Consider the following 143,471-nt stretch of genomic DNA (forward strand, 5'->3'; position numbering starts at 1 on the left):
TGTCCTGCTCTGCTCTGTCCTGGGGTCGAGGGGATACTGACTACCTTGGCAACTCAGACAGTTTAGAACCGTGTTTCTGGACTCCCGGCCATTTTACTGACCAGCAAGTTAATAGTGAGAAAAGAACTTGGCCAGGTTATCAAGTGCAGATACGTCTGCTCGGGTGGCCTCTCCCCTAAGAGATGGTGCCTTCTGTAGGTGTTTCCTGAACCCGGTCCGTGCCAAGCATGGCCAGGTGGTGGCCACAGAGACACGAGTCAGGTCAGGTTTCCATGCTCAAGGGACCTAGGTCTAGGGGCTGAGAGGGCCCCCTCAGTGCAGTGGGGAAGAGAAGTTGCCAAAAGGAGGGTCAGAAAGGCCTTCTGGCAGAGGCGACCCTGGAACCCAGTAAGAATAGCGTCTAGTGATCCCTCAGATGTTGGACTAAACTGAGCAGGTGAATGAAGAGGGAGGAGGATTCCAGGCAGAGAACACTGGATCTGGCGGCTGCTCAGAGGAGAGTCGACGCGCAGGATTCCATTCACGCAGCAAGGGTGTTTTGGGCGGACCGATGGCGAGGAGCACGAAGACCACTCAAGGATGTGCCGGGGAAGAGACTTCTCGGGGAGGTGCCTGAGCCAGACCTGAAGGACCCCTGGGGCTTAGCCACGCCTCCTAGTTGTGGGACGTGGTCCTGCCCTGTGCTGGCCGCTGGGGATTCAGAGGTGCATGCAGGCACCCCGCCTCTGCTGAGGAGCAGAACATCCTGAATGCCCAGTGCAGCCGAGAGAGGAGCCGGACCTCTGCAGACTGAAGCTTATTCTAGGCCTCTGGGGAAGCCCCACAGCCTTGGCCGTGCCTGCCTCTGCCCTCCGACCCTACCCTGACCCCATCCTGCTTGGCCGCCCTGGTCTGTGTCACTGGGGGCCTCAGCGTACCAGAGGTGGACATCCAGGTGCCCTCCACCCGAGCCCCGAGTGAGGGGGAGGACACGGTTTTAAAAACAGGGGCAGGGAGTTTAGGCTGCCTTCTGAGACGTTTGGAGCCCAGGACTTGTCAGGACTGAGGAGACAAGGTGAATCCCATTTTAAGGTGTTTGCTTACGCTGTGGTGTGCAAGTTGGATTAGAGCAGAGGTTTAAGGGAGAGGGAGGGATTTTAGTGTTTCAGGTAAGTCAAAGGTGGCTTGAGCCAGGGTGGAAAGGATATTAAAAATTAATTGGATCTGATTGGTGAGGGCATGGTCAAGGGTGACTGCCAGGTTTCAGGCTTATGTTATAAATAACACAGAAGAGGAATGCATGAACTTCATTAATTTATTTTCTATTTACTGTGATTTCTTTCATACTTGCAAAAATTTTTGTATATATTCAATTTGAAGAATAATAAAAATAAATACTCATTTACCTCTTAGGTCACTTGAGAAAAAGAATTTGCTAATATGCTTAAAATGAGGTCCCCATTTTACTCTCCAGAGATAACCACTATCCTGAATTTTGGTTAATCTTGCCTTTGCTATTTATTGTTTTTACCAGGTATGTTATCTATTCCTACATAATAGAGTGAATGGTTTTGTGTGGTTTTGGACTTTTATATTTACTCTGTTTGGGCTTCATTGAAATTTTTCAATCCAAAGGTTTCTAGTTTGAATAAAATTTGGAAAGGTTTTTAAAAAAAGAGAATGTGGGTGGTTTGCATGAGCCTTGTGGTCCCTCAGCATCCTGCAGAGAGGGGTGGCTGGGCCAAGGTGCAGCTGGGGGAGTCACGTGGCTGTGCAAAAGCTGAAGAGCCTGCGTCCTGCTGGGGTCTTTTGTGTTGTTTGGTGGATTTGGGGGAGGTGTTTGTTTGTTTTCCTCCTTGGGCCAGAGACCAAACTCTTTGGACTCCAGGCAGCCTAAGCTTAGGTGGCAGATGTGTAAGGGATGCTGGGAGACACCAGCTGCAGAGCACGGGGAAACGTGGGCCGAATGTCCTGCAGCAGGGAGCCCCGTTAAAGCAGGAAGGCTATTGAGGGGCTGCAATCCCTTGGGAAGGCGACCTTGGCCATGGCCCCCAGGCTGGGTGGGGGAACCAACATCCCACAGAGCTTGTTGCCAAGCAACTGAGAGAAAGAACCTGGGGTCACTCGTTGGACAATCCTGCCTGTGTCCAGAAGCATTTCTGTTCTTATTCTTGCACCCCACCATTTGTATCCATAAATCCAAAGTAAGCGAGTTTGTAATAATCTGATCTTGTAAACACGTATCATAAAAATCAGAGTCCAACTGGCTTGTATACAGAAGAATAAAATGCAAATTTTAATATTTCATAGCTCAACAGGTAGCACAAAGTTTAGATGTGATAGATGTGGAGTTGGGGGGCAAATCCCAATCTTTGAAGCCCCCTCTCCCCTTTTCTTTCCTTTTTATTCTTACTGTCCATGGCTGTTGTATCGCCTTCAGTTTCTGTGATGCAGGAGCAATAATGCATCAATATGGATTGTTGAATGTATGTATCATAAAGCAGGATGTTATTCGCAGTGGTTGAACACATACGGCTACAGCACACATTGACCTCCACAAACAAGCTACGGTGATGTCAGCAGAGTGTTAACTCTAACCGGAACACCCTGTAGCAGAAGAGATTGGTGCTGGGCCCGCATTCTCTGGGCGCTGCCCCCATTGTGCATTTTGACTGACTGCAGCCGCCAGCACGTGCTTCTCTGCAGACAGGATTTTTCTAATGGCCACGCCCCTTCTGCTTCTGTGAGCGGCAGCAGAAGTACCAAAAATTTAATGCCTCCTGAGACCAGCCCCCAGCAAATGAGTGATGGGGACCCCCTTGCCTCTGAAGGGACAGTTTTGAGGCACAATTCTGCACTGGTTCTCAGAGATTCCTAGTGAGATTATGCTCCAGTTACTCCTGGTGGTGACTTTCTTGGTGACAACACCCTCCGTTGTCTGCCTGTTCTTCTGTCTCCTTCTCCATCTGCTGTGGGTGTTTCATGAGATTCTCTCCAGAGTAAACTACTTGTCTTCGTATTATTTTCTCGTGGTCTGCCCCTGGGGGAAGACCCGGGGGTTAGTTGCAATGATTATGTGTGTATTTTGTGTATAATGCAGCCTCCAAGGCAAGTGAGGCAGTCGTCATCTTTGTTCCATGAAGAGCCATCATTATCGGTCCATGTGTATCCTTCTTTATTTATGTTTCAACAATATAATGGGCACTTGCTAACCTAAACCCAGCTCAAGAACTAGAAAAGTATCAATAATCAATTCACATCTGTCTATGGACTTCTTCCTTCTCCTGTCTTCCTGTTTCCCCCAAGAGGGAACTATGGTCCTGAATTTTATAGACAGTCTTTTAGGGCTTGCTTTTTTCACCCAATATTATGTTACTAAGATTTAGCCAAGTGATTTTGTTGCTTTCCCTGGTGTATAATATTCCACCGTAGGGCAGCACTACAGTTGTTTGTCCATTTTCTTGTCAATGAATTTTGGGCTGTTTCCGGGTTTTTACAGCACCACAGTGCAATACTACTATAGACACCCTAATACACGTCTTCTGGGGCACTTAAAAAGTGCCTGTTGGGTCCATGCTGGGCAGCAGAGCTGCGGGGTCACAGGAAATGTGATGTTCAACTTCATGAGGTTGCAATTGGTTGTCCAGTGCTGGTACCAATTAACACTTGGATCAGCAACATATGAGACTCCTTTTACTCACATTTTTTTTTTTTGACATTGCCAATTGAACTTGGAAGGGTATGAAATACTCTCTCAGTGTGGTCTTGATTTACTTTTCCCTGATTACTAATAAAGTTGCGTATGTCCTCAGATGTTTGTTAGTCAGATGTTTTCCTGTTCTGCAAAGTACCTGTTCTTTTCTCTGTTTTGCTTTATCTTAATTTGCAGGGGATGTGTATATATTTCTAATACTTACAGGTGTGTGTGTTTTCCACACACACACAGTGTCTTAGCCTGCTGTAACAAGATGCCATAAGCCAGGCAGCTTGTAAAGAACAGAAATTTATTTCTCACAGTTCTGGAGGAGGGAAGTCCAAGATCAGGGTTTCAGCGTGCCAGGGCTCTGGTGAGGGCCCTCGGCCCAGTTACAGATTGCGACTTCTTATCGTGCCCTCAGAGAGCAGAGCCAGCAAGCTCCCCGCCGTCAGAAGACACTAGTCCCACTCACGAGGGCTCCACCTCATCCCTGCATCTCATCCTAGTTGTCTCCCAAAGGGCCACCTCTCAATACCGTCACACTGGGGGGCAGCGTGTCAGCGCATGAACTTCAGGGGGACACACACGTTCCCGCACATACACAGAAACACTCCTAATACATATATATTCCATGAGAATATAGAATCTATATTTATTCCTGACGTTACTCCTTTAATGCTATACGTTTTGCAAGTACCTTCTCACAGGTTGTACGGCTTTGGTTCCACTTTCATTAGAGTATTTTCGGGTGCACAGTAGTGTTGATTTTAATGTAATAAAACCATCAGCTGTGCCTTTCATGCTTAACCCTCTTTCTGTCTTCTTTAAGAAACCATCCCCTACATTCAAGGTCAGAAAGATACCCCCCCAATTCTTTTAAAGTCATTTTTTTCTCTTTTGACATTTATATTCTTAATACACGTGCAACTGATGATTTTGTGTATAATATGAGCCGGTAGTCCAAATTTATTTTGGAACATGATTAAGTGCTTGCTTAAATGTCTGTTCTGTCACGAAGGTTCATGTGCATAATTCCATCTCCGGGGGCTCATTCTGGCCCACTGAGGGATTGGCTTTTCTGCCTGGCAGTCAGTGCTGGGGACAGGTGGAAGCTGGGCCTCTGGTGGGTGGGAGTGGCTCTTGTCTGTAGTTCCCAGTGTTCGTGCAGTTCTTACCTGGTGACCATGTCTCTCTCAAGAACACCCCAGGGAAATCTTAAGATATATCAATGCCTAGGTCTTCTCCCAGAGTTTCCGCTTCAGTTCGTCTGGCGTGCACCCCGTGCAGCAGTACTTGTCAAAAGCCCCGAGCTGATTTCTACGTAGCTGCAGGGTCCAGAGCAGCTGCCCTCAAGGTTGTGTCCAGAGAAGACTTTGATGTGGAAGCCAGCATCCTGTGCTACTTGCCATCTTAGCAGAAATCCATAGGATGGTTTTAAAACTAACTTTTTCCCTCTGAGTATAAATATAGCACATCCTCAATGCAAAGGAAATGGAAAAAATTAAGAGTAAATCATAATTCACACTTGCATAATTCATTAGGTATGCTTCTTTCAAGATTTTTCTTGGCACATTTATGTGTATTGTGTCATTGAGATCATCTCGAAAACAACTGTGTGAACATTTCTCTACAACAGTCATTCTTTCGAATCACTTTCTATGCTGTTTAATAGTCTTTCTTAGTATAATTATTATTATGTACTGTCCATACATAAACGTCTCTTGTAAAAATCTTACTTCCTTCTGGTTAGAAATTTATTATTTTACATGTGATGATTGTCATTGTTATGCTTGGGCAAATAAGAAATCATGTTCTGGGCATTCTAATTTAGTGTTTAACAGTACAGGATCCAAAGCTGGTAAAATGTGAGTTCAAATCCCAGCTCTGGCACTTTTCAATGTGTGTGATATTAGGAAAATTATCATGCTACTCTGTCGTTCCTTTTTCTCCTCTTTATAATGAGGGTAATATTAGTCCTTCCCACATAGAGCTGATGTCAGGTTTAAATGAGGTGATGCCTGCGAATGGTTTAGCACAGTCCTGAGTACACGAGTGCCCACTGCATTTCTCTCTGTGCTGTCTCTATGCACCAAACATCTGGGTAGCAGCAAAGGCTGCTCTGCCCCCTTGGCTCAAGGTCCAGTGGTTTGCCTGTCCCGGTTTCTCTTAGTTGTAAACGTTCACTGGGATGATGGCAGTTCCTAGGATGGACTCTGTCATAGTCCAGCTCAGTTGCCAAATGCAGAATTTGCAGGTGAGCTCTGTGTGTTAGAAGGAGAAGGTAAAAAGAAAATATGCCAATTGCTCTGATGATGGATGCCACTAGCTGGCTGGCTGACTCAAAGTTAGAATCATTGCTCCCTAGGAAAACACCACTTCCCTTTCTCCTAGTGAATAGTTTTTTGCAGTTGAGAGCCAAAGCAATTTCTCAACTATGGGACCAGGTGTGTGGACAGCTGGCAACCTGCCTGCTTGATCTCCATGTCCTTTTGGAGCCCATAAGGTGGTAAAGCATAAAGTAACAGCAACAATGTAAAGCACTGGCACGGCCACGATTTCTTAGTAGAAACCAGTGAGGGGACAATGGAGGGACAGAAGAAATGCAGGAAGCAAAGTACTGCTCTGAGTCGAGTGTTCCGCACAGATTCCGATTGTGCATCTTGCAGAGGTTCCCTCTGGATAGAAGCGGAGCATCTGAGAAGTGCTGGACACGTCCTGTAGACGGCGGCTCCTCACGGGCAGTGGGTTTGGCTTCGCACCCAACTGCTGTGTCTCCAAGACTTTAGAATGGTGCCTGGTCTACTGCAAGTGCTCAGAACACCTGCGGTATAGATTTCTTTCTGCTGCCTGTTATCCTACCCAAGGGCCAGTTAAAAGAATTGCTTTTCTGAATCTAACTGGACCAGCAAGGAGGACCTAGTGAGGAGGAATCCTGGAGAAAGGACCAATGTCACTGGAATTCCTGAGCCACAGGGTAGCAGCCTGGACATAGCCAAGTGGGCAGATGAGGTTTAGGGGAGTAGATTTCAAAAAGACAAACGTAACCATGGTAATGAACTTGGGAGCAGAAGCAGGAAGATGGCAGACCCAAGGTGGAGGAGATACACTTAGGAGTAGAATTCTGAATCTCTAGTCATGATCCCAGGGAACAAAAGCAGAGAAGTGATTTAAAGAGACAAAAGTGAGTACATAGCAAACTTTTCAGGAATCCAGGTTTCAACTACTTCCTACAAAAACTGGGAGGCGGGAAATGCAGATAACTATGAAACAGTGGCAAGGACCACAAGGGTAGTGTCAGGAAGCCTGATGTCAAAAGGAGTGGAGGTTTTCAAAATGTGTGGTAGCCAATACAAGTGTTTTTGCATGTTCATTTTAATCTTTTGTTATATGCAAAGGTAGACGTGAGAAGAGCAGTTTGGTTGCTTGGCTTTGACCAAAGTGTGGTCTATGTGCCAGCAGCAGCGACTACCTGGGAAACTGTTAGGAATGCAAATTTTCAGCCCCATCCCAGGCCTGTTGAGTAAAAGCTCGGGGTGGGGCCAGAATTGTATGTTTTATAAACCCTCTAGGAAATTCTGGCGCTCACTAAAGTTAGAGATCCCCTAGATTGGAATATTAATCCTCAACCCTCCATGCATTAAAGTCATCTAGGAAGCTTGCAGTGAAAAAGATGTCCAGTCCTTACCCCAGACCAATCAAAACATTCTCTGGAGTGAGGGCTGCCGTGGGTGCATTTTAAGCATCTTGGTGGATCTCACATGCAAACAGGGCCAAGCACCAAATTCGGGTACAGGGTGCAGAAGTGTGATCATCCCCAGGGAGCTGAATAGAAATACAGACTCTTGGGCTCTCCTTGCCTACATCAGAGTTTGCATTTTACCAAGACCTGCATGTACACTACCGTTTCAGAAGCATTTGTATAAGATAAAAGTTATAGGAAAGAAATCAGAATTTGTACTTTCCCTCCACCTTCTCTTTCCTGATTAATTTACTGACTTTGTTTAAAGAAGAAAAGTGTGGTACAGGAAAGAAAGGTAGGATAAACTCCACCACGTTTGAATCATGAAGCAGTTAAGGTTCAAGGTCAAAGAAAGGCAGGCTCCAGGCCCGAAACGGGAGTGAGAGAACTGGATGCCGGGATTGCCTGTATCTCTTTGACCATTACGCATGCACATTACTGAATGGCTCAGCAAAATGGCCGAACAAAATAAATCCACCAGGTCAAGTTCAGGGCCAGCAACAGGTTTGTGATCTCAGGCCTTGGTGACGAGTTGGTGAGCATGAAGATAGGTCTGCCCTGTAAGTAGAGAGACATGCCCTGTCCTCTCTCCGTGAGAAGTCTTGGAGAATGGGAGCAGTGGTCAGAGTCTGGAGGTGCGTGTGAAATCTCCAAAACTTCAAAAGGGAAAGACCTTGGGAATAACATGTGACCTTGATTTGATTCCCGGATTCCACTGAAGACTGTCAGGCTGATATCTTATCAACACTTGGACAGAAAAACAGCCCTGGAAGCCATTCAAGGTTAATGAAGTGATGAGATGATTCATCTGATTTCTTCCCTTTTGTGAGGGAGGGTGGAGAAATGTGGTAGATACAAGTGTCTTGATTTTTGTAAGGCATGACAGATGTCCTTGTTTTGGTGTGCTCATTATGTGCCAGAGGAAATAGCAGAGACTGATTCTTCCCGTGGTGTTTTGGGGATTCTAAGCGGCTAAGTGACCACACGCATACCCATTAACCCCGATGAATGCACCAAAGTCACCGGTCTCTAGTAGAAGCCTCCAGGGCCCTAAAGTAGGCTCCATAATCTTCTAGAACACTGTCAGTACCTTGAGGATTGGCAAAGCAGGCTTATCACCAGCACACAGGTTGGAGGAGTAGAGAAAAGATCTGAGTGTCAGGATCTAAACGGACACTGAAGACGGCACGATAAAGCAAGTTTTCCGGGAGGATGAATTATAGAGAAGAAGTGTCGAATAGGAAGTAATACAGCAGCAGCGCCAGGGCGAGGGATGGTGGGATTTCAGCGTGTGGAGCTAATTGTTTCATTTACGCGGCTGCCAAGTGCACCGAGGGACCCTTAGGCCGCACTGACTGCGCTGACAGCAATGGAGCGATTCTTCTTCCCCACGCGGGACCCCGGCCCCCACTGCCCATGCTGTTTTAAATTATTTTGTTCACTCGGTCCTGATTGGCACATTTTGAGAGTGAAGTTAATATTCAGTTACAAGTTCATGTAGAGTCAGCTGGTTAAGGAAAAGACAGGAATTCGTGTCCTACTCCTGCTGTAAAGATGAAGATTCAGAGATGCCAGAGGGTGTGGACTGCCTGAGAGTCACCCATTGGAAGTGTACAATTTAGTGAATGTTAGCATCTTACAGGGCTTTTTTTTTTTTTTTTTTTTGGAGACAGAGTCTCGCTCTGTCACCCTGGGTAGAGTGCAGTGGCATCATCATAGCTCCCTGCAACCTCCAATTGCTGGGCTCAAGTGCTCCTCCTGCCTCAGTCTCCCAAGTAGCTGGGGCTACAGGCCCGCACCACCATGTCAGCTAATTTTTTCTATTTTTACTAGAGACAGGGTATCGCTCTTGCTCAGGCTGGTCTTGAACTCCTGAGCTCAAGCGATCCTCCTGGCTCGGCCTCCCAGAGTGCTAGGATTACAGGCGTGAGCCACTGTGACCAGCCAGTATTGTACAGAGTTGTACAGCCAGCACCACAAACTAATCTCGGCACCTTCCCACCCCCCAAAAGAAATCATGAGTCCACTAACAGCCTCTGCCCGGTGCGCTCCCAGCCCTGGACAACGGCTCGTCTTCACCTCTCTTGAGAGCACAGTTACGCAGTTCTGGTACGTCGTAAGGAACCTTGATCTACACGATTATGCCCTAACGGGGCCTGTCCAGTTCTCAGTGAGTGACATTTGGCACCTCTATTCCCGCCAGGGTCCTTAGCACATCTAGTTTATGCACACTTGGAATGCTGCTTCCCAAACATGCTCCGTGACAAATGTGCCCCGTACAGCAGAGATCACTGGCTTCCTTCTGACGTTTGTCCCCTCCGTGGTCAGTGTTAGGACATCTGATTTGTAGCTGGGCACGTGGCAACTGGGCACAAGCCACCCAGCAAAAACTACATGTCCTAGGGGCCTTTGCAGCCAGGTGTGTCACGTGACTGTTCTGGCCAATGGGAATTAACTTTTACAACTTCTGGGCAGTGCGCATAAAAAGCAAGGGCTGTGGGTGTGAACAGCTGGGGAGGCAAGGAAAGTGGCTGAGTCCCACTCCTGGCCCTTGCCTGCTGGCAGGAGCACATGTGCTGTGGCCGTGAGGAGTCATCTTCACCCACGAGAACAAGGCCAAAGCCCAAGACACGGAGGAGCCCAGGCCCTGGGCAATCGGGCGTCTCTACCAGCCCTGGACCACCGACTTTTGGATGCTTCTGAGAGAAAGAATGGAATTTCTATCTGGCTCAGGCCACTGTTAATCTGGGTTTTGCTAAGAAGCCAGACCTGAATCCTAACTAACGCAGTCCACAAACACAAAGAAAAACACGATGCCCTGCTCAGATAAATAAATGCTGCCTGTGGTACCCCCGAGAAGTCAAGCCCTGATCCACACTAGTTTATTAAAGGCTCTGAGAACTCCTGCAGCAAAGAAAACAGTTGAACTCCATGGGAGCCAGCAGTCCCCAAATGTCTGTGGCTTTTTTTTTCCTTTACTTTTTTTTACTTTTATTTATTTACTTATTGGCTTCTCACCTCTTAACAACCCACAGAAAACACTTTGGTAACTTCTAATCAGAAATGGTAGAGACACTGTGCACAGATGGGAAGGCTATTTGGCCTGATTCCCCGTTTTGCACAACAGAGTCTGAGCTGCTCTGAGCCGGCTGGGGACCCGCACATCCAGAGTCCCAGGAGGAATCGCAGGTGTGGTCCCATGTCCCACCCCAGAGCTGTGGGGGTTGCAAGAAATATGGTGTTAATCCGCAGCTCTTACAGAGACAGTCTTCCTAAGTGAATGCCAAGAAGGGACGACACATCTCTGCCTGCTTCCCATGGTCCGGGAGTAAATTTGGCTCCATGTGAAGACTTGGAAAGGAGTCACCGCACTGAGCTTCACAGTGTGTGGTTTATCCAGTCGTCTGCCTGCATTAAGTTGTCCAGGGTCACACAGCTACTACTAAGTGTCCGAGCCAAGATTTGATCCTGGGTGTGCTAAAAATATTTTTTTTTTCTCTCCTACAAAAGGGCCATGTCCTTAGAGACCAGCCACCTTGGTGAGAGGAAGCTACGACTTTAAGATATAGATCAGGCTTTCAGAGCAGGAGTGACCCTGGCCTCACCTCTAAATGTGGCCAACGTGGCTGTCCCTAAGTGGCGAGGTGGCTGGAAGTTCATCTCCGCGTCTGGAATCAGACTTCCCGAGCTGGAACCCAGCTCCTCGACTAAGACAGTGAACTTGGGCAAATCACTTTGCCCGTCGGAGCCTCAGATTCCTCACATGTAAAAGCCCAGTAATGACAGGAGTCACGCATCCCAGGGCTGTCGGGGACATTGACAGCAACGGCTCCCTCCAGTGAGGCAGGAGGCCTAGGATAGGGTGTGTGGGGAAGGCAGTTTAGGAAGCAGAACAGGCAGGACCCAGCTTGGGGTGTGTTTGGGCTAGACAGGGGGGCCCTCACTGGGATGGGGACCCGGGGCAGACGAGATCAGTTTTAGGGGAGACGGTTAGGGTACTTGGGGGCACGGGAGTGGGAGATCCTGTGGGCCACAGACGGGGATGCCCAGGGCCGCTGGTACCTGGATCTTCCTAGCAGCCCCCTGCGGGAGGTGGTGACAGAAGCCCGGCGTGTGTGGGGTGGCCCGTGGGAGGAGTAACGTGGGAAGGCAGGAGAGCCGGAGCCACAGCCTGGGCACACGGGCGCGGGGGCAGGAGGGCGGTGGGAAGGGACGAGCAGTCAGGGAGGCGGGAGGAGAAGCGGGAGCACCCAGCCTGCTGGCGCCTTTGTGAGCGTGTGTAAAACGTCCCCTGTGGGGTGCAGAGAAGCCCAGGCCGTGCTCTGAGTCAGCCTCTGCCATTTCCTAGCTCTGGAACCCTGGGCAAGGGACAGGCACCTCCGAGCCCCACAATGACATTGTACCTGGCCGTGCGGGCCCTTGAGGCCTCACTGTACACTGGGAGTGACATGCACCAGGACCTCGCGGGCCTCAGGGGAGGCAGGGGCCCTCAGCAAGCCCTTCGTGAGACTGTGGTGACGGAGCCCAGGAGAGGCAGCCCTGGGCCTGGGGGCCAAGCCGGGACGGGGCTGGCCCCTGCTGGAATGTGCCGCCTGCTCCGAGGGAGGTGAGCTCAGGGGGATGGAATCCCACCAGAGTGAAAAGCACCTGCCAGTCCCTGCCCAGCCTCTTGGGCACGGAGGGGTGTCAGTTTTGTCCCTTCCTGCCTTGCCCCGTCTGGTCCGGGTGCTCCCGGCAGCTGGATTCCCACCGCTACCCTGGCTGCAGGCAGGCCTGTGAGTCAGGGGACAGCAGGGACCAGCCCCTGGCAGCTGGGGCGGGGCCCAGGTAAGGCTTGCTCAGCTGTGCTCCTCTCTGCTGTCCCGAGGGCCACTGGCATGCTTGACCAGATAGAGTGAGTGGTCGTCAGTGGCACATCGAGGGCCCGAGGGACCAGGCCCCGGCTGGCTGAGAGCTCGCTGCCCAGGCCGGGTGGGGGAGGGGCATCCCCAGGCTGCTGTGCCCTCTGCTCCCACCCGCATCCGGGCACGGGTCTGGGTTCTCGCCTCTGCAAACGGAAAGGCCTGCAGCCGGCACTTGGGGGACGTGGACCTGGGGTGGCCTTGGGCGACTATCCCTTCAGGGCCTCGATTTCTTCCATGGTGGGGGCAGGGGGTGGGTTTCTTCCTTGTGGTCTCAGAAGGGTCTTCCAGGCCCCTGGCAGCCCCCGTTCTCTGTCTCTGTGAAGGTAGCTGCTCTGGGTCCCCATAGGAGGGGACTCTCCCAGTATCTGTCCTTTTGTGTCTGGTTATTTCAGTAGCACCCGCTCTGCAGGGCTCTGAGACCCCCTTTGACCTGATGTTTGTGTAAGGCCCGAGCTGAAGTCACGGTGCATTTGTGACCTGTTTTTGTGCTGAATCTGGCCACCGTCCCCAGCCCCCACTGCCCTGGCGAGGAGCGCGGCCCCTGGGCGTGCCGAGGAGACCCGCAGGGCTGTGGCAGCGCTGCAGGCTCCCTGCCTCGGCCCATTCGCCCGCGGGAGACTGAGGCCCAGACTCAGGGCCTCGCCAAGGCCGCACTCGCCAAGAGGGCGGAGAAGCGGGATTTGCACCAGGGCCCGGCTCCCCGCTCAGACCTCCCTCCTGCTCCCTGTGGCTGCTGAGGCCGGTGGAGCTGGGCTGGATGGGGCTGAGAGGGGGCCCAGGAGGTCTTCGGGGGGCTTGTGGGGAAGCCCAGTGGGAAGACCAGGCCCGGTGTGTGGGCCCAGAGAAAGGAGCGGAAGCCACTGAGGACGGTCAGAGGGGACCAGGCCAGGCTGGGGTGGAGGACGCCCACAAGGCCTGAGGTTTTCCCAGTTTTCTCTGGTGACACAGCAAGGGCAGGGCCTGGCCAGGTCCTGTCAGCGATGCCGCAGTGATAGCAGTGGACGGTGCCCGGAAAGGGAGGGGACAAGGTAAGAGAGGCCTTGGGATGGGAGCAGAAGCAGGGCAGGGCAGCCCCTCCCACGCAGACAGGAAATGACTGTGGCCTCAGCTCCGTGGGGCTGATATGTAGAGCCCCACTTTGCTCTGGGCTGCTGAGACCCCCCACCGCAGCCCAGCACTGACATGGGCAGCCTGGGGCAGACGCAGAGGAGGCGGCAGGGCACACTGGCCTGGGAGGAGCTCAGGTGGCTCAGCCTGGAGGGCGGCAGCCTCAGGGAGCTCTCACTGTCCCTGGGTCCTAGGGACTTGGGGTGGGGCTGTGGCTGGGGGGGGGAGCAGGCTGGACGGGAACCCAGTGGAAGGAAGAACACGGGGAAAAGGTAGGTTTCGGCTCGGGTGAGAAAGAACCTGCTCCCGGGAGGTGGGACAGGTCCCCGTCAGAGGAGGAGGTGCAGACAGAGGGCAGGTGCTCACGTGCTGGGGGAGACAGGGTGGGGACGCGATTCTGATATTAACACTTGACATGCATGTGCTAATCAAATCCCCACGGCATCCTACCAGGTGAGCGTTCTGCGCTCTCCCCATTTTACACAGGGGAAAATGGAGGTGCAGAGAGGTTAAGAAAGTTCCCCAAGACCACACAGCTGGCAGGTGCTGCCCTGGGATCTGCAGCCGCACAGCCCGGCTCTAGACTCAGTGCTTGACCGCTGAGCCATCCTACCAGCCCCAGGAGTCTTGGACTCAGATGCTTCTATCTCCACAGTCTCCTCGACCTCCTGAGATTCCAAGATGTTATCCTAAGACTCCTGGGCCCTCTGATTCGGGGAACTCAGAGACTACAGTCCTCAACGCCCAAAGTCCCCAGTCTCTGGTCACTCAGGCATTGCATGTTGTCCAGGCACCGTGTGTCCTCTTCCACTCCGGTCACTGTGGCCCGGGACAGGCTGTGGGCCACCATCTGCTGCCTGGGACGGGACACTCCAGGGCCAGGAGGGACAGTGGTGCATAGCGAGGGGGATCTGTGCGCTGCCCCCCAGCAGCTGAGGGCCCCGGGCTGCCACGGCAGGTCAGGGTGAGGCTGGGCGAGGAGACACCCGGATAGGGGCAGGCCCAGGAGAGCTCGTGCCCGGTGTGGAGTTCTGGGGCGCTTCTTGGTTTGGGGTTTCTTTTTTTGAGACAGGGTCTTGCTCTGTCACCCGGGCTCTGCAGCGGTGTCATCATAGCTCACTGCAGCCTCAAATTCCTGGGCACAAGCGATCCTCCCAGCTCAGCCTCCCAAAGTGCTGGGACGACAGGTGTGAGCCATTGCGCCCGCTCCCCAGGTTTTGATGGAGTCTCTGGGCTTGCTCAGCCTGGTGGGGGAGGCTGGGGCGCCGCATGCTCTCCCCCTGCAGAATCCTCCTCATCCTTCCAGGCAGTCGGGAGATTCACCTTGGCATCTCCCAGAGCCCAGCCCAGAGCCTGGCCTAGCCTCGGTGACACCGAGTGGCGCAAATGCAAGGGTAGTGCCTGAAAACAGCCATCCAGGACAGCAGACAGCGGGCTTGGAAGTGCCTGTCCTCCACCTTCTCAGTCCCAGCCGTGCACACGGGCGGGGCGGGACGGCGATGCCAGCTCTGGCGTGTGAGCTGGGCTCTGGAGCCCACCGCTGGCGCTGCTGCTTCCTAGGCTGTGTGATCGTGGGAATACTACTTTGCCTCTCTGTGCCTCGGTTTCTCCATCTTTAAAACAGAGACAACAACAGCTCCACAGAGTATTGTGGGGAGCACGTGATTAAATGAATTTCAAGTGCTTATAGCTGCGCCGTCCAGTATGGTCACCACAGGCCCCACGTGGCTATTTAAATTTGAATGAATTTCAAATAAATAAGACTGACAATGCAGTCCTGCAGTCCACGTTTCTAGTGCTCAGTAGCCACGTGTGGCTCCTCGCTCCCACAGCGAACAGCCCCACGGTGGCAGGAAGGCCTGTTGGACAGAGCCGGGGCTCAGAGGGTGGGCACAGAGTGAGGACGCAGGCGTTGGTGTCATCCCTAAGGGACCCGCAAAGGTCTCGGCAGCAGTGGGAGGCAATCCTGCCCCTCCCTGGGCTCTGGCGCCCAAGCCGGTCGCAGATCCTGGCCGTGTGATTGCCCCTGGAAGGAACGCCCAGTGTGGCTGCTGGCCTGGCTGCCGGGCTCATGGAAACCCACCTCAAGGGGGAGGGGGGCACCGCGGCGAGGCCCTGAGAGCCCCCCAAGTGAGGCAAAGTCAGGGCTCGGCTACAGCAGGGTGAGACCAAGTGAAAAGGCGCCCACCAGAGACAATTGCCGCCTTTGTCCCTGGGAGGGGACCGGGACTCCTGGGTGGTATCAGCTCTGCCTGGCTGAGCAGGGAGGGGAGCCCCGTGATGGGGGAGGGGCAGACGGAGGGGACAGAGTCCTAGAGGAGGGATGGGTGGCCGGGTGATCTGGGGGAACTGGCAACAGGAGCCAGCAGCCGTCACCTTCCCTAATCCTGAACACTCACGTGTCCTTTGTGGAGAAATCCAGGTGCAACCGTGTCCCCAAAGAGGACTTCTTGCTGGACAAAGGGGCTTCTTTAAGTCAGCCCCTTCAGCGCGCACCGGGGCCGCAGCTGGCCAGGGCTGCTCGCGGTGCGGGGCGCGCTCTGTCCCAGGGGCGCCAGGTGCTCTCCCGCGCTTAATCCATTGCATTGGTCCAGCATCCTCGGGGGCCTTGTCAGCTGCATTTCCCAGATGGGCAGTGAGGTCCGGGCGGGCACTCGAGCGGCATCCCGCGCTCCTCAGCAGGAGAGCTGGGCAGTCCCAGGGCTCTTGTGACCTCAGGGCCTCCCCAGGACATGGCAGGGAGGGGGCGGACCCCGACCAGCTGGGCATGGCAGGTGTGAGGCTGGCACTCGGCGGTGTGCCCGGCTCTTGACACTCCGCGGTGCGCCCCGTTCCAAGTGCTCTGTAAATGATCTCACAGGAAATGGCCCGTTGATATTCCCATTTAACAGAGGAGGAAAACTGAGGTGCGGAGTGGCTAAGTGGGGTGCTTGAGGTTGCCCAGGTAAAGGCATCCGAGCCAGGCTTCCCTCCCAGCCATCTCAGCTCCGCAACCCAAGCTCTGCCTGTCCTCTGTGCAGCCTGTTCTGAGCCCTCACCTGTGTACGTGTGTGTACGTGTGTGTACATGTGTGTACTTTTTGACCTGAGAGGACTGGTAGTATTTTGAAATAATACTGATTGTAACATGACATTTGTAAAACACTTTATAACTTGCAAGACCTTTTATGAACAGTTTTGCTTGGCCAAGGCCCAACCTGTCCTCCAGGTGAGTGGTGACACTGTGCCCATCTTGCAGGTGAGGCAGCTGAGGCTCTGGCTGGGTCTCACTCAAGCCGCCGGGAGGGGGGCTTTGCAGGGAGTCGCTCTCCCCTGGGCTGGACGGCAGGCAGGTCGGGGGCTCCCGGACAGACCATGCTGGGAAGTGGAAATGTCGTGGGCACAGAGAGCACTTGGTCACAGACCCTGACTGCGCAGCTATCTGCTGTGTGCCCGCGGGCAGTCACCCCTCTCTGAGCCTCAGTTGCCTGCTTGGAAAAAAGGCGATGAGAACTTGACTTCTCAGAGCTGCTGTGCAGCTTAGATGAGACAAGGACCAAGAGCGCTTCCTCCTGTGTTCTCACGCTTGACGAGTGCTGGGAAAACAGCAGTGCTGGTGTGAACACTATTAGCAGTAGCCACCAAGTTTGAATCCCTACATTCTAGTCCTGAGGGTCATTCTAGCCCTAAAACTCCATTCCTTCCATGTACTGGCCACGTAGCAAGCTAGAAGGACTTGGGGAGACGGAGCTGTCCAGGCGGTCATTGAGATTTGTCACCTCACTGAACAGGGTGGGTCACAGGGGACCACACTTGTCCTCCTCTGAGACAGGTAATGTTCATCTGGGCCTCTCAGTCACGTCTGAGCAGCCACCTCCAGAGAGGACCCTGCCCTTCTCCCTTCCAGCCCCACACCACACGTCCCCAAGTGCACACCACAGCCCACGACCTGTAAAGCTGTCCATAAAGTCCAGGCTCCTGCCCGGACCTGCTGCCCCCGCCTCCCTGCTCCCGGGTCTGCTGCTCCGTGAAACTCACCCAGCCCAACCTCCCCCCCCCCGATCTGCCCCCCACAAACTCGCTCCTGCCTTCCTCTCCCTCCCCTGCTTCAGTAAATAGCGGCTCCATCCTTCCACTTGTGCAGGTCAAAACCTTGGCCTTGGCCTTGACCTTTCTGCCTTTTTCACACCCCACATCCAATATGTCAGTTCTAGCTACGTCTATCTGCATCGGCCCCCTTCTGCCAGCTGCACCCCAAATCCCACGGTTTGAGCCACCACCCTCTCTTCCCTGCAGTGGTACAACCACGCCCTGACCCGCGTCCCATCCACCAGCATCCTTTCCCTGCAGCAGCACAGCAGCCTCTGTGCTTGGCCCCCTGTGGTCTCTTCAAATCTAAGTTCCCTCTTAATCCCCCTCTCCTCATAACCTCCCAATGGCTCCCATCTCACTCAGAGTAAAGCCCAAGTGGCCAACAGGACCCTGCCTGAGCTGGGGCCCTGTGCCCCTTCTCCTTCCCCTTCGCTCACTGTCCCACCCACAGGGGCCTCCTCACTGCTCCTCACACACACTGCTATGTCCCTGCCTCAGGGCCTTTGCACTTGCCGTCCCCGCTGCCTGGATGCTCTCCTCACATTCACCCCTCACCTCCTCACGTCTGTGCCCAAATGTCACCTCTCAAGGAGGCCTTTCCCGACGGCCCTATTAGAAGCTGCCCTCCCACCGGTCTCACCACTTCCTGTTGCCGCCCATGTTTTATTGTTCTGCATAGCCCTCGTGACCACCTGACATGCTATTGGTAGTTTGCCAAGTCAGCCCGGCGTGGCTGGGAGAAGTGAGAGCGCTGGCTGAGGAAGGCCTCCTGCGGGACAGCACAGGCTCAGACGGAAGCTCCTTCCCACCTTCCTAACTCTGCTCCAGTGGGTAGCAGTGAACGCATATTTTATTTGAAAGCCTCTATGTAGCTTTTGTCTCACTCTAGGCACTATTCTAAGTACTTCATATATATTGATTGATAAGATTCTCAGAAGAATACAATGAGGTAAGCACTTTATGTCCCTTTTACAAATGAGGAAACTAAGGCACAGAGAGGTTCAGTGACTTGCCCAAGGTCACACAGCTAATCAGTAGAGAGCCAGGCTATGAATCCAGGCGGTCTGGCTCCAAGAGCCTACATGCCTGCTAGCCTTCCTCTCTTCTATGCATTCATTAAATATTCATAGTGTCTTCTTCGTGTTGGGTGCAAGATTTTAGAGACCAAGAAATGGCACCATGGCCATCTAGGAGGAAATGCTGAAGTAAACAAGGGAAAGGAGAAACACACTCATTCAGCAGACAGGTGCTGACACCTGCTGTATGTCAGCTGTTGTAGGTGTGGAAATCAGAGATAGATAAGACACGGTTTCTGCTTGTGAGGGGCTCACATTCTGGTGACGGAGGGAGAAGAGTGAATCACTGCACGCAAACATGGCAACATGAACTGGATTTGGTAGAAGACAGTGTAGGGACTGTGGGCCCCACAACAGAAGGTCTAAGAATTGGGGGGTTGGTTTGGATGCGTGGATGGCGAGTGGTAGGACGGATGGGTGCTGGGTAGATATTGGAAGTATAGAGAGGTAGATAGTATTAGGAAGGATGGTTGAATGAATGGTTATAGGGATGGATAGATGGATGGGTGGATGGACTAATGGTTAGGTGAATAGATATTAGCAGCTGTTTGGATGGACGCTTGGCTAGTTGGATGGATAGATGAATGGATGAATAGTTGGAAAAATGGGTGAATGGATGAGTGAAAAGCTGAAATCATTGCTAGAAATTTGGACACTTTCCCAGTGAGATCACCACACCTGCTCAAAGAAAGGGTTGGAAATCCACGCATTCATTCATTCAACAAATATTAAGCACCTAATATGTGTGGTACTGTTTTCGGCTCTGGGATTAGACATGGTACTTGCCTTTATGGATCTGACATTCCAGGGGAAGGCACATGACAAAAAAATAATAGAATGTATGTAGAATCCCTTGTCCTAGAGTAATAAATGCTAGGAAAGAACAAATAAAGCAAGATGAGAGGGCAGAGATGGCAGAAGGAGGCATTTTAGTTTGGGTGGTCAGGAGAGGCCTCTCTGAGAAGGTGAGTTGTGAACAGGCAGTGAGGAAGTGACCATCTGGGGAACTGCATTTGAGTCGGAGGGAATAGCTAGTTCAAGAGCCCGGAGGCAAAGAGGCCAGTGCGGCTCTCAGGGAGGAGACGAGGTCAAAGACAGGTGTGCTGGGGAGAGGGGAGTTGGGGTTTGGGTGTGTCCTGCACGGCGATGGAGGACATTGAACCTGGGCTGATCTGCCTTTGGAAAGGCACCAGCTCCCTCACCCCCTGGATGGGGATGCGTTCCTGGCCCTGGTCCCTCCTGGCTGCTTCACAGCTGGGAGGCCGTCAGCATTTTGATCACAGCTCCCAGCTCCCCACGGTTTACGACTCAACCATAACACAGGCGCTGGGCAACCTGTGGCACCTCTGAGTGGTTTACTTGCCACCCTTTCTATATTTACTGCCACTAATGCTCGCTGGCCAAGTTTTCAGAGAGAAAAGGAAGAAGGAATTGGGGGGCAGGGAATTGGTTAAATTTTGTGTTTTGTTTTTGGTTTTAAACACACAGACCTATTTTTCAGTTGTTTTCTGAGATTGTTTCCCAGCCCTTAAAAGGCTGCGGGGCAGCTGTCGGTGTATTCTGTGAGAGTGCTCTCACTTCTAAGCAAGACAGCCGATCCCTTGCAAAGCTGCCCTCTTCTCTTTACAGTGTGTGGCTGCTTCCTGGTGACAGAACTGGGTTTAAAGTACACCCCAGGCTGAGTGTGTGACTAAGGGACAAAGGCATAAATTACTTAATATTTCCCAAGGTATGGGCGGGGCTTCAGACCAGGTGTTTCCACCCCCGCTGCCTGAAGATGGGACCCCCTCAGAGACCTCCAGTCCAGGCCTCTGCAGGCTGCTCAAACTTCAGTGTGCACATGAGTCATGTGGGGAGCGTGTGGAAATGCAGCTTCCAAGTCCGTGCGTGGGGCCCAGGCGGCCCCTGAGACTCTGCATTTCCGGTCAGTTCCCAGGTGATGCAGACGCCGCCGCTCCAGGAACCACACTCAGAGCACCCGGGGTTTCCACCAGCGCCGTCCCGCTGAAATGTTCTATGACACAAGCCACACATGTCACATAACATTTCCCAGTTGTCCCTTCAAAATGAGAAAAAGAGATGACATTAAATTTAATAAGATATTTTATTTAACCTAATTTATGCCAAATAGTATCATTTCAATATGTAATCTATATAAAATACTGAGATATTTTACATTTCTTTTGTGTAGTAAGTCTTTGAAATCTGGTGCTTGTTTTACACTTACAGCACATCACAGTTCAGATTAGCGACATTTCAAGCAGTCATCTGGCCGGTAGCTCCCGGTTTGGAGGGTGCAGGTCTAAATCTGCCTTGAATACCTCTGGTGCTAAGGAGCTCACTACCTTATGGGAAATCCACTCCGTAGTTGCATGGTCTGAGTTGGGAGTTGACCGTAGGACTAGCTGGGGAGACCCAGCTTCACTCTCTGGGTCCCCAAGCCAATTGGCTTTCTGGTGAGCCCAGTTCCTCACATCCTCTGCCTCAGGTAGCCACACAGCAGCTCTGAGATGGTTTCTGTGGTTGTTCTCAGTCTCTTCTTTTCTTGTTGAAGAACCTGGCTCAGGGACACTGACTGATGTCCTCAGGGACACCCAGCCAGGAGATGGCAGAGCTAGAACTTGAAGTCTGGACTTGAAACCTCTTCTCCCTCTGCTGTAAGAGGCTCTGGGCCCTTCAGTGTGACCTGGTTTCAGAGGACCTTCCAGGTCCACTCATGCTCCTGCAGACACACTTATTTCTATTTATGCGGTGAATTACATTGATAGATTTGCAAATGTTGAACCATCCCTGCAACTCTGGGATGAAACCCACTTGGTCGTAATTATTAATTTTTTTTATTTCAGCATATTATGGGGGTACATATGTTTAGGTTATATATATTGCCCTTGCCCCCCACCCTGAGCCAGAGCTTCAAGCAAGCATTTGAATTCAGTTTGCTGGGATTTCATCGAGCATTTTTGCATCTATATTCATAACAGATATTGGTCTGTGGTTTTCTTTTTTCGTTGAGTCCTTTCCTGGTTTTGATAACAGAGTGATGCTGGCTTTGTAAAACATTTGGGGAGGATTGCTTCCTTCTCAATGCTGTGGAATAATTTCTGCATGACAGGAGCTGTTCTTCTTTGTAGGCCCGGTCATATTCAGGTGGGAAACCATCTGGTCCGGCACTTTTTTTAAGGAAGATTTATGATTGCTGTTTCAGTTTTGATGCTTGATATTGGTCTGTTCAGAAGCTCTCTTTCTTCCTGATTGAGCCTAAATAGGCTGTTTCATAAAATTTGTCAATATCTTCCACCTTTTCAAGTTTATGTGTGTAGAGATGTCTATAGTATTCATAGATGATATTTTGTATTTCCATGGTATCAGTTGTAATTGCTCCTTTTTCATTCCTGATTGAGCTCATTAGAGTCCTTTCTTTTCTGCTTCTGGTTAATCCAGTGAGAGGCATGTCAATTTTGTTTATTCTTTCAAAGAACAAACTTTTTGTTTTATTAATCTTCTGTGTAGTTTTTAATTATTGATTTCATGTAGTTCTGCTCTGATCTTGGGTATTTCTGTTCTTCTGCTGGTTTTGGGATTGTTTTGCTCATCCTCTTCCAGTTCTTTGAGATGATTCATCAGATTGTTGATCTATGATCTTTCTGTCTTTTGGATGTAGGCAGCTATGGGTATAAGTTTTCCCCTCAGGACTGCTTCAGCTGTGTCCCACTGATTTTGATAACTTGTGTCCCTTTTTTCATTTAGTTCAAAGAATGTTTTGATTTCCACCTTAATTTCCTCCTTGATGCAATAATCCTTCAGCAGCAGGTTGTTTCGTTTCCATGACTTTCTGTAGAGCTGAGTGTTTCTGTTGGGGTTAAGGCTTATATTTTTATTACCACAAAGGTACATGACAGCTTCTATCATCTAAAGGCATTAATCAAGCCTGTGGCTTCACAATCAGCAGCCCTCCCTGTCAGGTGCTGATGACATCACTCCATAGTGACATTCTGGTTTGGGGTATCTGTGAAGTGCAAATTCTGACCGGCCCGTAGAAGAAACTGATAGCCATGACAAGGAGGAGTCAGGTTCTATCTCTAGTATTTTCTGTTCAATAAAAATCCACAGAATCAAAATTTGAAATACTCTGATTGTGCCTCGACTTACTAAAGCACGGCAGAGCCCCAGCTTCAGATGATGCTCAAGTCACCATGAGCCCTGGGCATAATCAGACTTGTGAAGAGACCCAGCTGGGCTCCTAAGGGTCTATTCACATGGGAATCCAAGGAGCTTCAGTGGGAGGTGAGACGGAGTGAGGTATAGGAAGACAATGCTGGAATTTGGTACTTTCTTAATTACTCTCACAGGTAGTTGGAGCACAGGGAGGCTTGAAGTGCCCAGAAGCTAGGGCAGGATTCACTGGGCAGAGCAGGCAAATGGTAGCAGGTACGAGGTAAAGGGGAAATGCACGCTAAATACCACCAGGGTTAACCTCAGACGGCAAGAAGACTCTCAGGAAATAAATCCAAAGTGAAGGGACTTAAGTTAAATACAGCAAGAAATGAAAATGTGCTCAACATGGTTAGGGAGACACACAACGAGATATCACCACACATACAACAGAACGGCAAACATTAAAAGTTAGCAGTTCCAAGCGCTAGTGAGGCTGTGGAGTAACTGGAACTCTTACACACTACTGATGTGAATTGGTACAAGCACTCTGGAAAATTCCTTGGCAGTATTACCATTATGTGCATATACCTCCTGATCCCACAGTCTCATCCCCAGGTAACAAAGTAAGTGCACATTCCAGTGTCCAGTCCAAGGAGCTTGGCAGTCATCACTCTGTCCTAACCATAAGGCAAAGCTGAACTAACAAAAACCAACAACTCTTCCTACGTCTGGCAGAGAAGTGAGGTGACAGGGCAAAGTGTTGCCTCCAAACTAGAGACAGACAGACAGGCAAATACGGAGATCACAAGTTACCAGAACAGAGCAAAGAGCAGAAACCTCCCCAGGAACCAGTACCAGCTCAGGAAAACCTAACCTGCAGCTGACACACTGCTGGGGGCTCCGTGTGGACAAGTCTGAGAGTTAAACGCTCCAAGGAGCCCCAGAGGGGCCCCACACTTTTATGAGTTTTACCTCCAGGAATCCTACCAGGCTCTTATAGGGACTACTGGAGAAAAATCCCCCTGGTGCCTCCCACAGGGGGCTGGGAAATAGGCCAGAGCACTCTGTTCTTCTTAACAAGGCCCCTCGTGAGAAACTATTTAACCAGGGCCTGACCCACTGGGCTTTATCAGAGCCTGAGTGTCGTAGGGGAAGAGGAATTCCCCACTCCGGCCACTCTTTCCATCCTGTTCCACCTAACGGGTGGGGGAGGAGACTGAGAGCACACGGGAAGGTCACAGCTCAGGGCACAGGCTCCCCAAGAGACCTAGACCTACTGTGGGACTGAAGAATGCCTCCCCTCCCCCAACACTTATGGTAACACCATTAAAGGCCCATTTAATGGGGTTCCCTTTACCCAGGACATCATGTCTAGCTTTCAACAAAATTTATGAGGCATACTAAGAGGCAAAAGTAAAATAAAATCAAATCACAGTTTCAAAAGGTAGATGAAGCATCAGGTCCAGATTCAGATACGGCAGGAATGCTGGAATGATCAGAATGGAAATTTAAATATACTAGGATAGATATGCTAAGGGGTCTAATGAAAAAAGCCAACAGCGTGCAGGAACAGATGTGTAATGCAAGAAAGACACAACTAATAAAAAGAATAAGAAAGAAATGCTAGAGATCGGAAACAGGGCAACAGAAAGGAAGGATGCCTTTGACAGGCTCATTCCAAGAGTGGACACAGATGAGGAAGACTCTCTAGGCTTGAGGATTCTCCAGCAGAAACTTCCAACCCTGAGGAGGAGGAGAGAGGACTGAAGAAATAGGACAGAATATCCAAGAACTGCGGGTCATGTACAATAGGTGTAACATACATAAAATGAGAATACAAGAAAGAGAAGAAAGAAAGGAACAGAAAAAATGCTGGAAGCAATAATGTATGAGAATTTCCAAAATTAACGTGAGACACCAAACCAGAGATCTAGGAATCTCAGAGAACACCAAGCAGGATAATTGTTAAGAAAAAGCAAACAAAAAGCAAAAAAACCCACACAGATACATACCCACAGGCATAGCATACTGAAAATGCAGAAAATCAAAGATAAAGAACAAAATCTTGAAAGAAGCCATGGTAGGGCGGGATCCCTTATCAATAGAAGAATAAGGATAAGAATTATGTCAGATTCACCTCACAAACCACACAAGGAAGAAGAGGGTAGAGTGAAATATCAGATGTGTTGAGAGAAAACAGCCACCAATCTAGAACTTTATTCTCTGCACAATCACTCCTAAAAAGGTGAAGAAGAAACAAAGACTTTCTCAGACAAACAAAAATCAAGGGAATTTGTTGCCAGTAGACCTGCCTAGCAAGAAATATTAATAGAAATTCCTCAGAGAGAAGGAACATTACATAGGGCAGAGACTGGGATCTATATAAAGAAAAGCAGAGCATTGGAGAAGGAATAAGTAAAGGAAAAATATGAACTTTTATTTTTCTTATTCTTAATTGATCTAATGAATAAGTTTATTGAAAATGATAGTACCAACACACTTACTGTAAGTAGATGTGTATGTGTGTGTGTGTGTGTGTGTTTCTATGCTTATGTCTATATGAAATGAATGACAGCAATGATACAAGGGACAGGAAGAAAGAAATAAGATTTTTTTTTATTATAAGGTACTTGTACCACCCATGAAGGGGTACAGTGTTATTTGAAAGCTGATCTGGATTACTTGCAAACTCTAGAGCCACCACTAAAAAAAGTTTTAAAAAGAAGTATTTAAGAAACAGAAAAAATAGAATCATAGAAAAATGATTATTAGTACTTCAAAAGGCCGAAAAGGAAGGGAATTCAGAAATAAGAACAAAGAACCAGGGCAAGGAATCGAAAACAGTAAGAAATGTAGGAGACAGTAATCTGACTCTATCAATAATTACTTTAAATGTCAATGGTTAAAATATAGCAGAGGTTGTCAGAGTGCCTCAAATAACAAGCCCTGACTGCAGGTTGCCTACCAGGACCCCACTTTAAATACAAAAACGCATCAGATGAAAAGTAAATGGATGGAGAAGAACACATCATGCTAACAATAATCAAAGAAAGCAGGGATCACAGCAGAGTTCAGAATAAGAAAAGTCATCAGGGATTTTTGACAGAGCCCTCCCTAATGCTAAAGGAGTCAGTGTGGCTGACAATGACGTGGCAGTGTAGGGTCACTGAGTGGAACAAATGTGTGTTTGTGGGGGGAGCGGACACGGGAACTCTGCACCTTCACACAGCTCGATTTTGCTGTGAACCTGTATAACTGCTCTAAAGAAATAAAGTCTGTTTGTTTAAAAAAGTGCACATGCCCACAAAATGACACTTTGTAACCACCAGAGCAAACCAATGGAAACATCAGTGGTAACATTTAGAAGGAATGAACACTGCACAGCCAGGAAATAGAACAAACTACAGCTGCATGTGACAACACGGGTGAGTCTCACACAGAAAAGACACAAGAAGGTACATGTTGTGTTGTGCCAGTGACACAGAGTTCAGGAGCCGGCACAGCAAATCCACCAGGGCGGAAATCAGCACCATCATTACTTTTGGGTGTGGGGAGGCTGAGGCTAGGAGGAATCACAGTAGGATATTCTGGGGCGCTGAAAATGCTCAACATTTTGATCTGGATCGTGGTTACACATGGTGCTTTCATATGTAAAATTCATCAAGCACGGTCGTGCACTTTGCGGTACAGCACAGAATCTGTCCCTCAGATTGTCCTGCAGCCTGGTGCCCATCTGTAACTTACACTGAAATCATAGGGGTGGCTGTCAGTGCTGAGCCTTGGCATTGGTGACTTACCCGAGTGCTTTCACTGCACATTCAGTGGGAAGAGATTCCTTTAAAGGTGAGTTCAATTTTGACGATTCCCTAGTGATCCCTCATGCAGATGTGCAGACACGTAGGACATCTGTGTTTGTTTTTGGTCTTTTTATCCTATTCTTTGCTATATTTTTTAAAAAACAAAGTGCCTTAAACCACTCACTTGCTCTACAAAAAGAGAACGGCTACAGTACAAATGACAGCATAAAAGTTATCACCTAGCCTGTATCACCGCAGGGAAAAATATAAAATCTTAGAATAACCTCATTGGAAAACGCAGAATGCTGAATCCTTCCATCGCACGGGCATAGCTAAGTCAGTACGTGTGAGAACAGGGAGAGGGTCAGGAAACAAACACGGGAAAAATCTTAATAGAAAAAGCTGATGCAGCCTCTAAAAACAATTGTTTTGTGGTTATAGTGGTGCTTAGGAAACAATGTTTTAGCCTTGATTAAAAGAGTGACTGGAAGGAAACCATTAGGTAACTAATGGCATGAGTAGTGTGTGGATGTGGAATAAAACCCACAGGGGCAGCACGGCGATGACCACAGTTGCTGAATGAAGTGGAGAATCTAAAGGCCCTGCTAATTCTAGCTGGTGTGATTAGGTGCCAGCTTATCAAATAGTCAACCCACTAACCACACAGTGGCCCGGGAGAGGAACTAAAGCCAACTCACCGCGGCGACTCCCCTGGCCTCCTGGGAGGCCACTTGACGACGTCTGCAGTGCTCGTGTTGAGGAAGAAACATCCGGAGCCTTCTCTGACGTGCAGCTCTGCCTGCAGGGGGCAGAAACAGGGGGGGTCGGGCTGCATGTCGGAGGGCGAGGGGCCCCCCAGTGGGTCTCACTGGAAGAACTATGGCAGGGCAAGGGCCATACCTGGATGCCAGGGTGGTTCTAGGTGGTCACCTCTTCTGGACTCACCCTCACGTCCTCCACCAGGATGAGCTCTATGGAGGCCGACACGGGCACCAGAGGGTCCTGCTGAAGGGACAAGGCCAAAGCCGTCAGATCCACGAGGCCATGGCCAACTGAGGGCCAATGCAATGGCCACCTGCAGCCCGCCCCTGGGGAAGAGCGGGCCTAGAAGCCCCAGGTCCTGGCTACTCATTCCCTCTGGGACACAAACCCGGATAAAACCGTGGTGCTCCTGAGCCCTGCTAAATGGCCACGTCGCCTTTGAGGCCTCCCTCACCCAAGGCGGAGTGAGCTGCCGCCTCCTCCACTCCACACAGAGGCTGGGCGACCAACAGTCCTGCCCAGAGGACGGCCCAGCCCCCCTGCCAGGCCCTACTGGGTGGGTGACTGACACACAACCCCGACCCTCGGGACCGCAGAGCAGATGGCCGGGTTCGGAGCACGTGGCAGATCCTCCGCTGGGGGAGTGGACGGGGGCTGGGCAACCGGGAAAGCCACTGGCCAGGCCGAGCCGTAGGGGAGGGTCCCGAGGAAGAGGCCTCACAGCTGGCTCCCCAGAGGACAAGGACAGCCCTCACTGCCTTGGCCGGCACACTGCATGGCTCTGCTTCCTGCCAGGTGTCATTCGAGGGAGACTGTCTGTCCCGGCCCGGGTCTGACTCACCCAGTGGGATTAACCGAGCACCCACTGTGCACCAGGCACGTGCAAGGCACTGGGGGTGCAGCAGCTGCCCTCAGGGGAGAGTGAGGGAAGGACAGGAAGGTGCCGGGTCACTGTGGCTGCCACAGGCAAGGAGGGGTCTGACAGGGAGCGCGGCTCTCAGGGAGCACAGACCTCAAGCTGAGGAACACCTGAGCCACACCAGCGACAGGCAGCCCCCAGGGCACAGAGCGTGAGTGCAAAGGCCTGGAGGGATCCTGTCGGGGTGTCTAGGCCCAGCCAGGAGGCCAGGAGGCCCTTGCTCTGGCCAAGGGATTCCTGGTGCGGGCATGCAGGAGGAAGAGCCCCAGCCACCAGGGACAGGCACAGGTGAGCCCTGTCACAGGCCACTCCCTCCAGGCCAGCCTCCTCAGTGCTGCCCCCACTGGGGCCCTGGCCTTTTCCAAAGCTGTCTAGCCAGGTGACAACTGAAGCTCCCCATTCTAGCAACTTAGGGTCCCAAGGATCAGATGGCACGTTCCCTTTCCAGCCATTCTCTGCTGCCTCTACCTTGTCCAAAACACAAGGTCACTGATGCCCCCCACCATGGGGTGGCTGTCGTCCAGGAAGGACCGTTCACAGGGAACCCTTCCCACTCCTACCTCAGATGCACGATTTGGGCCCCACTAGCAACGCTCCTGCCTGGAGCCCCCATGAGATGCTGGGGCTGAGAGGGGTGGTCCAGTGGGCGGTGATCTGTGTGCACAGATGGTGGCAACAGTGTGTGGAGCGTGTTTGGAGGGGTGTCTCTGTGCTGTGACAGCAGGAGGCACAAGGGCTCTGGGATCTGGGGCAGAAAGCCAGTCTGCGTCCAGGGCTTAGGGACACTCCCCGGAGGGGCTGACATCTTAGCTGGGACTGGAACGACAGAGGGTTACTCGGGGGGGGGGGGGGGGGGGGGGGGAGAGGGGGGGAGAGTTAGAGGAGGGAGGGGGCATTCCCGGCAGCAGGGACCGTGCGTTGATAGTGTGACCCCCACGGGCACACTGGGTGGTCTGTAAGACAGGGGCGTGGGGACACCTTCCTCCTGAAGGTTGAGGGCTACTAGGAGCATGCTGGGGCCCAGAGGTGATAGGGTCCGTCTGAGTTTTCGGTGGATCCTCCAGGAGCCCACATGGAAGGGGAGTGGGGAAGGGGAGATCCCAGGCAGTGAGCACACTCCCAGTTCAGGGAGCACGTTGGGGACTGAGGGCTGTGGCCAGTGAGGGCTCTCAGGACACTTGGACACCAGGTGGAATTTGGGCAGAATTCAGACAGCATCAGGAGATCTCCTGGCCTTGCCCATGGCCTCTGCCACCACTGGGCCCTGCTTCACTCTGGCCGTGCTGAGGTGGGACAGCTGGTAGCCAGTCGTGGTGGCAGTGACGGCTGTGGTTCCGATGCCTCATGGACTGAAATGGCCACAAACCTGAGTCGAGGAAGAGGGAAACTGATGCAGGTTGTCTCCCCATCACCACCGCTGAAGCAACCCCTTCCTCCTTCTGATTTGCAGTTTCAACCTGAAAACCAATAACCGAGTCAGTCAAAATTGCGCGTAGTATAAGAGTCAACAGGCCCTGAGCAAGGCTTCATGGAGCAGCTGCGATGAGTTGGGGAAAGAGATTTAACTTCTGGCTGTCGGGAATTCGGATGCACCTGGGCATAAAGTAGCACAGGTGGTGGAGCTGGAAAGATCTGCTGCACACCCTGGCACTGGAGACTCCCCTGCCGTGGGGCCTGAGCCTCTCCCTGCTACGTCACAGAGTGTCCGTGCAGGACTGAAGAAGAGCAGTGGGCTCACAGAGCACCCTGCATTTTAGTGCTAGACGAAGGGGAGTCCCAGATAACTGAGCTCCCGACGGGCACCAGCCTGTCCTGGCACACTTCCTGTCTGGCCACGGTTCCCTGGTCTCTGTCCTCCTGCCCCGGGCCATCGTGCTCGCCAGCCTGCTCACCGTGCAGCTTCTTTTGGCCGCTCCCATCGTCCTGGGACACCAACCGCATGGGTGAGTCAAGCTCAATGCTGGCCAGCAGCGGCCTGGTGGACTCCCAGTGGATGCTCAGAGAGCTGAAGTTGTCGAATCGGCGTCCCTGCCGGTCATAGGCGGCCAGGTCCCCCAGGGGGTCTCGGTGGCTGGAGACTGGAACCTGCAAGAAGCAAAGGTGAGAAGCCTTTGTCACACCCAGCACTGTCACAGCCACCGCTGACCACGCAGTGTGGGCTGAAGCCGGCGGCTGCCCTGTGGGCTCAGGGCTGTGCTGAGGAAGTGAAGTGAAGTGAGTAACAGTCTCCACCACCGCCGACCAGCACGTGCCCCGTCCGCCCTGCCCACGCCGGCTCTGCGTGCAGACCGTGGCTCCTAATGGGGGATGAGAAACCCCTTCCCCACCAGGGGGTCCTTCAGCAACACTGGGAGACATTTCTCACTGTCACTACTGAGAGGGGTGTTGCCACTGTCCCCTAGTGGGTAGAGGGCAGTGACACTGCTGACCACCCTACGATCCATAGGATGGCCCCAAATTCCAACAGTGCCAGGTTGGTAACCCACGCCCAAGTCCCCGCACCCAGGCAGACTGCTGTCCTTCCCTCTGCCCTCACCTGTCCCCGTGCGCACCACCCTCCACCCCAGGCACCTCAGCACCCCCAGGAAGGCCACCCCACTGCTTTGGTGGGAACGCAGGTTACAACACCTGAGCTGCCTAGAGCCGCTGTGTTTGCAAAGCTCCTTTCTGGGTGGAGTGCCCACCTGCTCCTTCCATACCCCAGCCAGGTGGGAGGGTCGCCCGTGCCAGGATGGGCAAGCAGAGGCCCGGGAAGGCAAGGGGCTACTCAAAGCAGATTCCGGATGGGAGATGCATGGGGTGGTCCAAACCCTGAAAGCCACCACTGTGCCATTCTCTCTCACACCCAGAGCAGACTCTGCCCTGGGAATGCAGGCCGAATTGGACCTCATTGTTCCTGGGGTCTGTCCCTTCCCTCTCTGACCACAGGGGATGGGGGCAGGGTGGCGAGGGCAGCAAAGCAGAGCCCGAGCGCCTCTGCTCCCACAGCCTGGGCTGAACCCCAGCCCCACCTCTTACTGCCCAGGCAGGTTAGGAACATCCCCAAGCCTTACTTTTCCCAGCTGTGATGTGGGAACCACAATAGAAACCACCTGCTAGGACACTGTTTTAAATACCGGTCACATGAGGTCACTTTAGAGACTGGCTCATGCTAATTAACACTCAGGTAGGGAGAGGGGGTGGTCAGCCCCCTCAAAGAGCTGCCAGATGTCCCTCCCTAAGACACAGACCCGATCACGTCCCCTCTGCATTGAACTACTCTGCTGCTCAGGCCGCTGTAGAACACAGGCTCAGAGTCTGTCCTGGGATTCGCGCCTTCCCAGCCTGGCCCCAGTCCCACCTTCAGACTAGTGGCATCCCTCCTGCAGCACACAAAGCCCTGTCATCCCCAGGCCCTCACAGAGGCTGCCCTGTTGCCCCTATTCACACTTAGGGCTCAGCGCTCCTGCCTCCAGGTGGCCTCTGTGTCCTCTCTCACCCAGCGCCACCCTGTGGTGCAGAGGGCTCATCTTGATGAGCAAAGCAGGGCCACTTAACCAGCTTTGCCCAGCTGGTGGGCCTGGGTCTGCTCTGGCCCCAGATCCCCTGCTCCTACCCACGTCTCTTGTTCACAACCAGCGAGACTCTGCTGCGGGCAAAGCAGGCCACCGCGCGTCTTGCCAAGGACTTTTCCGTGGCCAGCCCGGAGGGAAGGAGTTGTGGGCAGGGGCTGCGTGTCCGGGAATTAACACCTGGAGGACTGTGGTTCCCGCCTTCCTGTCTAATTCCCTTCCCTCCCAGGCACAGACGCGACCGGGAACCCTGTGCCAAGGAGACGGGTCAGTGATCAGTGATCAGCAATGCTACTGGAGGACACTGGGGAATGGTGACGGCCCCACAGCGGGTGTCAAAGCCCAAATGTCCCCACAGCAGAGCTGAAGAGGGGAGGGCCCCACGTGCCTCAGACAAGCCTTCTCTCTGGACGTGGCATCCCGGGTCGCGGAACAGCAGACTGGGCCTGACCCCCGAGACCCCCGGTGTCGGCAGCTGGTGTTTGAAAGACACAGAACCTACACGCCTCTTCACAGCAACACTCACACTCAGTCTAGATGACCCGGCGCAGCCAGAGGGGCTGGACAGTCGGGGTGAGGGCCCCGCTCACACCTGCTTGGCCCAGAGCCCCCAGGTCAGAGTGTACAGTCTACACGGACACCCATGGAGTGAAGGAGCCATTGGGGCCCGCGGACGCATGCGCTTACGGGCTCACACAGTGACCCACAGGTGGGACAAGGCGTGCCAAACCTCTGCAGCAGACAAACTGGCGTTGGTGACAGCGGCGGGAAGCAGGTATCTGGCAAGCACGAGGGCCCCATGGCCAAGCAGACGGAGGGGTCAGGTGTAGCCTGGCTCGGGGAGGGCACAGCAGCTCCTGCAGAGGGATCTGAAGACGGTCCCTCTCCCGAGTGCTTGTGTTCAAGTGACTTTCAAGACGTGCCTGTTCTCCTCCCATGCCAGCTGCAGGGGTCTGGTGTGTTGAGCTGACACTAGCGCTGCCCCGACTGCACCGGCTGCTCGCTGCTGCTGGAGGGCACCCAAGTCCTACGACATCGCTCAAAACTCTCCTGCCCTCACCGGGGAACCTGCACAGGCTCAGCTGTCCCCCTGGAGCAGGCACAACACCGGGCCTCGAGTGCCCCACCAGCCAGGCGCCCCGCCCCGGCTTCTCCTGCTACTACTTTGTTCATCCTCCACCTGCCCCCTGGGATTCGTGACCTCCACCACGCTCCCTGCAGCTGTCCCAGAGCCTGCCTTCCCCACAGGCTGGCAGCCTCCCAGGGCAGAGGGTGGGACTTCTCCCTACATCCTGTCTCCCCAGCCTGGGCCTGGCACCAACAGTGTCCACGACTGTCTGCAGAGTGAACTGATGCATGCACTAGCAAACACAGGTTGCAACAGTGACTGTTAGCTGCCCTCCAAGTTCCCACACTCCCCTGTTCCCTAGGCAAAGAAACCCTGTTTTTTACAGGGTGGTAAACTGCACAGAGAAAATATTTCCCAGTTTCTCTTGCAGCTAGTGTGGCTAATGGGAAAACTTCTGATCAATGAGACGTAGGTGGAAATTATTCTTCTAAACTTCTGATAAGGCTAATAAAGCTAGGTGAGCCGAGAGGTGAGCACTTTCCCCTTCAGGCTATGTGGAATCCAGATGTGACAGCTGGAGCTGCAGCAACTATTTTGGACCATGGGGGAAGGGAGTGACCTAAAGGATGCAAGCCACATAATAAAATGATGAAGTGGAAAGACAGAAGCCTGGATCCCTTATGAATAGAGACCAGCCAGACTAACCCTGCATGAAACCTCATGTGTGACAGACAAACAAACTACTCTACTGGTTAAGCTCCTGTCATTTTGGGTTTTGTTCCCTGTCAATTACCTTGATCTCAACTGCTATCTGTGCAGAAATAAAAACTAAAAGATATGAGACCCACACTCATCTTTCTCTGTCATTTGTCCAATCAGGTAGCCACACTGCTAAGGGACATGTCTACCATTTCCTCAACCTTACATCCCAGCTCATGACACTGAGCTCAAGCCTTGGCCTCTGCTGCTCCAGCCCAGCAGCCAGGAAGGGCCCTAAGGAATCTCCCCACCCCTGCCCGCCACAGGCTCCAGGTGAAATGCTCCTTCTCTTAGAAGGTGTGGCAGGGGGTCCCCAAGAATAACTGCTGTCCTCTTGGGGATTTCTGTCACCTGCACTCTGCTCTCAGAACACTCGCACCTGCTCAGGGAGGGGATATGACCTTTTCATTTTAAACTGCCTCCCCCATCACCCCTGCATGCTTTCCTTTCTCCATGGCCAGCAGAGACAAAATACATTAGTTCTTTAGGTGGTTTAGGGACCCTCTCTCCCTCTCCCCCTCTCTCCCTCTCTCCCTCTCCCTCTCTCTCCCTGTCTCCCTCTCCTTCTCTGTTTGAATGTCAGGTTTCTGCGCATTTTCTGATCTTCTGCATCTCAGCCCTAGAGCAGGCACCGGCACAGGAAGGTGTCATAGATAGGTGCTGCGTGACTGGATGGCTGCAGCAGGAGGGACAGTGTTTGCTCTGGTGTTCAGGAGGCCTCGGTTTGAGGCCTGGCTGGGTGGCCCTGGATACATTCCCTCACTCATTCATTCTAAACAAAACCACGCTTGGTTGGTGTCTGCTCTGTATCGGGCACGATGCCCAGGGGTAGAGGGGCAGAAATGGAAGATCCTAAGGTCACTGAGCGTGCTTCTGATGGGAGACAGGAAGAAAGAATATTACAAACCACAGGGACCAGCGCTGGCTGTCTGTGAGGTTGACCCCGGGTGGCAGGGAAATGCGAGGGCTGCCTGGCCCAGCCTGGGAGGGTGGGGGCTCCTCCAGGAGCAGAAACTCCCCACCAACTAACCCGCTCTGGCCTCTTGTGGACGAGGCGGGGTTCAAACAGAGTGACAAGTGCATTCAGCAGCCCACTGCGTGTAGTCCTTCTGTGAAGCCTTCACAACCACCCTCGGAGGAAGGCCAGGTTGCTTTTAGTCCTGTTTTACTAACTAACCCTTGCTGAGTGCTGACTCCCTCCCAGGCTGCTTTCTAAGCCCATTCCATTTATTAGCTCAGCTCACCCTCAGCACAACCCTATGGGGCAGGTGCTGTCCAGCCCCATTTCACAGGCAGGAAGGTGAGGCCAGAGAAGTTAAATGAGCAGAGTACAGAGCGGCTGTGCAGCAGCCCTGGACTCAGGCTCCGGAACCGGTGTGGAGGCTGAGGCCGTGTGCTCCGCATGCACACGCCTCGACCACCTCCCTCTTCAGGTGGGAAGAGGGATTCACAGACATCAGGCAAGTGGCAGAATCCACCCCGCACGCAGGTCCCAGGAGGGCCTGGAATCGAACACACCAAAGGCCACTGTCCCAATGCTGCGGACCTGTAAGGACTCTGCAGGGCAACTCTGGAGTGGGCCAGAAGTGCCCCGTCCTCTGACCCCTGCCGCAAACATTTCGAAGCCTTTGGAGCCCACAGTCCTGCCTTCGTCAGGAGAGCCTGGCAGGTCAGCACCCCGCCAAGCCTGCCAAGCGCTGCCTCACGTGATCACATGGATGTCAGCAACCACTGTCCCCGTGGGGGAGGCTCTGCTCCTTCTGCATCAGTTCCTGCTTTCAGCTGGAAAATCACAGGGAGACAGATTTATGGCAAAAGCTACTCTGAACAATTGGGTTTTCATACAGATTTGTCAGAGCAAGTGAGTGATTCCCATCAGGGAAGGACTGGGCAGGGTGGGCGGTGAAGGGCAGGGACCCTGGCTCACCTTGGGGCAGGTAGGCCCCGATGGTGATCCTGGCACGCAGGTGGACGTGGCCCTGTTTGTAGCTCACCAGGAGAGTGCTGGAGCCCTGGGCCTCGGCTGTCACCCTGAGGATGCTGCACTGCTTAGACCCAGGTGGCAGCCCCTCCACACCAAGAGGATCACACGGTCACCGTGAACTTGCTTTTGCTGGGGAAGGCAGGACAGGCTGAGGGTTCCTCTTTCATCCTGGGCTTGATATGCAATCTGATGTTTTTAAATTAAAGATTTTTAATTTCAGTATAATTCACACAGATATAAAATTGACAATAATTTTTCCCACATATTGAACACATCCTGTGTCCTGTACCCAGATCAAGAAACAGATTATCGGCACCCCAAAATCTCCTGGAGCCCCATCTGATGTCTAGCCCCTGTCCCGGGGAAACCACTAAGCTGACTTCTACCAGCATGGCTCAGTGTTACTTGATGCTGCACTTTCTATAAAGGGAATCACTGAGTACAGACTCTTCTGTATCTGGCTTCCTCTGCTCAGTGTTGTTCATGAGATTCCTCATTTGCTGCACATTGTGCATCCTTCACCCACATTTCTATACATTGGGCTGATATGTGAATACAGAGCAATGGGTTTGCCCCTGCTACTGTGCACACTTCGGCCCCTTCCACTGTGGGGCTCTGATCTACAGGGCTAAGAACATCTGTGCCCCTTCCCTTTTGGGGACACACGTGGGCATTTCTCTTTGGTGCATCCCTAATAATGAGACTCCTAGGCCATGGGACACACATCGTTACTGCCAAATATCTTTCCCAAAGTGGTTCCATCAATTGAAACTGCTACTAACAGTTGCCCTACATCCCTGCCTTTATTTTCCATTCATGTTTTAATTAAATTTTTGAAACCTTATTTGATTCTCATAAAGTACACATAACAAAAAACCTCCCACTTTTGCACTTTTACATGTAGAGTTCCGGGGCGTGAAGGACACGCACACTGCTGTGCAAGCATCACCACCGTGTATCCACACAACTCATCTCATAACCTGCAACTCTGTCCCCAAGAAGCAATAACTCCCTCATTCCCATCCCCCCGGCAACCACCCTTCTACTTCCCGTCCCCATGAATTTGACTACTCCGGGTACCTCGTATCAGTGGAATTAGACAGTATTTACCTTTTGTGACTGGTGTAATCACTCAGCACAATGTCCCCAGGTTCATCCACGTGGTAGCATGCGTCAGAATCTCCTTCGTTTTGAAGGCTGACTAATAGTCCACCGTGTGTATGGACCACATTTGGTTCATCCATTCTTCACTGGTGAACACTTGGGTTGCTTCCACCTTTCGGCTGTTGTGAAGAACACGGCTATGAACGTGAGAGGACAAATACCTCTTTGCGATTGTGCTTTCAATACCTTTGGGTATTGAATCCCAAACCCAGAGGTGGGATTGCTGGATCACAGAGTAATTCTATTTAATTTTCTCAGGAATGACTATACTATCTTCCGTAGCAGTGACACCATTGTATGTTCCCTCCATCAGTGCACGAGAATTCCAATTTCTCCACGTCTTCACTGACACTTATTGTTTTTTGTTTTGTTTTGTTTTGTTTGAGACAAAGTCCCACCCTGTTTCTAGGGCTAGAGTGCCCTGGCATTATTAGCCTAGCTCACCTCAAACTCCTGGGCTCAAGTGATCCTCCTGCCTCAGGCTCCCAAGCAGCTGGGACTACATTTGTTTGGCTAATTTCTGTTTGTTTCTATTTTTAATTGTCTGGATAATTTTTTTCTATTTTTCCATAGAGACAGGGTCTCCTTCTTGGTCAGGCTGGTCTCGAACTCCTCACCTCTAGAGATGCTCCAGCCTTGACTTCCCAGAGTGCTAGGATTGCAGGTGTGAGCCACCGTGCCCTGCCAGGCACCAGTTCTCTGTAGGTCTGGTACAATTCCTGTGTGAAACCATCTGGTCTGGGAATTTTCTTGTAAGGAAGGTTAACTATTTCTGCTTCCAGTTTGATACTTGATATTGGTCTGTTCAGGAACTCTATTTCTTCCTGATGGAACCTAGGGAGGCTGTGTGTTTCTAAGAGTTTGTCCATTTCCTCCACATTTTCAACTTTATGTGCATAGAGGCTTTTATAGTATTCATAGATGACATTTTATATTTCCGTAACAATAGCTGTAATTTATCCTTTCTCATTTCTGATTGAGATTAGAGTCCTTTCTTTTCTGCTTCTCATTAATCTAGCGAGAGGCTGTCAATTTTGTTTATCTTTTCAAAGAACCAACCCTTTGTTTTATTAATCTTCCATACAGTTTTTTTAATTATCGATTTCATTTAGTTCTGCTCTGATGTTATTTCTTTTCTTCTGCTGGGTTTGGGGTTGCTTTGCTCATCCTCTTCCAGTTCTTCGAGATGATTCATCAGATTGTTGATCTGTGATCTTTCTGCCTTTTGGATGTAGGCACTTATGGGTATAAGTTTTTCCCTCAAGACTGCCTTATCTATGTCACACAGACTTTGACAACTTGAGTCTTCTTTATCATTTAGTTGATAGAGTCTTTTGACTTCCATCTTAATTTCCTCCTTAACTGAAGAATTTTTCAACAGAAGCTTGTTTAGTTTGCTTGACTTTGTGTAGAGATGAGAGTTCATGCTGGAGTTGATTTCTAAATTTATTCCACTGTGGTCTGAGAAGATGCATCGGATAATTTCTATTTTTTTAAATTTGTTGAGACATGCTTTGTGGCCTAGGATACGGTCAATCTTAGAGAATGTCCTATGAGCCGATGAGAAAAACGTATATTCAGTGGTTGTCGGGTAGAATGTTGTGTAACTATCAGTCAGGCCCATTTGTTCTAGAGCTCTGTTTAAGTCCATTGCTTCTTTATTATCTGTTCGGAGGGTCTGTCCTGTTCTGTCAGAGGTGTGTTGAAGCACCCGGCTATTACAGTGCTGCTGTTTATCATTTTGTTTAGATCAAGTAGGATTTGGTTTATGAATCTGGCTGCAATTCACTTAGGTGTATAAACATGTAGAATTATTATGTCTTCTTGTTGAATGGTTCTTCATGGTTCTATAGTGACCATCTTTATCTTACATTACTTTTGTTGAAGACTAAGTTATCTGAAATCAGAACTGCTAAGCTGGCTTTCTTTTGGCTTCCATTTATGTGGAATATTTCTTTCCATCCCTTTACCTCGGGTCTGAGTGCATCCTGGTGGGTTACATGTGTTTCCTGAAGACAGCCGATACCTGGCTTGTGCATACTTATCCATTCGGCCAGGCCATGTCTCTCCAGTGGGCACTTCAAACCATTCACATTTATTGAAGGAATTCATAAGTGGGGCAGATTTCTGTTCATCCTGTTGAGTTGAACGTTGCAACTTTGTATTCTCTCTGGAGCCATTGTGGTACCTGGCCTTTGACCTTCACCTTTGGGATGATTTTACACTGGTGAGTGTTTATTGTGCCGATCCGTGTGTAATGCCGTTCTCAGTACTTCCTGGAGAGCAGGTCTTGTCTTGATGAATTCCCTCAGTCTTTGTTTGTCTGAGAAGGTCTTTCTTTCCCCTTCATATAAGAAGAGCTGCTTCAGTCTTGATACTGCTCCCTCCTGTGCAATTCCTAGGACATCTCTCTCAGTGCCCTCAAATTGTTTGGCATTCGGTGAGTCACTGGGTCTCTGGCACAATGTGGAGAGTGATAGCTTGTCAGTTTGGTTTGGCTTCCTTAGTCCAGGAAAAAACCCAGCACCTGGGTCTACCACTCGGGAGCGTGGCATGGAGGGATGCAGCCTAACCACTGATTCCAGGAGGGACTTCCCCCATCAGTCTTCACCCAGACCCAGGGACGCCGGGCTATGGAGAACCTTCAAGGACACAATCTGAGTCATAGATGGGATGCCCATTCTCTGGCCCAGATCACTAGGTTTTAGTCTGACTTCAGATTTTTGGGGACGCCAGATGTCTAATCAGACCTTCAATGGTCATCTGAGTTCGGGTTGCCCCCTCAGACTTTTGTCAGCATATGACTATGCTTAAAAACGTCCATCATGGCAACGTTCGGTTGGAACTTTGGGACTCATCGAGCCCTATCCCAATGTTCAGTGAATTAAAGGACCAGGAAATTTGGCCAGAGAATGAATCTCTGCTTGATGCTACCTGAACTGCCATCACCACTGGCAGCAAAGAGTCTAACGACCTCTGCTTTCAAACTTTCTTTAAACTTGTTAGACTTCCTGGTCTTCACTCTGCCTGCCTCATGTCACTTCTGAGCCCTGCATCTCTCTCACTGCCTCACTGTCTGGACGATGTTTCTCTTTTGGATCCCTCCTTCCTCCTGCTTCCTCTCTGTCTCCATTTCCCTCACCTGAGCAGCCATCCCAGAACTCCGTGCCTGCCTGCACCCCTGCTCCCCTTTCTGAGAGGCTGCAGGGTCAGAAGGCATTGCGAATCAGGTGCCCCCATGGATGAAGCCAGCATGAAATGCCACCCCTTTCCTGTCTGAAGTCATTCTCGTCTTTACTAATCTACATCCTGACACTAGGGAGGAGCAATGCCTCTTAGCAATGGACATATCTCCCAGCCAGCCCCACTGTTTGGCATAAACTCCAGAACTTGAGAAGGGGTCTCAGGCTCCACAAGCAGAACTTTAAACCTGGCCCTCAAGGTCTTTGATAACCGGGATGGGGAGAGGTGAGAGGAAACAGAGCGGCACTGACAGCAGCCCAGAAAGCAGAAAAAGCTTTTCAAATGGAAGCTGCCACTGTGAAAGGGTTTTCACCAGAGCCAGAGTTACTGAAAAAGGTCCCAGGCAAGAAGAGGTCAAGACCACAGCCTTCCACGGGAACTGAGCCCTGCCTTCACTACAACTCTGGTGCCCTGGAGTAAAAGTGCCCCAGGAGGTGGGCTCTCTGGCTCTCTCTGGGTCTCCCCCCTCCCCCCCCAGCTCTGACATCAGAAACAGCCAGTGTTACAGAATTACTAAGACCTAGGCTGAGCGTAGGTGTTAGTAAAGCCGTAACCAGAGCTTATTGATCAGGAAGGTGCTGGAGAACTGGTAGTCTGACCGTAGCAACTCCGTTTCACCCTCGTTAGTTAGCAGTGTTGGTGTGGACAGTGTAGTTAGTGTCGCCCATCAGCAGTGCTAGCATAGCACAGTCAGTGCTGTCTGTCAGTAGTGGCAGCAAAGCACAGTCAGTACGGGTCGCTAGCGGTGCTAGCACAGTACAGCCGATTGTCTGTCAGGAGCGACAGCATAGTGCAGTCAGTATTGTCAGGACAGTTAGTACTATCGGTACTGTTAGCCTGGTTCATGGAGCTGGTATCGTAGCATCGTCAGTGCTCCCAGCCCAGGTCGTGTAGCTGGCAGTGTTCACTAGTTACCTAGCACAGCTAGGGCAGAGTTCTCATGGATAGACGTGACCAAGCAGCAGGGCGCCACCTGCGATTTGTTCAATGAGGGACTAAACAATGACACCCTCCTGAAGAAAAGTGGCTGGTGCAGCAGTGGATGGGACAAAGGTAGCCATCAAAATAATGTCCAATCAGAGCCTCCATAGCCTGGAACTTGTCAAAATGGAGGTCAAAGCCAGAGGCACCTGACTCATCCAAACATCCTGAAGCGGGGGGATGTCACTGAGGCTGAAGACGCCCGCTGTGTAATGACACAATAATCCCGGCTGCGTGCAGTATTGCCACGAGAACCACATTACATCCTACAACCCCAAAACATCCGACTTGATGACAATGACAAGATGAAACTAGCCGACTTTGGGTTTGCCATATTTAGTGGCACATTTGTGGAAGCCCTCGTTTTTGTGCCCTAGAAGTTCCCCAACCAGGACTACATGGGACCAGCGGTGGACATATAGTGGCTGGGGTAGTCCTCTACACCATGACAGCCAGGACTGTGCCACTGCATGGAGAGAACTGGGGGAATCTTCAAGCAACATCACACCTGCAATGCTGAGATGAAAACATTTCTGAACAAGTTCCTGACCCTTGGCCCCCGGGAGAGGCCCATGCTCCTTCCAATGATGAGGGGTCTGTGGGTGAATGGGCAGCAGATGCCAGAGGAGACCAGGAAACCACAGTGACTGCCTGCCCATGAGCCTCTGTCCTAGCACGGTGCCCTGCTGACATGGCAGAGAGCCAGGAGGAGGGACCTGTCCCCAGGAAACATCCAGGGAAGCCGACTCCCACCAGGCTGGATGGCCTGAGGGGAAGACCTCAACCTTCCCCCTGAACATGGGCCGTAGAAGCTCACCAGGAGACTCGCCGATGTCACCTTGAAACTACACCCCTTCCTGCCAGCCCAAAAGACCCGCCGCAAACAGGCAAACGAGGTGCTGGTGGCGACCAATGCTGAAGCAGAGAGCAAGCGACACACTCACACGTGCCGGTGACAGCGGTGGGTGGGAGCTGTCAGCTGTCAGTCCACGCCTGGCCGACCTCCCACTCTGTGTTGGGATCTGGGGAGCTCAGGGTCGGTCGTCTTGCTCTCCATTCTAAAGGCAAGGAGACATGTGAAGGGGACTCTCAGGTATTCTGACATGTGCAGGACATTCTCATTGACTCTTGTACCCTGCTGTGCCGCACATGTCAGGGCTTCCTCCTCCCGTCTGTCTGAAACTCTGTGCCCTGTGACCAACTACCCATGCCCTCCCTCTGCCACCCCCCAGCCTCTCATCACCATCAAGTTATTCTACTTCCATGAGGTCAGCTTTGCAGATTCAGCAAGTGACATCACGCTGCGTTTACCTTTCTGAAGTGACGGATACGTTAATTAGCTTTATGTCACCGTTCCACATAGTGCACATATACCTAAACTTCACATTGTACTGCATGCATGTATACATCTATGACTTGCCTATTAAAAATAATATCAGCAAGACCATATTAAATAACATAAGATGCAGGGAGGGTGGCTAGACCGCCCCAGATACTTGCCCTTGGCCGCTTCAGCTGTCTTCTTGCACTGGCACCACCCTGTTCGACCGCGTGCAGCAGGTCTCTCTGGGCGGCAGGATGCAGCACATTCTTAATAGGAAATTGCCAAGTCTCCTGGCAGGCCCCTTCCGGCCCTGGCCCTCTTCCGAGGCAGAGGTCTCGGTCTCCCCAGCCTGGACAGAGCTGTCTCCTCTTTGCTCTGACTCAAGGGTAGGGTAGTAGCAGGCGGAGCTGTCATGCAGATTTATTGGCCTATAATGAGGTTTTGTCATCACTGGGTGGTTGATGATTGGGTCCTGCATCTGCATCCAAGCATCCTCCATGAGTTCAGCGACGGTGGGCCTCAATTTACCGTCAATGGTGAGGCACTTCCTCACCAGCTCTCTGAGTTCATCAGAGAAGAAATCTGGTGTTTCATAGATTCCCCCAATGATGTTTTTCTTCAGTTGCTCCCAGTTGTCGCCCATAAATGGAACATGCCCGGCTACCATGTTGTAGATGACCACGCCCAGGCTCCACACGTCCACCTCCGGTCCCACATATTTCTGACGCAGGAACATCTCTGGGGCACTAAAAGCAGGAGTGCCACAAAATCTGTTCAGGTAGCCCTCCTCAGTGAAAGTCTCGGCGAGGCTGAAGTCAGCTAATATAACTTTTTCATGTTTTCCGTCCAGCAGGATGTTGGCCGGCTTTAGGTTGCGGTGGACAACGTGATTCTTGTGGCAGTGTTGCACCGCAGCCAGCAGCTGGCGGAATAGGGGACGGGCGTCGCGCTCACTGAGGCGCTGTTGTTTCCCGAGAAGCCTGCCAAGGTCCCTGCCACTGGCATACTCTGTTGCCAGGCACATTCGTTTTTCATCCTCGAAGACCCTGATAAGCTTCAGTATATTAGGATGTTGTAGGGCCCTCAGGTATTGAACCTCCCTGCGGAATCTTATCAGTGGGGAGCTGGTCTTCTTGGCCTTTTTGATGGCCACCTCGGTGTTAGTTATAGAGCACACGGCCAGCATCACCTTGCTGTGCGCACCGGAGCCCAGTTCCCTGAGGAAATCATAATAGTCCAACTCCTCCATGGGTTCGCTGGGGGCCAAATCCTGCGCCATGGCCCCTCTATGCTAAGTCTACGATAACTAACTAATGAACACTCTCAACTATATTAAGTAGGGTAAGGGTACGAACAGTACTAACTACACTAATGACAATAACAAATAATATTACATAATACTAATTATACTAATTATACTAACAGGGCAAAAGAACAATACTAAGTATACTATCTTAATAAAAAACAATGTTAACTATGCTACATGAATGCTACTAACAAACAATATTAACCATACTATGGTAACAAACTAATAACTATCCTACGCTAACACAACTAACCAGCAAGCTAACTATACTAACTACACTAACAATGTTCACCAATGAAGACAAAGCAGTAGCGCTACGGTCAAGGTCCACAGGTCACCAAAAACAGCTTCCTGGGCAATAAGACCAAAATCCTAGACCCAGCCAGGGGCTTATATAGGCGTTGGGGATTTGGTGACAATGGTCCTATATGAGGTCAGAGCAAGAAATGGGCCAATCATGGCTGGGTAAAACCTACAGTGTTTTTTTCATTTTTTGGTCACGAGAACATTTTCCTCTTTAAAGGAAACAAGTGTTTTCTGTTTACATGCTTAGAGACACTGATATTTACTTCATTAGAAATTTAAACCTGTACAATTCTTAAGGGACCGTTCCATCTATACTTTGAAAACCTTTAATAACTTTAGGCTTTTAAAGACCTCGTCATGTGTATCCTTGAAATATTCAATTTCTTTTTCTTGAAATTCTGATTGGCGTCAGGGGAATGCTACAACATAGCTGACATCATGATCCTCCTTTAAGTGGCACTCCTGGGGCAGTAAGAAGCATGTGAGGGCCAGCCCTGCAGCTCAGGGCCCAGCCAGCCTGGCCCGGAAGGAGGGAGAATAAGTGGCAGACACCACAACCCAGCCCTGGGCTGCAGGTCGAGCCAGGGCTGACGCGGGACGGCTCGGACCCAGGTGCAGCGGGAGGCTCCACGAAGGCACGGGCTGGAACTGTTCTGGCTCCCGTCCTGGCCTCCTCGGCCTGGCCTTGGATGAGCACTGTTGAGCGGGGCCTGGGGAGCTCCGCAGACCTGGAACCTGGGTGCCAGGGTGGAGTCCCTTCCACGGCCACACCAGCGTGTCGGTGTTGTGCTGGCCCTCGGATTCTCTTGGTCCAGAGGGAGAACATCGCAGCCTTCCTGGGGCAGATTTAGGGAAGAATGAGGGCAGCAGGACCGTGACTGACAGCTCTGAGGTCGGGCCCAGCACTGAGTGTGCCACAGGACGCATCTCCCAGACCTGACAGCAGCCCACGGTGTGGCCTCAGCTCCACCGTGCTGGTCTCCCAGCCTTGCCGCAGTTAGGCTCCAGCCCTCAGGACAGCCCTTAACTATTCACACTAAGGACATGCTGGCGCCTCTCACTTGCTCCACGCAGGCAGGGCAAGGCCCCATCATCCCCATGTGAGGAGAGGAGGCCGGGAGGGGAGCAGCCTCCACCCCCACAGGCAGAACGGCAGGGACAGCAGAGGAGGACTCTGACCCGGCCGGGGTTTTCCGCTCTGAACTCTGCATCCTTTCCCATGGGTGTAGGTGGTGGTGAGAACAGCCATGACCCAGCTCAGGAAGGCCACCCCCTCCTGGCGGCCACTTGGAGCCACAGAGGCCAGGACCCTGGCATCAATCCCCAGGCTGGGCTCCTGACAACCTCTGCTGCTCCGGACAGACGGCTGCCGTGAGCTGAACATGCAGCGAACCCGACATGTCCACAGGGCAAAGACCCTCTGCAAGTCCATTTCACTTTCAACTCCTGGCAAACTTACCCAGAGCAGCGTCAAAGCCTGGCTCCATGGTGAGACAATCACGTGCTGGGAAATCGGAGACGGCTGGCTGGAACTGCCGCAGGACCTGAGGAGGGACTCTGGGTGCAAGGTCTCCACAATTCCCCTCTGGGCCAGGGAGCACTCACCTAGAGAGGGGGAGGGAGAGAGAGGGTGTGACCAGGCCTGCCGGTCACCACACCCAGGCCCAGGAGACCCAAACCCCAGAATGAGAGCAATCCAAGAAAGCCACCTGCGCCCATGCGCCTCCCACGCGGAGGCCCAGGGCTGCCCAGAGCTTGGGGATGGAGTCACAGCTGATAAAAGCCAAGGATGAGTTACACAGAGCAAGGGTCATGCTGAATCACGGGGAGTTTCGGATCAGAATTTCAGCATTTCTTCTAGAGCACGCATCCAGGGGCACGGCAGACAGCCCAGGCCCACTGATGCGTGTCTCCTGTCCCTGTCACCAGGGGACGAAGGCATGTTGACTCTGCACGTTAGGAGGGCACCGGTTCTCCACTAATACACTGAGTGTCACTGGCCAGCAGCAGAGAGCTGTCCCTGCCCTGATGCAGGAAAGGACAGGTTACCAGGAAACAAAAAAGCTGCCCCACGCATCAGAACAAGAAGAGTGGTATTTAATTCTGCAAGGTGTGTAGGTGGTTTTAGAAAAACAGCCTGTATTAACTTGTTCATTTCTGGCAACTGCTGTCCAGGGCTGTCATGGGCGGGGGATGGGTTGAATGTGCTATGCACAACTTGGGAGAGCAATTATAAAATTCAAAATAGGTGACTAGTCTGCTAAGTCATTAGTTTCTGGGATCAATGGTGGTAAACTGTGGCTTTCTTTGCTCTGATGCCCTAGGGCAGAAATTGCATTTCCAGTTCCCAAACAGGCAACTTCGGGAGCTGGGCTCTTTTATGATGATTCCTTTCCCTGGCTGGGCTTGTGCAGGACTCAGATTTCTAAAACGCTGAAAGGCTGAAAGGCAGGGAGGAGATGGGTTAAATGCTCTCTCTCGAGTTGGTGTGAGTTTAAACCAGAAAAGCTGATAAAACCCCTAAGAAGGGCCCGAGAAGCCACCTCCCTGCTCCCTGGAGCCTGGCAGGTTCTCTAAAGACCGCGCGAGCCCCTCATTCTGTACCACGCGAGCTTCTGTCTCCCACAGTGACAATCACTTTGGAGCCTGTGGCCTCCTGGAGGCTGGTGTGGATGGGCGAACTTGACGGGCCATGATATTCTAAGGGACACCAGCTGCTATCTGGGGAGGCAGCCAAGGCAGCTGATTGAGTGCCCACTGTGTGCTGGGGCACAATGTTACCCATTTCACAGGTGAGAACACTGAGGCTCAAAGCACAAATGCCTTGGTGGAACCTGGCAGAACTGGGTTCGAGTGCAGGCGGGTCAGACATCGCTGCCCGGTGTTCTCACACTGAACAAGCTACTTCTCCCAGCAGCAGACCAGGGAGCTGAATTCATTCATCCGGCTGGGTGGGCTGCAGATTTTGTGGATTTTGGCTTCTACCACAGACACGATCTCTTCTTTGTTCATGAATTTAGTTAATTAATCTCCCAGCCAAGAGAGAAGGATCCATTTTGCTTTACTGTCACTTGAGTCCACATGAGCAAAATGTGAACTCACATAGCCCAGGCAGTGAGGGCCCCCAGGACCCAGCCTGCCCAGATTCCCCAGCGGGTCCTCCGGCCCACCCCAAACCTCCCCAGGCTGCAGGCCTCCCTGTGTCCCCTCTGCCGCATCCCCCCAGCCTCCTCTGCAGAGCCCAGTGGCCTCTGCCCTTCAGGCCCAAGGCCACCTCCTCCACCTGGAAGGCCGCCGCCCTCTCAGCAGCCAGCAGCACTCCCTGCCGCCCACGGGTCTGGTTTCTCCCAGGATGTGAACTCCTGGGGAGCAGGGCTGGGGTCTCACTACTCCCGGAGCCCCCGCAGCTCCCAGAGCTGCAGCCGATGCAGAGCCTTAGGTGACTGGGCTTCCATCACCTGCGAACTGCCCCAGGGCTCCTGCTGCCAAGGCACCACCTCCTACAACTGTGCATCCCCAGGGACTGACCACAGGCTGCACCCCACTCCGCTGCCCAGCCCTGCCTCTCCTGTCCCAGAGTGTCCTTTCTCCTCCTGACTGCCAGTTGCAGTCTCCTCTCAGCTCCTGCTCCCGTCCAAGCAGTGGCCCAAGGCCTTCCCCCACCCTCTCCTGCCCTGCACAAGCCTGGGTGCTCCCCCCACTCCCAGGGCTCCATGTCTGGGCTGGAGGCTCCACCCCATGTCCCACCCTGCCCCCAGCCTTCCTCAGGGAGCTCCAGACACCCCTGCCCGGTGGGCCGCCCAGCCTCACCCAGAGAGGCCACAGCCACCTCTAACTCCCTGGGCCCAGACTCCTCAACTCCTTGCCCCCATGCCAGCCCCCACCTCTGTGCTCCACGCCACAGTGTAGGACCATCATCAGTCTGGTCACCCCAGCCCTCCCTCCCCTCAAGCCCCACTTCCAGATGGTCACCCGGCCCACCCAGTGGTCCTAGCCAGGTCCCGTCCTCAGTCTGCTGGCTGGTTTCCCTGCACTGACCCCCTTTCTCTCAAGCTCCACCTGATGCGGAGCAAACTTTCCAAACACACCCCTCATCTCTGTCACTCTTTCCTTAAAAATAAAATCCAGGAAGTCCAGCATGGGCTTCAACCTCTTTACTGTGAAATGGCAACAGGAGCAGATAGTATCTACTGAGCACTGGCCATGTGTGAAGTACCATTCTAAGTGCTTCACACGTTATAAATAATTCATTTAACCTTCACAACGCTACTATCTCCATTTTACAGGCAAGGAAATGGAGGCACAGAGAGGTGCATTAACTTGCCCAAGGTCACACAGCCTCCTGGTGGCCGAGCTGGGATTGGACTCAGACAGCCTGGCTCTAGAGCCCACACTGTTAACCTGCACTGAACTGCCCGGAATCCGGTGCATTTCATGATCTGATCACAAAGCCAGACCCCGCTTCCCCAAACCCTCCGTTCCAGACCCTCAGCCCCCACCCGAGGCTCTGCCCCTGAACCTCACACACCTCTGCCCGTGCCATGCCTGACCCGCCCACTCTCAGAGGCTCCTTCCGGGACAGCACAGCGTTATCGTCACAGTCACAGGGTGCGTCTGTCTGCTCCTCAGAACTGACCGTGCTCTGGCCCGGGGCTGGCCCAGGGCAGGGGCTCCCCATCGTGGTGACGATGTCAGTGACCAGGCACAGTGGGCTTAGCACCAGCACTCCGGTCAGGAAGCTGTGGTGCCAATCCCAGCTCTGTGACCTTAGGCCAATCGTGGACCTCACTGGGCCTCAGTTTCCCCATCCATAAGACAAGGTACTTGGAATCAATGATCTCCAATGATCTTCGCCTCTGTTGGCCAGAAGATGCTGTGGATTTTTACCTGTCTAAGATCTTTGCTCCCAAGTTATTCCTACATAAATTCCTACCTACAATTTCTCAGCTGGAAGGTGAATGTATTCACTTTAACACCTGAGAGGGAGGAAATATTATCTCAGTGCCACTGTTTTTATTGCTCCAAAAATGGGGAAAACATGATCCTACCTTGACACCAACAATGATGGTTTCGTTGGCCCCAAAATGCTCTTGTGCAGTCACTTCAATTGTGGACGTCCCCATCACAGACCCTGGCACCAGGAAGCTCTTCTCATCAATGTGCAAGACAGGAACCTTCTCGGGCCCATCCGGGACACGGTAGCTCAGAGAGGCCGCACCATCCCTACAGAAAATGAAACAAACCTGGTTTTACAGATGGCGGCGGTGAGGAGCCCGGGTACAAGGCCAGAAGACCCAGCGGTCTGTGGTTTCCCGTCGCTCCTGCGAGAGGACGAAAGCCCAATCTCGGCCACCCCGGGCCTCAGGACCACGTGCCGTCAGCTCTCTGCAGCCTGGTCCGTCACCCAGGGAAGTGTCATTCGGAAACCACTGGTCCCAGGACAGCGAGGCTTCTCATGCTTCGGACACAAGCACCTGCTGCGGGTGCCCGGCAGGGAAGGAGGGACCGTGAGGGCAGAGTTTCTTTCCTCAGTGACGTGGCACCTTTGTTGTCAAAGACTGTTTCTGTGGCACATTGGTTTCCGTTTCCTGAATCGAGGCAGCCGGGGGTACCGGAGAGAGGACGGGGTTTGAGTCGACGGAAGCCAAGGCCAGGCCCAGCACTCCATGCCAAGGGCACTGTGCACATCCTGTCCCCTCTCTGGGACTCAGTGTCCTCAGGAGTGGAAAGGGAGCTCATTAAGGTAAGAATAAGCCCCTCCCTACGAGAGGGGTTTGTACACCACTGCTGCTGTGCTTGGATGGGAGACAAATCATGCAGTACGTTAATATCCTTTTACGCATTCATGAATATTATAAAGAAACACAAGGAGGAAAGGCCTCCAGCTCCCAGGGCCGGGCCCCCTCCCCTCTCTCTCTCTCTGGCCAAGCCCCACACACCCTCTCTGGACAATTGTAAGCAAGTGGTATTGCCTCCGCCTCGACTTTCTTCCCCCACCAACCCCCTCCACTTAGCCCGAGGAGCCGCTCTCCAGCCTTCACAGCTCTAGTTCCGGCTGCTCCATCTGGACCGCCCCTCCCTACATCCTCATGGAGCACCTTCCTCTGGGCTCTGGCTTAAACACCACACCTGGCTCTCTTGCAGGGCTTCTCACGCTCCCCTCCTGCAGGGCACCCGTGTCACTCACCTCTCTGTTCCCGGAGCCTAGCAGGGAGCCTGGCACTTAGTGACTCTGGGCTGAATGACCGCTGTGTGTGTGTGTGTGTCACGCAATGTGTAAGTGCTCCTGTGGCCTCTACAGCCCTCCACTATGCAGCTGCCATTCAAATGCAAGTCGTCCTGAGGAAAGGCAGCGCCTCTGAACCAACTGTAGGAATTACCTTTGCAGACCTGCCTTAACACAGCGCTTCCCAAACGGGGCCGTGCACCCCCCATCGCCCGGGATACTGTCAGGGCACAGCTTCCCCCTGGCAGCTGTGGGGTGGGGCATAGATCTGCATTTCCGTCCTCCTGGGTGATGCTGACACTGCTGGGTCACGGACTGCACTTTCAGTGGCAAAAGTTGAAAACACAGGGGCGGCGTTGGGAAAATTTAACACTTCCCAGCCGGTACTTTTGGCCCTTTTAAATGCTGAATTTCCCTAGCTAGCACGACAACACTTCTAGGCTACAGGAAGGAAAAAGGCATCCACGGCACGGGTTGGAGGACTGTGGAGGAGCAGAGGGGTCCACAGTGAAGGGAAGGACACAGAGGCCACCCCTCTCCAAGTGCGTCACCAACGATTCCCGTAAAGCCCCCACGGCTCCTGACAACTGCGGCACGTGCGCTGCTGGACACAAGGGCAGCGTCACAGCCCTGCTGAGCGCGAGAGCTGAACCACGCACCTGTTCGTCTGGAGCTTCATAAAGGAGCTGGGTGCCATTAAGATTTGTTCTGCTTCTATTCCAGGGTTGAGCAGCACCAGCTTGTCAAACACCTGGAAAAGAGGGCGGGTTTCATTTCCTGTGTGCCCTGTAGTCACCTCCAGGCCAGGTGTCTGCTTCTCTCCTAGCAGTGAGAGTCAGGGGAGAGAGAAGAGGAAGGGAGCCTCCCCACCTGCCAGGTGGCTGGTGACATGAGGGGAAAGGCTGACCTTCACAAGAAGCCCCAGGAGGGATGACAAAGGCAGGCGGGCTCACGTCTGTGCACCGCGATGGGAGCTGCTCCACGGAGCCTAACGCAGGCCTCTGCCCCCATTCCCAGTTAGAGAGAGCCTCACCTGCCAGGCCCTGTGCACGGGGCAGCACGCAGAACTACAGCGCCCAGGGCCTCACCCAGGTGTCGCTCTGCCAGGACTGAGCCTGGGGAAGGAGCCACCTACACTCTCCTTTCTCTCACAGAGATACCCTGCTCCTCACTGCCACCTTCTCAGAACAACCCCTCCCACCGCCTTGGCCCTATCTGGCTCCCTCTGTCTTGTCACACTCTTGCAGGACCCACACGGACCACACGCATGGGTGTGTCAAGACCTCAGTGCAGCCGATGTTAAACCTCGTAGTGACAGATCGGAGCCCAGCACTCCCAGGTGCTCCGAGGCCCTCGCTGGCTCCTGGAGTCCACGGTGGCAGCGCTTACCTGGGAACTCCAGACCCCTTCTCTGCGAGGCTCCCGGTGAGCTCACCCACTGAGTCCCCTTGTCTAAGCTCCTAGGGCTGCTGGCTTCTGTGGCCTCCCAGCCTGGCTCAGGGGCAGTCACGTGCTGGGCAGGTAAAGCTGTGCCTAGAGATCCCCACAGGCTTCTGATAAGTCCAGGAGGACTCCCCTTAAGGGCCTGAGCCCTGGGCCGGTGTCTAATGTCATCTGAACTGCTGGGTGATTTTCCAAGAGGAAACTGGCCTGTCTCCCCTCCCTCCAACACCCCTGTGTTCTATCCACAGCAGCCTAGATTTCTTCATCTGCAAGATGGGCCTAGGCCTAATAATCGTGGCCAGGTGCCCGAGGCTCACGCCTGTAGTCCCAGTGCTTAGGGAGGCCGAGGTGGGAGGATCACATGAGACCAGGAATTTAAGAGCAGTCTGGACAACATGGTGAGACCCAGTCTCTACAAAAAAATTTAAAAATTAGGTGGGCACAGTGGCGCATGCCTATAGTCCCAGCTACTCGGGAGGCTGAGGCTGGAGGATTGCTGGAGCCCAGGAGTTTGAGGTTGCAGCAAGCTCTGATGATGCCACTGCACTCTAGCCCAGGCGACAGAGCCAGACCCAGTCTCAAAAAACAAGACAAAAACACAACTAATAGTGCTTGCCAGGCCTGTTTCAAAGAGCTGTGGGATTCACGTGACATGATGCGAGGGGCAGCGCTCCCTCAACAGTGAATGAGAAACAGCCCTTGGGAGCCAGGGTGGGTTTTGGTGTCAGGTGAGGCACGGTGGACTCAGATATCACCTTCTGCCAGCGTGTGACTTTGAGAGTGAAGCAGCCTCACTCACTTTGACTCAGGGGCACTCACTGTGCAGCAAACACATACACAATAGGTTTCCTTCTGTTTTTCTTAAAACATGTATTCTTTGTCCTCCGTCTTTAGATGGAGACAAAGTTATAAGCTATGTCTCACTTTCCTGTTAACTTATCAGCAAACCCATAGCGCGAGCACTATGGTAAACGGCAACTGATTGATAGTGGATGTCGCTGTCAGGGAGACAACAGGGTGTGGTGCGGCCTATGGAAAAACGGAGAGCACAGCTCTAAACAAAGGGGAGGCTGCTTCTCGTCTCCCACTGATTTTGCCCTGGGGCAAATGCCGTATCTCCAGGAGTAGCTGACTATCAGACAGGCAGATAGAATCTTCCTATTTTTAAGTGCTGGAAACAAATAAAAGTTGTTTCAAAGGCCTGAGCGAGCCAAATAAAACATATCTGTGGGCTGGATGCAGCTTCTCTAGTCCCTGATATATTCAAACTCAATCTGCTGTCAGGTAGGGAAACTGAGGCACTGAGCTGTTCAGTGACCCAACTGAGGTCACAGAATTCGGAAGTTGCAAAGCCCTGTCCTTGTTTCTATGTTACGCCCAGAACGTACTTGGTGTTGTTAACTAGGAAGAACAGGTGCTTGTGTGAGTGTGTGGAGGCACACCCGAGACGTCACTCTGTGACCCTTCAGTCAGCCCCGCCTCCGGGCTCCCAAAGCACCTCTGCGCCCCGATGCCCACCACACTGCAATGAGTTTGTCTGTCACCCTCAGCGGACTGAGAGCTCCTTAGGGCCAGATCTCCCAGCACCCACACCTGGCCCAGTCCCGGTGGGACCCCAGGGCGGGCCACTGGGTTCCTGGCACTTGTTTTCCTGCTCCCACATGGCCTCTGTGGACCTGCCCTTACCTGGATCTGGATCTCATCAGACAGCTCCTTGGCAAGGCCACGCAGCTGCCCAGCCGTGGGGTCCAGAGCCTTGACCACCACCCTCAGCCCAGTTCGGCCTTTCACCTGGCCCAGCACGTTCATGGCAAAGTTGTACTGTGACGGGAGCCGGATCGACACCTGGGAAAGACAACAAATCTGTTTTCAGGGAAAAGGCCTGGGGTGACTGCATCCCCCAAAAGGCAGAGCTGGACAGCAGCCCCAGACTCCCCCCACCTCGGGTCCCAATGGCTGCCTGTCTGTTCACAAAGGCTGCTGCCTTCCTGCCTGGGTCGGGTCTGCTGACCCCAGGGCTGTAGATGGTAGTCACTCCGGCTGCGTGTATTTGGAAATTGCTGGGTCAACCCATGGGACCCAGTGGTCTTCACAGCAGGAGGTCTCAGTCTTTCATGCATGAAGATCACTAGGGGGACGCTAGCCTTTGCAATGTGTCCCCGCAGAGCCTGTTTTGTTATTGGGTCTCTGCTAGTAAAGTCACACGGCCCCAGTTCCATGCAAGCCATCTGCGGAAGCCCTGGGACTGGGAAGAAGACCCTCTTACCACTGGGTTGGGGGAGATATCCGTCCCACACTAGGCGAGCTTCAGGCAGCCTTTAGGAGACCCCATCCTCATGCCTGGGCCCCTCCCAGGCCTCCATCCTCACTATCCCGGATGAGGCAGGAAGTAGCCTCCAGCCCACCCTCCACCTGGGTCCCATGTGCCACTGCCCACATGGGACTGTGGCCTGGAGTCACAGTGGCCAGTGCCCAGTCCCGTTTCCCCACTGGCCTGTGGGGCAACCCTAGGCAAGGCCCTTTCTATTTCTGGCTTTAGTTAACACACAGAGCGGTGTAGGTGGTTCTCTACAGCACCCTCCCCTCTGAGATCTCACGTGCAGCCAGGAGCCCCTGGGCAGGACCAAGGGAAGGGGGACTTAGCCTCCGCCATGGAACAGGGGGAAACCCCAGGGCTGTCAGGCATTGTCATCTCTGAAAGCGGGTCCCTACAGATGAGACCCTGTGACCTTCGAGGACTTTCGTGACTTCTCTCGAGGCTGCTGATTTTGTTGCCTCCTCTGTTAGCAGACTTACCTGCCAACTCCATCTCTGGTGGTTAGCATCTGGGAGAAGGGAGGCCCAATGAGCTTGCAGGGAGGGCTGGAGGGGCCAGGGCCCTGCTGGGTGCGAAGGTGGGGGCCTCCTGGCAGACAATGTGACAGGAACCCTCCCTGTCTCTCGGGGTGCTGGCCTGGTGGGCTCTGAGCAGATGGTTACCTCGTGGTGCCGCCCTTGGAGGTCCAGGATATCCCACTTGGTGACAGACCAGTGGAAGGTCAGGCCTGGCACGGCATTGCCAAAGGAGAAAGGGTTCTGGTGGTTGGTGATCCCAGTGACATAGACAGGCATCTGCGGGGAGAAGTGAGGCCCCTTGACCACAGGGTTCCAGTACCAGGAATGCCAGCAAAAGGCAAAACTAGGTGCTGAACCAGGCTGCCCAGTCAACTCCAACAGCTACCACTTACTAGTGTGACCTTGGGCATGAGTCTTACACTTTCTGTGTGTTCATTTGCTCATCTGTGATGTGGAAATGGTCTGACACCAGCTTCATGGGACCGTAGCAAACAGCAAATGGATGAACAAGCAGATGGCACGTAGTAGAGTAAGTGCCCTACATGTATGTGCTCCTGTCAGGCACCAGTAGCTATTCTAGGTGTGCGCAGGTGACAATCTAGCAGAAAGCAAGCATTGGTTGGTGACTGTGCAAACGTGGAACTCGGGATGAATGATGCAACGCGTAAGAGAAGCTTTTGCTGGAGAGTGACAGAGGGTGTCTGGCTCACGTGGGGCAGGAAGTGGAGCTAGAGAGGGGCCAGTAAGCAGATGAGGGGGGCGTGAAGTGCTCGACCTCAAGGAACGGTGTTCACACTGTAGCTCTCTTGGAACCAGGATTCAGAGCCCAAGACCTCCCAACAGGCTGCTCAGAGAGCATAGGCAGGAGGGGCTTGAGAAGTTCCTGCCTCACCTGGGTCCCTGTCCTCATCCGCATGATGGGGGCACGGATCCTCACCGCCTGGAGCAGCACCACCTCCACCTCCATGAGATCCTAAGAAAAGAGTGTGGGGCTCAGGCCTGCTGGGCCAAAGACACTGAGGGGTGCTTTAGGAAGGGACCCCTCCCAAGGAAGGAGGCTAGAAGACACCTTCAGGATGCCCAGCACCACGCTCTTCTGCCCAAGGCGGCCTGGCTTTGTGGGTGGCTCGTCCCATGTGGGCCAGCCCCTGCCTCTCCGACACACCCCAGGAGTCCCAGCCTGGTTCTCTGAGCCTGCAGACCTATCTAATCCAGCTACTCCAGGTAAGCACTGCAGACTTAGGGCCAGGAATGGGGTCTGCTCTTCTCTGGGCTGAGCAGCGCTGACAGGACAGGTCTTCAGACCCTCTCAAACTCACACCCAGCCGGGGGGTCTCTCTGACTGAGCAGGGGACAAGGATGAATGTAGGGGCCTGGCAGAGTCTTATCAGAGCAGACCTCACACCTCCTTCACTCTCAACTCCAGTGGGTCACTCTGGCTTCTGCACTGCACTGTTGACCCACATGGAACCCAAGGCTACTAAAACCCTCACGCCCTTCTGACATGTGCTTAGCCATCTTCTAAACATTGTGATTTGGGCTTGATAAGCATTCGTTCCCCTTCTTGCTTCATCCTTCTCATTCCTCAGTCCCCTTCTGCCAGTCCTGGCCCACTCTGTGGCCTTGGGGTACTGATCCTGTGACCTGGATTAGATAGGACTGGAATGGCCACGTGGCTCTCAGGGCAAGACTAGCCTGCTGGGGTTCCAGAAGATGTCTCAGATGGGGCTGGAGCATAGCCCCTCCATTTGCTGACGACCACCAGGCCCTTTCCCCAGCACCTCTTCCAACCTGCCAGATGGGGGGCCCAGAAAAGGAGGGGCCCAGCAAAGTCAGACCAGAAGGAGGTGGACGGCCAGGAGGGAAAGGCAGGGCCATGCACCCATGTGACTGAACTTCCAGCCAGCTGCCCTTTCAGCTGCCTGCTCCAGGATGCCCATCCAAACCCTGCAGTGTCCCCAGGACAGGCTCGTGCAGTCCCAGCGCTTTCTTGTTGTCTTTACAGAATCCACACACAGGATCAGGGCATCCACCTCTTGATTCAGCAAGACTGTGTGGCTTAACAGAATACTTGGAGGCAGGCATTAAACATGCTGGAAAAAGGAATAAATGGACAAACTCCACGTTGGATCAAAGTCGGTCTCCGAGAACAAGGACTGGCTCAGGCCCCACCAGGGTGGATGCTCTCCAGCTCCCCCAGGCACTGTGTTTAGAAGCTCCGAGATCACAGCAGCGCAGGGAATGCTCCTGGGGCCTAATTCTGGAGGAGGCACAGGACGGCTGAGTGCTGAAGTAGGGACTTGCTCACAGTCACATTGCAGGACAGAGCGCTTTGCTTACAGACCAGGTTCCTGGCATAGCTGTGGGGGGACCCCAGAGCAGCCTTCCCTGTGGTGCTTCTGCAGGTCACTGTGGGAAAGGGAGCATCCAAAGGTCCTCGGTTTGGCTCCGAGCCTTGGTCAGGAGGTGGAAATGATCTCCCACCTCCTTTCTAGAGGATCCAAGTGGACCCTCTAGAAGGAAGGGGAAGTTGTTAGACTCTCCAGATACTGTCACCTGCTTGAAGTCCCACCGAAGGGGCAGGGAGACCCTCCCAAGGAGAAGACTCCCCTGACTCAGCCTGCCACTCCACTGCCAACCAAAAAGAGCAGACAAGAAGCCCCCACCCCATAAAGAGAACTTAACCTCTGACAGAGCAAAAGATGCTACCGGGCGACTCAGATGCTCTTTCTCTCCTGGAAATACAAACACAGGTCTGAAATACTGCTGGTTTTTAAGGATCCACCCTCACAGAGCACACTTCTGGAGACACACTGCAACCAAAATGTGCATTGCAGCCAACCACACACCCCATCCTCTTCCATCAGCACATCCTCAAGCCCTGCTTCAAATGAACCAACAAAAGGACTGAGAGCTCTGGAGCCCAGGGCTCTAGCCAAGTCTCAGAACTGCCACATGGTGGCCAGGGGCCACTGGTTTAGTACCTTAGGCTCCTCTCCTGCAAACAGGGATAGCAGGAAAGTGCACAACGGAGCCGCAATGACTAAAGGAGATGAATATAAAGTGCTCAGAGCAGTGTCTGCCATCATCATACCCTGAATGTCCCTGGATGGGGGCTGGAGATTGTGTCCCCTAGGAGCAGCTAAAAGGGCTGGGAGACTCGGCCTAGAGAAGAACAACCTCAGGGGTCCGGGTGCTCCCACGTCCACAGGGCTGTCCGGACAGGGGCACCAGGCAGGGACTGCAGACCCAGAGGGCAGAACCAGGACCCTTGGAGAGTGCCCTCGGGAGGCAGAGCCCAAACCCAGGAAAGAGGGCTTCATCCCAGTCACAGCCGCCCACACGGAATCCAGCTGCCCTGGGAAGCAGTACGCCCACCGCCAGGGCCCCCCTGGCGGAGCATTCGGCTAGCACCAGTTTCCAACGGTGCATCTGTTACCTGAGAGACGATGACCACCTTGCCAGTCTCCGCATCTACTGCCTGCACGAGCCCAGACACGGTGGCGTTGCCAACGGCGAGCCCCCGCACCAGCCCGGCACTGCTCACCAGCGCAATGCTTTCATTGCTGATGGAGAAAAGGATGTTGGACTGAGGCTGGGGGCCACCCTCGGAGGTGACCTGAGGGAGGAGAAGCAGAGGCTGGTCAGTACCTGCTGGGCCAGGCAGCCCGTGCCTCTCCCAAGGACAGCGAGGGCACCAATGCCAGAGGCTGGCACCTCAGCCTGTGTGATATCACGCCAGGACAGAGATCATCGAGGTGGGACACCTGGAGCCAGGGCAGCAGGCAGTGGTCTTGCTGGGGCCTGGCCCAGGCTAGTGATGGGGAAGGACATGTGGCCTCTTGGCTCTCACCTGCATCGTGGCCCCGATAAGCAGCGTCACCTTCCTGGGTATCAACCTGAACGGGGGAAAGACCTGGGACAGGACACACAAGACAGAAAGGACTGTTGTGCTCCAAGTTCACACTGGCCAAGCATAACTCACACTTCACATTTTTCACGAGAGAAAAACATGGTCTACAAACATCACTCCTCTGGGAAGAGTGACTGGCAGGGCCTGCGTCCCACCCCATTGGCCGAGGCTCTGCAGTTCTCTGGGGTGTGTTCTGTCTGTAACCATACTTCATTGCACCAAATGCTAAACCCCACGGGCCTTTTATTCATGAGTCATGCCTTTAAGCTGCAGTTCTCAGCTGTGGTCCCTGACTGGCAGCAGCAGCACTGCCTGGGGACGAGTCAGAAATGCAGATCCTCCAGCCCACCCTAGCCCTGCAGAGCCAGAGGTGGGTCCCACGCTCTGTGTTCTCACGAGTCCTCCAGGAAGCTTGCCATCCACTGGCGTCAGGGTTCCCTGGCTCCTGGGTTGCATCTTTCACTAAATTCTCCTATTTCTACTGAAAGAATGCCTTAGAGTAGTTCTCTACCTCAGTGCTCTCAAAGTTTGTCAGATGAGAAACAAGGAGCTCTGGGGGCAAAGACAAGCCCGGGCAGAGACCAGGGATGCTAGGGCCCCCGTCTCTGGAGCGGCGCAAAGCCCCACCCGCTCCCCAGCACTGCCTCGCAAGTTCCTGTTTGGCAGGAGCTTAGAAGTGCTTGTAGGTGGGTGAATGCATGAGTCGGCCAAGACGCTGCTTAGTGTGGGAGGGTTAGTCTCTGTGGGGCTGTGCTATTTATAGGCAGAAATGAATTCCTCATCACCAGGAGAAGAAAGGTGCACATCTGTCTGGAGGCACAAACTGCATCCGCCAGCTGTGAACACGGATTAGTGGAGCTCGCCAGCCCCTGCACGGCCCAGGCCCAGGGAGGAGGCAGGCAGCGGCCAGTTTCCTGCTGCTGCTGCTGGACAGACTTGCACATGATGTCTTGGTGGCCTCTCTGGCTGCTGTGGGGCTCCTGCCCTAACCCAACACCACGAGACAGCCCCACATCACACTGAGATGGTGCGGGGACCTCAGAGCTCCCTGCATCTGGGCACTGCCTACCTCGGGAGCTTCCCTGACGTGCCTCTGCTCGCACGGCACCCATGACAGGTGCCACAACCTCCAAGTGCCTTCAAGTGCCAAGTTCTAAGGCTCAGAACCAACAGTGGAAGAGTTCTTCCACTTATGAGCCCAAATCTGACTGAAGCTGCTGCCTAGTCACTGCTTTCTGGGAACAGCTCCTGTTTGTCCCCTTGCCACATGACAAGGCACACCCCTTATCTGAGCCACAGGGTCCCCCCATGTCAGAGAGGGAAGGCAAGTCTCTCAGTCCCTCCTCTCAGTCCCACCAATCTAACTATGCTGCCTCCTGGATCCCCTGCACCGGCCACGGCTGCCTTCCATCAGGGCACAGATCTTAGTAACAGCCTCTCCGTGGTCCGTTCTTAGACTGTCGCTGAAGTTCCCAGCCTGTCACAATAAAGACACCCCCTCTCCCCCACCAGTGGGCTGATCCCAGTGGTGTAAGAAGGAATAGTTTTACTTCAATCTGTTGTGGGGCTGAGCTGATTCTCTGGTGGGCTTTATCAGTCACACTTGCGGTCAGACTGGTCTGGCCAATTGCCATGCCGTGGACGAGGAACGTGGCAGTGTAGTTGTCGAGGGCTTCGTCAAGGGCCCTGAAATAGAGAGAGTGGCTGGGACTTCTCCTTCCAGACAGACCTATAGGAGAGGCTGCAGCTGTCCCCAAAATGCCCTCGTCTGACCCCTGGGAGGACTCACACCAACGTGACGATCTGGGAGGCTGCTTGGAGCTTCAGCTTCATGAACGGGAAATATTTGGCCAGGAAAGGCTTCTTGGAGAAGTCCAGCACGCGGATGTGTGCCTTCACTGTCTTCCCAATCTCCACCTACACAGTGAGGGATCCGGGCTCAGAGGGGCCTCTGAAGACCAATCCCGCCACCCCTGGTCCCCCACAGCTTCCTGAGATAGCACCACCAGCCTCAACCCCACAGGTCTGGGACTATGGACTACGAGCTAATCAACAAATGAAAATTAAGCACTCACTGTATACAGGGGGGTTGGGGATTCGTAGAGGCATAAATCTCACTCCCTACTCTTAAAGAACTAACAACCTTATCAGGGAGATGAGGCATGGTTTAGAACAGCAGCAAGTAAACAGTAGGAGTTCAATAAATGCACACTGACTAAATAGCTCCCACCTGGCAATGTACAATACAGTAAGAACTTTAGGAAATGAGAGTCAGGAATACTTAGTGAGGAAACAGAAATCTAGTCAGTAAGTTAGCAGTGGAAATAAGATTACAGGAGCCCATCTGAGGCCGGGGCAGAGAATGTCAGTGTTTTAGGCAGTCTAAGCCGCCTGAATATTCCACTCTCAATTACTAACCTTCTTTCCGTTCAGGAAAATAGGGACTTAACAGCAACCCTCTGGAAGCCTAGTTTCAGTTCCCTTGGATATTTAGAGAAATAAAAATTTCTTATTTATATGAAAGAAAAACCTAGATCTATCATTGATTCATCTTTGCAATGGCACTCAGCATTAGTGAGCTTTACTCATTTGCCATTGAAACTCCAGAGAATCTAAACCATGTATTCTGGAGAGAAAATTGATGCTCAGCAAGGTGTGTGCCTGGCTGGTTAGTAACCTACCCAAGCTAGAGGCCATGGAGTCCCAAGTCAAGGCTACTCTAGACACAACTTCAAGCAGGATTTACTGCCCAGCCTCATGGAGAAATGTCGAGTGGGATGAAGAAATACATCACCAGTGGTCACTCTGCATCATGTGCACAGGACAAAGGAGATAAGAGACAGCACTGTGAGCCCACGGGGTGGAGGGACACAGAAACCAGGAGAAAAACCAAAGGCCACAAGGAAGACACCTCCCACAGCCACGTCATTTTCCTAGGTTCTAGGAATCAGCAGAGAGGGGCCCACGTCACGAAGCTTCCATTGACCTTGTCAGCCACGTGGACGTACAGCTCCCGGATGTCTGAGACGTAAACCACGGCCTTTGCCGGGGCCGGGAAGGCAAGGCACAAGTCGTGGATCATGACGGTTGCTGTGCCCGGGAGCAAAGGGTGAACCTGTGAGGTCAGAGGGGCTGGGTCATGTGGGCTGCAGGGTCCCATCTCTGCTCCCAGAACCTTGGGCAGCTCTTCACCCTCCGCAGCAGACTGTCACCCCACGGACGCCATGGCCTGGGCCCTACTGGGCCAACACGTGAAGTAGTGGACAAGGGAAGTCCCAAACAGTGCCCTGTCCACCTTTCCTCATGAGCCCAGCTGCCAGCCAGGGGATGGGCCTGGGATGCAAAACATTAGGCAGGAACGGGCCACAGAGGGCAGTCACCTCAACTTTGCACATTCTACAAAGAGAAGAAAGTGGAAGCTGTTTTGAGGGGCCAGTCGGCAGCCTTGGGACACACAGTCGCTGGGAGGCAGAGTGAGGATTCAAACCCAGGAAGCCACATCCTATGCTGGCCACCCACTGCCACAGCCCTGGTGATAGAAGAGCACCCCGTGTCAGGGGCCGGCAGAATATGAGGCAGCTGCTTTCCAACAGCAGCTCTCACTTCGAAGTCCCCATGGAATGCACAGAATCACAGAAACTGGGAACAGACCGCAGGTCACCCAAGGCAAGCTCTCCGAGTCTCATTCATCTGCACAGCCCCAGCTCTGTGTGAAGCAGTGACCTCCCAAGAGGTTGGGAGTGAATGAACACACCTGAGCCGGTGTTTTCTAGGTTTTCCACTGCAAAGACACCCCCGCCTTCTAATCCTTCTTTTCTCTCCACCCACCTTCTAAGATCCACCTTAAAAAGAATCTCTCCCCCTGACGAGCCGCATCACCAGCACCCTCTCCTGCTGCAGGTGACAGGCATTCACACGTGTGACGTCTGTCTGTTTAGGGTGCACTTGCCGCACTTGTCACACTGCTCAGGTGTGTGTGCCACCAGGGTGGGTTGTGAAGCTGGGCACGGGGTGAGCCCTGCAGGCTGCCTCCCACCTCCACCTCAGCCTGGCTGTGGTGCTTGCGGTTTAGGGTCTCGTATTCATGGGCTATGTTTACAGCAAGCACTTCAGTGTCTACAAAGCTAGAATTTCAATATCAATAATCTATTAAAAAACCAGGTTTCTGACCCAAAGGAGGCATCCAAATGTGATCACATCACACCCAGGTTCAAGCCCTTTGATGGATGCCCAGGGCTCCGAGAATGAGCCCAAACTCTTTGCACACCCTATAAAGCCTGGCCTGGCCTCTGCCTCTACTGTAGTCTCCGCAAACACACCTCCCACCACCCTTAGGCTCCAGCCACACTGGCCTCTCTCATCCTCAAAGCCGGCTAGTGCCTGCCCGCCCACCTCAGGGCCTCACAGTCCACCCTAAAGACTTGGGACTCTTCTTCCCCCAGCCTTCAGCTGCTGGCTCCAACTCATCCCTCCGGCTCCAATCCCAGCTTTCTTCCCCAGGAAGGTCTCCTCCATCACCTGTGCTCACTTCCCTGGCTGGCACCACTGGGGCAGTCCATGTGGACCACAGCGCAGTGCACCCTTCCCCATCGGGCTGTCCACAGCCCTACAGAAGCCTCGGGACTGAGCCTAGTGTCTGGCCAGACCAGCCCCCATATGTGTGTCATGGTTAGCTCCAGAGTCCCACTCTGAGAGGCTCTGCACAAAGTACAGGAACTTGATGCATCTGCCTGCTTGGCTTCACGGAGAGTGAAACCAGCTTTGTTTAGATTTGGAAATTCTGAAAAATGCCTGGAAACCTCATATACCCTCATTGCTGATTCTTCTCTAACCCTTTCAATGCACAGTTGGGGAAACTGAGGCCGAGATAACAACATGGGAACACAGCCTGGAAGGGGCAGAGTGGGGATGGAACCAGGTGCCCTAACTCCCAGTTTAGGGTCCTCGTTGGACACCCTCCATCTCCCAGGGGGCGGGGCTTGATGCCTTTCTCGGCCAGCATGGAATTGTGGGCAGGGCCTGTGTGGTCTCGGCCATCACCACGAGAGCCTGGTGTCAAACATGGGCTGAGGGGTGGGGTCTGCGGGCCGTCAGGTCTCTGGTTTTGCCAGGACGAATTCACTCTGGCTTATTACATTTCCCACAAATTGAAAAATCAGAGAGAAATGAGAGAGTTTTTTGAGAACACGATTGGAGGCTCCAACTTGACACTTCTGCAAAAGTCACTGCTGTCGGGAGCCAGCATGTCTGTCACACTGTGAAGAAGTTACATGGTTCACCCCCTGCAGAGGGACCCACGTAGGGCAACGCAGGGGAGGGTGATTTTTTTTTATCTTATAATGTTTTTCCTCTCCTTCAAAAGGACGATTTTGCACATTTTAAACAAAGACATAAAATGGCGGTAAGGAAATCAATTCCTCTTCCACTCGATTTCCCAGAGGATGGACATCCAGTTGCCTTCTTGGTGACAGCAGTGGTGACGGTGCCAAGCTGCCATCTACAGAGCCTCGTGGCCTGGCCTGCCCCCAGGCTGGCACGTAGCAGCTCACTCTGCCCCACGACACTGCTGTGGCGAGCACTCAGCAGCCATTCTGGAGAGTCGGGGACGGCGGGGGCTTGGCCACTTGCTGGCAGTAAAGCACAGACCTGCACCCAGTCCCACCTCCAGACAGCACTCGCACCTCGCACCACACCGCTTCTCCGAGCGTCTGGGACCCGCTTGCTTCCTGGCTGACACACGGGACGATGTCTGTGGGGAAAGGAGGTGGGAACAATGCGTGCCCAGAACAGAGTCTAATTTCTGAGCGTTGAAGGTGGCACCTAAGCATGTCAGCAAACACTGAGCTGGGGGAAAGTCCTGTCATCAATTTGGAGATGACAAACACATTACTGCTCATTAAGTGGAGCCAGAGGCAGCTCTGCTCACGTGGGGACTGCAAATGAGATATCCACGGGTGCTCGCCAGGCCCCGAAGTTCTGCTGCGTCATCTCGCCTCCCTGCTTCCTGGGGCCCCATCACACTTCAGACTTATCCCCTGACAGGTGCTGAGTGTAGAGGAGTAGGGACCCTATAAATATTTCTGACTGTCACCAGAGACATCAGCTTCACTTCCTGCAGCGTGCCCATCAATGCCCCGTGATGCGTCAGGCAGTGCCATGCACGAGCGTGGGGGTCTGTGCCCCCAGGGACCTGTTCTCACAGCCTGCAGGGGATGATCCAAGCTCACATGAAAATCACCAGCACTGAGAAGGGTGGTGGCATGAGTGCTGGAGGAAACTTCCTGCAGGGACCCCGGCTAGCCCTGTGACCCTCCCACAGGCGAAGGCTCGGGGTGTGGACCACCATTCTCCAGGTCAGTCTCAGGGGAAGAGCAGGACACACCTGACTTCAAGCCCTGCAGCCGTCACCCACCACCCGCCTCGCTCCTGCCACGCCTCCACAGGTGCACAATTGCACCACAACCAGCGGCACTTCGAGGGACCCAGGAGATGGAAAGACACACAGCCGCGGCTCACAAGAGCAGGGCCTGTCGGCCTCGTTCCCCACTCAACCTCCAGCACCCAGCACAGCGCCTGGCACGGCATGGGCACTCGGACGCCGTGGAGTGAACGCGCCAACGAGAAGCGTGAAGTGCTCTGCGCACAGCAGTCTCCTTCCCCTGCTCTGATAGTCACGTGGGTTCCACTCGGAGGACTTATTTTGAAATGTAAAGAATTGCTGAGAAGAAACCAACTCTGAGTTTAAATTAGTCAAACACTCCCATGTGCAAGCCAGCCGAAAACGAAATAAAGGCCCCTCCAGAGCATTTTGGGGCTGTGTGGGCAGAATTCATCACAGCCCTGCACAGCCTGTGGCGCCTTGTGTGGGCATAAAAACCTCCATGGGAGCTCTGCCGTGTGGGCCCCAGGGGGCCTTCCGGAGGGCTTGGGAGCCGACACACACCCACGGGCCTTTCGTGCATCCCGAATGTGGATCCACAGTAAGAAAGAAACCTTTTCTATGAGCTAATTGAAGAAGCACTGTGGGCTTTCCTGTCTCTGTCATTCAGGAAAATGAGAATGCGGCTAACTAGCAACTGGAAAATGCCAAAGACATGTGCAGACTTCCTTCAGAAGCAACCATCCAATAGCAGCTGCTAGGACCTGTCACACACCGTCAGCACTGCATAGAAAATTCCTCCCACAGGTCAAGGAAGAGGTCGAAGGAACCAGGGCCCAATTTCCACTTGGAGTTCCAACAGTCTTTGGCACAAGCCAGACATGAAGGGGCAGCGGAAACCCCAGGGGTCCGTCAGGGGTTTTCCCCATGGAAATTTCTGGGGAAAAAGCAATTCTCAGGGGGCCTGCCACACAGGATGCTGCTTGCCATAGAGCCAGGCCTGTCCTGGGGTCCTGCCAGCAATGGGGCATTCTGTCCCACAAACAAGAGCCTGGTAAGGGATGAGACATAGCCAGACCAGGGGCCAGTCCACAACCCAAGGAGAGAATGCTACCGCTCTGTGTGACCATCTGTAACACAGAACTGCAGGGAGGTAATCCTAGAATCACAGCATTTTAGGATTGAACAGGGGGCTCAACGGTCTCCTGGGGAAACTTGACTCTGATGCTGGAATCCCATTCGTGAGTCTTTCAGATAAGTATCCCGGCTTCTGCTTGAATACCTCCAGGGACAGGGTGGTCACTACCTACAGAGGCAGCTAGTCCATTGCTGACTCCTAAGAGCTCTTGGCCTTGGATGGAAGGTCTCTCTCGCCACAGGCCCACCCTCAGGGCTTACGCATAACACTGGGTGCCAGGTAAACATGCACAACAAGGTGCCCACATGTCACGGACACTGGGCCTGCGTTTCCTAACTTGGAACTCCCCGCTTCTTGATAACTGGGAAGTCATTTTTAATTTCTAGAAGTAAAGAAAAACCAGGCACATGTCAAGTAGCCAGAATTCCTGAAGGTATGTGGTTTTCATTCCAATGTGCAGGGCCTGACAGTGAACACACACTCACGTGGGGGAGCATGGTGAGGAATTCCCTCTCTTCCGTGGAGGACGGAAGAAGCTCGGGCGAGCGTTTCCTCCGGCTTCCTCCCACCACATACGCTCATTTTCAGGGGTGCGGGGAGTGGTTTCTCTTGCTCTGGTCTACAGCGACAAGCCTAAGCAGTCCTGCCAGCTGAGAGCTGCCTCTGAGAGGAACAGAAGCGTCCTGACTTCCTCACCCTTCTGAGGGACTGAGCTGGGAGGAAGCACCCTCTCCACAAGATGGGGGAGACTGAGGCTGAACGCTGAGGAAGATTAAAGAAACAAAACCAACAAACCACCCAATAAAATAAGCAGAAACAAACCTGAATTAACCAAAAGTTTAAAAAAGGAGAGGGTTTCACACAAAAACAGAGATTTCTGTTTTCTCTGGAAAAGTCAGAAGCTCTTGTCTTACAAGGCCCCATTCTGACACATCAAGTCTCGGCTAGAGGTTCCAGTTCTGGCGAGACAGTGTTGAGGCGGTCCACGGATCCATACCCCACGCCCCAGCAAAACTAGTGGAAATTACGAAAAACACACACAGCCATTTAAAATCTCTGCAATGATTTTAAGAGCATACAGTAAATAAAGAAACATTTACTCAAGAAAATCTGCTACAACTAGAGAGGAACCACAAGCGTCTGTGGTATCTGAAATAAGACCCACACGCTCCCTGCAGCCTCTCAGCTCAGGGAGGAGGATGCCACTCCAGAGTGGCCCGTCCAAGATGACAAGGCTTCCTCACTCCCCAGCTCCCAATCTGGGGATTTTCTTCCCAGGAGAGGCAGGATGTCAGATTTTCTCACCCTGCCCCCAGCTACCTGTCCCTGAGGCTAAGTCCCAGGCACCTGTGGCTGAGGGTTGGGGGCTCCCTTCCTTCTTCCTCCCAGCCCCCACTCATGGGATAGAGGCGCTGCCTTGGGTGCCGCACCAGTGAGAATATGTGGCTGGCACAGTGGGGATCCATGCGAGGAGCAGCCAGCCGGGGAATATTGGGGCTGCTGTCCCCACTCACCAAGTGTTCAGCTCCTGAAGTGCAGGTGTCACCCAGAGAGAAGCACACCATTGCCCCCTGCCCCAGTGCCATAGTTCTGGCTCAAAGTTTTGGCCTGGAAAGGAAGCAGTCATCAAACAGAAAGCTGTGACTACCTCCCTCCCCAAAGGAACTGACTTCATTCACAACTGAGTCTGGAGAAGTTCCAGCCTGAGAACACTATCAAAGCCAGTGGTGGCAGCCCTGAAAGGCAACCCAGAGGGGCTGAACAGCCACGGGACACAGGCTGCACTGGAGCCTGGCAAGATTTCCAGGAAGAAATGGAAAAACAGACAGATTGGAAGAGCCCTCCTGCGGTCAAAACAAACCTCAAACACCTCCTTTGGGAACCGTCCTTCAAAGGATCCCGAGTGTGACTGGACCACGACCGTCTGTGCCTCAGGGCATAAGTGAAGACGACAGAGCCGTCAGCCTCACTTACCGGGGCCAGCTGTTGGGTTCTTAGGTAAAGAGACAAAGAAAACCCCACAAAAGCCACTGTCCTCCCAGGGTGACTCTGGGCACACCAAGGCTTCGTTCCTGCATACTGTGGGCAGGGCAGCGTGCGTGAAAGTGAGTGTGTGTGTGTGTGTGTGTGTGTATATCAGACTTCAGTAAAATAATACAGCCAGTCACTAAACAAGTAAACAACCACATAACAAGCTCTGGGGTTGGGGTGGGGGTGAGGGACCAGTACTCAAAGTTTCTACAATATATTATCTAAAATGTCCCAGTTTCCAACAAGCCATTAGAAGACATGAAAAGAAACAAGAAAGTATGACCCACACACCAGAAAAAAGGCAGGCAACAGAAGCTGCCTGGGAGAGCAAGCAGATGTCAGATTCGCCAGACGGAGCCCGCAAGTAGCCATCATCAGTGTGTTCAAAGAGGAAACAATGGTTCAGTAAAGGACGATCTACTACGCCTGTCACATCAGACAGAGAATATCAGGAAAGAGGCAGAAATTAGAAAAAAGAGACCGATAGAAATTTTTAAGTTGCAAAGTGAGTAACTGAAACCATTCACTAGAGGGGCACTAGAGTAGATTTGAACTAGAGAAAGAAAGACTTGGCAAACTTTAAGACAGACTGACAGACATTATGCAAGCTGAAGAACAGAGAGAAAAAAGCCTGAAGAAAAACAGAGCCCCAGAGGGACGTGGGTACCACCAAGTGCACCCACAGGTGCTCAGAGGGAGACCTGGAAAGAGAAGAGAAAGGGAAAGGAGCAGAACAAACTCAAAGCAATAATGGCTCAAAACTTCCCACATCTATTGAAAGATATTAATCTGCACATCTAGGAAGCCCAATGGAATCCAAATGAGATAAATGAAAGAGACATGCAAATAGAAGAACCCTCCTGGGGTTTGGACAAATCTCAAACACTTCCTAAGAAACTATCCCTTCAAAGGGTCCTGAACTTGATTGGATGAGGTTCTGTAAACTAAATCACAGTTTACACAATGTTTAAGGCCAAAGACTACAAAAAAATCTTGAAAGCAGGAGAAAAATGGCTCTGCATTTACAAGGGAACCCTGTTAACAACTGACTTCCCATCAGAAACAATGGAGGGTAACACATTCACAGTGTGCAAAACAACACCCCTCAGCCCCTGCCCACCAAGAATCCTACATCCAACAAAGCTAACTCAAAATGGAACAAAGACTGAAATGTAAGACCTAAAATTATGGAACTCTTAGAAGAAAACATAGGTTACAATTTCATGACCTCATATTTTCAATGCACTCAGATATGATATCAAAAATACAAGCAACAATAGAAAAAACAGATATGTTGTACTTCATCAAAACTGAAAACTTACGTGCTTGAAAGGACAATACCAAGAAAGTAAAAAGACAACCTACAGAATGGGAGAAAATATTTGCAAATCACATCTCATAAAGGACTTGTATCTAGAATATATAAAGAACTTCTACAACTTAATAAAAAGACAAAAAATAGGCAAAGGATGTGAATAGATATTTCTCTAAAGAAGCCATACAAATGGCCAAAAAGCACATGACAAGATGCTCAACATCATTAGCCATCAGGGAAAGGCAAATCCAAATGGTAAGGAGATACCAGTTACTATCTCAGCATAGGATGGCTACACTTAAAAGGTCTCATAAGTGTTGATGAGGATGTGGAGAAATTGGAACCCTCATATACTGCTGGTGGGAATGAAAAATGGTTCGTAAGTGTTCGTAAGTGTTGCCACTTACGAAAACGATCTGGCAGTTCCTCAAAAAGTTAAATACAGAGCTTCCATAAGACTCCAGCAATTCCACTCCTCAGCATATACCCAACAGAAATGAAAACATATGCAGCCAGAAGCCACCACCCATCCCCACTGCTTGAACCCTGCCGCCATGGTGCCCTCTCCCCACAAGTCTGCAAGGAGTCTGCTGGGGACCCAGCGTGCAGACCCACGGGCTCTGGAAATGCCCCAGAGACCCCACGACAGTGTCTCCCACAGACCTAGGAGCACCACTAGGAAGCAGACGGCCCCTCCTCAGTCTGCCTGCACAGGGGCCCTACTGCTCTGGGGACTGCTTCTTGGAGCAGCTGCCTCAGAAGACAACCCCACATTATGGCCCCACCAGGACTGAGCGAGCACTCACGTCTGACAGGTAGACCTTGTTGCTAGACTTGTCAAAGACTTCGATGGTGATTTCATATAGGCGGCCTGTCTCAAGCACCCATCTGTCACCAGGGTGGACTGTGAACCCTAAAACACATAAAGGGGGGAGTCTGAGGACTCAGGACTCAGACACAGCATGGCTGAGGAAGAGGATGGGGCCAAGCACCATCAGCACAGGGGCCCCACAACTATTCACCTGGCTTCCTCCCTGGAGAAAGACTGGCTGCCTGAGTACCGAGCCGACTTCCCTGGCACTGACCTTGAACATATCCTGCTCTGGCTGCTCGAGGGCTCAAACTCAACGTTATCCTCTGTAAGTCTGCTCTGAATCCACAGTCGATCTATGCTCTGAACCACAGTAGGTCTACAATCTGAATCTACAGCGCGTCTACGTTCAGAATGAAGCCTGGCACAGAGCGCCCTTACCATGAGCCAGCCCTGCCCTCCCAGGCCTCTGCCCTCTTCCCACTGCACTTTCTTGCTGGCCCCCGTGAAGCCCTGTGCTTTCTCACCTCCACACCACTGCCAAGCTGTTCCCTCTGCAAGGACACCTTCCCCCAAAAGCAGCTCCCTCTGAGAAAATGCCTGCCCTAAATATCATCTCTCAGATTCCTCCCCTCCTCCCTCAGCCAAATGCCTCCCCCACCTTCCTGCCAAGGCAACTGCCAACAGTCACGTCACCTTAGGGCCCCTCTGTAACTGAGCTGACCACTGGGCCCCTGACCTGACCTAGCAATGATCAGGTCTGGGCAAAGCCCTGGTATTAATGTCAACATCAGGAGGAGACGAACCCTCCTGGGGTTCTCTGCCCTGTCCTGTTCCTCTCCCTGCCGAGCCTTCCACCTGCCTTGCTCGGGACTAGCTCCATTCTGTTTGTATCTGCACTGACCAGGGGAAGGCTGGGGAGGGGCCCAGGCAAGGGGGCGCTGAGTGTGCCGGCCCCAGGCCTTGCAGGCAGCAGAGCTGACCAGAGTGAAACATTTTCTGCAAAGTTATTGCTTTTCTTTCTTCTTTAAACTCATGTAGTCACAAATGAGCAGCATGCAGGAAGGCCCAGAAGGCCCACACTCACCCAGGTATCCAGGTTCAACCACGTAGATGGTGCTGTTGGGTAACCTAGAAGCACCCTGCATGCGAATACCTGAATTCTTAATTAAGGAGAAAGACAGCAGATAAGCCAGCTGGCAGGCTTCATCGTGGCTCAGACGGCCTCACAGGGATAGAAGAAAGGATGACACTCCCTGGCTTTGGCCAAGTGGAGCAGAGGCATTTTCAGAATCAAAGGCTGCCCTCCATTTTCTATGCCAGCAAAGGGCAATTTCTGCAAGAGCCATCCGAGACCACACAGGACACAGCAACAAGTTTGGGACATCAACCACCCATATGCTACCATGGAAACAGCCTCTGCCAGGCCCCCTCTGAGGAGGCTGCAGGTTACCGGAAAAGTCTGCAGAGGTGAGGAATGACACTCAGCTCCTGCCATTACCTCCCATCTCCGGGAGCCCCTGGGTGAGTCACCCACAGACGCGCCAATTCCAGCCGGCAATGCTATTTCGGTTCTGATTTTCAGACCATGGAGGGGAAACAAGGCTATTTTTAACCTTGCCTGGCTTTCAGGGAGAAAAACAACTTGACTTCAAAACGGCAGACCCAATGTGCCTACACACACACACACACACACACACACGCACACACGCAGGCCCAAGAAGAGGATACTCCTGTGGCCAAGGACGAGGTTGCTCTGACCGAGCTGCACTGCAGTGACCATCGACGTGTCCTGGGCCAGGACAGCCACGGGCCGGGCCGGGTCTCCTTCTGGGCCTGGGATGCTGTTCTGAAGCTGCAGCTCGTACTGGTCGGAAGGCATGGAGAGTTCTAGCCACCAACCACCCAACAAACAGAAACACAGAGAGAGAACAAAGGTAGAGAACGTTAGAAGCCAATATGCCCCTCTGAAACTCTGCGCCCTGTTGTCAGCACAGCTGCTTGACTTTTTTTTTTTTCCGCTTCATTTTTTTAGTGCTTTAAATTTTAAAATTGTTCTCCATGCCTGTGAACAAAGTTGACACTCCATGAATTTTTAGAGGCAATCTGGTTCCTTTTGTGACTGCCGTAACCCATATATATATATATATATATATATATATATATATATATATATATATATATATATATACACACACACACACACACACACACATATATATACACACACACATATATGCGTATATATATGTGTGTGTGTGTATATATATATACATATATATATTTTTTTAAGTTAACCACAGCCTCTGAGTTATATTGCCACTTGCTTGAAGAATACTAACACTAGGCCATTTCTGATCACCATGGAAGTGAACTCTTTGTTTCTGCACCCACGGGGACAAGTGGCAGGGGGTGTTATGAATGCTTCTGTCCAGCCTCTAGGGGTTTCCAAAAAGCCTCTCTCTGGTCAGTGGTCTCCCCCGGGGCCTCAGTAGCTAGGTCTGCAATTGCAAACAACAGACTCTCTTACTGTCCCTACCACCCTCAGTGTCTTCCTGCTCTGTGTCACACTGCGTCTACTTTGCAGAAACAAACTTGCCCAACCTGAACCAGGATGGAGAACACTTTCCCCGGGAAATAACGGTTTTCAGAGCCCGTCTCGCCCGCGCGTGTTCCTCAGCCTGTGGGCAGACACCACCAGCACTTCTGATAGAAATGGCCACCGCTGCCCAGGGACGGAGATCCCTCAGGACCACACTAGGTGTCTCATAAGCACGTTCCCCGTCTCATCCCTCATCAGCCCTGGAGACAGCTTCTCCCGATGGCCACCTGTCAGAGCTGGGGGCTCAGGGGATCAGGAGTAGCAGCCAGTGAGGAAAAGAGCAGGGATTCTGAGTCTCGAGAGCTCACCCACTTCCACAGCCACTCTTCCAAATCCTCACGAGTTCCTAACCAGTCACCCACTCACTGTCCCCACAGGTGGGGCCACGTTCTAGCCCTCTAGCAGGAGCGAGGAAAGAGGACACAGGGAGCCGCAGACAGCATCCCTGCTTGCCCCTCCTCTCTAGGTCCCAGCTCAGGGCCTGGCACATAGGGTGCCCTGCCCAAGTCTCTCAGAGGAATTTCAGCTAAAGTATGTCTCAGAATTCCCAGGAATTCAGGTGGGAATTCTAAAAGGCAGGCAACTTGCCTACCTCCTGTCCTGAGGTGTTTTTTGTGTGATCTAAAGAGTCCCTAATAATTTGCACTAGAGCAGAAGGTTCTCAAAGTGTGGTCCCTAGACCACTATCATTGCCTGGAACTGCAAATGATGGGCCCGGCCCAGACCTACTGACTAACGCTGGGGCTGGAGCCTGTGCTTTCACAAGCCCTGCAGGGGAGTCGGATGCAGACTAGAAGTGAGACCCCCTTAGGGAACGCACAGCTCACTTCCTCATCTCTAAGTAGGGGAAGCCCAGCCAAGCTGGGCTGTGATTCTTGTAGATTACGCACCCAGTGTTCAGAATAGGGCAGCAGTACATGAAAGATAAATGTCATAATAAAATAGCACAATTGCTCAATAAAGCAATATTACTTTATGCTGCTTACTGAAACACTAGCTTCCTCCCTTGTTTAAAGTTCTCCAAATGAGTAAAGCCATTGTGGGAAATGAAAATATTGACACTCAAGGGGTCTGACATAGCACAGATGTAACCCTCTTTGCAAAACCCTAACACTGAAACTAAGGAGCTTTTTTGACAGACTCCTTAGAAACTTTTTTTTTTTTTTAGAGATAGGGTCTAGCTCTGTCACCCTGGCTGGAGTGCAGTGGTGTGATCATGGTACACCACAGCCTCCAACTCCTGGGCTCCAGCAATCCTCCCACCTCAGCTTCTTCAGTAGCTGGGACTCCAGGTGTGTGCCACCATGCCCGGCCTCAAATACCTCTTATCACATGGACTGGCCCTGAGCATGACACTCTTATGCCCGAGACCCTTTAGGCCCTGTGTTCTGGCTGTTAAACACAGGTGACTTTGAACAAAATGATAAAGACTCTTAGCAGGACTGGTACTCCATTAAGAACACTCACTGTCTAAAACACGGTGCAAGCACTCAGCACGACTCCACTCCCATTCATGTATTCTGCCCTTGCAGCCCAGGCAGAAAGGCCAGGGCTCCAATGAGAAAGTGAGTCCTGGAGACAGGCGGTAGACCACCCAAGTATGCTCAGACCAGGGGCAAAACCCAGTCCAACGCAAAGCCCACAGCGCTTGACCTCCTAACACTGAAGAACTGCTATACCCAAAATGACTGGAAGCAGGGACTCAGATATTTGCACACCTGAGTTCCCGGCAGTATTACTCATAATAGCAAAAAGGGGGAAGCAACCCAAGTGTCCGCTGATAGATGAATGGGTCAACCAAACGTGGTCTATTCATACAACGGAATGTGATTCAGCCTTAATGCCGAAGGATATTCTGATACCTGCTACAATGTGGATAAACCTTGAAAACACTGTGCTAAGTGAAAGAAGCCAGACACAAAAGGACAAATGCCATATGATTACACTTATATGCGGTATCTAGAGGAGTCAGATTCACAGACAGAAAGTGGAATGGTGCATGCCAAGGGCTGCGGAGGGGAAATTAGGAGTTAGTGTTGAATGCGGACCGAGTTTCAGGTTGGGAAGATGAAAAAATTCTGGAGACGGATGGTGGTGATGGCTGCACAACAGTGTGAATGTACTTAATGCCACTGAATTATATACTTAAAAATGGTTAAGATGGTAAATGTTACATGCACTTTACCACAATAAAAAAGGGGTGGGGGAAGCATCTGCCATGATTACTGAGTCACTGAGTCACCTGTGATCTTCCCTTGCCTGATCTTCTGCACCTTGTAGCAAATGGCAGTCCCCACCATCAGGTAGACGTCGTACGCTGGATTCAGAAGGATGTTCTCCAAAATCAGCAGCCGGACCTCTGCAGGGTGCACATTCTTGGCACAAAGAAGAGGGTAGAAAATGTGAGTTGGGAATGGGGGGGGCGGTGGTCAGTATCAGCAAGACAAAAAAAGTTTTTTAAAAATACATGAGAATAGAGCAGTAAGAGTAATGAAAGAAGATGTTACTCCCAACCCCCAGCTTCAGGCCCCAGAAACCCCAGGGGAACCCTGTGTGAACACCAGGCACACAGGCCAAGGTCATTACCAAAACATACTGAGCACTGAGCACCTCTCTTCAACATTATGCATGTCACATCTTGATTTAAATTACTAATGATTAAACAGAAAGGAGAGGAGCCAGAGTGAACTCTGTGGATGCTACAGCCACCAAGAGTTCACCTTCTCTCCCCACAAAAGCCCTGACATCCATGGAGTTTGGGAAGGCCCAGGCCAAGCTGCACAGAGAAAAGCCTGTGTCTGTGAGGAGCCCTCAGCCCCTACTCCTTGGCCTGTTCCCCTGCCCACTCTGCGTCCCCCCCGGGAACTCCTCCTCAGGAGAGCTTGTGAGAGCCTCTGCAATGGGAGAAAGACGCAAGGCACCCTGCCTAGGGCCCCAATCTGGGTCATCGGATTCTCCAGGGGCTGCTGCACCTTTCACTGTCTTTGGCCTATGTGACAGCCCTGTCCGTTGTAGAAAACTGAAATGCAATTATATTTTTTCTGGTGGAGATGCAACTCATCATCACCCTATGGATGTGAGCAGTTTTGCATCTCTGTGTAAGTTCATTTCAGCATCCCCAGTGGCTCACGCATGTGTCTGCTCTTTGGATTCTCCTCTGAGCCTGCTGCAACACTTTACGTGGTTCCTAACAGTAAGTTTAATAATATCTTTGACACATTAAAAAGAAAAAAGCATACCAAGCACCTACCATGGGCTGGGCGCGGTGGCAGGTGCTTTCCAGCATGGCAGGCACAGAAGGCCATTTACTGACCATGCATAGAACAAGGAGTCTGCCTTTCCGGCTCAGCAGTGGGGTCAGCTTCACCCCAGCCCTGGGCACCCACACAGGGGCACACTGTTTCCCAACACTACCTGCAGAGTCCTGTGGGATTAGCCCCTGTGACATGGCATGCCCCTATTTTCCATAACCCTCCAGGACTCCCGAACTACTGGCTAAACTGCTAGAAAGTCAATCAGAAAAGGATTTCTCTTTGTCTGCTGCTTTACAAACTTAAATGACAGACGAAGTAGCACAACCTTCCTGCCCGTGCTCCAGACACTAAGCAAAAAGTTCTCAGGGTTGCAGCTCAAATCGAGGCATGGATGGGAGGGACATTCACCCACAGGAACTGGGAGGAGCCAGGACCTCGGCTAAACCCATCCTCACTCTCCTTTCCTCTGTCCCGTCCCTCAGAGAATGGGATGTTGATGGGGAAACAGGTACTAGTGAGGCTCGACAGGGTTGGTGGTCTGGTGTTGGGGGTGGTGGTGAGGAGCCCTAGTCCCCTACAGATGGGACCACTGGGCAACCAGTCTCCAGGCTTCAAGTGGGGCAGAGGGAGAGCCGGCACAGAAGACAGCAGGAACTCCCAGTTTTCGTCAGGGTCCCAAGTGCTTGGGTGTGTCCCTCTAGCAGGACAGGGCGGCAGCTGTTGAAAATCAGCTAGTAACTGGAAATACTCCTGCTCTTGGGCCTCCCTTGAAACTGAGAATAAGCAAACGCTTTATGATTCCAGAGATGATGTGCCTCTTCCTAAGCCGTGGTTCAAATTAACAAAAATAGAGACTCTGCCCAAAAGACACAGTGGAGCATCTCACTTCCACTATCCGACGTGTCCAGGAGCGTGAGCAGGAAGTCATCCTGATTTCGCCCCACAGCCCACCTTGTAGATGGCCTCCTGGATGCGGGCCTTGAGCTTGGAGCTCCCTGTCTTCATCCCAGACACCAGGATGGTATCGCCCTGCTTGGCTGCCTTCTCCATCTCCGAGATGTAAGAGGGAGGTATGTATGTAGACTCCAGGAAAGTGAGGATTCTGGAAAAGAAGCTCGTTGTCTAAGTTCACTGGTCAAACCTGAACACAAGTTCATCAGAATCTACCACGACATTTGCCATCAGGACCTCCCACTAGGTGCCTGACACTGAAATAAGGGGTGTCCCCTAGTCAGGGCTTTTTTAAGACATGTCCCTGCAACTTCCTACATCAGAATTGCCAACGTCCTTGTGAAAAATCCAGATTCTTGGCCCCTGGCCCAGCCTTTGTCTGCAAGAAGCCCAGGAATCTGCATTATATCAAAATCCACACGTGACGATAAACACTGAAATTTGAGGACACCAGCTTAGTCCAAACGGGAAAAGTGAGGCCCATGGAAATTAAGCAGCAGGCCCCAAGAACGCAGCCCAACCAAAGCAGTGTCAGCAATGCCCTGGTCTCACCCCCGCCTAGCGCCTGACTCTGGGAAAGGATCCTCAGTGGCCTCCCCTCAAACTTCATGGATGTGGACACATTACACCTCCTCCTCCCCACGCGGGGCTGCGGGAGAGCCCCAGGACAGGGAGAAGTCAGGCACGTGGCAGACCCTCCCTGGAGCGTGGCCAGTAAGCAGGGCTGGCTTGAGAAGTCCTTTCCATACACCTCTCACTTCAGCCTGTGACTTACAAACCAGCCCTCCGTTCCGCCTCAACAAGAGCAATCTGCCGGACACGCTTCCGTTCTCCCCACGGTCTGCTGGATGCTGTGCCACACCGTGATTTATTTCCTCCCCCAGTTTTACGAGGTGTCACATGCCGAACTGAATGAAAATCCAGGACAATCCAGTTCCATCACACCTTAGCATCTTGGATTTTGGTTAACATTCAGCTCAGGTACCAAGCTGCCTGAAAGCTTGGGGGGACACACGGGGCCTGGTGGCCCAGAAGGGGCAGGGAACTGGCATTCCCTGAACATCTAGTATGCACCAGGCCCTGAGCACCGATCAACCTGCCAACCCACACGGTGTCCCTCAGAGGGGGGCACAGTAATCGCCTCTGGTTGTCTGTTTCATAGAGAGGAAGCTAAGGCTCAGACAGGTTACGTTCCCTGCCTAAGGCCACAGGCAGGAAAGGACAAGGCCAGGATTAGAATCCAGGACTCTCTGACACTATAGTCAGTGTTCCCAGCCTTAAAAAACACCAGAAACTCCAAAGCTGGAGACAGTTACCGGGTAAGTCCCAGCCCCCGTAGAGCTCGACTCTCCAGGGTGACTCAGCAGGCAAAAGCATTAGGACAGGAGGATGTCTGCCTGGTGATGGCCACAAGCCGAGCCCGGAATTCGTGAAGGGAGCACCAGCGCCCCAACACCCCCTACAGCCCAGAGCTGGGCTCCTGAAGGTACATGTGAAAAACCAGACTATTAACTCTCCCACAAGGTGCTTAGGAATTGCAAAGGGGCGAGAAAGCAACTTCACCATGGGGAACCCAGCAGACACCACCTCACCCAGGTGATGGCAGTGACCAGCATCACTAACAGGCCAGGTGGAACCGTGATCAGAAGCAGTTAGAACGCAGAATCCCACTTCCGTGATGTTCCTGCCAAAGGTGTAAAGTTCAGAGCCTGGTCGTGAGGGAACATCAGATAAACCCGAACAAGGGACGTTCTGCAAAACCAGACCGTCCTCTTCACAGGCATCAAGGTGTTGAAAGTCAGAGAAAGACCAAGAGACTGTCTCAGGCTGACAGAGACTAAAAGAAACAGGACAATATGCAGCACGTGACTCTGGGCTGGGTTTTGGTTTTTTGTTTTGTTGGGTTTTTTTTGTTTTTTTTTTTTTTGCTACAATGGACAAAATTTGGACGATTGGCAAAACGCAATGTGGTCCAAAGACTACATGCATTGGTGTTCATTTCCTAATTTTGAGGACTCTGCTATGGCTATGCAGGAAAACATCCTTAATGCCAGCGCACACATAATAATCAGGGATGATGGGCACCAGGCTAACAGCCGGCCCTCAGATGACTGAGGGTTATCCAATTTGTGCCCTGAACGGCAAATTTTCTGTAAGCTTAAAATTGTTGCAAAAATTAAAAAATTAAGTCTTCTTTCCCAAGAAGGGACCATACTCTTTAAAAAACTATTTAGCAAAGCATGGGGCAATGCAGTACAGTCGAGAATGGAAGCTCAGGCCTCCCTCTGCACCAGTGCAGTCGAAGACGCCCGGCGGGGACACAGCACACACAGTTAGGGGCTCTGCTTCTGCTCCATCCCACAGGCAGCAGCCACTCACCACACAGCTGATGAGCACTTGAAACCTGGCTCGTGCAACTCCAGAACTGAACTTTTCATTTTGTCTAATGGACATTTGCGCAGCCAGATGGGGCTTGTGGCTACATAGATCCGAGCTCAGACTCTACCTCTGCCATTCACCAATCTCAGACATGCAGCACAGCCTCTCCCAGCGGCAGTTTCTATGACTGAAAAATGAAGGGAACAGTGGCACATATAGCCTATGTGGCTGCTGGGAGAATGACATGGGTTAAGATGTTTGGCCACCTCATGACAGGCCTGTCTGCACTGCTGTGCTGGGGACGCCAGCCTGTTCCACCTCAGAACGGCCGTCACCACTGGCTTGTCCTCTCAGCCAAAACCTGTCTCCCCTTTAACTTGGCCCCAGTGGTAGTGCTGCCCTCTGGGGCCACTCATGTTTCCCCAGGGCCCGAAACTGCTGTCACCTGTGTTGTCTCATTTCTGCAACTGGATGTCAAAAGCCTCTTTGACAACTTCCGACAGCACACACCCCAGTGGGCCACATAGCAGCCAGGTTCCTGCACAATTGTGTGAACAAACCCTGCTCCCAAACAGGCACGGGGACTGTCAAACATCAGCAGGCACCTGGGAATCATCCAGGGCTCCTTGCAGACAACGAGGGAAGCCCCCAGGCAATGAGGAGCCCATAAATGTCCCCCTTCTCCTTCCTACTTCCCTTCAGGGGGCGTCAGGCCCAGTGGAGGTGCCCCTTACCGCAGTGCATTGTGGGAGTCTGAGAACCCGTCTGCCTCCGTGTCCTTCACAATTGTCCAGTCAAAGACCAGTCCAGCCAGGGTGCTGAAGGTGTTCCCTACAGGAGCAGATGGGAGAGGCAGAAATGCATCACAGTTAATTCCCCAGGGCCGAGGAAAGGAGAGCTAGGAGCTTCTAACCCACACAGGAACCACACTCAACACCATCCCCCTGCAAAGCAGGTGCCATGACTCCCATTTTCAGGAAGGGTAAACCAAGGCTGAAAGGAATGAAGACGTTTACTTGTGGTCAAGTGACCCTGAGAGGCTAGGCCAGGATTTGAACCCAGGCCCGTCTCAGGTGAAGGCTTCACTGTGACTCCCTGCCTTTGACAGCTCATGGCAGGCTTAGTGTAATGCTTAACACCACCACCCTTCACGTGTGTAAGCACTTTACAGTTTAGGAGGCTGCTCCAAACCTGAGCCATTCCTCCTCACCTCCTCCTGGGGAGTACGCTCCCCCTTCCCTCCTTGCTATAGGGAGGGAGCGTGGGGTGAGGGGCAGTTCCTCAACCGCTGGGTTTCACATAACTATTCTTGCCTTTTCTCCTTAGCTGTGGGACTCCTGGGGTCCTGGGGTGGAGGAAGAGACAGCGGGCCCAGCTCCCAGCTCTGCAGTCTGGTTTTGCTATCTGTGAGCCTTTCTTTTTTCAGCATATTACAGGGGTCAGAATGTTTAGGTTACATATGTTGCCTTTGGCCCACCCGAGTCAGAGAGCTTCAAGCATGTCCATCCCCTAGATGGTGCGCACCACACCCATTAGGTGTGAACCTACCCGTCCCCTCCTCCCCGCTCCCATCTGCACCGCCAAGGACACTAGCACGAGAGCAGACAGACAACCTACAGAATGGGTTGCTACACATCTGATAAAGGGCTGATAACTAGAATCTTTATAGAACTCAGGAAAATCAGCAAGAAAAAAATCAAACAACCCTATCAAAAAGTGGGCAAAGGACATGAACACAAACTTTTCAAAAGAAGACAGACTAATGGCCAAGAAACATATGAAAAAATGCTCGACATCTCTAATTGTCAGGGAAATGCAAATCAAAACCACAATGAGATATGACTTATCTATAGTGAGAATGGACTTTATCAAAAAGTCCCAAAACAATAAATGTTGGTGTGGATGCGGAGAGACAGGAACACTCATACACTGCTGGTGGGACTGCAAACTAGTGCAACCTCTGTGGAAAGCAATATGGAGATATCTCAAAGAGATACAAGTAGAACTGCCATTTGATCTGTGAGCCTTCTGATCCATCGTTTCAAATTAAGAAATGCCACATACAATCACCAAATTCTCTTGAAAAGCCTGAAGATCTAGCCACCTGATGCCCAGAGACTGGCTCAGCCTCTCTAGACAGGGCCTTTTTCTCTGATTTGCCACACTCCTCACCATACCCTGTTATCCCACACCCATTCCACATCCTTCATCCCCATTCCCTGCCTGGCCAGCTCCCCAAATAGAGCATCAGGGGGGGGTCCAGAAAATCTTTTTCTACATTGCAAAGGGCAAGGTATTTGGAGTCAGACAGCCTTGGGATCATGCTCCTCTTCACGCCCGCCCACAGCCCCACAAGATCTCAAAGGCTGAATGAAACAGTGCTTAGCAAAAGCTCCAGAAAACTCTGTCCTCTTTGCCCTCACTCCTCAGGGCATCTTTTATGAAGGGAGGCCTCTTCTTACAGATGTTGTGAGTAACTGACCAGAGGAAGACAAACCCCATCTACAGTGGATATGGGGGGGGCGGTTCTTAGAGGTCCAAGGGAGGATTCTGAGCAAATGAAAAGTCTGGTTTCTCAAACCTCAAAGCAGTTTGAACAAAGTAATTTATCTTCCTAATACCCAGGGCATTAGATGAGGAAAGTGGATACCAAAATCTACACCAGCAAAGCACATTGGCTGCAAGAAACTTAGAAGTCCTCTAGTCCGACCCTTGGATGCTGTGTCCACATCAGATGGGGGCTGGGACCCTCCTCTCACATTCCAGGCATAAGGATGTCATCACCTCCCAGGACAACCCATTGCTTCTCTTTAACATTTAACAGCTCAGGGCATGGGCACCTTCTGCCTGCCTCATGCTGAGCTGAAAGGGGTTGCATATAAACCAAAGCTGGCCCCAATTCCTGCCTTCCCAGGGGCTGAGCCAAGCATGCTGACTCTGCAGTGAGGATAAGGATGGATCTCCCTATGTTCATATTAGCTTGTGAAACAATGACCAGAAATTCAATACAAAAGCCCATTAGGCAGTCCACTCCCTTAACACACATCCATCCAAACACCACAAGAGTGTCCTAAACACCTACCCTGGGGTTTCCATGAGGTCAGCTCCAAGTACCACTTTTCTGTTCTGTAAGGTGGAAATGAAAATACCAACCCGTGGGGCTGGCATTTGATCAACCCATGGGAAGATCAAATTGAGAAAGCACCCCCGTGACGTGTCTGGTACTCTTCACTATGGCCCACTCGCGGGCAAGGAGATGGAGGTGGGAAGGCCCTGTCGAGGGGTCTCTGACCAGGGAAAACAGAGACAGGAAATCATGTCTTTGGACATCTCAGTGGCTGCACATAGAGTTCTGCTTTTCATCATCTGTGCTTCCCCCAGTATCTCCTGCAAGTCCACCACATTGAAATGAAGAGCTGAATGTGTGACAATTCCCAGAGCAGATACTAGCAACTCCCACACCAAACTGGGCAAATGCGCATGGCAGGACTGGCTGCAGAACTTGCAGTGCTCCATGCAGGTGAGAATGCAGCGCCCTGTGTTCAAAAGGCAGGGGAAAGTGCCAGAAGGCAAACCCAAGTGCCAGAAGGCACGGAGCCCGAGAAAGTGCTCCCTAGGGGTGTGGGGATACTCCAGGCTGAGTGCAGACCCTTAGAGAGGCTCAGAAGCCCCCATGCAACTCAAGGCACGCATAGGCCCGACAGCTACTGGACCAACACCAAGTCCCAACCGGTTTGGGCTGTGGCCAAGTCCATCGGGCATTACCCCCTCCATGGCCTGGGGCAGATGGGCAACCTCTAAGGGGAGGAAGGAGGCCAAATGACTAAACCTCTAACTCAAGTTTTGCTTTTTCCATTCACAAAGAAGCTATTAGTACCTATTGTGTGCAACAGACAGAGCCCTTCCTTGACCTTGAAGTCTCACCTCACAGCCAACTGCTGATATTAACCAAGAAAGCCAGGGGTCTGGTCCCCAGAGACCATCCCTGTTGTCCTGGTCCCAGGAGGGCCACAGGGAATCATTAAGCAATTCAATTTAACAATCATTTACCAGATGCCTGCTGGGCCCAAAGTCCAGCGTCAGACACAGAAGAGTGGGAAAGAATGTAGTGACCCCAATTCTGTCCTCTGAGTGGCGAATGTGACAAGACACAGTAGATAATGCCCCATACCCCAAGGCAGGTGCTGGTGAGGAGCTAAGGGATGTCAGAAGGGAGGAGCAAGTCCCACCTTGGGCAGCCAGCGAGGGCCCCCTGGAGGGGATATACGAGGGGGAATGCCCAGAGGAATGTGGGCTTCAGGAAGACAAAGTGCTTTGGGCAGAACATGTGGCCTAACAAAAGGTGGCAAAGGGGTGTCTTTGGGGACCCTGAGCTAATCCAGTTCTGCTGATGCACGAAGTACACATGGGCTAGGAAATAACTGTGAAAATTGACCACAAACAGCTTCTGGTGAAAAAGGAAGATCCCATGTGCAGAAGGCCCGGATACCCAGGAAAAAATGCAGGAGACAGGTAGAGCGGCTGAGCATAAAATAGCTCAGGCCACAGAGCCACTTATCCCGAGTCCCAGCCCCTGCTCAGTCACCCATGAGCTGTGTGACACGGGCAAGTTGCTTAAGCTCTCTGGGCTTTAGCTTCCTTGTCTACACAACAGGCATTATAAGTACAATAGGAGGCTGTATTCACTAAGGGGCTAGCACAGCGCCTGGCACTCACGGGCACTCACCTAACCATGTTTGTTGAGCTATGGAGTCTTTTTTGCCAAACATTTAGCAATCTAGATCAGGTACGTCCTTTCTGAGACTGCAAGGTCCTCAAAGTTACAAGGGTCAAGTTTGTCTTCAAAAAGGAGACTCTGACCAGAAGAGAGGTCACAAGCTCAGGAAAAAAGGCAAAAGGGATGATGAAGGTAATTGTCAAGGTATTTTGGGGAGGGGAAGACCCACTAGAATGCATGACATTCTTATAGTAGATAATGAGGAAGTGGTAACCATGCCTTTACTGCAAAGGTGGAACCTTGATATGGGCTACTGGTGAATGACACAGTCTCTGCAGAACGGGTGACTTCCTACTCTGGAACTGGCTGCGTGTGCCATCAAAACATGAGTAGTGGGGAAAGCGGGAGAGGTAACCTTCAAGGGCTGCTGAGCATCTGTCCTGGCACAGCAGTGGGTCCAGAAGGCCAGGAGAAGGCACCTTCCCACTCCTGACATCACTTGCTGCCTGAGGAAGGACACACACTCAGGAAAAAAAGTGACTTTAAAATAACTTCACTGGCTGGGCACAGCGGTTCACACCTGTAATCCCAGCACTTTGGGAGGCTAAGGCAGGAGGACCACTTGAGCTCAGGAGTTCAAGGTTACAGAGAGCTATGATGACACCACTGCACTCCAGCCTGGGTGACAGAGTGAGACTCTGTCTCTTCAAAAGAAAAAAAAATGACAACTACAATCACAAAGATAGACAGTAACAAGCGTTGGCAAGGACGTGGAGATACTGGCACATTCATACACTGCTGGGGGGAATGTGAAATGGTGCGGCCACTGTGGAAACAGTCTGGCAGTTCCTCAAAAAGATAATTACAGTGTTATCATATGACCCAGCCATTATTCTGCTGGGTGACTACCCAAAAGAAATGAAAATATATGCCCACACAGAAACTTGTACATGGATGTTCACAGCAGCATTATTCATAATAGCCAGAAAGTAAAAACAACCAAAAACTCCATCAACTGATGAATGGATAAACAAAATGGTGTATTCCAACAATGGAATATTATTTGGAAATTTAAAAAGGAATGAAGTACTCATCCATGCTACAACGTGGATGAACTCTGAAGACACTATGCTCAGTGAAAGAAGCCAGTCATAGGACTGTACATATCAGGATGGTGCAAAAGTAATGGCAGTTTTAGCATCGCAGAAATTTGCCATTTGATATTGGGATACATTCTTAAATGTGGTTATGTTATACATCATTTTAATGCACATTTCTTGCTAATGACTTAGTACTTGCCGTTTATTTTTGGAATGTGGTCAGACAAAAAGCAAATTCGAGTGATTTTCTTATTCCAGTTTAAAATGGGTCGTGTAAAGCAGCGGAGACAACTTACAACATCAACTATGCATTTGGCCCAGGAACTGCTAACGAACGTACAGTGCAGTGGTGGTTCAAGAAGTTTTGCAAAAGAGACAAGAGCCTTGACAATGAGGAGCGCAGTGGCCGGTCACCGGAAGTTGACAATGACCAAATGAGAGCAATTACCAAAGCTGATCCTCTTACAACTACACAAGAAGTTGCTGAAGAACTCAAGGTCAACCATTTTATGGCCATTCGGCATTTGAAGCAAGTCGGAAAGGTGAAAAAGCTCGGTAAGTGAGTGCCTTGTGAGCTGACCAAAAATCAAAAATGTCCTCATTTTGAAGTGTCACCTTCTCCTGTGCAAGAGCGACGAATCATTTCTCGGATTGTGACATGCGATGAAAAGTGGATTTCATATAACCGGTGACAACCAGCTCAGTGGTTGGGCCGAGAAGAAGCTCCAAGGCACTTCCCAAAGCCCAGCTTGCACCAAAAGGAGGTCATGGTCCCTGTTTGGTGGTCTGCACTGGTCTGATCCACTCCAGCTTTCTGAATCCTGGCAAAACCATCACATCTGAGAAGTATGCTCAATAAATCCATGAGATACACCGAAAACTGCAACACTGGCAGCCGGCATTGGTCACCAGAAAGGGCTCAATTCTTCTCCATGACAACGCCCAACCGCAGGTTGCACAACCAATGCTTCAAAAGTTGAAGGAATTGGGCTACAAAGTTTTGCCTCATCCGCCATATTCACCTGACCTCTGGCCAACCAACTACCGCTTCTTCAAGCATCTTGACAACTTTGTGCAGGGAAAATGCTTCCACAACCAGCAGGATGCAGAAAATGCTTTCCAAGAGTTCATGGCATCCTGAAGCAGATTTTTAGGCTACAGGAATAAACAAACTTATTTCTCATTGGCATAAATGTGTTGATTGTAATGGTCCATATTTTGATTACTAAAGATGTGTTTGAGCCTAGTTAAAATGATTTAAAATTCATGGTCCAAAACTGCACTTACTTCTGCACCAACCTAATACATATGTGCGGCTGTGTGAATTGTATGCTTCTGTTTATATAAAGTGTCCAGAACAGGCAGATGCAAAGAGACAGAAAGCAGACTGGTGGTTGTCAGGAGCTGGAGAAAGGAGAGAATGGGGAGCAAACACTAATGGGTATGGGGTTTCTTTCTGTGAAACAGGCACTGTGAAACATTACTACTAAAACTAGGCAGTGGTGATGGTTGCACAACTTTGTGATTATACTGAAAAAACACTAAGTAATATACTTTTAAATAGGTGAATTTCATGTTATATAAATCTTAATAAAAATAAACACAACCTTGTTTTTTAAAGTGACTTAAGGCAAGAAACAGAACAAAGTAGTCAAGAGTAAGAGTTAGCAAACTACAGCTTCTGGGCCAAATGTGGCCTACTGCCTGTTTTTATCAATAAAGTTTTATTAGAACATGGCCACATCCATTCATTTACATATCACCTATGGCTGCTTTAGTGTAACGATGACAGAGCTGAACAGTAGCGATAGAAACCACATGGCCAGTAAAGCCTAAAATATTTACTATCCAGCCCTTCCCAGAAGTTTGCCAACCCTTGGCCAGGAGGGTAAACTCTAGGGCCAGGCTGGAGCTCAGAGTCTGGCTCTGCTACGTACTAACTACACATCTGTTCTGTGTGTGAGTGTGCCATGCCAGTGTGTGGCTGTATCCACTCCCTGCGCCTAAGTTGTCCAGTCACCATAACGTGAGCTAGGGCATAGGGTGCTGAGAGGAGTGCCTGGGAACAGTGTGCACTCAAACACTGGTCTTTTTCCTCCCAAGAACAGCCAGTGATCACCCCAAAGTCCTGCAGATGAGCTCCCATCACCTCCCTGAACAAACCTCTTCTCCCGCTGCCCTCTGCTCTGAGACAAAGGGCAAGTCCCACGCAGGACCCTTCACATCCCGTGTGCCCTATGCCCTCTCCATGCTGTAGTCTCCTCAAGGATAGAACGTCCTGCCTGGCAAACTCCACATTCCTCAAGACTCAGCTGCAACATCATGTCTTCTGAGAAACATCTCCTGACCTCTGTCCTCCACAACTCACCTCCAGCCTCCCCTGAGTTGAGTCCCCCCAGCTCTATGGTCCCCCCACATTTGGATGATAAACAGCACCCACTCACATGAGCATTTACTTACATGTGAGCCTCCCCCACAGTCTGAGAGCCTGGGGGCAGCAGTCAGGCCCTCACTCCCCCTGTAGCATCCCTGGTGCCTGGACAATGCCCATAGAAAGTGCCCAGAAAAAACACCCTCTATTTACGGAGCACCCACACAGTGCTAAGCACTTTACATACTTCTCACCAAAACCCTGCAGTCCTCAGGGCAAGCATCACCCTCTCAATCTCACAGAGCAGAAAGCAGTGTCAGAGCTCAGGGAGCTCATCTGATGAACACATCAGTGGAGATAGGAGGAGTCTCACAGATGCCTGAAAACAGCTGCTTGCCCCCACCCCCAGGGACATTGTTGATTGCCATGGCTTGCCCCTGTGACTACTAGCATCTGGTAGGTATAGGCCAGGGATGCTGCTAAACATCCTATAATGCACTGGACAGCCCCTACCACAAAGAATTACCCAGCCCCAAATTTCAATCAATATTATCTAGGCTAAGAGACCCTGATCTAGAAAACATTTTTAAAAAGAAAGGAAGGGAGCTACAGTAGTCAAAAAGGTCTCAAAGACAAGGTAGACTTGGTTTGGAGTTGGAGTTTGGGAAGATCATCATGGGAAAGACATCTTTTGCCTGTTACTTTCTTCAACAAGAATCTTAACCTACAAAATTTCCTAGTTCGTACAAGAGACTCTTGAGAAGCAGCCCAGCCCAGAACAAGCCACTATTCGACTCTGGTCGTTCAACTCTGAAGATGTGAGGACAGCACACCGAGCCCACAGCACAGACGTACGTGCCCCAGTCCACATAGACACCCTCTGAGGTCTGGACCAGGAAGCCAAAACCAGCCCCGAGAGCCCAGACAGGGAGCACGCTCCCCAGCCAGCCTCTCCCAGCTTCCCATGCTGGCTGCCCAAAGACGTGCTTTACCAAGGACCCACACCATGCACGGGCAGAGTCTGCCTCCACGGTCTGCTGCAGCTCTGGGCATGACAACTGGCCAGGGCTCAATGCCACCAGGATCATGGGGCCCCCCCTCAGAGATGGGTTCTGTCTCTCCAACATCCCCCCAGCACCAAGTTCACCCTCCTGACAGCCCTACAGCAGGGCTGGAGGCAAGAGCAGAGAGGAACAGAGAGAGGCCCTGGTCATGGTGGGGGTGACAGCCTAGAAGCAGGTGCAAGGGACAAACAGGAAGGGGACGTCCTCACCTTCAGAGTCTAGGGCCTGGATCTTCAGCTCCAAGGGTGAGTCTTCCAGGTAGAGCTCACGGGTGGTGGAGACGATCTGAATACCATGGATGAGGTCCACGATGGCATCGCAGCGCAGGACCTGGCCCGAGGCTAGAGGGGCAGACGGGGATGAGTCAGTGCTGAGGACAGTGCCCAGCCACCGCCCCACCCACCAGGGGTCTTACACTATGGCAAAGACTCTAGGAAGCACCAAATTCACCCTCGGAAGCCAAGCAGCTGCCTGGCACATGGCCCCCTGCTGACAGGTAACACTGACTTTCAGAAAGTGAGGGCTTCACGGACATTCACGGCCCACCTCCTGCTCTTCCAACTGGAGCACCAGCACTTAAAGCTGTGTGCAAAAAATGGACTCCAGGAAAATGTAGTTTTGTTCAGGGTGTAGCCACTAAGTGAGATGACAAGGGCTACAGTACAAGTTAGCATCCCAAAGAAGACAGTTCTGTCCTGAAGCCCTGTCCCTACACTGAGACCGGGAATTGCACCAGTGTTTTTGTTTCTGTTTTACTTGTGCTGGTGCTTCTTATACGAGACTATCAACTACACCATGGAAGGGTTGTGTGGACATGTCCACAGATTTTTGTTTTTTCACTTGCCCTAGAAGTCAGATACGTGAATGGCATTACCTGGGGAATTCTGAAGTGTGAGGGTAGCAGCATGTGATAAAAATTACTCTGATCATTTTCCAGGTGTCACATAAAAGTACCTGTGCATAATGCTGTTTTGTTGGGAAGCAATACGGGCCCTGTATATCCAAAGCCTTAAAAACATCTGTATGCTGTGACCCAGTAAAACTGGGAATCTATCCTAAGAAAGATGCTAAAAGAATCCCAACTTTCTCTATATAAAAACATTTATTTTTATATATAACACTGAAATGAACATCTGAAAACACTCTCAATGCCCAATATAAGGGAATGCTTATAGGGCAACCTCCTGTTAAGAATGTTATTCGGCATTACAAGTAATTCTACGGTAAAATGGAAACTGTCCTAGCGTGGGTGGGGAAAAAGCATGATAGAAAATCGTATGGTTGTCTAAGCATTTTACAGCCACAATACAGTGAATTAGACATGGGGAAGGAAAAGGGGTGATTTCGTGGACTGAGACAACTGTCGTTATGATCGGTTGATACCTGTTAGGGGTAGGGAGCCTGTGATGATTTGGAAATGCAGAAAGCCAGCCGCCACAAGAGCGCCAACAGCACAAAGTGCTGGCACGTGGGCCAGGATGGCAGCTGCCTGCTGGGCATCTGCCTCCCACCTGGGCGTCTTCCCCCCCAACAAGAGAAAGCCCTGCTGTGGGCTCCAGCAGCCTCTGGGACTGGCAGTCTCAGCAGGGCATCTCTCTGTCTCTCATCCCCACCAAGAGCACGTGTGGCACCCTGAGTGCTTACTGACGTCCTCCGCGAAGATGATGCTGGTCAGGCGGGCAGGCTGGGTGAGGCGGGCCTGCACCACTGCCTTCTGGGAGCACTGCTGCTCGGCCAGGCCCAGTGGCTCAATGCTGGCCACCTCGGGCCGCGTGGACGACCTGCAATGGAACAAGACAGGTGTTCACTCTCTGGAACTATGCTGTGAGGCACAGCGGGGCCCTGACGTCGGCGCTGTGGCTCCCACTGGGGCACTGGCCTGACTCAGACAGAGAACAGAGGTGGGTGGTCTCAGGCAGCATCAAGCCCAGAGGGGCAGTGGGTCCCGCTCCACGACCTGAGGGTCGGCGGCCTCTACACACAGCCCCCCACAAGCAAACCAAACAGGAGGCCCCACACCAGGAAACAACCTTGAGGATCAATGCATGGCCTCCATCTGAGATTATTCTGCACACATGAAAGTTGTTCTGCGTCAGAAAGAGAACTGCTCACGGGGTCTGGTGAGGTGGCAGGTGGTGCGAAGAGGGTCTCTCAGCTGACCTCTAGCCCAGGCCTGGTACAAAGCAGGCTCCCAAATGTCAGCTTCTGTCCCCAGAAGGGCTCCTCAAACCCTGGGGATCACTAACTACTAACTGTGGTCATGACAGTCACAAAGTACCAGGGCACGTGAAGCCGACATCATAGCCAAGGTGGGAGACAGGCAGGCAAACACATCACAAGTGAATCAGGACAGTCTGTGAGACCATTTCCCACGCGGATGATAAGAGGAAGCCACGGTGTGACGGGGAGCTATCCAGTGTCAGCCCCTGGATTTCTCATCCATGATCCAGGGCGGCGGGGGGTGAGGCCAGGGAACCAGCAGGCAAAAGGCCCTGCAGCAGGAAGCGGTGGGCCTGCTACCCTCAGAGCTTCAGTGCAGCCAAGGCCCCAGGGAGGGGTCCCCAGAGCAGGGCGTCCGGCGCTTGTCTCTCGGGGCCGCACCCAACACAGCGTCTGACTCTCCACGTCCTCCCCAACCTTTGCTTAAACTCACCGGAACATCAGCATTCTGGGGATTCAGGAGACTTGTAAAAAAACTCCTGGCATTAGAAAGCAGCGGTGCAGAACACACCCACACAGACATCTCTAAGTCCCCGGGCTTCCCCAAGTGTCCCTCCCAGAGCCAGGCAGGCCCAGGAGGCATTTCCCCACACACCTGAGCACACTGACCGCTCAACACCACTTGCACTCGCTGGGCTGCTGTACCCAGAAAATAAACCTCATCCATCAGTTAGAGAAGGAAACCTCAGCCCCTGGGGACATGCATTTGTGATCCCCTCATTGATTTCTTCTAAGAAAATAGCATTTCCGAGACCAAGGGAAGAAGAGCGTATGTGTGTACATAGACGAGAAGTGAGAGAAGGAACCAAGCTAGAAACAGATTGTTTCACTGTGAACAGCTTTTGAGGCCTAAGATAATTTTCAAGGGGCGTTAAACTTCCTCCCCGCACACACACACCTGCCTGCGGAAACAAGGAACGTAGACAATTTACACAGACCAGAGGAGGCCAGGAAGACATGACAAATAAATGCAACAGGGGATCCTGATTGAATCTGGGAGCAGAAAAAGACTTTAGTGGTAAAACTGGCAAAACCCATATAGTGTAGAGTTTAGAAGCAGCCACATACCAGTTACTCTTAGTGTGAGCACAGAGGATTTTTAGAGCAGTGACACTATTCTGTGTGGTACCGTAATGGTGGATACATGTCATTGCACACTTTTCCAAACCCACAGAACATGTGACACCAAGAGGGAACCCTCTGGACTCTTTGACAATGATGTGTCAATGCAGGTTCATTGATGGTAACAGGTGTGCCTCTCTGGTCGGACACTGCGAGTCAGGGAGGCCACGTGTGCTGAAGGGCAGGAGTCTATGGGAACTCTGTACTTTCCATTCAATTTTGCTGTGAACCTAAAACTGCTATAAAAAAAATAAAGTCTATTTTTAGAAAAAGATTTATCATTTCCCACTCCCACCTTTGAGAATCAGTGTGGTACATCTCATTCAGTGGCCCTGGGAGCCAGGCTTAATCTCAGACAGAGTGTCAATAAACACAGGTAAGAGCTCTCCCTCCAAGTTGGAGAAACCCAACATCCTCCCCCACGCCCCCAGCCGCCACTGAGATGCCCCAGCAGCCTTCAGAGCCTGGCTGCAAACAACACGCCTTTTACTTTATGCATGCCATGCTGCAGGGCTGTGTTAAGGACAGATACAGGCCTAAGATAGGCCTGTACGACAGACACATAACTTGAACCACATTTTCATTTTCTAATTGCCATATAAAAAAGTATCAGGTGAAATTAACTTTTTAATAGACCTTGTTTTTTAAAGCAGTTTTAGATATGAGCAGAAAAGTATAGAATTGAGCAGCAAGTATAGAAGTCTCCTAAGCCCCCTGCCCCCTAAATGCACAGAGTGGTCCACCCGGGGGATGGACAACGGAGGAGCCCACATGGCAGCACAGTCACACGAAGGCCCATGCTTGGCACTGCACACCCCATGGGTCTGGATAGGTCTGGACACATAACATCATGTATCCACCATGATGGTATCATTCAGAATAGTCAGTCACATTGCCCTAAAAATCCCGTGTTCTGCTTATTCATCCCAATTTCTCAAAAATCTTTAAACAGCCATATTTGTTAAAAGTTACAGGTTATTTTAATAATATGTGTTATTTACCCCAACACATCCCAAATATGATTCAGACGTATGGCATTGGCTGCATTTTAAGTGCTCACAGTCACGCATCTTGGTCCCTTTGGGCTGCTATAACCAAATACCATAAACGCAGGGGTAGGGGATGTGCTTATAGCAACAGAAATTTATTGCTCACAGTTCTGGAAGCTGGAAGTCCAAGATCAACCGATATATCGGGTGTCTGATCTGGGCTCACTGTCTGGTTCGTCGACGGCTGTCCTACCACCGTCCTCACATGGTGGAAGGGGACAGGGAGCTTTCTGGAGCCTCTTTTATAAAAGGGCACTAATCCCACCCAGGAGGGCCCTGCCCTCATGACCTGATCACCTCCCAAAGGCTCTACACCTCTTAATGTCATCACCTTGGTAATGAGGTTTCAACAGAAGAATTTCGGGGGACACAGACATTCATGTAGTGAGTGGCTCCCATGCTGGCCCAGCTTCCAGGCCTCACCTCCTGATGGAGGAGCCCCACAAGCAAACAGTGCTTTTCACTCCTGGGGTCCCTGGGGACATCCTCTAACACCTGTAGAGTGCTGAGGGCTGATTACACAGCAAGAACTGCAGCCTGGAGAAAAGATAAAGCCTTTGCCTGGGAAGGCTGGCCCTGGGCCATCTCAGGAGGCCCCACCTCCACGCTGGGCTTGAATCCCTGCACCCCACGCACCCAGATGGCTGAGCTCTGTGCAGTGGGGTCCAGCTCTATCCTCCCCCAGGGAGCAGGGAGGACGGAAAAAGGAAAGCACTAACCAACAGAAGGCTGCCACGCCCCACCCCAGTCCCCCAGGGTCTTCTCTGCTCAGGACCCTGCATCTGAAGCAGCAGGAGCTTATTTCACTGTCTACCAGAGGGTTTGAGGCAGTTTAGTCTGTTTTTTCTGTTACCAGCACAAGAGTTCTTTTCAGTTATCTGACCACCTTCTCAGATATTCTGAGCCCAACCCTAGCTTTGGGGGTACCTTTAAGGGGCACAAAAGAACCACAAAATCCACCAACTATGTGTCCTCATCTGTAAGGCAGGGCCTCCACCCATCCTGCCTTCCCCACAGGGAGTGTGCAATGCTGGATTAAAAAGCACACTAGAAACTATCCATCAGAGAATTATAAAGGGAAAAGTACGAACCAAACTCAAAGTGGAGACTGCCTTGGGGGGGTGGGGATGGAAACCAGGAAGAGAGCAATAAAGGGGAATTCATTTTATTTCTTTAAAAAAAAAAACCAGACTGGAAAAAAATATACACATTGTTACACAATGGTTAATTCTGATGGTAGAGATATAGGTATCCATTATTCTTTTTTTGTGTGTTATTCTAACTTCTAAATAAAAATATCTTCCCTCTAATATTGGATGTAACTTAAAGAACTAGTGCTATGCCCTCATCTTACAGACAGGTAAACTGAGGCTCAGAAGGAAAAGGGGATTGGTTTCAGGCCATGCCAAGGACCAGGCTGGGATACAGGTGTTCCAAAGGTGGGATGCTTTCTGCTGAGTCACCTCCTGGCCACACAGAAGCGCCCCTCCTGCTCCGGGCTGTCTCTGCATCTCACAGTACTCAGAAAGGGCCTTAACAAACCCTACGCATGCCCCTGGAGATTCAGGCTGACTCTTTCCTGGTCTGGGAATGGAAGAGCTGGCCACCCATGTGCAATTTGGGAATGTTTCTCCTTCCAGGATCTGGGCAGAGAAGACTGATGTCTGCACTGAGGGAGGGTAGGTGATTCTTCAGACACAGAGGTTACTGAAACCGAGCCAGGCAGAGAGAGACGGGGAGTGCAGGAGGAGATTCGACAGGTGAGAGCAGGCAGGAACAGCTCATCTCTTGAGAGCACTGAGATATCCAGGGACAATTTTTTTTTTCATGAAAAAATAAAAGTGTTCTGGCAGAGCTGTGACGGTTAATTTCATGCATTGAGTTGACTGGGCCACAGAGTGACCAGATATTTGGTCAGTGTTATCCTGGCTATTTCTCTCAGGGTGTGTTTGGACAAGACTGGCATTCACACCGGTGGACTGGGTAAAGCACACGCCCTCCCTGGCATGGGCGCTTTGTCCAATTAGTTGAAGGCCTGAACAGACAAAAGGCTGAGTCAGGGAGAATTCCCACCATGCCTGACAGTCTTGAGTGGGGACATCAGTGTCCTCCTGCCTTCAGACTCAAACTGAAACGTCAGCTGTTTCAGGTCCGAGCTCATCGGCCTTCAGACTGAAGCTGAACCATCACCTCTCCTGGGATTCCAGCTGACTGCAGACCTTGGGACTGGTCAGCCTCTATAATGACGTAAACCGATTCCTTATACTAAATCTCCCTCTCACACACACACACAAATATACAAGCATATATGAGATGTACAGGATATATACACCCTATTGAATATATATGACATATACAGAGAGAATACATACGCGCTATTGGTTTCTTTGGAAAACCCTGACTAATGAGGGAGGGTCTAAGAAATGAGAAGGAGAACTGAGGAAAGTGCCCACCATGTGTTAAGCTCAGAGCTAAATACTCATATCCATCAGATCATTTAATCCGCCAGCAGCCCTACAGAGAAAAACCAAACTGAGGCTCAGAGAGATCAAGTAGTTTGCCCAAAGCCACACAGCTGTAAGCAGTGGGCCCAGTGATCACAGCTAGGTCTTGGCAACTCCAGATCAGACACTTCCCACTATATGAGCATTTTCCCCAGGGTATAATACACACACCACCAGAGAGGTTTAGATGCTGCACAAATGAACTATTTTTTAATTGAATCATTACGTATTTTAACTATTATATATTCATTTTGAAGTGTTTTAGGAAAAACAAATACACCAAACTCATGAGCTCATAAATGTTAATGTCAATGTTTTAAAAAGTGAGTCATTTTGAAGGAAACGTTAAGTAAATTCTACTAGAGGTAGTACATAAAAAGGCTGCATTTTGACAGTGGCACAAAGTGACCGCAGTTTGGGAAGCACACCACTCCCCAGGACACCTCAGGGAGCTATGGGTCAAGGGAAACCAAGCCCTGCCACGCCAATCATGCCTTCTCTCTGCTGCTGGTTCTGTTATAAGCTGCAATTTCCTAACATTTCTGGGAAGACAGTGGCAAGGGAAACCTCCAGCATCGATACCAGCTCTAAAAACCATATAGGACTCTCTCTCTCTGGTTGGGTAGACCCACCGTGAGGAACAGAGAACTGCTGGATGATGCGTGTGGCCATGACAGCTAACACAGGCCCTGAGCAGTGCAGGCTCTGGGCCACATGTGGGCTGTGCAACAGCTCGGCCCACGCTCTCAATGGGGCCAGAGACGCAGGGCTCAGGGACAGTCATGCACTCACTAAGTGGAGAGGGCAGAGTCTGCACACAGGGTTGAGCAGCTGAGACACCAGCACTGTCACCTGCCACCCACTGAAGTCAGGTCCACCAGCTCCACAGCCAAAGACACAGAACCTGGCTCGTGAGGCTTTTCTGCTAAAGGGCCTTCCCCTGGCCACCTAATTTAAAGTCACTACCACCCCTCAGAAAGGACACTTGCTCCTCCTGCGTCCGTCATTCTTCCCTGCATCTCAGCTGGTGGGCAGTGCCTGTGCCCCACCCTCCCACTCACCAACGCCCCCCAGGCACACATGGCAGGCTCCACAGTCAGGAATGGTGCCCCTGCCTTTCCCTGGGACCCCAGTGCAAGCAGTGCAGTAGCACTCAGTAACAGGGCCATGGCTCACTCAGTCCTCTCATCTGTTGGCATCTGGTGGAAGGTGAAGTCATAAGATAGAAGGGTGCTGCCACTCACCAGCTGTGTCACCCTAAGTGAACAACTTAACCTCTCCGGGCCTCCAGAGCCTCATCTGCACAATGGGTATAAAAATAGTGCCTACTGCAAAGGGCTGTGGTGAATTAGATGGGATAATAAATATAAAGCTCTTATCACAGTTATCAAATTTAGGAAAAAGGAGGGAGTTCCCAAATGAGGGGGCTATGGTCCTACAATATTTGGCACAATTCTGCTTTTTAAAAAAAGGAGGAGGCCGGGCACGGTGGCTCACGCCTGTAATCCTAGCCCTCTGGGAGGCCGAAGTGGGTGGATCGCTCGAGGTCAGGAGTTCGAGACCAGCCTGAGCGAGACCCCGTCTCTACTAAAAATAGAAATAAAAATTATCTGGACAACTAAAAATATACATAGAAAAAATTAGCCAGGCATGGTGGTGCATGCCTGTAGTCCCAGCTACTCGGGAGGCTGAGGCAGTAGGATTGCTTAAGCCCAGGAGTTTGAGGTTGCTGTGAGCTAGGCTGACGCCACGGCACTCACTCTAGCCCGGGCAACAAAGTGAGACTCTGTCTCAAAAAAAATAATAAAATAAAAAAAGAAGGAAAGCTGAGCACAGTGGTACACACCTGCAGTCCCTGGCCAACTCCTGGGCAACCATACAAGACCCCATTTCCAAAAAAAAAAACGAAAAAAAAGGAAAGAAAGAAAAAAAGAAATGCAGGTCCTTCCCTACTGTGATCATTCATGCTTAAACCTGTCCTGCCTGTCCTTCCTCTTCCCTGAACGAAGCCTACCCCTGATACCCTGAGGTCAGGTCCTTTCCCCACTACCAACCACCTACATCCTCAGAACCATGACAAGGTTACAGGCCCAAGGTCACACTGCTGGCAAGACCCTGAACCATCTGACATCTAATCTCTGCTCCGAAGCTTCTTCTGCCCCACCCAACCCCACCCACTTTCCTACCTCTGTTCCTCTGCCTATGCTGTTCCCTCCAATTCACACACCCTTCTCACCTGCCTTATGCTGCCCAACCCTCTTGGCTCACGGCAAATGACAACTCTTCCACGGACTGTCCCCATTCTCCTCACCCACAGCACCACTGGCTCCCCGTGAGGTCTCTGAAAGCACATTTATTGAGTTATTCACAACGTTCCAGGCGCTGTTCTAGGTGCCAGGGACACAACAAAGTACAAAACAGGCATTCGTCTCTCCCTTTGTGGAGCTCACATTTTAATGGGAGAACAGGAATAAACAAAATGAGTTTATATGGATTAGCTAATAAAGGCTACAGACAAATAAAGCAGGTAAGGGAAAGGTTGCAATTCTCAGCAGGACAGTCAGAGGAAGCGTCACAGAGGGTGACATGTGAGCAGAGACCTGAGGCAGGAGTGGCTCTTTATCATGAAGGGGTGATGCATGTTCATCTCAAGACTATTGTATATCTTTTCTTATTCTGATAATATGATGAATTACAGTGATTTAAAAAAAAATTAAACCAACCTTGCATTCCGGGGATATGCCCTACTTGGTCCTGATATAGCATCCTTGTTATATTTTTCTGGATTTGATTACCTAGTATCTTGTCAAAGAATTTGGTGCTTTTGGTCTGTGGGTTTTTTTTTTCCTTGTAATGTTTTCGTTAGGTTTGCAATAAGCATAACACAGGGCTCCTACAAATGAGCTAGGAAATGATTACTCCTTCTGTCTCCCCTGAAACAGTCTTTAAAACACTTGGATCATTTCTTCCTGAATTGTTTCATAGAATTAACAGGCCAGGCCATCTGGGCCTGCAGTTTTCTTTATGAAAATGTTTTTAATTACCAACTTAACTTTACCAGTGTACCAAGTGCAACAAAAGGCATGGTAGGCTGCCTGCCTTTCCAAGTGTTTTCAGAACCATCCCAAAAGTTACATGCAGCAAGCAGGTCAGGTGTGCCCACCTGCCAGCTGCTGGACCTGAGCTCAGCAGCTGTGACATGGCCACGCTGTGTGCTCCATTCTCGACGTCCTCCCAGATCACACCAGCTTCCCCGCACACCCCAGGTCTGCAGAGTTTGGTGAACCGGCAAGCAGGGCAAACACTGACTCGTGAGGGTCATTCCTGCTGGGGACATGTGCTGCCCAGCCTCCACCTCTGTTTCAGTAACAGCACCCAACTTTTCTGTGGGTACCTGCCTGCTGTGGTCTGAATGTCTGTGTCCCACAAAATTCTTATGTTGACTCCTCACCCCCAAGGTGATGGTGTTGGGAGGTGGGGCCTCTGGGAGGTGATTAGGTCATGGGAGCAGAGCCCTCACAGATTGGCTAACTGCCTTACAGTAGAGGCCACAGAGAGCTGCCTCGTCCCTTCCCACCATGTAAGGACACAGCAAGAAGGGGGCAGCCTCTCCGACCCAGTAGAGGGCCCTTGCCAGAACCTGGCCACGCTGGCACCAACCTCAGACGTCCAGCCTCCAGAACTGTGAGAAATAAATGTCTGCTGTTTATAACCCACCCAGTCTGTGGTACAGGCGGAGCATCCCTAATCTGAAAGTCCAAAATCTGAAATCTGAAACCTTTGAGCACTGACATGACAATATAAGCGGAAAATTAAACACATAGGTACTTAACACAAACTTTGTTGCATGCACAAAATTATTAAAAATATTATATAAAATTACCTCCAGTCTATGTGCGTAAGGTATATATGAGACATAAATGAATTTCATGTTTAGATGTGAGTCCCATCCCCAAGATATCTCATTATATATATGCAAATATTCCAAAATCCAAAATATCTGAAGTCCCAAACACTTCTGATCCCAAGCAGTTTGGATAAAGGATACTCAGCCTATACTTTGTCAGAGCAGCCAGAATGGACTAAGACACCACCTCTTCCCGCTCTCAGTCCATGAGGCTCCAGAGCGCCCACGCCTCCTCTGGAGGCTGAGAGGCACACGACTGATGCGGCCTGGCCCATCAGAGCCACGGGCTCCCTCATCCGCAGATGGGGGTTCAGACTAGAGCATGCACCCTAGGAGAGTCCAATCAAAATAGGTGCTGTGGCTTGCGTCCTACCAGACTTGAAGCTGGGAGATGATAGCATTAAAGCTCTTATCTTGCTTCCCCAGCAAGTACGGGGCCAAAACCAAGACACAGAAGTAAAGAACTAGTCCTGGTGACACCACATTAGCCTCTGTGACATGAAGTCTGAAACAAATTCTGCCTGGGCATTTCCCTTTCATGAGCCAAAACATAGCTTTGTTTCATTTAAACCTTTTAGTTTGGGTTTCCTGTCACAGATAGTTGAAAGAGTCTGGACAGATAAAATCTGCACACCCGCCGCCAGGAATAATTTCTTTAGAGCTCACCATCTTACTTAATTCAGACCACTGGTACTATATTTAAAAACAACAGTAACTTTCATTTATTCCACGCTGTCAGGCAAAAGTAAAATACATCACAAATACTTCATTTATCTCACAACAATCCTATCAAAACCCCTATTTGGTACATCAGGAAACCTTCGCATGGATGTTAGGTGACCTGCCTAAGGCCACATCCCTAGAAAAGGGCCTCAGTGACATGTGGCTCTGGCTCCAGCTCCCTGGTCTGCACACTGTCGTGCCCTCTTGTTCAAAACAAGGCCCACGAGGGGCTAGGGCCCCAGACGCCAGCAGAAAATAGCCTTAACTTTTGCCTGTGTCAGCCTCCACCTCCAAATGTATTTTTTTTTTTTTTTGAGACAGAGTGTCGCCTTGTTGCCCTGGCTAGAGTGAGTGCCGTGGCGTCAGCCTAGCTCACAGCAACCTCAAACTCCTGGGCTTAAGCAATCCTACTACCTCAGCCTCCAGAGTAGCTGGGACTACATGCGCCACCATGCCCGGCTAATTTTTTTTTTTCTATATATATTTTAGTTGGCCAGATAATTTCTTTCTATTTTTAGTAGAGAGGGGGGTCTCGCTCTTGCTCAGGCTGGTCTCGAACTCCTGACCTCGAGCGATCCACCCACCTCGGCCTCCCAGAGTGCTAGGATTACAGGCGTGAGCCACCGCGCCCGGCCCAAATGTATTCTTAATACTGCCTTTTCAAAGTGTCGTTGATGTTTTAAAACTCTGTTGAAGCAGACCAGGTAACCAGGCGTCAGCTGAGCAGTGCTGGCTCATTTCCTCAGGCACCTAAGGCTCTCAGAAAGAAGTCGATGACCTGGTTTGGAACACGGCTCTGCCACTAACTGGCTGTGAGGCTCCTCATCTCTCGATCCTCATTTGCAGAGTGGGTAGTCACTCAAACCAAAGGGGTGTTTTGGGTTTATTGTTTGTTTGTTTGTTCATTCTTAGGATTAAGTGGGGAATAATATGCAAAGAGTTTGACAGAAAAATTGGTTCTCCTATGTTGGGACCCTCTGGCCATCCCCTCCACACACTGTAGCCCTGGAAGCCCCGGCCTCTGGACCTGCCGCCCAGGGTCTGCAGTCTCTGGCCAGCAGGGGCAGCTGCCTGGACACCTGAACCTTCCGACAGCCCTTCCCCACCCTTGGGCTTTCTGCTGGCCACCTGCCCGAGTGCACTGGCACCCAGGTTCCACTTGTAACCTTTTCTTATTTTGTTCTTTTAAATTGATTCTTCCTTACTAAAAATAGTACTTTAAAAGGAAACTTTATACACTAGTATAAATAGAATACTCATTGTCTGCCATACACCCTGATGAATCAAAACAGTGTCACTAGGGCCGGGAGTGGTGGCTCACGCCTGTAATCCTAGCACTCTAGGAGGCCGAGGCGGGCAGATTGTTTGAGCTCAGGAGTTCGATACCAGACTGAGCAAGAGCGAGACCCCGTCTCTACTAAAAATAGAAAGAAATTATATGGACAGCTAAAAATATATATAGAAAAATTTAGCCGGGCATGGTGGCGCATGCCTGTAGTCCCAGCTACTCGGGAGGCTGAGGCAGCAGGATCGCTTAAGCCCAGGAGTTTGAGGTTGCTGTGAGCTAGGCTGACGCCACGGCACTCACTCTAGCCGGGCAACAGAGTGAGACTCTGTCTCAAAAAAACAAAACAAAACACAGTGTCACTAGATTCACTGTTGCCTGCAGAGGCTCTAAGCCCATCTGTCTGCTCTCTCGGAAGACAGGCAAATATTAGAGAGTGTTAAGGAAAGTTAAGATGGTGGGGGCCAGGGGCTGGGGTAGGAGGAAATAGGGAGTTATTTAATGGGTACAGAGTTTCAGTTTGGGAAGATGAAAAGTGTTCTGGAGACAGATGGTGGTAATGGATGCACAACAATGTTAATGTATTTAATGCCACTGAATTCTACACCTAAAAGTGGTTACGGAGGTAAATTGTTATATATATATATATATATATATATTTTATCACAGTTTAAATAAAAGAAAAAATTTAAACAACATATTGGCACCAGAAGAAAACATTTATGCTGAGGAAATCTAAAGCATTGACAGTGAATTTTAAAACAATGAATCTTTCTCATATCCACTGTCGCCCAAGGCTGGGCTGTCACACAGAATGTGCCAGTGCCTGGGAGGCGCTGCCTTTGAGGGAGACGTGCCCCACTCTCCCCAACACAGCACAGGAGGCAGGAGGCAGGCAGAGGACAGGGGAACCTGGAGACACCGGACGGACGTCAGGCCAGAAAGCAACAGTGAGAAAAAAAGAGAAGTGAGAGCTGCACAAAGAACAGGAACGGGTGGGGCAGTGGACAACACAGCCCACCACCCTCCATCCACCTGCAGGGTCCACCCCTCACGGTGCACAGAGGCAGGGTCTGCAGAGTGGAAGCTACCCTGAGGGCTGTCGGAGCCCAGGCAGAGCAGGGAACCCACAAAGGAAGCAGGAAGAAAACAACCCAGGCTCCAGGTTGACTCAAGTCAACAGATACTTCCTGGCACCTCCCCGCTGTGGGTCTGGTAGAGGGAGGTGGGCAAGGTCCTCTCCAGTCCTGTGGGAGCCACAGATGCAAGCAGCCCCGGGGGCCGGGTGCAGGGGAAGAACAAGGCCCAGAAACCCAGGCCCAGTCCAACCCCACCCAGCACCTGACCTGGCAATCCCCTTCCTGTCTCCTAACCACAGCCCACAAGGGCCCACACGGCCCCGCCCGGCCAACCTCTCTAACCTCCCCTTCTACCACCCTTGCCCTCACCAACTGTGCCTCCTTTGTGCTCTTCTGACCAGCTCAGTCCCAGCTCAGTCCCTCCTCGGGGCCTTTGCACTTGCTGTTCCCTCCAGCTACACCTGCTCAGGTCCCAGTCTGACTCCAAAGAGGCTTATCCCAACCACACTACCCAAAAACCCACCCCATCTCCTGCAGTCCTGATCTCAGCATGCTGTTTTGTTTCCCTCACAGATGTATTCTTAAGTTAAATGCATCCATGGATTTCATCTTAATTATTTAACTCCCGTAATCAACCATGAGTCCCACAAAAGCAGGGCATCACCTGCTCCTACCCTATCACATCCCTGGACCTCCAGTAATTCCTGGCTCACAGCAGGAGTCACAGGTATTTGTCACCTATTTATTCGTGAAACACTCACGGTCCACCAATGTCTGTCCTGCGTTCAGGCAGGACAGGCCTTTACACTGTGCTCTCCTGGGCCCTGCAGGAGCTCTGGCATCTCCGCCCCTCCCTCCAACTGCCAGGAATGACGCCAAAGAGGACCCTAGGTGACACCACACTAGGCCAAAGCCTGTGATTCTAAGGCCCCTGGCAGAAGAAAGGAGGAAAGAGATTTGATCTAGGTGTGTAACAGTGAAGGGTGCACACAAATGGGTGGCAAGGGGAGAAACTCTTGACCCAGGGAGGAGAAGTACAGGAATGGGATCGGGGAAGGCAAAATGAACGGGTGCAAAAGGTAGACTGGCAGGCCCCCAGTTGAATGAAACTCGCTTTTCTTGGTTATGTTTCCATTTTGTAAATTTTTTATTTTAATTTGGGGGCCAGCTTCCCTCAGGCCCTGCTGCCTCACTTGTCTAGTTGCCAGCACAGGAAGTGCCTCTCCTCTGTCCTGGAGGCTTTGAGCCCTGAGTCCTGCAGAATGCAGCTGGGCTAAATGAGGCCTGCCGGGGTCAGTATGCTGCGGGTTCTCCGGAAGAGCCAGAGGAAACCCTTCCCCCACCTTCCTCCCCAACTTTACTGACAAAAGGCTGCAAGGTGACTCCCTACTGCTTCCTCCTGCTGGGGCAGGCAGAGGGACCCTCGATGTCCATACCCAAGGGTGGTGCTGGCATGTGACCTCCCATAGTCACTGGTCAGCAAAGAGAAACAGATCGGGGGTCTTTCATGCCCACTGATTCCCTAATGGTCATCTGAGCTGCCTGGGATCAGCACAAGGTCACGTTCCACAGCATGGTCCCATGCCCTCCCTGGCCCAGAAAGGGCTCCCACTTGCCTGCCCAACAATCTTTACACCCATGGCTGAGAAGTTGCCCGGACCATACAAGACAGGGTGCACCCTGGTACAGGACCAGGCCTGGCAAACACATCAGGCAACTCCAGGGTACCCAGAGGAGGCTTTCAGGGACAGGGAGGGAGGAGGAAAAGTCTAGGCACAGCTCAGAACAGTGGATGCCATGGGTGCTGCATCCAGAAACTTTTTACCAGCTCCACACCCGCCCTCATCTCACGCTGCCGCTCACACTTTGCAGCAGGGCTGCTTCATCCAGAGGCCTGAGATCTCGAACAACACCCTTTTCCCCCAGGGGGAACCAGTGGCTGCCTGAAAGAGGGTAAAAACGCTCAAAAGTTTGGTCTCTTCTTGCAAAACCTACAGTGTAATTCCACTCCAGAGTGTCAGGTGGGTCAGCCCAGGGCTAGACTTTATCCAAGACCACACCTTGCTGATCTTCCCTTCCCTGTCCCATGTCAACAGAAAAGAACCCAAACTCTGTAAAATAATTTAGAGAGGTTTATTTTGAGCGAAGTAGGAACAAGTGGACTCACAGTGGTTGGGTTACGGTTTGGTTTCATACATTTCAGGGAGACAGTTATTACACATAAAGTCACAAATCAATACATGGAAGGCATACACTGGGTTGGCCTGAAAAGACAGGATATCAAGGGGGGGGGGGCTTACAGGGTGTAGGTGGGCTTAAAGATTCCTTGATTTGTAATTAAAGAAATGAAGCTTTGTCTAAAGGCTTGGAATGTTTTAAGATAAAAAAGCCTGTTAATCAGAGACAAGGTAGGACTCACAATCTCCAAAGTAAATTTGGGACCTGCAAGTGTGATTTAAGCTTTGTCGCACACAGCCTTAGGCCTGGTAATGAGTTACAAAGGACACCTCCAAGAAGGGAAGGAGACATGAGGAGGCTTGTCTGACCTCCCTTCTCACGGCAACTCAGCTTTAGGTTATTTCTGGGGTCCCTTTGGCCAAGAAGGGGTCCCTTCAGTCAGCTGGGGGGCTTAAGATTTTATTTTACTTCACACCTACTTCCCAGAAGAGCACCTTCTGGTAAATCTCACACAACAGAATCCTGCCTCAGGTTCCACTTGTGGGCAACCCACCCAAGGTACTCAGTACTGGAGGATCCAGAACACCCTGGGAAAGTACGAAGGGATGATGCAACATCTAGCCAGCAGAATGGTGCTGGGACACTAAACCCTCAAGATTCTGAAGCAACATAGAAAAACACTTGGGCTTTAATGTTAGCTGGTGGTTACCGAGCGGCCCATATAACCAGGTTTGAGGCAGTGTAAGAAAGGAGCTGCGAGGGGAAACATACATGACTAAAAGGAAGCCAAAATGCTGAGTGTGACTGTATAATAGTCAAAGGATTATGGCATGATTTCTTTTCCTCCTCTATTCTCCCAGTTTTCTATATACAGTCATTTTGTATATAAAAGGAGCTAATGACATATACTTTCTGAACCACTTTCAATAATGCAAAATATCTAAAAGGAATTAGGAATTTGTCACACCACCAGCAATGCCAGCCAGGTGCAATTGCAGGGATTCAAGAGTCTGGCAAATTAGCCAGAGGCTGCAAGACCCAACGTCTAATAGGGTGGACAGGGAGCCGTCCCAGCAAATTCTGCTCCAACTCAGTCTCTATCACCACCCTACATGACTGCAGAGATCACTTCCCTCTCTGAGGTTCACACTCTCTCAATCTGAAATGCAAATAGTTTAGACTAGATGACCTCTATGGTTCCAATGTAGGGATGAGGCAGAAAGGGAAGGTCGAGAGAGACTGAGTGTAGCCATTTTGACCAACACCAGACCCTAACCACCCTGAACAAGGAAGTTGCCAGGATGAACTAAACTTCCTGTAGGGTCTACAAGTTTTAATTTTCTTTGTTTTTCATCTCAAAGAGTGAACAATGAAACAATCTCTGGATGAAGAGCTTGTTTTCCTCCCAGGTTTTGATGACTGTGGATATATAGCTTGTCTATATGCCAACTCAAAATCCCCAAAGGAGACTCTTCAAAACTAGAGCAATAGATGGCTGCACTAGGAATAGCACCACTAAAAATAAAGAAAACATTTTCAGAGCTTGACTGATGGAATATTTTCCTGTGAAGTTAAGGGCAAATCACAACCACCAAACACTTCTGAGAAGACACTTAAGTAGCCACACATTTGCAATAAAAACTATGGATCAGACACTAAACAAGTTATAAGGTACTTAGCACTTCTCTGATGCATCAGAGATCAGGAATGTTTTTTCCCTTCCTCCCACTAAGTAAGTTAAAATCCACCAACACCAACATCCATCAGCTCCTCTTGGAAAAGGAAATGCAGTTAGGGAAAAAAAGAATAGTGTTGTTATTTTAGAAAAAATACTATAGTTACAGAATCTCAGAAGAAGTAGCACACAAATACATCCAAAGGGAGTCACTTGAAGCCAGCTGTTAATAACCAGCTTCCTCTTTCCTGCCTATGTGTCAAGAGAAGAGACAATTTCAACAGGAGAATGAGCGTGTGCCTCCTCCTAAGTGCTAACAGCTGATCTTCCCACAGAGGACAAGGGCTTAGACGGGAAACAGAAAACTGAAACCCAAACTCAGTCTCTGATATCAAGCTGGAAATAAGAGCCTCCAGGCAGGCACATAAAGCACTAAACCCAAAGTGCGGTGGGCTGACACAGCACTTCTGGATTGCGGGAGGCAGACTTTGGGAAAATAAATAGGGGCACGTGACAGAGAACCCGGTCTGAGCTCCGGCCATCACACTGACATACACACCCCGACTAATACCCGGACAGACTTCAAACACACGTTTGGCTCTGTAATGGGGTCACACCTGGTTAAGCCTCAACCTTGACCCAGCCTTGAAAGAGAAAAATGAAAGCAGCTGCGGAAGCGTATCCTGGGGGTGCGACGGGGGCAGGAGGCCACCTCCTTCCCATCCCTGGCGGCGGCTGGCGCTCCGAGGCTGGCGGTCCAGCCCCCCCTCCCCGGCGGCGGCAGAGGCTCCATTCCTCCCGCCTGCAGAACGAGGGGCTGCATCCCGTCACCCCGCCCGGTCGGGGCGCTGGCCAGGCCCCCTGCGGCGAGGACAGAGGCCTCCAGCTTCATTAGTCCCCGAGGTTCCACAGGTCACACTCCACGCCCCCCCCACGAAGAAGACCGAGGCCCCCGGAACCCCCAGGGGGGGTGACGAAAAGGGACCCTGAGCATCCAGGCCCGCCCCACGCTGGGCAGGCGGAGGGGAACCACCGACCGCTCCCTCGCCTCTCGGTTCTCACCTGTGAAGCAGACCCCGGGGTTCCCTCCGGAAGCCCTTTCTTCACAGGCTCCCGCCCGTCCCAGCGACCGGCGGGCGGCTCGGCTCCCCCAGACGCCCCCAGCCCTCGCCACAGGCCCGTTCCCACGCCTGCCGCCCTCCACGAACGCAGGAAACGGGCCTCCAGCCTAGGCCGTTGCAGGGCCCTGACGGCCCGCGGCCGGAGCACGGGGCGGAGAGGTGAGACCAGGGGGGCCCGCCAGAGCGCGGCCTCCCGGGCCGCCCTCCGCCAGGCTCACCTGGAGACCCGCCTCCCGCGCGGCCCCCGCACACGGGTCACGGCCCGCCAGGCCCGGGCCGGCTCGTCCCACCGAAGCCGCGTGGAGCCCGAGACGCCATGCGCGGTGGCGGCAACCCGCGCGCACGCCGCCGGGTGACTCAGGCGCGACTGGTCGCCGCGGCCGCCAGGCGCCCCGCGAGAGCGCGCCGCGCACCTGCCGGCCCGAGCCTGGAGGCCACGCGGGGCCGGCTCGCCGCGGCCGTCCTGCCCGCCCGCGCACCTGCGGCGAGCGCCCGCCCCCGCCCGGCCTCCCGGCCTCCCGGGCTGGAAGGCCTCCCCGGGCCGCCGGCTGCGCCTCACCAGCGGTAGCAGCCCTCCGAGGCCTCCAGTGTGAAGTTCACGCGCGTGGCCCTCGTGAAGGGCAGCAGCACCTTGGGGATGTTGAGCTTGGCCACCGCGGCGGGGGGGCCCAGCGCCAGCAGCAGCGGCGGCTCCCAGGCCCGCGCCGCCATCCTGGCAGCGCCTCAGCCCCGGCGCCCGACCGCCCGCGCGCTCCCCATCGCGCCCCGCGCGCCCGGCCGGCACGTGAGGAGCGCGGGAGGCGCGGAGGGGGCGGGGCGAGGGCCCCCGGCGGCCGAGCGCGGGAACTGAGGGGCCGCGCTCTCGGCGACCCCGCCCCGGCCCGCGCGCCGGAACTCGGGGTGGGGGCGGGGGGCGCGTGCCCGGCCCGGGGCCCGGAGAGCCGCGACGGGCGCGCGGGAAGCCCCGCTGGTTTCCGGCCCCCGCGCTCACCCCGGGGCCCTCACACTCTTGCCGTCCTGGACGCCAGTGGGAGCCTCGCGGCCGCGGGCGGCGCCCACCGGCCCTGCGCAGCGCCTCCGGCTCCTGAGACCGCGTCCCCGGCCGGGACCCACAGTCAACACGAAAGGACACACCCCCCAATGCCTGCCTCATCCAGTCCGTGCTTCCCAGAAGAGAGACCCTCGGTTCGCACGGGAAGCCGACTGCTGACGAGGCCTCCTCTCCCTTCAGCCTCCTCACAACCTGCCCGGGCGGCGTTCTGGTCCCATTTCTCTGGGAGGAAACCGGCTGAGTGGCCCCCACGTCCCCGGCTCCCACGTCCCCCAGCCAGCAGGGCAGCCGGGGCTCGCGGATCCCCACGCCGTTGTTCTCTGCGCGTCGCCCCCTGTCGCCCACTGTCTTCCGGAAGCCGCCGGCCAGATTTAGAGCGCGACGCCGGCAGAAGCACGCCCGACGCCCCCCGCCCGGGCTAAAGACGGTTCAGCGTTGCTAAATTCACCTGCACACAGAAATGGAAGGTGCTAGGTTAAGTCTGCACTTGTGCTCCGTGGTTCCCCGTTGTCTTGGTCGTGGTTTGCGTGAGGGGCGCAGGGCCGCGGGAATAGCAATCTGGGCCTGCAGGGAAGGCCCACCCTAGCGGGAGGCCGGGAAAGGGGCCCAGCTTGTGTAAGGAGTGCGGGAAGCGCGTGCTGACTTGTAGCCAGGAAGTCACACGCTTAGGCCACTGAGTGACGAGGAAGGAGAGGCTAAATTCCAATCAGGCTCGGAAGGCTTTTTAGAGCATACACAGACACCTCACTGGGCGTCAGAGAGGTCCGGGCAAGTCCGAGCCTGCTCCTCCGGGATCATGGGGCCTCTGGATGGTGGTGGGAGGTGTTTGGGGTCTCTCCTGCAACGCCAGGGAATGCGTGTGTGTTGGGGAAAACCTTCTCTAGCGGATCCCAGTGCTGGGGGAGTGGGGGTTCCTTCCCTGTGTGCAACCAAGTGCTCCAGGAGGGGAAATTCCAATGGGTTCCCTTCTTTGAAGAAAGGAAACAAAGAATTGTATGAAAAAGGCAGCCTCAGAGGGGGTATTTGTGAGGAAATCTTTGGGTGGGTTCTAGGTTACACATTTTATTGGTTCATTTTTGAACAGGTAATACAGTCATGTTAACTTTAAACTAAAAAGGCTCAAAAGCGTGCCTGGTGAACATGATTGCCCTCACTGTCTCGCCACCCAGTACCCTTCCCCGTAGGCAGCCAGTGTTTTCTGCCACAGTACACATCTTGAGAAATGTTATCCATATGCAAGCAAATATATACATAACATGGGGCATATATATGCCTTGCCAGGCAGGTAAATAAGTAAAGGGACCAGGGGCATAGGGGACTAGGGCTTTCAGGCCCCCTAGGATCGTAAGTCCCTGTGGCCCCATCTTTCTTTCCAGGTCAACTGGTTATTGAGGAGAAATCAGTAACATGGATTTTTAGGTGAAACATCTTCATTGTAAATGATGGCAACTAATTCATTAAGAAGAACCATACACACTCTTGGACATTTATTCCAGAGAAATGAAAACTATGCTCACACAAACACCTGTACATAAAATGTTCATAGCTTTATTTATAATAAGTCAAAACTGGACACAGCACAGAGGTCCTTCAGTGGGTGCTGGTTAAACACGGCACATCCACACCATGGAATATTATTCAGCAATTGAAAAGGAACAAACCACCAGTCACAATGGCTCAGGCCTGTGGTCCCAGCTATTTGGGAGGCTGAGGTGGGAGGATCACTCAAGCTCAGGAGTTTGAGGCTGCAGTGAGCTATGATCACACCACTGCACTCCAGCCTGAGCAACAGAGCAAACAGAGCAAGACCCCTCTCTTAAAAAAAATAAAAAAGGAACGTTGATACAAACAAGTTAGATGATTCTCCGGGAAATTATGCTGAGTGGAAAAAACCAACCACAAAAAAGTTATATAATTCTCAAAATGGCAAAATTACAGAAGTATAGAAGGATAGAACGAATGAGTGATCGCCAAGGGTGAGGGGCAGGGTGGGGGTTGGGGGGGGTGATGTGGCTGTAAAAGAACAGCATGAGGGGTCCTTGTGGGGATGGAAATGTTCTCTGGCTTGACTGCATCAATGTCTCATTCCTGGTTGTGACATTGTCTCATGGTTTTGGAAGATGTTACCACAGGGGTAAATGGGGTAAAAGGTACATAGGATCTCTCTGTATTGTTTATTACAACTGCATGTGAATCTATAATTATGTCAAAAAGTTTAATTACACAAACAAAAAAGCAGTCATACAAACAGGCCTACCAAAACACATCTGAGTGGACACAGCTTGCTAACCACCTGTGTTTAAGGTAACTTAAGGCAATCAGGACATTTTCCCAGCAGAAAATAACCAGTGGAAAACAACAAAATGATGGGTAAAAATTTTCCCATTTGAGGTTTTCTCCCTTCTCATTGTCCTTCAATTTGTCTCCCTACATCCAATCTCAGTTTTCTGCAAACCCAATGAGGGATGGTGTCTGGAATGGGGCCAGGGATCCATGGGAGGGGGCTACCCCCACCTTGTCTGTGTGGTCTGTTTCCACTCCTTGCCATTGGGCTCCCTTTTCTGGGTGTCAGTGCTTTGGTACGCAGGGAGGCAGCAGTGGATGATGGCCTGAGCCGACCATCCTGCTCCAGGCACAGAGACCCTCTGGGATGGAAGAGACCACAGATTTGTGTGAATCAGTTGTCTACTGATAAATAAGGGGAGATAGGAAAATGTCTCCTGTGACTTATACCAAACAGTGCCTCCCAAACATCTGTCACCTCCTACCACCCTAAATTTTTTTTGCAATATCTGAATACCAGCTGTACTGTTATTTCCTATTTGTCTTTAAATCAAAGTGTTTACATATATTTATTGAAGAAGCAAACTTTGTCTAGAAGACCAGTATCAGTTGCCCAAATAGAAGTAGCCATAAAATAAATACAATGGAACAAAGGAATGCCATCAAGTTACATGCAAACACCGTTTTCTGCTAAAGGCTCAGGGCCCAAGGTGTGCTCTCAGGGCCTTCAGTGAGAAGATGACCGAGCACAAGACAGTGTCAAAGACACAACCACACCAACGTGGACCTTGATCCCTGAGCATACGAGGATTCAGAGAGAATTTTAAAGGCAATTGACTTTTTCCTAGCCTCTCCACCATCTTTTTGTTATAGTAATTTTTAAGACTAATTTTACAATGGAGAACCTCAAAGAGTCACAAAAGTAAACAGACTAGTATCAGGAAGCCCCATGACAGTCCAGGCCTGTGGCCTCAATCCATAGCCAGTTCTGTTCCTCTCGGCCATTCCAGACCCACCCCCAACCCGTATAATTTTGAAACAAATCCAAGACATCCTGTCATTTCATCTATATTTCAATGTAGAGATAAGTTCTAACAGACACAATATAACCACCATACTATTATCCTACCTAAAGAATTAATAATAATTCTTTAGTCATAAAATAGCCAGAGTTCACATTTTCCACCTGTCTCAGGCATGTCCTATTATCCTTTTACAGTTTGTGTTTTAAGCATCAGAATATGAGGCTCACACATTGCAATTGATTGAAATGTCTTTTAAGTGTCTCGCATTCACACATTGCCCCTTTATCTCTGGAGTAGACATTCATATGTTGAAACATCCCCAAGCTGAGTCCTGCCTTGCTTGGGCGACTCACACCAGCCGCCGTCACATAGTATTTTCTCCAAGTGCTGCCACCACAGCAGTGGGCGGAGTCTGCCCCAGGCTATGGTCGAGGCCCTGGAAACCTAGGAAACGCCCCACCATGGACCTTCAGCATCATCTCTAAGCTGGAAGCCTTGGAAAGTAAACAAGAAGAAAACCACCGGGAGCGTTGGAATGGCTTCCGCCTTTGAAGAGTGCTTTCCAAAGCAGCATACTCAAGATAATGGCACCATTTAATTACAGAAATTGCTGCTTTGTATCAATGCCCAGACATGCCTCCTGCTCATGGGATCCAGCATGTATGTGTGTGTTTTTACTCTTCCTCAGGATGCTTTTCTCACACTGGCCACGCTCATCCTCCGCCAGAGTCAGCGACCATTTGCTTCGCCAGTGAGCTTCCTGTGGGCTTTCCTCGCCTGCGTCTGAGAAGGTGATGGCTGCGAAATGAGGGATTGCAGCCAGCTTGTCATGCCTTCGGGCCTCCTTCGAGGCCTAGGCAGACACGTGTTATCCCAGCTGCCCAAACCCGATTCCAGCAGACCTCGCTAGACACATGAGGGGGTCCTTGGACATCTCCAGGCCACCAAAGCAGAAAGAGAGCAGGGTCCCTACTCCTTACTTTCCAGAACTGCCCCAGCCCACCAAACAGCACAGTCTCTTTTTGTGATGGTTGTTTCATGTGTCAACTTGACTGGGCTAAGGGATGCCTAGAGAGCTGATAAAACACGATTTCTGGATGTGTCTGTGAGGATGTTTCTGGAAGAGATTAGCATTTGAATCAGACTGAGTGGAGAAGATTGGTACCCTCACCAATACAGATAGACAACCCAATCCATCAAGGGCCTGACTAGAACACAAAGGTGGAGGAAGGGGAATTTGCTCTCTGCTTGCACTGGGCCACCGGTCTGCTCCTGCCCTTGGACTCTGGAGCTCCTGACTCTCAGGCCCTGGGACTCTGGAACTTACACGGGCACGGCCAGCTCCACACGGCGCCCCCAGGCTCTCAGGCCTTTGCACTCCACCGGGAGTCACCTCTCAACTTCCCGGTTCTCAGGCCTTCAGACCTGGCCTGAGTTGCATCCCTGGCTTCCCTGGGTCTCCACCTTGCAGACAGCGGACCATGGGACCTCTCAACCTTCATAACTACATGAACCAATTCCCATAGTATCTCTCTGTCTGTCTGTCTGCCTGTCTCTCTCCACACACACGTACCTCCTCTTGTTTCTGTTTCTCTGGAGAGCCTGACTAACACACTTCTGTTGCCTCTGATCTCCACCCTGGTACTAGAGTGGTCAGCACGGGTCATCACACCCTGCAGCGGGCCAGCCCCCACAGCCACCCAGGTGCCTTGGGCAGAGCATCCAAACCTTTGCCCATGTCCCCAGGCCCTCTCACCTCTACCTCCCACCTTCACTCCTTTGGCCTGGCCCACCTGAGTGGTTCATACCTCCAATGGCACACCTAGCGAATTTGACCTCCTAAAGAGGATCATTTTTGAACTTTTCAGTAACAAATATTAAATGTAATATAATAATGTCTAGAAAAAAATAACATTTCCTTTTGTTAAACTTTCTTTTGTTTTTTTGTGGGTTTTTTTGTTTTGTTTTGTTTTTTTGGAGACAGGGCCTCACTTTGTTGCCCAGGCTAGGGTGCAGTGGCATCATTATACATCACTGCAACCTCAAACTCCTGGGCTCAAGTGATCCTCCTGCTTAAGCCTCCCAAGCAGCTGGGACTACAGGCATGCACCACCATGCCTGGCTACTTTTTAAATTTTTTTGTAGAGATGGAGTCTCACTATGTTGCTCAGGCTGGTCTTGAACTCCTGGCCTCAAGTGATCCTCCTGCCTCAGCCTCCCAAAGTGCTAGATTACAGGCATGCGCCACCATACCCAGCCTATTAAACTTTCTGTATATAAGCAAGCCAGAAAAATTTTCAAATGAAAAATAAAATAAACATTACAGCCAAAAAAGGAGAAATAGTGGCTTAATATTTTTAAGTTACATTAATGTATTTTTTTTAGAAACTTATACCTACCTATTGGCCTGTTGCAATGATAAATAACATTAGAGTGTACTGAACATTAAATAATAATAATAAAAAGGAAGAAGGAAGGAATTTCAATTTTTAGGCTAAAATGCAAATTCAGTAAAATAGTTCACGTGTAAGGTAAGAATTGCACTTACCAAACCAAAATATTACCTCTAGCAGTTCACACTCTGTTTCACCTTATAAAATTTAAATCAAATAAGAATTATAAGTTGTCATATAGAATAGCTGCATAGCAGTAGCAGTCACTCAAGCTCTTTGTCTTTACAATCACTACGCCTTCACTGGTTATTCCGAATCTATTGGAAACATAGGAATATATAACACCATAGGGGCTGGAGACAAGAACTGTCCCCAAAGCAAGGGCAAATGATTCCACAAAGTTACAGACTCACTCTGGAAACAAACACGTGCCCAAAACCCACATGTATGGGAGACAGATGTGTAACTGGAGTTTTCTAAATTAACATCCATGTGAATACATTGTTTATTAAAGCATAAGTTTTTTAATGTTTTATTTTAAAGTTTATACATTACTAAAATTCAACAACACAAAGGCAACAAACTAAAAATAGATCAATTGAACTACAAATGTAAAAACATCTGTGCATCAAAGGACACAATCAAAAGGGTGAAAAGGCCACCTACAACATGGGAGAAAATATTTTCAAATCATATATCTGATAAGGGGCTAATATCCAGAATATATGAAGAACTCCTACAACTCCATAACAACAAAACCAATAACCCAATCAAAACAATGGGCAAAGGACTCGAACAGACATTTCTCCAAAGCAGGTATAAAAACGGCCAAGCACATGAAAAGATGTGCTTTCATCATTAATGTTCAACATCATTAATTATTAGGGAAATTCAAATAAAAAAATAGAATATGAGGTATCATCTCACACTTACCAGGATGGCATATATATGTATATATATTAATATATGTACACACATACACAGAAAGCCCACAAAACCAGATCACAAGATGTGTAGAAATTGGAACCCTTGCACACTGTTGGAGGGAATGTAAAATGGTGCGGCTGCTATGGAAAACACTATGGGTCTTCCTCAAAAATTAAACGTAGAATTACCATATGATCCAGCAATCCCACTTCTGGGTACACACGCAAAAGAATTGAAAGCATCATCTTGAAGAGACATTGCACTCCCATGTTTGTGTAGCATGATTCACAGTAGCCAAGAGGTGGAAGCAACACAAGCATCCATCAGGATGAAATGTGATCTATACACATAATGGAATATTACTCAGTCTTAAAAAGGCAGGAAGTTCTGACACATGCTACCACATGGTGAACCTTGAAGACACTGTGCTAAGTGAATAAGCCAGTCACAAAACAAAGACAAATGCTATCTGATTCCATTTGCATGAGGTCCCTGGAGCAGTCACATTCACAGAGACAGGAAGTAGAATGGCGGCACCAGGAGCTAGGAGGAGGGAGGAATAGGAGCTGCTGTTTAATAGGTACAGAATTTCAGTTTTGCAAGATGAAAAGTTCTGGAAATTGGTTGCAAAACAGTGTAAATGTAACAATACTGAACCGCACACTAAAAAATGGTTAAAATGGTAAAGTTACCACAATAAAAAACATTAAGAAAGAAAATCCTTAGCAGTAGCCACAGCAATTCTTTAGAATTTAGACCTACAAGAGTTTTTTTCAGGAATGTGTATTCCATCACTGACACTGATTAATATCGCCTCTCTGTGGTGATAATAAAACCAGACAACCTTCAGTCCATTTTTGTTACTATTTCAAAATCCTCTACAGACAGTGCCCCTCTTGCTAAGCCTGCACCTCGGGCAGACTGCTCTTACTGCCCACCCTCGGACATGCTCACTCTGATGCCCTCCAAATGCTGCCCAGCTCCTGGTTCTGCCACCTATTGGCTGTGTGGTCCTGACAGCATTACTTAGTCACATTTTCGTCTATAACATGGAGATCCTCACAGTATCTAACTCACAGAGGTGGGACAAGGATTCAATTAATAATGCAGGCAAAGTGCTCAGGGCAGTGCTTACAACAGTGTATGTTCAAGTATTCACTTCACTATGAGTCCCCAGCTCCCACTATTCATCATCAGACAAAAACATATTTTCAGATTTCTTTAATGTGAATTTTTTGCCAATATCTAAAAATCAGGGTATTTATGCAAAATCTGGATTTATAATTTCTTTGAACAGTCAGAAGCTCTGGCAACTCTGGGCCCATATTCCCCCATGGCAGTGATATACTGGATATGGCTGGCGGCTGCCTATTTTAAAAAGGTATGTGATCTCTCCAGTTTGCTGCAGTCCCCACCACCCCCTATTACTCCCAGACAGCTTGAATCATGCCATAACTTGCTAGTCTGGTAGGCCTATGAGTGTGGGCCCTGTTCAAGATCAGTCTATAACTTATCCCCATACGCTAGTCCCCAGATCTGCCTTTTAGGTGAATTGAATAAAAATCCTTCTCAGAGACTGAGTTTTCTGGACTGACAAATGGGACCAACAGTTTCTACTTCACAGAGGGTATTGAAAATATTAAAGGATGTATTTAATATAAAAGTAGTTTATATTAAAATAGAAGACTCTTCTAATATAAAGAATTATTTATTCGGATTAAGATGGGACCAGAATATTCTACTCATTTCATTCTTCTGAGTATAGTTCTTTCATCCCGCATAAGTATGTCTACAACAGAGTGTACATTGCACATAAATAAAAATCCATGCCAGGTAGCACAAGACATGCCACGAGGCTTTCACTTCACCCGCAGCCTCACCAACACCATGATCAAGAAGAACTGTGAGTTTTCCGTAACACTCCATCATGTTCACTGAAGGAGGTGGCCACCGTTTTTGTTCCGTGGATCTCTCAGCCTTCAGACTGTCTGCCCTCGGCTTGAGACTTTCTGTCAGGGAAGGTGACTTCCTGTCAGAGGGAGGATGACTTCCTGTGAGATCTCCCAGCCCAAGGAGCAGGCTTACTTAAGTAGGCTTAAATTAATCATTTAAACAATCAGCCAGGGACATTGAGCTAAATGGTTGACAATATCTCAATATTTACACCATAAAGGTACACATTAGACTGTGTTAAACTGCAATGTCTTTTAAGTTATAACCTGGCTTGGCTGAATGATTTAGGTTTGGAGGGTTTGCATTCATTAGAATCTTTAATAAGCTCAACTTTTAATTTGTTGGGGAGAGAAGGAGAGAAACCTCTTCCTGCCATTTTTCACACTGTGGGCTCTGAACACTTCTCCTTGTATTGAAAAAGGCAGAAATTATCTAGAAGTGTCTTAGTTTCTCTCCTACCATTATTAGCTCAGGGATATGGGGGAGAGAAGTTTGTGAGGACAAATCCAAAATCTCTACCGGCTGAAAACTAGAATGACCTGAATCTGGTGTTGAAGTCAGTTTCCACAGATCTAAAGAAATAATACTGGAAAGATGGATATACATATAAACAGACAATTCCCAGAAGAGGAAATACAAATGGCCAATACACATGCAAAAGTCTGCTCATCCTTCTCAGTAACCAGGGAAATGCAAATTAAACAGCAACAAGCTGTCTTTTCTCACTGATCAGATTGGCAAAACTTTTCAAATCTAACAATTTCGAGTCTGAGCAAAGATGGGGGAAAGGTACTCTTTCATGCCGCTGGTGGAAGTGTAAATCGGTTCAGCCAATTTGGAGAGCTTTTTGGTATGTATGTCTGCAGGCCTTTATTGGGAATCTTTGAGACCAGACATGTTTCAGAATTTTCTTTTTTTTTAGCTTGAAAGGTAAAAGATGCAGATGGTATTTTTACATCACCACACACAATGAGCTCAGGAGCAGCATCCAATTGTCAACACACTGATTTTATTTATTTATTTTTTTTTTGAGACAGAGTCTCACTCTGTTGCCCGGCTAGAGTGAGTGCCGTGGCGTCAGCCTAGCTCACAGCAACCTCAAACTCCTAGGCTCAAGCGATCCTCCTGCCTCAGCCTCCCGAGTAGCTGGGACTACAGGCATGCGCCACCATGCCCGGCTAATTTTTCTATATATATATCTTTTAGCTGTCCATATAATTTCTTTCTATTCTTAGTAGAGACGGAGTCTCGCTCTTGGTCAGGCTGGTCTCGAACTCCCTGTAAGGTTTTTTGGAGTGGCCGGCGCCAGAGAAAGAAAGACGAGCAGAGTTAAAAGGGATAATTAAAGAGGCTTTATTGGGGCACTCCTGGGTGGGGGTAACAGGTCCCAAGAGAGGGGCCCGGGCGAGCCTCCTGGTCTCACAAGTGGAACCAGAGAAGCCACCCTGCCCAGAAGTCTGGCTGGGTTTATATATGTTTTTAGGGCTGGGGAATGGGAGTTTCTCTGGAGGGAAGGTTTCCGCGGGAAGAGTGAGGAATTTCTTTGTTTCAGCTTTAGGGCAGGTATTGAGGAATAGGAGGGGCTGCTTCTTTTTCCATTAGGGAGGGGAGGGGTGCCCGCCACCAGCCTTACTCTCCTGAGCTCAAACAATTCGCCTGCCTCGGCCTCCCAGAGTGCTAGGATTACAGGCATGAGCCACCACACCCGGCCTACACACTGATTTTTCTGCAGTGAAATGGATATTCCACTAAATGGGACAAATATAGATTTTAAATAGCCTCAGCTCATGTTAGGTCAGTTTTCACTGCCAAAGGACTTTGTTACAAACTTATGGGAAAAGTGGTTTTAGTGATTTTTGGATTTCAGAATGGTGAAGAGGGATCTTGGATATGTACATAGTAAACTCTATGACCTAGCAATTCATCTCGTAAGTACATTCCTTAGAATAGTTGAATTTGAACTTTTCTGAGCACCATTCATAGTAAGAAATACCATTCACATGTAATCTGATTCACATGTACCTTTATGGAACTGCAACAAAAGTTTCATGAAACAATATTTACTCTAGGTGGTCACTCCATCTTCTATGTTTTATTTTTTGAGTGTTTACCATGTGCCAGATGCAGTTCTAAGCATTTTTTCTATATTTCATTTTTTAAGAGTTGCTGGTTTACAACTCAACAACATAAAAGACAACCCAATTAAAAAGTGGGAAAAGGATCTCAATAGACATTTTTCTGAAGAAGATATACAAATGGCCAATAAGCACATGGAAAGTTGTCCTACCTTATTAGCCATCCAGGAAATGTAAATCAAAACCGCAATAAATACCACTTCACACCTACTAGGATGGCTATAATTTGTATAAAAAGACAGACAATAACAAGTGTCCATAAGAATATGGAGAAATTTGAACCTTGAACACTGTTCGTGGGCGGGGTAGAACGGTGCTGTCACTTTGGAAAGTTAACCACAGAGTTACTAAATAATCCAACAATTCCACTCCTAAGTTTATGCCAAAGAGAAATAAAAATATACATCCACACAAAAACTTGCACACGAATGTGCATAGCAGCAGTATTCATAATAGCCAAAAAGCAGGAACAATTCAATTATCCATCCACCGACGAAGGGATGAGCAGAATGTGGTGTGGCCATACAATGGAATATCATCTGATAATAAAAAGGAGGAAAGTACTGATGGATGCTACACATGGATGAACTTTGGAAACATTATGCTCGGTGAAAGAAAGCAGTCAGAAAAGGATGGATATTGCATGATTGCATACGTGTGAAATGTCCAGAACAGGCAAGTCCATAGACACGGGAGGTGGGTTGGTGATGGCCTGGGGCTGGGGCGGGGGACTGGAGAGCAGGGACCGGGGGAGTCTGCTAATGGTTACAACATTTCTTTTTGGAGTGATTAGAATATTCTAAAATTAGATTGTGGCATTGGTTGCACAACTCTGTGAGTATACTAAAACCGCTGAACTGGACACTTGAAATCAGTGAGTTTTATGATCTGTGAAATATGTCTCAGCAAAGCTGTAAAACAATTTGGTTGGAAGCCCTTACATTGAGTTTTCAACACATAACAGGTTATGACCCACAGTCCGACAATTTGAGAGATTATTACACATTTGTTCAGGAGATGTGAGGATGGGTATTTATTACAAGATTTTCTGTACATGTGAACAAATCAGAAGCATCTCTAATTTCACTAAGCCAGAAAATGGATAAATAAACCATGGGACTAAATACTACATAACAGTTTAAAATGATGAAGCAAATCTATAGATCAACATGATTCAATCACAAAATCATAGTATTTCATGAAAAAAGCCTGGCATAAGGGTATATTAGGGATTTCTGATGCTGTTAATATGCTGTCTCTTAACATGAGTGGGAGTTTCATCAGTGTTCACTGTACAACACTTTGTAAAACTGAACTCTTTTCTATGTCTTCGTGATTTATAATTAACTTCATTTAAAAAAACAAAAGGAAATATGGAATATCATATATAGCATGATGGTGTACATATAAACTTTATGAACATTCTCACTGATCAGATTGGCAAAACTTTTCAAGTCTGACGATTTCAAGTCTAGGCGATCTACCCATGGTACTGGTACTGCATTTACCACTGGTACTGCATCTATCCACGTCCGGTCAGGAAAACAGAAGTCGCTCTAGCTATTTCAAGCAGAAAGGTATTTAGCCGAGGAACAAAATGGAAAGGAAATATTATCCAGACACCAGGGGGCTGCTGCTACCCCTGGACTGAAGCCAGGACCTCATACTCACTACTCATCTGCCAGAGGCCCAGCCCCTTGACCATGAGCACAGGAGCCCACACTCCTGCTGCTGCTGGGAGCACCACCCATCCGCCAGAGAGGATGCCAGGCAGAAAAATAGTTTCTTTCCGCCCCCCTCCCCCCACCAACAATCTCCTACTAGTGCCTCTTGGAAACCAGCAGGCAAGGAAGTCAGGGGAAATGTAGTTTGGAGGTTTCCAGCCCCAAAGTGATACAGTAGCAAGCAGGGAATGGTAGGAACAGAGCTGAGAGCTGACAGACAGAACCTATATATTATTGTTTACATAGCAAGAATTCCCACACAAGTCATGACAGTGATTACAGCCAGCTTTGTAAAGATTGATTTATTTAAAAAGCCAAAGCAAGGCCGGGCGCGGTGGCTCACGCCTGTAATCCTAGCACTCTGGGAGGCCGGGGCGGGTGGATCGCTTGAGGTCAGGAGTTCGAGACCAGCCTGAGCAAGAGCGAGACCCCGTCTCTACTAAAAATAGAAAGAAATTATCTGGCCAATTAAAATATATATAGAAAAAATTAGCCAGGCATGGTGGCGCATGCCTGTAGTCCCAACTACTCGGGAGGCTGAGGCAGCAGGATCGCTTAAGCCCAGGAGTTTGAGGCTGCTGTGAGCTAGGCTGACGCCACGGCACTCACTCTAGCCTGGGCAACAGAGTGAGACTCTGTCTCAAAAAAAAAAAAAACCAAAGCAAGAATAATAATAATTGTGGTTGACTCTGAGTCTGGGAACAATAGGTATTTGATTTGTTTCTTGTTTGTTTGTTTGTTTTGTTTTGAGACAGGGTCTCACTCTTTCCCCCAGGCTAGAGTGCAGTGGCGTCATCATAGCTCACTGCAACCTCCTGGGCTTAAGTGAGCCTCTTGCCTCAGCCTCCCGAGTAGCTGGGACTATAGGCGTGTACCACTACACCGGGCTAATTTTTTCTATCTTTTGTAGAAATGGGTCTCACTCTTGCTCAGGCTGGTCTCAAACTTCTGACCTCAGTGATCCTCCAGCCTCAGCCTCCCATAGTGCTAGGATTACAGGCATGAGCCACCGCGCCTGACCTGATTTATTCTTATGTATATTTTTCCATATCTCTTTAAATTCTAAAGATCTAAAGGTCAATTCTAAAAATTTAATAAAAAAGGAACTTACTGAAAAGAGAATAAACCAACATGCTAATTGTTGTTGTGTTAGAGTGGTAATCCTAGGAAATCTTTTCTCCTCTTCTTTTAAATTTTCCAAATTTTCTTTGGCAGTGTGTTAAATTTATAGTGAAACTTTATAGTAGGGATGCTGTTGCTTTTTGCCTAATTTTACATGAATGCTATAGTTTAGAGGAAATATCACGCAATGAAAATTTTAAGCTCTTGTAACTATGTGAAACATTAGCTTTAACGACTTGTTAACCCAGGAAGCATACTTTAAAAAGAAAAGGGAAACCATGGAGAAGTCGGAGGATGCTTATTCACTGTTGGTATTTGCTGAGCACCCTGGTAAGCTAGGCACTGGGAATACAGAGGTGAATGAAACTCAGGTTGTTTACAGCCTAGAGGGAAGACTGACAAACAAACGAGGCTATATGTGGGCATGGAACAGCAAAGAAGCTTTTGTTTCTGCCTTATACAATTTTTGTAATGCTTGGATTTTTGCAAGAACATGTCTAATTGTTTTAAACAAAAAAAAAGTAAAGTTTAAAGGAACAAAAGTGCAATGTGATACGTGCAGGATGTCCTGGGAGTCCCTCAGACATCCCCTGACCCAGGAGGTGGGAGTGAGGGAAAGTATCCCAAAGGGTGCTTCTAAAGCAAGAAGCATGAACATCTTCCACCAGGTGACAAACTCTTTACAGATTGCAATTGTTTTTGTAATATAAATTCCTAGATGGTAAAGCCAACCCCATTTTACAGATCTGGAAACTGAGCCTCGGAGAAGGAAAGTGACTTCCAAAAGGTCACACAACCACTTGGTTGGTAGAGTAAGAATTCAAACCCAACTCTCCTGGTATCCAGCCACTGCTAAGGAGAGTCCCAATGACATTAAACAAAAAAGAAAATTATAATTCTTTTCCTGTGTTCATTCTCACTTCGAGTTTGAGATGTCCCTTTCTGTGAACACAGAAACTGGATCCCTCTGTATTATCTCTTCCACACTAATTAGTCTCAGTTTTATTTTGCTAGGGTCACTCAGGGACACAGCAGCCCATGATATTAGTAATTAAAAGAATAAATAAATAAAAATTTGTCCTGGGAATTGCTGTGAAGGGTATGCTATTCTCAAATGCTAGTCTGATCCCCAAGCTGGGATGAGATGTTTGCCTGTCACAGAACTGACAGTGTCTTTCAGCAAAAATGGGCTACATTTGGATGCTAAGGAGCTGATCTCCTGAAAGGTTTTGACTTTAAAGATCAGATTCTTTTCCTCCAAGGCAGCAGAAAATTTCATCCTCTGTGTGTATTCAGCTTTTGACTTTTCAGATGCTATTTGCATCTGTGATCTTTTATCCTCACCAAATACTAAAGCACAAGACATAGCAATTGCAAAAGTGCTTTGAAGAAACCCAGCAAATGCATACTTTTGTTATGATCCCCATCTTGCAGATGAGGATACTGTGGCCCGGGGAGGTGGAGTGACGTGCCTGTGATCTCATAGAGCTTGACCCAGAACTTGGGCCCAGTGTATTTTCCCATATTTGGGGGCTGGGGTTGAAGTGAGGTTAGAATCCAATCCCCTCTCCATACTTCTGAAGACAGGAGTGTTTTGTTTGCTCATTTAATTACTTACTTTGCAAACAGAGAAATGGATCATGTTCCTATTTAAAAGATCCTTCATTCTTTAGACCAATGACCAGAAATGTATGGCTTGTGAGCAATAATCTTTTTTAAAAAAAATGATAGATTAGGATGACCATGATAGCTTCTTGAAGAGTGCCCATTTAATACCTGGTTTGAACACAAAATCAATTATAGGTTTTCACTATGGGTAAAGTTCTTGTCTGACTTCATTGTTGAGCACCTCCAGACAAAGGGTTCATTACCATCTCAGCATCCCTGGCCACTCATTCTGCCCTATGTCAGTCCAGAATCTGTCTTCCCATAGCTTCTCTCCATCCATAGGTCTAAATTCTACCCCTGGGAGCACCACACAGGGGCAGCCTGAGCACCACCCTCTCCATAGTGCTGAGTCTTTGCAAGCTTGGTGTAGGCACATGGTGACAGCACGTGCCAGGATGCGCCGTGGGACTTTCCCTCGCTAACTGAGTGACCTTGACCAAGCAACCTCAACTTCCTTCTTGTCCTTAGAGAGTTGATTATGCACCTTTGTTTCTGATTTAAGTGGTGAGAGCTGTATTAGCAATTAGCCAGAGAAACAGAACCTGTGTGTGTGTGTGTGTCTGTGTATAGTTATGTGACGCATAATGACATTTCAGTCAACAATGGACTGCATATATGATGGGGGTCCCATAAGATTATAATACCGTATTTTTACTGTGACCTTTTCTATGTTTAGCTATGTTTAGACACACAAACACTTACCATTGTGTCCCAACTGCCTGCAGTGTTCAGCGGAGTCACACGCTGTACAGGGTTTAGCCAGGAGTGTCAGGCTACCCCATGCAGCTTAGGTGTGTCATAGGCTCTGCCGTCTAGGTGTGTGTAAGTGCACTCTATGACGTTCACAGGACGACATCACCTAACAACACATTAAGAGATGCATTAAGTGACACATGACTATATAAAGTGGGGGAGGAGAGAGAGAGATTGATTTAGTGAAAGTAATTGGCTCATGTGAATCCGGAGGCCGAGAAGTCCCAGGATCTGCGGTCAGCAAGCCAAAGACCAGGAGAACCAGTTCCAGACTGAATCTGAAGGCCTGAGAACTGGGAGAGCCAATGGTGGAAGTTCTGGTGTGAGGACAGGAGAAGACCAACGCACCAGCCGAAGCAGTCAGGCAGGAGGCGCCACTCTTGCTCAGCCCTGTGTTCTGTTCAAGTCTCCAGACGATTAGATGGGCCCACCTACATCAGTGAGGGCGTCTGCTTAGTCTGCAGGCGCAAATGTCCACCTCATCCAGAAACACCCTCACAGACATACCCAGAACAATGCTGGCCCAAATGTCTGGGCACTCTGTGGCCCAGTCAAGTTGACACACACAACTAACCATCAAAAGAGCCATCGTTTTCCTCTAAGCACTGCTTCCTGGCTTCCCAAGAATTTTGCAATGCTGCGTTTTCACTACCATTCAGTTAGAAATATTTTCAAATTTCTCTTGTGGCTTTGTTTTTCATTCATTTCTTATTTAAAAGTGGATTGTTTGATTTTCAAAGATTTGGGGGATTTTGTGAATAGCTTTCCAATTTTATTTTCAACTGTGGTAAAATACACAGAACATGACATTTACCATCTTAACCAACTTTTTTAGGAGATGGAGGTTTCGCTCTGTTGCCCAGGCTGGAGTGCAGTGGCGTGATAATCATGTACTACAGCGCTGAACTCCTGCACTCAAGCGATCCTCCTGCCTCAGCCTCCTGAGTAGCTAGGACTACAGGCACATGCCACTGTGCCTGGCTCATCCTAACCATTTGTAAGTGTACAGCTCAGTACCATTAAGTACATTCACATTGTTGTGCAACAATCACCACCATCCACTTCCAGAACTTTGTCTTCTTCCCAAACTGAAACTCTGTCCCCATTAAACACTAACCCCCATCCACTTCTTTCCCCTAGCCCCTGGCACCCACCACTCTAGTTTCTGTCTTTATAAATTTAACTACTCTAGGGACCTCATATAAGGAATTATACAGTCTTAGTCCTTTTGTGACTGGCTTATTTCACTTAGCATAATGTCCTCAAAGTTTATCCATGTGGTGGCATGTGTCAGAATTTCCTTCCTTTTATTCATTGTGTGGATAGACTACATTTTGTTTATCCATTTGTCTGTTGATGGACACTGAGTAGCTTCCACATTTTGGCTATTATGAGTAATGCTGCTATGAACATGGGTGTACAATATTTTTAGGGACCCTGCTTTCAATTCTTTTGGGTACATACCCAAAGTGCTGGGATTTCCCCTCTCTTTTTAATGAGCTAGCAACACCCTGGTACAAAACTTTAACAAAGACATTACAAGAATAGAAATTTACAGATCAATATCTCTCTTGAACATAAAAATCTTTAACAAAATATTAGGAAATAGAATCTGGTAACGTGTAAGAATATTATACCTATGACTAGGTAGGCCTAATCTTAGGAATGCAAGATTGGTTTACAATTCAAAACTCATTCAATATATATTGTCACATTAACAAGATAAAAGGAGAAAATCATATGCCATCTCATTGAGGCAGAAAAAGCATTTGAGAACATTTAACACCCATTCATGATAACAATTTTCAGCAAAGTAGGAAGAGAAGGGAACCTCTTTAGTCTAATAAAGTGCGTCCATGAGATACATGATAGTTAATGCTTGATAGTGAAACACTGAAATTTTTCCTCTGTATCAGCAACAATGCTAGGAAATCTAATCTTGCTACTTCTATACAATATTGTTCTGGAAGTTCTAGCCAGTGCAATAAAACAAGGGAAAAGAATAAAGATTAGAAAGGAAGCAATAAAGCTGTTCCTATTTGTAGGCAAGAAGATACTATATAGAGAAAAACCCAAGGAATATTTTTAAAAAAAGACAAAACATACCAGAACTAATAAGTGAATTTAGGAAGGTTGCAAGATATAAGATCAATATACAAAAGTCATGTTTATATAATCTAGCAACATGCAAATTGACAAAAATGTAAAAGGACACCATTTGTCATAGCATTATACACATCAAATATTTAGAAATGAATTTAATGAACAAATGCACTGAAAACTATGAAACAATACTTACAGAAATTAAAGAATATTTAAATAAATGGGGAAATATACTATGTTTATGGATTGGAGAATTGAATATTTTTAAGATGTTCATTTTCTCCAAATTGACTTATAGTTTCAACATAAATTCAATAAAAAACCCAGTAAGCTGTTTAGTAGAAATTGACAATCGGATCCTAAAACTTATTTGAAAATGCAAAGGGGTTGGAATAGCCAAAAAAATTTTGAAAAATAGCAAATTTGAAGGACTTTATACTTTTTGGTATCAAGACTTACTATAAAGCTATAATAGCAAGACAGCGTGGTACCGACATAAGAAAAGACAAATAGATCTACGGAACAACATGGAGTCCAACAATAGACACTTATATATACAGTCAATTGATTTTTGATAAAGATGCCAAGATAATTTAATTGGGAAATTAAAGTTTTTAAATGAGTGGTCCTAGAACAACTGGATAACCAAATCCATACATAAAAAATAATTTGAGATATATTATTTGAGATATATTTGAGACATACAGAGCTGGAACCATAAATCTTTCAGAAGAAATCAAGGAGAATACTTTATGACCCTGGGGTAGGCAGAGATCTCTAAGTCATAAAAACACACAAGAAAATTGGATAAACTAGACTTTATAAAAATTTAAAATGTATATTGAAGACACTGATAAGAAAATAAAAAGAAGCCATAGACTAGGAGAAAATATCTACAAATCAAACATTTGATAAAGGACTTGTATCCAGAATATATAAAGAACTCTCAAAACTCAATTAGAAAACAAACAATTCAATTAAAAAATGCACAACACGTTTGAACACTTTACCAAAGAAGATTATATGGGTGGCATGAAAAGATATTCAGCATCATTAGTCATTAAAGAGATGAAAATTAAACCCATCATGAGATACCTTTTCTATTTGCCCAATTGAATTACCTTGCCATACCTATTAAAATGGTTAAAATAGGAAAAATGACCATGGCAAATATTGATAAGGATGTCGTAGAAGTGGAACCCTCATACTATACAGACGGGAATATAAAACGGTACAACCACTTTAGAAAAGTTTAGCAGATTTTTTTTTTAAGTTAAACATATACCTACCATATGTTCCAGCAATCCCACTCCCCTGTGTTTACACAGAGAAAGAAAGCACATCTCCCACAAGGACTTGCATGCAAATGTTCGCAGTGGCTTTGGTTGATATAACCCCAAACTGAAAACAATCCAAATGTCCATCAAGAGATGAATGGATAAACAAACTGTGGTATTCCATACAATGGGATTGCTCTCAGCAGCAGAAAGAAATGAAGTATTGATACATACCACAACATGGATGAATTTTAAAATAGTTATGCTGAGCGAAACAAGCCAGACATAGAGTAATATTGTGAAAGTGCATCTATATAAAAATCTAGAAAATGCAAACTCATCTATAGTGACAGAAAACAGATCAGCAGTTGCTTGGGGATGGGGGTTGGAGACCCAGGCAAGTGGAAGAGATTACAAAGGGTCACAAAAAAACTTCTAGGATGATGAATGTGTTCATTGTCATGACTGTGGTGTTGGTATGTGTGTGTGTGTGTGTGTGTGTGAAAACTTAACATATACACTTTAAATATAGGCAACTTATTATATATCAGTTATACCCCAAAACTGTCTTTAAAAGTGAAAAAAATGAATAAGCAAGGCATAATCTGGGAGAAAATATTCATAATACTTATATCTGACAAAGGAATTGTTTTCAGAACAGATTTTTTAGAACTCCAACAAATTAATAATAAAAAACCAAAAAGTATGATTAAAAAGTGGATAGAAATGAGCAGATGCTTCATATAAGAATATATACAAATGACCATTAAGTACATGAAAAAGTACCCACCATCATTAGTCGCGAGAGAAATGCAAAGTTATTCCACAATGAGACACCATTTCCCACCCACCAGAACAGCTCCAGTGAAAATGAGTGACAATACCAGATGCTCCCAAGGTTGTGGAACAACTGGAACTCACATATGTTGCTGGTGGAAGTTTGAAATAATACAACAGCTTTGGAGAAATGTTTGGCAGTTTCTCATTTTTTTTTGAGACAGAGTCTCGCTCTGTTGCCCAGGTTAGAGTGAGTGCCGTGGCATCAGCCTAGCTCAGAGCAACGTCAAACTCCCAGGCTCAAGGAATCCTCCTGCCTCAGCCTCCCGAGTAGCTGGGACTACAGGCATGTGCCACCATGTCCGGCTAATTTTTTCTATATATATTTTTAGTTGTCCAGATAATTTCTTTCTATTTTCAGTAAAGATGGGGCTCTCGATCTTGCTCAGGCTGGTCTCAAACTCCTGACCTCGAGCGATCCTCCCACCTCGGCCTCCCAGAGTGCTAGGATTATAGGTGTGACACACCACGCCCGGCCGGCAGTTTCTATTCTACGAGCCAAGCAACTCCTAGCTACTTACCCAACTTAAATGATATGTTCACACAAAAAGTCTTACGCACAAATGTTCACAGGAACCTTATTCATAACAGCTCTAAACTGGAAGAGAAAGTAACCTAAATGTCCATTAACAGGAGAATGCATAAATTGTGTGTATTGGGCTGGGTGTGGTGGCTCCTGCTTGCAATCCCAGCACTTTGGGAGGCTGAGGCAGGAGGATCAGTTGAGGCCAGGAGTTTGAGACCAGCTTGGGCAACATAGCAAGACCCTGTCTGCACCAAAAATTTAAAAATTAATTGGATGTGATGGTGCAAACTTTTAGTCCCAGCTATTCAGGAGGTAAGGTAGGAGGATGGCTTGAGCCCAAGTTGCAGTGAATTATGATCGTGTCACTTTACTCCAGCCTGGGGGACCGAGTGAGATCCTGTCTCCACCAAAAAAAAAGAAAAAGAAATGAAAATAAAAAAGTTGTGGTGTATTCATAAAACAGAAAAATAGAGTACTGGCCAGCAATAAAAAGGAAGAAACTACTGACAAACATGAAGAAATGAACAAATCCCATGAGTATAATGTTGATGAAAAAAGCCAGACAAAAAAGAACGTAGACTGTAGGGTTACATTTATTGGAAGTTCAACAGGCAAAGCTAATCTATCACATTAGAAATCAGAGCACTGGTGGCCTCTAGTGGGGAGACCAATCCAACCGCAAGGGACAAATCTGGGAAATGATGGGAAGTGTGTATCTCGATTTGGTGATTGAGCACAGGCATATATACTTAAGATCTGCCTGTTATACCTCCACTAAAACATAATTGGTTTGTTTTTTAAATTTTAATAATAAATCAATTAAACTTATTTGGATACCCCGTGTGCTCCAACTTATCGAGTGTGTCCCGTGTGGCCGGCACTAAATCCTGCTGCCGCCGTGAGGCAGGTCCCTATTCGCGTTCCGGGCAGAGGACACCGAGCCGCAGGGGCCGCCGGGACGGGGTCGCGCGAGGCCCGGGTGGCGGCCCGGTCTTGACCCCGCCTGCGAGGGCGCGGGTGGCGCCCGGGGCGAGCCGGAGTTCACCGGATGTGCTCAGCGGCCACCAGGGCGCCCTCCTGCGACGCGGTCTGCCCGGGTGCCCCGCGTGGGTGGGCTCTTGGCGGGCCCCGCGCCGTCCCCCGCGGTCCCCAGGCCTGGCCGCGCCCGGGAGCATTTCCGAAGCAAAGATCCCCGCACGCCCGAGTGGAGCCTCAGCCGGAACGCGGGACCTCCGCGGGCACTGCCGGTCTGGGTCTCCTCCTGCCTCACTTTCATTCACCTTCCCGGGAGGGGCCCAGGGCACCAGTGTGGCCCTCAGGCCCCTGGGTTAGCGGCCACTGCCCCTGCGGAGGGAGGGAGGGAGGCGGGTGCGTGGCGGGGCCTGAGGGACCGCAGGCCGCACGAGGACTGGCCCGAAGCCCCCCGCACGGAGCCGTCGCCACCAGAGAAAGAGAGACTAGAGTTGAAAGGGTTAAGTAAAAAGGCTTTATTGGAGTGCTCCAGGGTGAGGGTAGCGCACCCCACGGGAGGGACCCGGGCGAGGTTCCCCAGCCCCCCGGGGAGGACTGGAGCGCTCCAGGGACTCGGGAAGTCGCCGTCGTCTGGGACCGAGGCAAGGGTTTTCTACGCCGTGAGGGGCATGAGTGGAGGGGCTTTTTCTGGGAACGGCGGCAGCTGCTGCTTTCGGCCCAGTGCCTAGGTCACAGACAGCAGGACGTGGCTGAGCCTGGGCTGGGGTGTTGGGCTGGCAGTGACAGGATGTAACTCTGAGGCAGGCTTTTGCCTGACACCGCAGAGAGTAATCTGCCTTTAGCAGAGTTTTTCTTTTTTTATTGGGGAGGGGGTTCCCACCGCCAGCCTTACAGTTACTAAGGTTGGGATTCCAAGAGAGCCATTCCACTTCTGTGTCCCAGAGACCAGGCGAGGAGTTGCTGTGATTCCTTCCAGAGTTAGGGGGGAGCTTTACCTGCTCTGGCCTAATGCGGGAGGGTCTGTCCCTGGGATGTGGGGTACAAAACCCTGGAGCAGGGGCTCGGACACTGAGGTATCACTTAGCAGTTGTTTCCTAACAGCCACCCCCAATTTGGTGGCTTAAAGAAGCAGTGAATTATCACGGCTAAAGACTCTGTGGGTCAGCTGTGTGGTTCTGCTCTGGGCCAGGGGTGGCTGACCATGGCTGGACTCCAGCCTGCAGTCAGCCAGCAGCTCTGGGCTGGTAGGTCTAGGAGGGCCTCACACGTCTGCGAATTGGTCTGCTGGTGGCTGGGTGATGACGTGTCTCCCTCTCCAGCAGGCTGGCCTGGATTTGCTCCTGGTGCAGCGGGACACTTTCCCATGAGACAGTGGAAGCCTGCAGGACCTCTTGGGCCTAGACTTGCAATGGGGGCAGCCTCACTCTCATCACATTCTAATGACCAAGGCAAGGCATAAAACCACCACAGAGTCACCTCTTGATGGGAAGAGCTGCCATGTCACGCTGCAAAAGGCATGGATGTTAGGGGAATGAATTTCAAAACCACAAGGAGATACCACCTCACGCTTACTAGGATGGCCAGTATCAAAACACACAGCACAAGTCTGAGTGAATATGGGCAGAAATTGGAACGCTTGCACACTGCTGGAGGGAATGTAAAATGGTGCAGCCACTGCGGAAAACAAGATAGTGTTTCCTCCAAAAATTAAATATAGAATTACTGTTTGATGCAGTAGACTTCTGGGTATGTACCCAAAAGAAGGAGATGTGGGATCTTGAGCTATTTGCACCCCAGTGTTCTTAGCTGCATTATTCACAACAGCTGAATGGATAAACAACTGCACTATATACATACACTGGAATATTATCCAGCCTTAAAAAGGAAGGAAATTCTGACACATGCCACAACAGGGATGAACCTTGAGGACATTGTGCTGAGTGAAATAAGCCAGTCACAAAAAGACAAATACTCTATGATTCTGTTTATATGAGGTACCCAGATTAGTCAGATTCATAGAGACAGAAAGTGGAATGCTGGGGGCCAGGGGCCAGGGGAGGGGGGGAAGTTAGTGTTGAATGGGGACAGAGTTTCAGTTTTGCAAGATGAAAGAGTTCTGAGATGGACGGTGGTGATGGGTGCCCAACAACATGAATGTACTTAATGCCACTGAAATGAACACTTAAAAATGCTTAAGAGGGGAAAATAGGGAGATGTTGATGAAAAGGTACAAAGCTTCAGTTAGAATGAATAAAGAAATGCTTAAGATGGTAGACTTAATGTTATGTATATTTTACCAAAATAAAAAAAAATTTAAACAGGCATGGATACTGAGACTGGTGGAGGATTGAAATCCTTTTTGCAAATGATCCACCACACATGAAGTCTAAGCTGTGGGACCTTTCCAGGTTACCTTAACCTCTCTGAGTATCAGTGACCTCATTGTCACGGTTCAGTCCATGGCTGGACTTTGAAGTATTGCCCCAGTTCTTGGGCTCCTGGCTTGGAGGAATCTCGAGCCTTGACCATGCAACTGAGAGAGATGACAGACAATCAGCAAGTATGCGTGAAGAATTTATGGCGAGGAAAGTTTAAGGGTACAGGGCAAAAGTACATTTCATAAGGGGAAACAGGTCTGTCTCCACAAGTGGAGAAAACCCTGTCCACTTCCAGTTTTTCTTTTTATACACTTTATGTTTAGGTAAAGGTTAGTTATAATTAGGACTGAATTCCTTCCAATGTTTGGATGTAACTTAAGGTTGTGTCATGCATATTGTGGGGCAAGTTCCATTTCCATTCTCTGACTGGCGGTCGGGGTTCTGTGGCCTAATTATCTCATCCTTTAAGACTGAAATAACTGTTCCCTCTTTTTATTTTTCTGCAACCATTTCCTCCTTTTCGCTTTTCTATAACTGCTTCTCCTTCTTGTTTTTCTGATTTCCACTACCTCTCACTTGTTTTTCTGTCCCTAACATCATCTTCCAGTTGAGGATGAAGTTCACGCTCCTGGCTGGATGTTGAGGCTAGGGGAAAAAAGTGGAAGTAATTATCTCAGATGTGTGCCTGGCCAAGTCTACCTTTTCCATTTTAAGTGGGAAGTAATTAAACCTTATCCCAATAATCAAGCCCGTGACTGCAGTCACAACCACAGATTTGAGAGCAAACAAGAAAAGAAAAAGAGAAACCTCAGGTAGGGGCTGTGTCTAAACAGGCGGCCTTCATTGAAAAGTCAATTTAACAACAAAATTAAAGGGAGCTTGTGTATTATTTAGCAGATTGGGGATAGAGTTCACCTCTAATTTTTCAAATTGAAACAGTCCTGAGACTGCACGTACTAGAGAATTATTATTTTTCTTTCTGAATTTTGGAAAAGCTTTGGGGGACTACTCAGTCCAACAGTGCAAAGAAACCCCTGAATTGTTTTGGACCAAGCCTGTGGCAGGGCGTGGTGTTTGGTTGTGATGAGTTCTGTCTCTTGCCACGTGGTGTTTCTGCTGAACCTGATGCTGTGCTGATGCTCTCGCTGGCCTGGGTCCTTCGGCTGCCGCAGCACTGCCCCACCGTGCTTGTCGCGTTGGTTGATGATGTCATGCTCAGCCGCTGTGCCCAAATGGTGCCCACCACATCAAGGTTGCTAGTTTTGGCACAATACATAGCCCCCTCTCCACACGCGACCCAGAGCTGGTATTGAGCGTGAGCCACTCTGCGCCAACGTGATTTTCTCCTTGGTGGCTCTACATGTATATTCTTGCAAGGATGTTTTTTATTAAGAACACCCCAGTTTGTCAGACAGTTTTACTAAGGTGTAATCTCAAAAGAGAATGGGCTGAGATCTTGGTTACTTTGTGTCCAAGAAGTAATTTGGACCCAGTTGGAAATTGCCAGCTTTTCACCAGCCACTAGCTTTGATTAGTTACCGGGTCTCATTATAACCTCCTCCCGAGGCAATGGTTGTCTCTCCACACTTGCTTTTTATTTACCTAAGAGGAACCACTTAATGATTCTTCTCAAAATAACAATTTGCTCTACAGTGACTTTTTTAGTTCACCTAGCCAAAGAAGTGAAATACCACTTCTAAAAAGCAACTTCTTTTATTTAAAAACAAAACAAAACCCCTGCCTTTCTAATTGAACAGCTGCCAACACAAAGTAAAGGGCCACCCATCACCCTGAGGTTTGTTCCCTCCCTGCCCTTGACCCCCCTGCAGATGTACCTTCATGGAGCTGGCAGCAAGGAAAGCAACAAGCTGTAGACTGGACTTTGTCGTTGGTCCTCTCCCTCTGCTTGGTGGTAGCAGCCCAGACTGGCCCCTTTGTGCCAAGTCAGCCCCCAGGGTCCTAAATCCAGTGCTTTGGAGGAGGAGGAGGTTCAAGGAGGATATAAAGGGCCTATGCCTTATGTGAAGTTTGGGTTCTAAAGCCTAAATCCAAATTACATCATAGTCAATTTACCCTTGACAATTCCTTAACTGCCCTACCTTAATGGAATTTAGGGCTCTTGGAAGTTCAAAAGCTAAAAATAACTTTTTCTTCTTTTCAGTTTGGCAATGATCTTGCTTTTCTTGGGACAGTGAAGATCAAGGTCTAGTTTGACAGTGGGAACTAGGGAAGGTTAAGGAGTTCATAAAAGCCTACCCTCCCTCCCCCACTGCTTAATTTGTTCCAAGTTAAATGTGCGTACGATAACTCCGGCAAGGAACTGGGAGTGTGCGACAGGGAAGTCATGGTCATACAATGCCCCTGAATCTCACAGTAACTATGTTAGACAGGTATTATTATTTCCCAGCCATCGTTTATAAATGTGTCATCTGAAGGCCGGGTGTGGTGGCTCACGCCTGCAATCCTAGCACTCTGGGAGGCCGAGACGGGAGGATCGCTCGAGGTCAGGAGTTCAAGACCAGCCTGAGCAAGAGTGAGACTCCGTCTCTACTAAAAATAGAAAGAAATGATCTGGACAGCTAAAAATATATATAGAAAAAAAATTAGCCGGGCATGGTGGTGCACGCCTGTAGTCCCAGCTACTCGGGAGGCTGAGGCAGGAGGATCGCTTGAGCCCAAGAGTCTGAGGTTGCTGTGAGCTAGGCTGACGCCACGGCACTGTAGCCCGGGCAACAGAGTTAGACTCTGTCTTAAAATAAATAAATAAATAATCGTGTCATCTGAAGCTCAGAGAGGCCCATATTTAGCCTTGAGTCTTGAAAATGGCCACTTATCGACCTCTCCCCAGACTAGTTGGCTCATCAGATGTGTTTGGACAACTCTGACCCCCAGGGGCAAGCGCAGCTCAGGCTCAAGCTGGGGCCTTGCTACCCAAGACACAGCAGAATGCTGTTTGAGGGTCAGAGCAGGGGCTTTGAGTGTGGAATGGGATAAGTGCTGATGAGGGGAGAGGAGACAGGTGCATGCCTCTGAGGGGGTGGCCGTGCATTTTGGTCCTGTAGATCAGTGGTCCCCAACCTTTTGGTACCAGGGATCAGTTTCATGGAAGACAATTTTTCCACAGACCGGGGCTGGGGTGCAGGGGATGATTTTGGGAGGATTCAGGTGCATCACATTTACTGTGCAGTCAAACCTGTGTGCTAATGAGAATCTGTGTTTGCAGCCGCTCCCCAGCACTAGCATCGCCACCCAGCTCCGCCTCAGACCATCAGGCGTTAGATTCTCACAAGGAGCCGCAACCTAGGTCCCTCGCGTGCGCAGTTTACGGCAGGGTTCGTGCTCCTGTGGGAATCTAATGCCGCTCATCTGCCAGGGGGCGGAGCTCAGGCGGTGATGCGAGCGATGGGGAGCGGCTGCAAACACAGATGACATTTCACTCCCACGGCCGCTCACCTCCTGCTGTGCAGCCTGGTACAGGCCACAGGTGGGTACCAAGTACCGGTGTGAGGCCCGGGGGTTGGGGTCCACAGCCTGGGGGTTGGGGACTGCAGCTGTAGATATTCAACAAACTAACGATGGAGGATGAGTCCCGCAGAAAGATACGTCAGAAGAGGGAACAGGGGGAGGCAATGTGGGGAGACTGGAAGCAGAGCCTGTTTCTGGGGGATTAGTGAGGGGGCTGGACTGTAAAGTGGCCGGGGATGTTCTGGGCTAGAGAGCTGGGGGGTGCCCCAGTTAGTGTGAGCCTCAAGTGCCATCATGAGGAGTGAGCTTGGTGGGGACAGGAGGATACGGGAGACATCCCGCCCCGCAAAAGCCCTGCTCAGGTTGCCCAGAAAGCATGGCTACTGAGTCCTAAACACGGGGAAATTGCCTGTGTCGCAGCTCGCTGCTCCCAGCAGCTCTCTGGGCCTCCATTTCTCACACGTACAGTGGCAGCAAGGACACTTCCTCAGGAGGCTGTCTTGCAGATGGCAAGCCACCACTGGGAGTAGGTGCTCAGTGTATGCAAACCGTGTGTAAATCTGTCACATGCTTGGGGCTGAGCCACTGGGTGACTTTTCTCTGCATATCTTAACTCTTGCTGGTTTTCTCTCTCTGGGGCCAGCCAACCAGGAGCATATTGAAGCAATGTGTCCGTCCAGTGGCAAGTGACAAAAAGTCCAGCTCAAACTGGTACAGAGGATGTTTACTGACTGTGCAGCCATCGAGCTGGCTTTGGCCTGGCTCAGACGACACTGGGATCTTGTCTCCTTCCCATGTTTGTCTGACCTGTTGTGGGGCCCACCCCTGGAAACCCCATGGACTGAGAGTGGGGAACAGCTGTTTCCTGAGAGGGTGGCTGGGCTGGCCATCCCACCGATCCGTCTAGCCTTCTGGATGGCAAGGAGCAAACGCAGTCTGCTCTGCCCTGACAGCAGGGCGTCTCCAAGGCCTAAGGCAAGATGAGAAAGATTCCACCTGAAATGATGACTCTGATCCCCCTAGATCAGTCAACTCCTCTCCCAGTGGGACACTTGCAAGTGGGAATTTGAAGGACCAGCTTGTCCAGGGAATCACCCCGGCTCTTTCTGGCATCAAGCCCAGGCATCAAGCGCCTTTTTCTTTTTTTTTTTTTTTTTTTGAGACAGAGTCTCACTTTGTTGCCCGTACTAGAGTGAGTGCCGTGGCGTCAGCCTAGCTCACAGCAACCTCAAACTCCTGGGCTCAAGCGATCCTCCTGCCTCACCCTCCGGAGTGGCTGGGACTACAGGCATGCGCCACCATGCCCGGCTAATTTTGTTCTATATATATTTTAGTTGTCCAGATAATTTCTTTCTATTTTTAGTAGAGACAGGGTCTCGCTCTTGCTCCAGCTGGTCTCGAACTCCTGACCTCAAGCAATCCACCCACCTCGGCCTCCCAGAGTGCTGGGATTCACAGCCCTACCGGCTTTTTTCCTAAAGTGTCTAATTCCTTATCTGTTCATAGCAGTTCAAATTCAGATTTCAAGAATCTATCTTTTATGGGAGGATTCTGTAAAAAATAGTCTTAGGCTTTTCTTTTCTTATAAATGTCTTTCCAATTGCACTGTTATCTCTGTTTCCCATAATATTTGGTACAGTGTGTTGCATAAGCAGGTTCTTAATAGATGTTCAAGTTTGTAGCACACTTTGCAGTCTATAAAGGGATTTTCGTGTGTTTTTTGAGACAGGGTCTCACTCTGTTGCCTAGGCTAGAGTGCGGTGTCATCGTAGCTCACTGCAGTCTCAAACTTCTGCATTCAAGCGATTCTCCTACCTCAGCCTCCCGAGTAGCTGTAACTACAGGCTTTTGGCACCATGCCTGGCTAATTTTTCTATTTTTACTAGAGACGGGGTCTTGACATTGTTCAGGCTGGTCTTGAACTCCTGACCTCAAGTGATCCTCCTGTCTCAGCCACCCAGAATGCTAGGATTACAGGCATGAACCACTGTGCCCAGACTATAAAGGGATTGTAATTATTAGGTTGGTGCAAAAGTAATTGCTGTTTAAGCATTGTTGAAATTTACCATTTGATATTGGAATACATTCTTAAATAAACGTGGTTATGTTATACATCATTTTAATGTGTATTTATCAGTTTTTGGTTTTTTTTGCAAATGACATTACTTGCTATTTATTTTATATTTATTTTAGACTATATAAATGATGTCAGACAAAAATCAAATTCCAGCAATTTTGTTATCCGAGTTCAAAATGGGTCATAAAGCAGTGGATACTACTCACAACGTCAATGCATTTGGCCCAGGAACTGCTAACGAACGTACAGTGCAGTGGTGGTTCAAGAAGTTTTGCAAAGGAGACAAGAGCTGTGAAGACCAGGAGCACAGTGGCCGGCCGCTTCGGAAGTTGACGACGACCAAGTAAAAGCAATCAGCGAAGCTGATCCTCTTACAACTATACAAGAAGTGCCGAAGAACTCAGCGTGGACCATTCTACGGCCATCCAGCATTTGAAACAAGTTGGAAAGGTGAAAAAGCTCGACAAGTGGGTACCTTGTGCGCTGACTGAAAATCAAAAATGTCATTTCGAAGCATTGTCTTCTCTTTTTGTACACAATGACAAGGAACCATTTCTCAATCAGATTGTGACGTGTGACAAAAAGTGGATTTTATACGACAACCAGACAACTGGCAACAAGCAGCTCAGTGGTTGGGCCGAGAAGAAGCTCCAAGGCACTTCTCAAGGCCAAACTTGCACCGAAGAAAGGTCATGGTCCCTGTTTGGTGGTCTGCACTGGTCTGATCCACTCCAGCTTTCTGAATCCTGGCAAAACCATCACATCTGAGAAGCATGCTCAACAAATCCATGAGATGCACCGAATCCTGCAACACTGGCAGCCGGCATTGGTCACCAGAAAGGGCTCAATTCTTCTCCATGACAACGCCCAACCGCAGGTCGCACAACCAACACTTCAAAAGTTGAAGGAATTGGGCTACAAAGTTTTGCCTCATCCGCCATATTCACCTGACCTCTGGCCAACCAACTACCGCTTCTTCAAGCATCTTGACAACTTTGTGCAGGGAAAATGCTTCCACATCCAGCAGGATACAGAAAATGCTTTCCAAGAGTTCATGGTATCCTGAAGCACAGATTCTTATGCTACAGGAATAAGAAACTTATTTCTTGTTGGCAACAATGTGTTGATTGTAATGGTCCATATTTTGATTACTAAAGATGTGTTTGAGCCTAGTTATAATGATTTAAAATTCATGGTCCAAAACCGCAAATACTTTTGCACCAACCCAATACCAGTCTTGAGAGAGAATTCATTAGTTCTGAAAGATAACCGAGCAGGGATTAACATGTCCATTTTCTAGTTGAGGAAACTGAGGTTCAGAGACGTGGGCTGCCTTGGGCAAGATCATACAGGAGCAGGTGGCAGGTCTGGGATTCACACTCAGGCCTGCCTAAACCCCACCTTCTGTACCGCATGTTGTATCAGGCTGCCTCTTCCACAGTGTGGAACGGGACGGAATTTTCCATTTGAGGTGGAGCTGTCAGATAAACTATAGGACGCCTAGTTAAATTTGCATTGCAGATGAACAACAAAAATTTCCAAATGTAACTGGGCATCTTGCATTTTTATTTGCTAAACCTGGTAACCCTAATTTGGGGGAGACTTTTAGTGTTCACTGAGGCAGAGGGAGGGTCAGAGATTTACCCAAGATCCCAGAGGGATCACACAGAGTTAGTGGCAGAACGGGGATTGGCCCCAGCCTGCCTGTTCTGCAGTCTTAGCCCTCTCCGGTGGTTGTGAGGGCCTTGGAAGTCCCTGGAGCAGGCATGCTGCTGAGAACAGCTGCTGCCGCTCTCCAGAGGCTGCCAGAGTGCCGCATCCCCTCCCTGCTGTTCCACTGGGTGAGACCATGAAGCAGATCCCTGTGTGGAAGGAATGCAAAGAGCAAGGTCACACCAATTTAGAGAAGACGGGGTTGATTGAGATTTCCAAACAGGGAGCACGGGCTGCTCAGGAAGCAGCTAATTAAGCAGGAGACTCCAATTTAGAAGCAATTTGAGGTTTGCAGCAAACCCCAGCAGCCACCAGGTGGAGCAGAGAGAACCATGGGCCCAGGTTCTTGCTCCCCAAATCAGCTCACTGTGAGACCTTGAACAAGCCATAGGGCATCCCTGCGCTTCTGTTTCCTGGGCTAGGAAATGAGGGGCTTATGTTGCTTGATATTTGAGGACCCTGCTGGCCTCAAAGTGGGCAACTCCAGGGATAGGGAAGGTTCTTCCCCTTCCACACTGGGAAGTTTTCCCTTGCATCCTAGTGTCTTTATCACCTGTCTGCATGCCACCAAAGGCTTCTCTCAACCGTGGTGGATTTGAATTCCACAAATTGTACCTTCTTTGTTTTTCATTACCCCAACTTGAGTTCTCTTCCTAGACCCTATTCCTCTAGGGTGGCAATTCAAGGACTCTCCTCTTCCCATCCCCAAGATGCACCTAAACTCCAGAGGGATTAAATGTGGTGCCAGGTCACGCTGGGCAGAGATCAGCAGCCCCCACTGCGGTGTCCTTGGCACCATCTGGGCCTCAGGAGTGGTCTTCACTGGTTGCCATGGAGATCACGTTCCCATCTGCTGAGGATGCAGCCTGTGGCAGATGATTGCAATGATGGCCCCAATACTCATGTCCTTTGGTGGGGCCCTCCCTCCCATACGGGCTGCAGGCCTGGCCGTGTGACTTGCCTTGGTAAATGGAATAGAGGGAGACTTGACACAAGCTGAAGCTTGAAAAAGCCCTTAATCCTTGGGGCTTTGTCTCTTGGAACCCTGTCACTGCCATGAGGGCAGGCCAGGGCTAGCTGGCTGGGGTTGTGTAAGAGGTGTACATAGAGAGTTGAGGCGACTAACTCAGAGTCAGCTGAGTGAGACCAGCCAAGGCACTCACCGAGCTGACCCGGGAGCCAACCACAGCCAAGATCAGCTGTGTGCTGCCCAGATGAACAGAACCATCCAGCTGACCTATGGCCTCATAAGAAACAACAAATGTTTTTGTTTTAAACCTTTATGTTTCAGACTGATTTGTTATGTAGCATTAGGTAACTGACACATGGCTTTTTCCTATACTCCAGTGCCTGCACCCTTCTTCCTAGACCCTGCTGGCATTGGATGGCATGCATAGGAGTTCTCCTGGCACAGAGATTTGTAATTCGAGGCAGAAGGTCATCTCATGATATTCTGAGGAATGGGAATAGGCCCAGTATTTGTAGAATGTCATTTAGTAATGTGCACCAAAGGCCTTAAATTGTTCACACCATTGGTGCAATTTAACTAATGAAATAATCTGAAATTTGGGAAGATTTTTTAAAAAACAGACTTTATACATAAAATTTTAATTACAGTGTTACTTGTGGTAGCAAAAAATTATAAAACATCTAAATATCCAACCATATAGTTACGTAAATTATGATACAACCAGTTGATGATATGCATAGTCATTTAAAACAATGTTTATGAGGAATTCATGAATAATATGAGAACATGCTTGTGCTATGCTGTTACCTGAAAAAGCAAATTATAAAATTATATAGGATACAATCTCACTTATTCAGAAGAGTGGAGAACAGTAACTGCAGTTGAATTCAAATAGTAGGATTATGGCTGATTTTTATTTTCTTTATACTGTATATATTTCCAGATTTTCTAATTTTGTATAATGAGCACATATCATTTTTATAATCAGAAAAAAAAACCCTGACTTCTTATTTTTATCCATCAGTGTAAGTGACAGCCTGGAGCTAGCCAGGAAAACACAAATTCCTACATGGAATTTTATACAGGTTACTCTGGTTGTGGAGGAGCTGGGAAGCCAGACAGGTGACAGGGAGCCCAGCAGGAAGCCACTATCATCCCTAGGGACAAAGAGAAGGTAGTAGATGTGACCCAGGAGTTGGGGGTCCTGGCAGGAGCTAGAGCTGTGGGAGGAGCCTTCCTCGTAGAGCTGCTTGAGACAGCAAAGGAGCAGAGAGGAGAAATACCCTGCTTGTCCCCTCCGCCCAGTCCCCCCGTGTTCCAGACTGCTGACCATTGGCCAAAGGAGAAGCCAGGCGGCAAGGGAAGGCTAGAGAGGAATCTGAGTGCCTGCGGGCACCGATCAGCATGGTGTATATAGTCTTTATGTGATAGGGTCAGTGTTTATTTATAAATCAGAGTTCCACTTAGTTTTGCTTGGTTAAGATACACATTTCTGTGTCTCCTCAGAGGCGTCATGGAACTTCTCTTAACTGCAAAGTACTCCACTCATTGGCTTAAGTATTTCCCTATTGTTTGGTATTTGGATACATTGCATTGTTGTTGCTTCTACAAACTAAATGGATAGCAGCACCTTTATATACAATGATTTAAAATTTCTTTTACATTATTTCTTTCGGTGCAGTTCTCCCAGGATGGGCCATTGTATGTCATTGATTTTTTTTTTTTTTTGAGACAGTGTCTCACTCTGTTGTCCAGGCTAGAGTGCCGTGGTGTCAGCCTAGCTCACAGCAACCTCAAACTCCTGGGCTTAAGTGATCCTCCTGCCTCAGCCTCCCGAGTAGCTGGGACTACAGCATGTGCCACCATGCCCGGCTAATTTTTTCTATATATTTTTAGTTGTTCAGCTAATTTCTTACTAGTTTTAGTAGAGACGGGGGGGGGTCTCACTCTTGCTCAGGCTGGTCTCAAACTCCTGACCTTGAGTGATCCTCCCACCTCAGCCTCCCAGAGTGCTAGGATTACAAGAGCCAACCACCGCTCCCAGCTGTACCTCATTGATTTTTAACAATATTTAAAGAGAGATAACTTCAGTGTAGTGGAAAGAGTTCTGCATTTAGAATCATATTTTCCATGTTAGAATACCTCTAGGATTCATTTTTCTCAGCTGCAGAGTAAGCATCACTCCTGGCGTCCCTTCCCAACAGCCTTTGGGAAGATGGGCACAGCAGTTGCTGCCTAGGTGACGGAGATGAGTGATACTGTGGATGGTGATAAGGATGGTGAAGGTTTGGCAATCATTGAATGAGTGCCCTAAGATGGGAACCAATGGGCATGTCCCCTGGTGCTGGTAAAGGGCCCATATCCCACCAAAATGTCACCAGCTCTGTGATCCAATAATCTGAAGAGAAGTATGTCTAGCCCAACCTTGGCCAAGTTTGAGAGTCTAAATGATTTCCCTGCAGCCTACCTACTACTTGGCCATGCAGAATATACTCTAATAATGAAAACTCACTAAAATGGATGAAATGCCTAAATATGAGAGCTAAAACTATAAAACTGCTAGAAGAAAACATAGGTGAAAATCTTTATGACATTGGGTTTGGCAATAATTTCTTGGATAGGAAAACAACAGCACAGATAACAATAACAAAAAAAGACAAATGGTACTACATCAAACTTAAAAAATTTCTGTGTATCAAAAGAAACAATCAACAGAGTGAAAATGCAACCTGTAAAATAGGAGAAAATATTTGCACATCACATATATGATAAGGGGCAAATAACCAGATTATATAAAGAACTCCTACAACTTAACAAAAATAACCCAGTTCAAAA

General features: G+C 50.1%; 2 protein-coding genes across 3 annotated transcripts; both read right to left on the reverse strand.

The window, feature by feature from the left end:
• Positions 1–20,278: 20,278 nt before the first annotated feature.
• LOC123638141 lies at positions 20,279–34,114 on the reverse strand. Of its 2 annotated transcripts, none has more exons than XM_045551532.1 (6): positions 32,444–34,114; positions 30,098–30,290; positions 29,470–29,571; positions 27,425–27,529; positions 27,223–27,323; positions 20,279–20,631 (listed from the first exon to the last, which is right to left on the reverse strand). In XM_045551532.1, exons 1-6 carry the CDS (start codon positions 32,555–32,557, stop codon positions 20,608–20,610), a joined length of 639 nt encoding a protein of 212 aa, XP_045407488.1. In that variant the 5' UTR covers positions 32,558–34,114; the 3' UTR covers positions 20,279–20,607. The 2 variants fall into 2 exon arrangements, with proteins under 2 accessions (XP_045407488.1, XP_045407487.1); XM_045551531.1 differs by lacking the exon at positions 20,279–20,631 and adding an exon at positions 22,159–22,422.
• A 1,585-nt stretch (positions 34,115–35,699) lies between these two features.
• LOC123638758 (nuclear pore membrane glycoprotein 210-like) lies at positions 35,700–107,995 on the reverse strand. Its single transcript, XM_045552587.1, has 21 exons — positions 107,844–107,995; positions 90,066–90,202; positions 88,631–88,762; positions 79,904–80,000; positions 76,791–76,941; positions 74,828–74,960; positions 71,715–71,873; positions 71,071–71,139; positions 69,979–70,085; positions 61,296–61,424; positions 60,099–60,226; positions 59,860–59,995; positions 58,250–58,312; positions 57,836–58,015; positions 55,289–55,369; positions 54,358–54,672; positions 53,248–53,406; positions 50,778–50,869; positions 48,941–49,115; positions 45,352–45,497; positions 35,700–35,754 (listed from the first exon to the last, which is right to left on the reverse strand). Exons 1-20 carry the CDS (start codon positions 107,993–107,995, stop codon positions 45,390–45,392), a joined length of 2,703 nt encoding a protein of 900 aa, XP_045408543.1. The 3' UTR covers positions 35,700–35,754; positions 45,352–45,389.
• Positions 107,996–143,471: the final 35,476 nt, after the last annotated feature.

The sequence above is a fragment of the Lemur catta genome, chromosome 5, assembly GCF_020740605.2.
Source record: "Lemur catta isolate mLemCat1 chromosome 5, mLemCat1.pri, whole genome shotgun sequence".
Taxonomy (NCBI): Eukaryota; Metazoa; Chordata; class Mammalia; order Primates; family Lemuridae; genus Lemur; species Lemur catta.

Excerpts from the sequence above, each read along its gene's own strand:
- LOC123638758 (XM_045552587.1), bottom strand. The coding sequence starts at position 107,995 with ATGGCGGCGCGGGCCTGGGAGCCGCCGCTGCTGCTGGCGCTGGGCCCC. Across the intron at positions 55,370-57,835 it reads AGGTGGTCATCGTCTCTCAG|GATCTCATGGAGGTGGAGGT; the intron begins GTAACAGATGCA and ends CTCTTTTCTTAG. Across the intron at positions 49,116-50,777 it reads ATGAAGCTCCAGACGAACAG|GGATGGTGCGGCCTCTCTGA; the intron begins GTGCGTGGTTCA and ends CATTTTCTGTAG.
- LOC123638141 (XM_045551531.1), bottom strand. The coding sequence starts at position 32,557 with ATGGGGCCCTCGTGCTTGCCAGATACCTGCTTCCCGCCGCTGTCACCA. Across the intron at positions 30,291-32,443 it reads GTGGGTCACTGTGTGAGCCC|GTTCCAGTCTCCAGCCACCG; the intron begins GTAAGCGCATGC and ends TGCTTCTTGCAG. Across the intron at positions 27,530-29,469 it reads GCACGGCCAGAGTGAAGCAG|CAGGACCCTCTGGTGCCCGT; the intron begins GGCCCAGTGGTG and ends TTGTCCCTTCAG.